The 134982-nt window shown below is 34.6% G+C and overlaps 7 protein-coding genes and 3 long non-coding RNA genes across 18 annotated transcripts in view; 7 read left to right on the forward strand and 3 right to left on the reverse strand.

Annotated features, from left to right (window-relative positions):
- Nucleotides 1-16318: 16318 nt before the first annotated feature.
- Nucleotides 16319-45025, forward strand: LOC132707285 (prostaglandin reductase 1-like). Of its 2 annotated transcripts, none has more exons than XM_060679076.1 (6): nucleotides 16319-16919; nucleotides 18550-18652; nucleotides 19451-19633; nucleotides 22286-22559; nucleotides 41083-41185; nucleotides 44767-45025. In XM_060679076.1, exons 1-6 carry the CDS (start codon nucleotides 16814-16816, stop codon nucleotides 44994-44996), a joined length of 999 nt encoding a protein of 332 aa, XP_060535059.1. In that variant the 5' UTR covers nucleotides 16319-16813; the 3' UTR covers nucleotides 44997-45025. The 2 variants fall into 2 exon arrangements, with proteins under 2 accessions (XP_060535059.1, XP_060535060.1); XM_060679077.1 differs by lacking the exon at nucleotides 44767-45025 and adding an exon at nucleotides 41447-41578 and having other exon boundaries at nucleotides 41083-41260.
- Nucleotides 24811-28847, reverse strand: LOC132707593 (uncharacterized). 2 transcript variants are annotated; one of them, XR_009619754.1, is made up of 7 exons: nucleotides 28405-28847; nucleotides 28163-28355; nucleotides 27944-28112; nucleotides 27689-27890; nucleotides 27221-27358; nucleotides 26987-27162; nucleotides 24811-25106 (listed from the first exon to the last, which is right to left on the reverse strand). It is a non-coding gene; the product is annotated as an uncharacterized LOC132707593 (long non-coding RNA). The 2 variants fall into 2 exon arrangements; XR_009619753.1 differs by having other exon boundaries at nucleotides 27944-28355.
- On the forward strand, nucleotides 36533-40565 carry LOC132707590 (uncharacterized). 2 transcript variants are annotated; one of them, XR_009619752.1, is made up of 7 exons: nucleotides 36533-36972; nucleotides 37022-37214; nucleotides 37265-37433; nucleotides 37487-37688; nucleotides 38019-38156; nucleotides 38215-38390; nucleotides 40271-40565. It is a non-coding gene; the product is annotated as an uncharacterized LOC132707590 (long non-coding RNA). The 2 variants fall into 2 exon arrangements; XR_009619751.1 differs by having other exon boundaries at nucleotides 37022-37433.
- Nucleotides 45026-47951: 2926 nt separating the features above from the next.
- On the reverse strand, nucleotides 47952-71870 carry LOC132707940 (tyramine beta-hydroxylase). Its single transcript, XM_060679987.1, has 10 exons — nucleotides 71790-71870; nucleotides 70445-70653; nucleotides 69313-69459; nucleotides 68658-68927; nucleotides 65331-65528; nucleotides 62010-62094; nucleotides 54470-54636; nucleotides 52076-52261; nucleotides 48960-49147; nucleotides 47952-48264 (listed from the first exon to the last, which is right to left on the reverse strand). The coding sequence occupies exons 1-10, from the start codon at nucleotides 71863-71865 to the stop codon at nucleotides 48027-48029; spliced, it is 1764 nt and encodes a 587-aa protein (XP_060535970.1). The 5' UTR covers nucleotides 71866-71870; the 3' UTR covers nucleotides 47952-48026.
- On the forward strand, nucleotides 60549-91849 carry LOC132707941 (casein kinase II subunit alpha-like). 5 transcript variants are annotated; one of them, XM_060679994.1, is made up of 4 exons: nucleotides 60549-60689; nucleotides 88413-88886; nucleotides 90465-90748; nucleotides 91380-91849. In XM_060679994.1, the coding sequence occupies exons 1-4, from the start codon at nucleotides 60667-60669 to the stop codon at nucleotides 91688-91690; spliced, it is 1092 nt and encodes a 363-aa protein (XP_060535977.1). In that variant the 5' UTR covers nucleotides 60549-60666; the 3' UTR covers nucleotides 91691-91849. The 5 variants fall into 5 exon arrangements, with proteins under 5 accessions (XP_060535977.1, XP_060535976.1, XP_060535975.1 ...); XM_060679993.1 differs by lacking the exon at nucleotides 60549-60689 and adding an exon at nucleotides 81768-81917; XM_060679992.1 differs by lacking the exon at nucleotides 60549-60689 and adding an exon at nucleotides 83359-83493.
- Nucleotides 91850-92635: 786 nt separating this feature from the next.
- LOC132707942 (ribonuclease H1) lies at nucleotides 92636-95794 on the reverse strand. Of its 2 annotated transcripts, none has more exons than XM_060679995.1 (6): nucleotides 95606-95793; nucleotides 95403-95546; nucleotides 95128-95352; nucleotides 93458-93549; nucleotides 92892-93067; nucleotides 92636-92834 (listed from the first exon to the last, which is right to left on the reverse strand). In XM_060679995.1, the coding sequence occupies exons 1-6, from the start codon at nucleotides 95701-95703 to the stop codon at nucleotides 92745-92747; spliced, it is 825 nt and encodes a 274-aa protein (XP_060535978.1). In that variant the 5' UTR covers nucleotides 95704-95793; the 3' UTR covers nucleotides 92636-92744. The 2 variants fall into 2 exon arrangements, with proteins under 2 accessions (XP_060535978.1, XP_060535979.1); XM_060679996.1 differs by having other exon boundaries at nucleotides 92739-92849; nucleotides 95606-95794.
- Nucleotides 95795-97849: 2055 nt separating this feature from the next.
- LOC132707621 (uncharacterized) lies at nucleotides 97850-108504 on the forward strand. The gene is made up of 7 exons (XM_060679527.1): nucleotides 97850-97997; nucleotides 98625-98789; nucleotides 100640-100770; nucleotides 102058-102313; nucleotides 104902-105020; nucleotides 106708-106936; nucleotides 108324-108504. Exons 1-7 carry the CDS (start codon nucleotides 97850-97852, stop codon nucleotides 108455-108457), a joined length of 1182 nt encoding a protein of 393 aa, XP_060535510.1. The 3' UTR covers nucleotides 108458-108504.
- Nucleotides 108505-111085: 2581 nt separating this feature from the next.
- Nucleotides 111086-113912, forward strand: LOC132707574 (pupal cuticle protein G1A-like). The gene is made up of 2 exons (XM_060679479.1): nucleotides 111086-111143; nucleotides 113256-113912. Exons 1-2 carry the CDS (start codon nucleotides 111129-111131, stop codon nucleotides 113841-113843), a joined length of 603 nt encoding a protein of 200 aa, XP_060535462.1. The 5' UTR covers nucleotides 111086-111128; the 3' UTR covers nucleotides 113844-113912.
- Nucleotides 113913-118417: 4505 nt separating this feature from the next.
- On the forward strand, nucleotides 118418-119788 carry LOC132707551 (uncharacterized). The gene is made up of 2 exons (XM_060679451.1): nucleotides 118418-118490; nucleotides 119444-119788. The coding sequence occupies exons 1-2, from the start codon at nucleotides 118473-118475 to the stop codon at nucleotides 119672-119674; spliced, it is 249 nt and encodes an 82-aa protein (XP_060535434.1). The 5' UTR covers nucleotides 118418-118472; the 3' UTR covers nucleotides 119675-119788.
- A 10573-nt stretch (nucleotides 119789-130361) lies between these two features.
- LOC132707784 (uncharacterized) overlaps nucleotides 130362-134982 on the forward strand; it is a 4759-nt gene continuing 138 nt past the window's right edge. Inside the window, exons 1-2 of the long non-coding RNA XR_009619777.1 lie at nucleotides 130362-130492; nucleotides 134817-134982. The exon at nucleotides 134817-134982 is cut by the window's right edge and continues 138 nt beyond it. This is a non-coding gene — a long non-coding RNA (uncharacterized LOC132707784). The remainder of the gene's footprint in view (nucleotides 130493-134816) is intronic.

The following is a 134982-nucleotide window of genomic DNA, read 5'->3' on the forward strand; positions in this document are numbered from 1 at the left end:
CTTCAATACGAACTATAGTTGAGTTCGTATTAGCTTTAGAACCACGCAGCTACAATCTTCAGCCTAGTTAGCCGCCCGTTTTGTGTGTTACTTGCCAATGTTGTTTCAGGTCGCCACGACTACTACTCCGCCATCCCTCTGCAATAACACTTTTGCTAAGTGAGTGTTATCCACTTATTGAATTTGAAATGCTGCCCCAAGGCAATCATTCACAAGTGCAGTGAACCAATGCATTGGACCACTTGGTACATTTTATCACCACGGGGATGTAGCGCTCCAGGTTAGGCCAAGGCACAGCCAAAATGAAAGCGACAGGAATTGCAAATTCGGAAATTTGTTGCTCGAACTCCCGCAAAGAAAACTTTACTGATGAAGACATCCCGGAACATAAAGAAAAAAAATAAAAGTCCTTTTCGGGACCTTTGTATATTTCTTTATTAAAAGAATTCGTTTTACATTTACTCACTACGCAGTACACATTGGTAGAAAATATAGATCTTTTTGGGCGGTTGTCCTTGCGCTTCAGACAGTTTCGTTTATTTTCTCTACCAGAAATCTCGGGTAAGATTACAAATGACCCGTAGAAGGAAAAGTGGTAAAAGGTTTGGGAAAAGGCGGTGCCAAACGACATTACAAAGTGTTGAGGGATAACATTCAGGGAATAACCAAGGGGGGCCGTTAGAAAATTAACCCGTCGCGGAGGCGTGAAATGAATTTCTGGATTAATTTACGAAAAACAGTAACTGTAAGTGAAATAATAAAACGGTTCTTTTCAGAATCACAAAAACACGTTACAAAGATAATTCGTTTATCGAGGATTATTCGCAACCAACAATTATTTTCGTCACATTAAGGCAAAGTTAGAATGTGCTTTTGGTTTTTATTTTCTTTAGTGTTATAGTGATTATTAAAATGAAAATGAAAGAATCAAGTCAATTTTGCCTAACAAAACCACATGAAAATGGTAAAAGTGCTTTAATAAAAACGAACTGTTGTCGGTTCCACGTAAAACAAATTTTGTAAAAAATATATCCGTTTAAATAAAACGGTATCTCAACTATAAAAGTTTTCATCGCGGCCATTTTTAATTAGCTTTGTTGTCAGTTTTCTTGGGCGGATCGCCAGTTTTAAATGGCGAGTAATGATTTTGGTTTTCTTATCATCTGTCGCCGCACGGTCGATTAATTCCAAAACTTTGGCACCCAAATATATCGAAGATCCGGCGCCGACCTCGGCAGAGTTTCCTTTCCGAAATAATCGATGAATTGTACCGACTGGGAACTGTCCTGCTTGAACGAAACTTTGCCTTCTCCTTAATTTTTCATCCTTTTCCGCTTCCCGACATCGTTATCACTGTTCATTAACAAAATTGACAATAGGGGTTTTTGAGTAAAAACATCAATAACATACTGCCTCGCTGTTTCACATTCGGTTGTCTAAACAAAACGGACATTATTACGAGTCAAGTCAGCCGTGGCTACTACTTTGACAAGCTACCTTGGAAGAAAAAGCGTTGATAAATTTGCGGAATCCGGCTTTAGACGAAGCATTAAGAACTAATTTTAGTTTACAAAATCCATCCTCAAGTGTGATGGAGGATATTACTATGTCAACAATGTAAACATCCGCGGTGTCATATTCTAGGTTACCTAAAACCGTATTAATTGCTCTCTGAAAGACCGCAGGACCATTGGCCAGCTCAAAAGGCATTTTTATAAACTCATACGGACCATGCGGTGTCACGAAAGCGGTTTCTTTAATTGACTCGGGATTCGGTGAAAACCCGAAGCCATATCTAGTGACGCGAAAAATTTATTTTTTAATTTATTTTTATTTAATTTATTAAATTATTATTTATTTAAGTCGCGCATTTCAATACTTTGTAAATGTTGTCGATAAATCATAAATTTTAGCGAAGCTTGTCTATTTAATTATTTCATTGAATTTTCTTATCGCCGCCACCGCGAAATAAACGAGTAGTCGTCGGCTAGACTCGCCTAGGCTCGACTGACGGGGAAAACCACAAATGCTATAATGCGAATTTGTCCAAATCACCCGAGGCATCGGCGACGAACATTTATCTTAATAAAGCGGGAGGTTAAAATGCAAGTGTAAACACGGCTCAGATATCAAATTAATATATAAAATGCGAATAAATTATTTTACTTTGGTTAATTATCTATATAGATGATTCCCACTATACAGTGTACTTACAAAACAAAACAAAATTGACAGTTTACAAAATAAAGTAGAGGTTGTTGGACATGATATTACGCTATTGTTTAAGCTAAACTTAAGGGAATTTTATTTTACAATTTGACCTTTTAAAATAGGTATCTTTAAGTAATGGGCGCTGTTCTTGTCTAAAATTTTAATGCAATTTCAATTTTTTCCTACTTTTTATGCTGATAACTACTTAGGTAACTTTTACTTTTTGATTCTTGAGTATGCTAAGTAGCTGGTTAATTTTTTGCATAATCCAAAGTATTTTGACAACCATATCCTCAAAATAGTCGCATCTGAAGTATTGGTTATTGAATAAACTTAAAAATCATCGATAATTTTAGCTGTGAGAACAATTGGGCACAAGTTTTTATTAACCTTTTATGATTCGTGATAATCGCCGTATGCAATTTTCGCAGTAAGAGGTACGTAAATACAATTTTACCATGACCACAATGATTTATTTAAAATAATTGACAACTTTATTACACATTTGTGATAGGTTTGGCAACTGAATCTTTTAAGCTGAGTCACTGTAAATATTATCAGATGTATTTGAAAAATATTTTAATTTAAACAAACCGTAATTATTCTCTATCGAGGAAAATTCTTTCTCCACGGACACGCTTTGCCGGCCTCCCTCCCGCTCTGCCCCGAAAGAGCCACGAACGCATACGATTTGTGCCTTTTTTTCAATTCCACTCCAGCTAGAGGGTTACTTTTTATCGTTAGTGCCTTTTTGGCAAATTCACCCCTGGTAAAAAAAAGGAGTTCGTAGAAAAAAGAAATTTCATAGTGCCTTTTCGGCACTTAGGGGAAGGGGGTGCGGGGCGAGAAATAAATGTGACGCATTTTTAAGAGCCGAAAAATTGATCAGCGTCGCGGCCGAGTTTCGAACCTCGAAGTCTTCGAAGCGCCGCCGACGCGCTGTTCCTATAGCCTAACTCGGCCGACATGGTATCGGGTTGTTTATGCGCCGTGATCCGTTTCGCGCGCGCGCGCTACGTTAATCGAGTTAGCCTAGCCTAGCCGACGACTACTCGTTTATTTTGCGGAGGCGATCATAAAAGAATTCAACTAGGTCGCGTAAAATATAATTAAATTAAGTAAACGCGCATCTAAAAAATTTATGATTTATTGACAACATTTACAGACCATTAAGGTTTAAAAAAAAATCTTATCCATATGCAACAAAAACTGGTTTTAATTCGAAGTTCTGCAGATCGAAATGCCGTGGTATCTTCGAAAGAAAATGAAAAACCCAAAATAGAATTATTACCACACATTCAAGTAGCCGATATAGAAAAACTGCGACTCTTGAAGTACGTCGAGAAAAGGAGCGAACTGGAAATGACGTTTAGAAGTTAAATGTACGAGCAATTTCAACAATCTTTCTATAATAAAAATACCGGCGAATCGTGTTCAACATTTCAAATTTTTTTAAAATTGGCACCATTTATCGTAATAGATTGTAGTGGACAAAACGAAAGTTTAAAATCAAGTTCCGTGGATATTCAATTGGAATTTGAAACTTCACAGAACATTCCAGAAAATACGACGGCTTATTGCCTTATCATACACGATCGTTTAATATCATACCACCCATTTTCTAGTAGAATTAGAGTTATTTAATAACGTGTAGATAATTTTTTTTTAAACTATTTTTATACTCTTTTAAAAAATATTTTTTAATGTCCCATTATGCGCCATTTTAATTCATATTGAAAATACAATATCGAATATACAGCATTTGAAATTTTATTCTTGGTGAGATTGAACGAATTCAAAACAAAAATATGTTTCAAGCAAAATTAATCACTGATTGGGCTTTCGCTATAAATTGTATAAATTTAATGGTTCACATTGTAACCGAAGCGATCCCAACAACCAGCAACAAAGTCCCTAAATGGGATACAGTCTTTTATATACAGAATCACAGAACATGCTACCTTGTAGCGAAACACATGATGAGCGGTAGCGGTTTCTATATTTCTATTTGCTGCTGCGACTTGTATTATAATTTGATAGAGGGAGAACCCACGATTAAACGATTATTGTATCGCGCTACAGCCGGCAACGCCGGACACGGAAATAGTTGTACGCCGGCATCTCACCCAATAGTTCTTATTTTTCTAGATCTTGCGTAATGTGAGATATTTTTCATATTGAGAGAACCTGTGGCCTTTTATATCGCCGTATTGTGTCAATACACTTTACCGGACGTTTGCTTGATTTTTTTTTAAGGTAGGTCGGATATTTTTTGTGCGGCAAATGCCATTTACCGTTTTTTTTAACTTATTGTTTTTGTTAAGGAATTATCTTCACCCGTTTCCTTCTAAATCAAATAAAGTTTCCCAACGCTGATTGCGAGTTTTTGTGCCGGCCAACCCACATACTCCCTCAAAAGCGGATCGACCCTTAAAGAATGTCACGTTGAGACAATTCCCTGCATTCTATTCCGACCACCAAACTACTCAAACCACAGCTACAGTCATCGATCAACACTTAAATTACGATCCGGTGTTACCGAAAAAGAACCACAGTAGTACTACGATGTTTTGCGGAAGATACGGCCTGGAAAATCTAATAGGAAAAGAACCTATATTCCTATATATATTCGTTGAAAATTATCGGTTTACACTTGATGAACTTAAACAAAATTTCATCACATTAGCAAATATAGAATATCAATGCTTCATTTACGTACTTTTTTATCAATATTAGATACATTGTAAGTTAATAAAAATGTGTTTATTTAATTCGAGCATTTCAATACTTTGTAAATGTTGTCAATAAATCATAAATTTTAGCGAAGCTTGTCTATTTAATTATTTCATTGATTTTTCTTATCGTCGCCGCCGCGAAATAAACGAGATGGTAGCAAAAGATCGAATGTTAAAATCATTGAAAATCCCGAACGGCGTTCGGGTTCGGGAGGGGGGTGTTTTGTAACAGCTGAGTCGTGGCATATACGTGGTCGAGTGACAGAAGGTTTAGGTGAGAACCAGCGATTTTATATTTAAAATGATTTATCTTACTAAGTTAACATTTTATTACTTTTCTTAACAGGAATTCAGTTAATTGTGGGTAGTAAATTCATAGGGTAATGCAGAACAGGACATATCTCCTTAACAAATAGTTTTTCACGACGACTTTATATATTATTCATGCAGAAGGTGTAACGGAACGAGGTAAAATATTTTTTAGTAGCTCACAAAAAAGGCAATTTGCATGTTTAGTCAAGAAACGTGGTATTTTATAACATTATTCAATTTAAAGGATTAAAGGTTAATAAATATATGTATATTCGAGTTATTGCAAAAAGATATCTCAGATGCCCAGAAACAAAATATCAAGTATCAGGAAAAGTTGAAGAGAAGTGTGAGTACATCTTAAGGAAGGGACAACATAATCATGAACACTTGAAGGACCAAATACGAGACAGGAGTTGCAAACATGTGTAACAAAGGAGACCAAAAGAATATAGGCAATAGACTTGCGACAAGGTAAAGAAGTTCTTAGTAATAAAAATATTTGTAGAACTGTGTAGTACATTACACTGTACAACTGAATCTAATAAGTATTAATAAATTTCAATTATGTTAAAGTAATTTTAGGAATGCCGAAGGTGCCTTACATCCTTCAACTCAGTATGTACCTCTAGGCAGAGGAGGAGGCAATCGAATGTACCTGTAGAACTGAAAGACGACTAGAGATCTGGGAGCAAGCAAGCGACCTAGATATTAGTTTGGTTATACAGTTTGAAAGGATATTAACCAATTTGTTGGACCCTTCATCAAATATAAATTTTGATTTTTTTCTGGTATTAGCAAGTATTTTATATTTTTTCGTAAGCTAACCTCTACCTTTGTGTAAGTTAATAGGAACCACCAATAAATATTAAATAACAATATGTATATATCAAAGTGGCAATTTTTGAAGTCTTAAATAAATATATTTGATGTTTATTAAAAAAATTACTGGCAACTCCTAATAAAGTTTATAATGGTTTATAAAGGTTAGTTTAGTTTGTTAGTTAGTTTCTGTTAATAAAAACAACCCGTCGAATAATTTAGAAACGTTTTATTAAGCATCGAAAATAATCTAGGTTTCAATACGCGATCGAAGAAGAACTAACTTAAAAAGCGAAACAAAGTTCCTTAAAACCCGCACACTACGTTCCGAAGGCGAGAGTAAAAATCGATAAAAAATGTCTATTTTTAGATTGTGGTTTTGCTGGCAGTTCAAATCTTAAATATTTGTTCCAAATATGATTATTTTATTCGTACATGTTAACACTCCCACTTATTTAAGATTTTACCCATGCTTTTACAACACAAAAAAATTTACATTACCAAATTTAACTTACTGAACAAATTGTCAAAAACTGTCTTTGAAAGAGCTTTGGTAAACAAATCAGCTGATTACTGATTACTTGAATTTACGTAGTTTACAGAAATATTTTTGTTTTCACATTCATCTCTAACAAAATGAACCTTAATATCAATGTGCCTGGTTCTACTATGAAATTGCTGTGCTTGAGTTAGCTTAATGGCTGATTCATTATCAACAAAGATTTTAACAGTTGAGACATTAACTTTAAGTTCCTTCAGGAAATGTTTCAGCCACAAAGCTTCTCGAACACCAAGAGCCAAAGACAAATATTCGGCCTCTGTGGTTGATTAAGCAACTATGTTTTGTTTTTGGCTCTTCCAAGTAATTGGACCATCAGCCAGTATAAATACATAACCCTTGGTGGATTTTCTAGTATCCACACAACCTGCATAATCAGCATCGGTATAACCTATAACCTATAACCTCAATCTCAAGTTTTTCGATACATAATTTTAAAATGTACAGTATATTTTAAATATCCAAAAATTCTTTTGACTGCATGCCAATGTTCATTATTATAATTATTAAAGAATCTGACCTGATTAACTGCATATGTAATGTCTGGACGACTTGTTGTAACTAAGAAAATTAAAGAACCTACTGCCTCACGATAAGCTATAGATTTATTAAAATTCAAATTATTTCCTGCAGACAAGGGTGTATTAAGTTCTGCAGGTATCTTCAACGGATTGGCATTAGTCATATTAAACCTATTAAGCAATTGTTCAATATACATTTGTTGATGAATAGCAATTGTACCTGCTTTAAGATCTTGTTCGATCTGAAGCCCAACAAATTGTAACCTATTACTATTTAAATTTACAGTTATTTTAAACATTTGCTGCAAAGTTTTTATAAGTTCATTAATGGCACTTTCTGATTGAGACATGACTAGTCATCATCAACGTATATTGCCAAATAAATTTCAGCATTAGCAAAATTACCAATGAAAACACACTGATCACTTTTCAATTGTCTAAAGTCAAATTTACTGAGAAAGGAGACAAACTTACGATTCCAGCATCTTGGTGATTGCTTAAGTCCATATAGGCTCTTATTCAGCTTGCAAACTAAGTTCCCTGTCTTCTTGCTTTCAAAACCAGTTGGCTGCTTCATGTACACACACTCACTCAAGTCACCATATAAAAATGCAGTCTGTACATCAAAATTAGCAATTTTCAGGTCTTTTTCTACTGCCAATGATAATAGAATTCGCACTACGGACTCCGATACATGACACTTTTCCACTGGGCTCTAGAAATTCACATGAATTTTTGTAAGAGCGATATGTAAAATTTCTATCTGTCATAGCTCCCACTGAAAATAAGTTGTGACTGAGTTCCGGGATGTAAAGAGCATTATTGATAGTACGGTCATACCACTGACCTTGGACAAGGGCTTGCACTTTAATGACACCTTTACCTTCCGCAGGGATCAACTTATTATTCGCGATTCTTACATTGGTTCACTGAGTGGTTCTAATCTGGAAAACCATCCTTTTTCTCCAATCATGTGGAGGCTTGCCCCTGAGTCACATATCCACTCATTTTTATTTGCATTGGTATTTGATAGGTACATGGCAGTGTCGCAAATATAAGCTGATGAACTAGATGAATTGTTTTGGTGGCTTCCAATTTACTCTGTAAAGCTTCTACCTGCAAAGCTAGATGAGATATTTCTGATTTATCATTATTCATTCTAGTCTCCTCTTTAAGCAGCCTCGCTGCCAAATTTTGAAATGTTTGCTGGTTATTTGCCACTGAGTCCCAGGCAGTGCGAAAGGCATTAAATCCTGGTGGCAAACTATTAATTACTTTGGAACAAATTGCACTATTGCTAATCGTTTCTTTTACGTCCTTTAGTTGTCTAACTAACAGCTCTATTGTAGATATATGCTCAGCAATTTTCCCTTTTTCAGGCATTTTATACTCATAAAACTTTTGCCAAAGTAATTCTCTGGAAATTTCTGTTTTTTGCTCATGTATTGTGATCAATCTTGACCACATCTCAGCTGCATTATCACAATTTATCAAATGTTGTAATTGATCTTGACATATTGTTGATAGCAAAATAACTTGCGCCTTTGAGTTGTTCGCGTCCCATTCTCTCCAATCATTGCTGGTTTGATCTGTAGGCTCTGCGACTGTTCCATTCACGATTGGAAGCAAATTCTCTGCCTTAAATAAAATAGTCACACTGAATTTCCAAAGTTGAAAATTAGATCCATCAAACTTGGCAATATTGCCGGAATCGTATTTAACAGCACTTGACGCCATCGCTATTGTTTATTTTAATAATACGACTCGAACGTATATAGCGGAAAATAAACAAAAACTTATTGTCCACGACTTTAACGCGAACACAAAAAAAAACCGACAGGCTGCTCAATAATAAACTTTTCCCGTGACTGGGCCCATAACCTGTTAATAAAAACAACCCGTCGAATAATTTACAAACGTTTTATTAAGCATCGAAAATAATATACGTTTCAATACGCGATCGAAGAAGAACTAACTTAAAAAGCAAAACAAAGTTGCTTAAAACCCGCACACTACGTACCGAAGGCGAGAGTAAAAATCGATAAAAAATGTCTATTTTTAGATTGTGGTTTTGCTGGCAGGTCAAATCTTAAATATTTGTTCCAAATATGATTATTTTATTCGTACATGTTAACAGTTTCCTTTGTCCTAAAAATAAAAAATATTGGTATAGGATTTTACTTGCACAAGGCGCTGTGGATTGTATGTCAAATACAAGGAAATGTGGATGGAAAAAAATTATGGCGGAAATACTATGTTTTGGGAATAATTATTAAAATGCTTGTGCTTAAAATTTTTGTTTCATTTCAACCATTTGATCAGATTTACATCATAAAACAGAACAATCAGTACAAATATTTTTTGCTACACCAGTTCAACAACAAAAGATTTGATGGGACCACTAGGAACATTTCTGGGCCTAAAATTGACAGTTTACAAAATAAAGTAGAGGTTATTGGACATGATATTACGCTATTGTTTATGCTAAACTTAAGGGATTTTTATTTTACAATTTGACCTTTTAAAATAGGTATCTTTAAGTAATGGGCGCTGTTCTTGTCTAAAATTTTAATGCAATTTCAATTTTTTCATACTTTTTATGCTGATAACTACTTAGGTAACTTTTACTTTTTGATTCTTGAGTATGCTAGGTAGCTGGTTAATTTTTTGCATAATCCAAAGTGTTTTGCTGAAGTATTGGTTAGTTATTGCTTATTGAATAAATTTAAAAATCATCGATAATTTTAGCTGCGAGAACGATTGGGCACACGTTTTTATTAACCGTTCCTGATTTGTGATAATCGCCGTATGCAATTTTCCTAGTAAAAGGTACCTAAATACAATTTTACCATGACCGCAATGATTTATTTAAAATAATTGACAACTTTTAAACAAACACATTTATGATAGGTTTGGCAACTGAATCTTTTAAGCTGAGTCAATGTAAATATCAGATATATTTTAAAAACAGTTTAATTTAAACAAATCATAATTATTCTCTATCGAGGAAAATTCTTTCTCCACGGAAACGCTTTGCCGGCCTCCCTCCCGCTCTGCCCCGAAAGAGCCACGAACGCATACGATTTGTGCCTTTTTTTCAATTCCACTGCAGCTAGAGGGTTACTTTTTATCGTTAGTGCCTTTTTGGCAAATTCACCCCTGGTAAAAAAAGGGGTTCGTAGAAAAAAGAAATTTCATAGTGCCTTTTCGGCACTAAGGGCAAGGGGGTGCGGGGCGAGAAATAAATGTGACGCATTTTTAAGAGCCGAAAAATTGATCAGCGTCGCGGCCGAGTTTCGAACCTCGAAGTCTTCGAAGCGCCGCCGACGCGCTGTTCCTATAGCCTAACTCGGCCGACATGCTATCGCGATGTTTATGCGCCGTGATTCGTTTCGCGCGCGCGCTACGTTAATCGAGTTAGCCTAGCCTAGCTGACGACTGCTCGTTTATTTCGCGTCGGCGACCATAAAAGAATTCAACTAGGTCGCGTAAAATATAATTAAATTAAATAAATGCGCATCTATAAAATTTATGATTTATTGACAACATTTACAGGCTATTGACGTTTTAAAAAAAATCTTATCCATATGCAACAAGAATTTGTTTTAATTCGAAGTTCTGCGGATCAAAATGCCGTGGTATCTTCGAAAGAAAATGAAAAACCCAAAATAGAATTATTACCACACATTCAAGTAGCCGATATAGAAAAACTGCGACTCTTGAAGTACGTCGAGGAAAGGAACGAACTGGAAATGGCGTTTAGAAGTACGAGCAATTTCAACAATCTTTCTATAATAAAAATACGGGTGAACCGTGTTTAACATTTCGAAATTTTTTAAAATTGGCACCATTTATCGTAATAGATTGTAGTAGACAAAACTAAAGTTTTTAATAACTTGTAGATCATTTTTTTAAAACTATTTTTATAATCTTTTAAATAAAATATTTTAATGTCCCATTATGCGCCATTTTAATTCATATTAAAAATACATCGTCAAATCGAATATACAGCATTTGAAATTTTATTCTTGGTGAGACTGAACGAATTCAAAATAAAAATATATTTCAAGCAAAATTAATCACTGATTGGGCTTTCACTATAAATTGTATAAATTTAATGGTTCACATTGTAACCGAAGCGTTCCCAACAACCAGCAACAAATTCCCTAAATGGGATACAGTCTTTTATATACAGAATCACGCTTTTCCAATCGCACGAGGAACATGCTACCTTGTAGCGAAACAAATGATGAGCGGTAGCGGTTTCTATATTTCTATTTGCTGCTGCGACTTGTATTATAATTTGATAGAGAGCGCCCCCACCATTAAACGATTATCGTATCGAGCTACAGCCGGTAACGCCGGACACGGAAATAGTTGTGGGCCGGAATCTCACCCAATAGTTCTTATTTTTCTAGATCTTGTGTAATGTGAGATATTTTTCATATTAAGAGAACGTGGCCTGTTATATCGCCGTATATACACTTTACCGGACGTTTGCCTGGTCTTTTGTTAAGTGCCGTCGCGTCATTCACACAGAACGATATCGCGATATCGTCGGCGTCTCAACTCCGTGTTTCCATATTGTAAACACTATTAGTTTTATATTACTTTTAGAGGCCTACCAAAGGATAAAGTTAGGCTTGGGTCATTCCGTTATTAAAAAGCTTTGAATGTAACAGTACAACTCTTCGCCGTGTATGTAATGTTTAGATCGAAGTATTAAATGTATTAAAAACAAGTAGTATTTATTTCATAAAGACTACATAAGGTAGGTCTGATATTTTTTGTGCGGCAAATGCCACTTATCGTTTTTTTAACTTATTGTTTTTTGTTAAGGGATTATCTTCACCCGTTTCCTTCTAAATCAAATAAAGTTTTTCTACTCCCGTCTGTAAAATACCAATTACACACCAATCTAGCATGCGGGAAGCGTCGCTTTACCACGTCAGTTTCGTTTCCCACGAATCCGAGCCAATTCGGACATTTGCGAGATTTTACCGCACGGGTTTGGGAGCAATCGGATGTTTTCGGACATATTTCCCACGCTTTGAATTTTGACGTTTGTCAATTCTGACAGTCATGTCCGTGAATGTATTCGTGTTTTGCGAAAATGTACCCAAAAACTAACGGTCGTAGAAAAAGTATAGTATGCAACACCTTCGGTAAACTTTTTAACTCACTCGTTTATTAAAGACTCGCTCCGGTCGTGTCAAATAAACTCGTGAGTCAAATGCCATTTACGGCACTGTTCCCAACGCTGAAACGCTGAAAAAGAAAATAGTACTAGTATGTTTTGCGGAAGATACGGCCTGGAAAATCTAATAGGAAGAGAACCACCCATATTCGTCGAAAATTATCGGTTTACACTTGATGAATTTAAACAAAATTTCATCACATTAGCAAATATGGAATATCAATGCTTCATTTACGTACGTTTTTTATCAGTATTAGATACATAGTAAGTTAATAAAAATGTGTTTATTTAATTCGCGCATTTCAATATTTTGTAAATTTTAGCGAAGCGTGTTTATTTAATTATTTAATTGAATTTTCTTATCGTCGCCGCCTCGAAATAAACGAGTAGTCGTCGGCTAGGCTCGGCTAGCCTCGACTAATGGGGAAAACGGGATGGTAGCAAAAGATCGAATGTTCAAATGATTGAAAATCCCGAACGGCGTTCGGTTTAGGGCGGGGGTGGTTTGTAACAGCTGAGTCGTGACATACGTAGTCGAGTGACAGAATGTTTAGGTTAGAACCAGCGATTTTTATAGGGATGTCAAGCTTGAAACTTATTTAAAATGATTTATCTTACTAAGTTAACATTTTATTACTTTTCTTAAACAGGAATTCAGTTAATTGTGGGTAGTAAATTCATAGGGTAATGCAGAACAGGAACATAACCCCTTAACAAATAGTTTTTCACGACGACTTTATATCTTATTCATGCAGAAGGTGTAACGGAACGAGGTAAAATATTTTATAGTAGCTCACAAAATAGGCATTTTGCATGTTTAGTCCAGAAACGTGGTATTTTATAACATTTTTCAATTTAAAGGATTAAAGGTTAATAAATATATGTATATTCGAGTTATTGCATAAAGATATCTCAGATGCCCAGAAACAAAACATCAAGTATCAGGAAAATAAAATATTTGTAGAAATGTGAAGTACATTACACTCCATGACTGAATCTAATAAGTATTAATAAATTTCAATTATGTTAGCGTAATTTCAGGAATGCCACAGGTGCCTTACTTCCTTCAAGTCAGTATGCACCTCTAAGCAGAGGTGAAGGCAATCGAATATACCTGTAGAACTGAAAGACGACTAGAGTTCTGGAAGCAAGCGAGCGACCTAGATATTAGTTTGGTTATACAGTTTGGCAACAAAGCTTGGCATGAGCCATTTTTGTCTCAAGATCCTGTATGAAAGGATATTAACCAATTTGTTAAACCCTTCATCAAATATAAATATTGATTTTTTTGTGATATTGGCAAGTATTTTATATTTTTTCGTAAGGTAACCTCTACCTTTGTATAAGTTAATAGGAACCACCAATAAATATTAAATAACAATATGTATATATCAAAGTGGTAATTTTTGAAGTCTTAAGTAAATATATTTGACGTTTATTAAAAAAATTACTGGCAACTCCTAATAAGGTGTATAAAGGCAGAGGTTGCCATTGTCCTAAAAATAAAAAATTTATTATACTATTTTACTTGGACAAGGCACTGTGGATTGTATGTCAAATACAAGGAAATGTGGATGGAAAATAATTATGGCGAAAATAGTATGTTTTGGGAATAATTATTAAAATGCTTATGCTTAAAATTTTTGTTTCATTTCAACCATTTGAACAGATTTACATCATAAAAGAGAACAATCAGTACAAATATTTTTTGCTACGCCAGTTCTGATGGGACCACTAGGGACATTTCTGGGCCTCTCTGGTTTCGTAAGTCCAGAAACCAAGTCCATGATGCTGTAGATTTAAAGAATTTTTGTATCACCATAAGTACAATTTTATATGATTCTCATGTGGCTATAGGAAATGCCCCATCTTTTTTGTAAAGTAGGCTAGGAGTGGGGGCCCATAAATGTGTGTTATCCCAAGGCTCACTCGCAACTGGCCAGAACAAATTGCACAGTGAATTCAGTCGGCTTATAATCAGTTTTATTCCCATCATCAGCTGTAAACCCTACCTATCTTGCTAAAAAATGAATTTTGTTGTGGACATTGTCATTCACAAAATTTTCATAAATTGGATTTGATAGACGTCAACTTTTACCTTAGCCGGTGGCTGTAATAAATAGGGGGCGATAATGACAACAAAACATTCAAAAGATACTCACGGGTTAATAAAAATTATTCTTTTGAATGCGGGTTGCAGAGGACCCTTCGATAAAATTTTAACCTATATTTTTTTGGAAACAATAATTGACCGGATTCATAGGAATTCATGTGTCCTGTGTGGATTTAGCAACCGCAATTCGCATTCGGATAATAGTTATCTAGTATTTACTGTCAAATTGCAAAGTCTGCCATTTGAACATTCTATCATTTGTGGTGTTCACCGGAGGCACCGGCGACGAACACCCGAAAGCGGCCAAAACATTTATCCAAATAAAGCGGGAGGTTAAAATGCAAGTGTAAACACGGCTCAGATAGCAAATTAGTTTATAAAATGCGATTAAATTATTTTACTCAATTTTATTACCTATATAGGTGGTTTCCACCATACAGTGTACTTACAAACTAAAATTGACAGTTTACGATGATCGATTTATGTCAGTATTATTAATTTCAATCTACAGGGTCTGATTCCGATGATAATTTTGTATTTATGGTGGCGATATATCCGAGCATAAATCCTTTATTTTTATTTAAATCATAATTCTTCTTCTTTTCTTCTATACTGTGCAAGGATGGGTTCAAACTAATTTTAGTAGATCCGTGAATTTTGACAGCAACTTTTCAAGTTGTCGTTGGATTTTGTTGATGTAACTTTTCAAAATTTCGGTTCCAGAAACATATGAGTGTTGGGCATGTTTAGTGACTGTTGATTTCCCCTCGGTCTGCCCGGTAAACTTTCTCATGTCGATTATCAAGTAAAGTTGCATTCCCTTCAATACGAACTATAGTTGAGTTCGTATTAACTTTAGAACCACGCAGCTACAATCTTCAGCCTAGTTAGTCACCCGTTTTGTGTGTTACTTGCCAATGTTGTTTCAGGTCGCCACGACTACTACTCCGCCATCCCTCTGCAATAACACTTTTGCTAAGTGAGTGTTATCCACTTATTGAATTTGAAATGCTGCCCCAAGGCAATCATTCACAAGTGCATTGGACCACTTGGTACATTTTATCACTACGGGGATGTAGCGCTCCAGGTTAGGCCAAGGCACAGCCAAAATGAAAGCGACAGGAATTGCAAATTCGGAAATTTGTTGCTCGAACTCCCGCAAAAATAAAATGCTTAGGAATAACAATGTATATACAATTAAAATGGAACAAACATTTACAAACTGTAGGAAACAACTTAAGACTTACAAATTCAAATATTTTAGAGTAATTTTAAATTAAAACTAAATGTTAACAATTTATTATGCATTAGTGTAGTCACGGTGACAATATGGTATTTTGGGATAGAGAGGAGTACTGGATGTACATCTTAAACAAAAATTATGTAAAAACATTTCTCAAAAATAGTTTTCCAAAAAACTAGAAATTGTTATTCTGTACCACTGTTTAGGACGTTGAAATGTTCTATGTTAAAACAAAAACCGAACTACAAAATAAATATAACTCATTCTTACAATACAAGAAATATAGAAAAGGGAAATGAGACAACAAATAAGTGTTCAAACCAAATAAGCCAAAGATCTTACACATTTTTGCATGCGTATTTTTATAATATCTCAGACGGGAATTTAAGGCAGAGAATTAAATTTGTGTTTATTGAAGTCACTTTCTGCAATATGTTACCAGGAATAGTATGTTATGCAACAAGTGCGGTAAACGTCATTTGACTCACGAGTTTATTTGACGCGAGCGGAGCGAGTTTTTAATAAACGAGTGAGTTAAAAGGTTTATCGAACGTGTCGCATACTATACTTTTTCTACGACCGTTACTTGTTGGGTACAGTTTCGCAAAACAACACGAATACATTCACTGACATGACCGTCAGAATTGACAACATCCGATTGGTTCCAAATCCGCGCGGTACAATCCCGGAAATGTCCGAAGTGGCTCGGATTCATGGGAAACGAAACTGACGTGGTAAAGCGACGCTTCCCGCACTCGAGATCGAGGGGTAATTAGGTATTTTACAGACGGGAATAGAAAAATATTTATCACCTAGTGCCCTAGGTTATGGAAACCAATGAAAGTTTAGGCATAGTTATTTTTTAATATTTTATTTATCCTACAAATTAGCGGAGCGTTTTTTGAAACACTCTGTATGTTTGTCGTCAATTTACCTACAAAATTTATTGAACTCTTAATTTTTCCGAGGTCGATCCTCTTCAGACGATAAACGCGAAATTGATTGTTTCGCGTGTATACATACCTATACCGTCAAGCGGCATCATTTGGAGTGAGCGATATATTTTTTTATATTTTTCTGAGAGCCGAACCCGAATTTCCAAAATGGTCAAGTCAAAAGTGTTCATTTTTCGGAAGCACTTCGATGGTCTGCCAAAGCCTGGCGATTTGGAACTGGTCGAAGAAGAGCTGCCACCTTTGAAAGACGGAGGTAAAGAATTGCTAATTATCTAAATATCCAAAATTTAACAAATAAAATAATCAATAATTCTTTGGGATATTAAATGACATGAAAAATAAAAATAAAATATTATTATTTATTACTTTTTTTACAATACTTCCAAATAGCAAAATATTTAGTAATATTTAGTTTAATCACTTTTTATTCTATTAGTAATTAACCGAATTCTAATAAATTGTTAAAGATTAACCATCCTTATTAATTATTTAGGAACTTAAATAAATCAGTACTAAGATGAGCTTAAATAGGACTAACTGTAATAAATATTTAATTAATTTAAACGAACGAGATAACGACGTGAAAGATGCGTAGCGTTTGTTTAAATAAAAACCAAATTTGTTTTCATGGCAATCTTGATAATTAGAAATGATTATTCTGTATGTCCTTAGTCGTTTCCTAGTTAGTGATTAAATAAATTAAAAGTGCCAGGTACTAGCTAATTTTGCACCGTTTTTTGGGACGGCAAAAAAGAAACTAACCAATAATGTTTTATTTTAAAATAAAACATCATTTGCAACCTTAATAATACATTCAGTATTATGACAGCGGCGTTACTACAATTAGTTTTGAAGAATAATATATTTTTATTGATTTATTTGTTTTCAAAAAAACTTTTACAGACAAACTTGGTGACGGTTCGGCAATTATTCCGTTGTCTTCTTCTGAGTTTAACTCATACCGGCTCCCATTCTTTTTTTCTGAGCATCCCCTGTATATGAAAACGAATTTAATATTAGCGCAAAAAAACAGAGTTCAAAACAGTAGTCATCCCACTCGGTTACAGGCAAATTTACAAAAACTGTTTGCGATTTTTGTAAAAAATGCTTATTTTTTGAGCAGGTTGATATTTAATTAGAGCACAAATAAGCGTATCGACATCCAAGCAGGGCGAAACATATTTCATAGAGTTGAAAATATTGTAAATATAGAAATAGAAAGAAAAAATCGAACCAATGAGATAGCTGAAAATCTTTTCTCATACCGTACGGTCCGTCAGTCCGTTAATTATGTCAGTCTTTAAAGATGAGAGACACTTAAGATGGACGGAAAAATTCACAAAAAATATTGGAAACGTGCACAGTCGATTGAGGGACTCTGGTCCACCGTTAAAGAAATCAGGGGTATCCTATTCCGTGAAAAATATTACGTAGGACAGACTTCTCGGGTCCTAAAAGATCGAATCGCATCACACAAAAGTGACATGCTTGAGTAAACGATCTTCCACATTGGCAGAACGTAGTCCTGGATGGTGAACAACATTTTCTGCATTTGCAAAATAGCTTAATTTTTAAACATTTTTCATATAAAGATCCCAATTTATCCCAATAATCCCAAATATTTATAAACGTTAGTAAATTGATATTGTTTTGATGCACAAGCTATAGAATTTTGCCAAAACTTATTCAGTGAGGACACTGTATATAATTTCAACTAACATATAACTAATTTGACACATTTATACAAAAATCACCAAACAGTGACAGCGGAAAGAAAAACGGTACAATATACACACATTGAAAAAATCGAGAAAATTTTCAAGTCAATATATTTCGTCTTGAAATAGAATGTACCTGGTAACTTACCATTTTTCATTGTTTAGAATGTTTGGTTGAAGCCGTCTATCTTAGCGTCGATCCCTACATGCGAGCCCATGCTCCTAATCTGCGTCTAGACACGCCGTTCATTGGATCGCAAGTGGCGATGTAAGTACATGGCGATAAACTTTTTCAAACGTATAACAATTAAATAGAAGTTAAATGTTATTCATAAATGGAAAAAAGACAACCAGTTCTTACTTAACAAGAATTTATTTGACTTCTGGCATCAATAGGATTTAAGGAAAATGCCTGAAAAATATTTTACCATAGTAAAAAGGTCACGTCATATGTTTTCTGTTGGCATGTTGTTAAATGATTCTTGATTAGCACAAGCAATAACAGTTCTCAGCTAGTATCTAAGGCCGACTGAGACTAATTTACTAAGCGGTAGCTCATTGTAGGTAGTTTTATATTTATGAACCTTCTCGTTTTTAACTCTAAAATAGTTCATTTGAATTTTATCAAAGAAATATATTTTTCTACTCCCGTCTGTAAAATACTTAATTGCACACCGATGTAGGAAGTGTCACTTTACCACGTTAGTTTCGTTTCCCACGGATCCGAGCCACTTCGGACATTTCCGAGATTTTACCGCACGGATTTCGGAGCAATCGGATGTTTTCGAATATATTTCCCACGCCTTGAATTTTGCTACGAAAATGTTAAATTCTCAAATTATATTGGAAGCCCCGAATGTTCGCAGTAGAAACCTTGTAGAAAGTCACCTTCATTTCCAAATCCTAAGAAATCATAAGAGTAGGAATGATAGATTTTTCTGGAATACTACTTGGTGACCTTGTTTCCATTTTAAGCCACTTCACTGAGGGTATAGGTTACTGATTAAATAACAAATTCATGGTATTTGTTTTTGTATTATTCGTTTGACGTTACTTTTTTGCCTAGCATAAAAGAAAGTAAAAACTCAAAGTTTCCCGTGGGCAAATACATCACCGGTATGTTTGGCTGGAGGACTCACTCAATCGTAAGCGACGCGACCATCGGATGGCCGTCCATGCCAACTTATGTTCTGCCAGATTTCGGAAAATTGCCCATATCGCTTGCACTTGGCGCACTGGGAACGCCCGGGTAAGTGTTGAATTTGCAACGAGTTGCAAACAATCGGCAAAGCCGTTTTTTTCCAAGTTTTTCAAAGAAAAACTGTCAAACTGACATGTTTCGATAACAAAAAATGATCGTCATCGGAGCTTAACTTTAGAAACAAAAACTATATATTGCGCCTTATCTGTGGCTCTATATATGCATCGAATCTGCTATTGCCCGGATACCAGCAATTGTATCATTTTTCTCATAGAATCTTCTATTTGTATGTTAAAAACCCTTGATTAACAGTAAAATTGATTAATAAAATGCACCGTTTTTTATTTGAAGAAACCGAGAAAACTTTAGACAGCAGAATCTGAACAATATGCTGAAATAAGGTTATATACAAAGTTGGTAAAAAATCAAAATATCAAATATTCCGGTAGATGTTTAACACCGCCTTCATTTCAAAGATTTTAAAGTAATAGAAATTTTTTCTCCCTACACCAAAATTCTTTGCACTACTATATTTCACTCTCAAATTTCAGAAATATATGGATCCTGATTTTACATCTCCAATATTTCCATGCTTTTCAGAAAACTACTCGCCATTATTTCTTTGGGCATTAAAAAACTTTAACCAAGTTGCAAACACTTACAAAACGTCGAAGAATAAGAAAACCCTTTTTAGCTGCGCCATTTTTGGTGTCCGATATTTTATTCACGGGTATGGATTTCTATCGGATGTTTTTGTTACATTTTAGACAGTATTTTGACACTAGTATTTGACACCAAGTTGCAAACTTGCTGCTGTTTCGTCAATGATCCTGTTGGCTTCTTCAGAGCTTAACTGCAACTGGCTCGCATTTTATTCTGTCTGCTTATCTATTGTTTGAAGGGGGAGGAGGTAAAAGAGGGGCATGAACATTGTTATGACTGTTTGCAATATTTGTCAAAGGCCTGAATCGTGGTTAATATTGGTTGGTTGCTTATATATTTCCATAGATTTTCGGATGCCCGGTATCATGATTGTGGTCGGCAATAGCTACTGAGTTTATTTGTCGTAGTCCTAAGGCCTTTTTATGTTCTTTGAGCCTTGTTGATATTTTTCGTCCAGTCTCTCCAATGTATTCTTTGACTCTATATATATATATATATATATATATATATATATATATATATATATATATATATATATATATAATCCTGTAAACTCCTGGTATCTCAAACGGAACCTTGTCTTTGACGGATCGAAGATGTTGAGAGATTTTTGGACAAGTGGTAAATCTGGTTTTAACGTTATATTATATATATATATATAACTATGCATTAAGATATCTAATGAAGAACCCGTAGCTGCTCCCGAAGCCTGTTCATAAATTTGACCAAGAAAAATATGTTCCAGAGAGACATTTTTCAATTAAGTTGAGAAGATTTGGTTTCAGATTCTCGGAATTCTGGAACTCTTTCCTACAATTTCGGTGGGCTATAGTTGTTATAAAATAAAACACGATACCCCAACCCCAAAGCGTCCTTATTGGACCCTTTCACAAATCAAATAGTCGTTTTCTGTAAAGCAGTTCTTCGTGTTATGGCGATTAAAAAGTCCCGAAATTGATTTGATTGAAATTGAAGTTGATTCGTATTTGATACCAATACCAGTGGCAAAACTGCATCCGATGCTGGGCATCATCAAGATACAAATGTTGAACACTCTTAAACTTGTATGGATGGTATTTGCATTTTTTTTTATTTTTTAGGCAGTAGATTTTGCTACCTCTACTGCTTGTTTTCTGTGTTTGTAAGATGATGACGGCGTTGCATCTATGTAACCTAATACATTTGTTTCTCTTCAAATAACTTTTAGAACATGGTTGAATAAACAAAACAAATGGATAGTTAATACAAATATAATTAAAAGGTGACGGTCTCGTAAGTTTTTGACACATTTTCTATTTTTTTAATAGATGAGTTATAGCCAATTATCGACCTAACATTATAATACCATAATATTTATATATTAATAAGACATCAATATTTTAAAAAATATATTGTCATCATCATTGTTTTTCGAAATTAAGTGAAGTCTGTTTCATATTTAACTGATTATAAGTATCTTATTTTTAGTTGATTTCGTTGATCTACTATGGCGTTCTGCTACAAATAACATAAAAAATGCTAACTGGATTGGATTCAAAATACCAATGTGCTCTCGGAATTGTCGCTAGAATTTTGACTAATAATAAGATTATCCAGCGGACCACATTTACTTTACGTTGTTTTCCTTGATATTTTCAATATAATTACTCGAATTTTGTTCTGTAACTTGTTGAAATGCTTATTAAGGAATCACCATGTTCTGTATTCAAATCGGAGTTGTTCATTGCCACGTATCGCTTTACTCGATTCCATACCATCTAGATAGGGTTAAGCTCACGTAAAACATCTGCCTCGTATTGCGCAGCAATTTCTTCACCTTTATATTCGTCATACTTTCTGTATGCGCGGGCAACTTCGAGCAGCTTCGATTTCAAGGGGGTGTAGTCACCGAAAATGTTTCTTTCGGAGACCTCAATTTATAACAATGATAGGAAGCGTTATCCTTAATACCATTTCTGTGGTAAATTGGAAATTAAGAAACTATAACTCGAAATATTGTATAATCGCCATAGCTTTCGTAATTCGTCTTCCGTTTAGGAACACCGCTTACCTCGGCTTTCTGGAGATTTGTCAACCGAAATCTGGGGAAACTGTGGTGGTGTCGGGAGCAGCGGGGGCGGTGGGAAACCAAGTCGGTCAAATCGCTAAGATTAAAGGCTGCAAGGTCATCGGGATCGCAGGGTCTGACGAAAAGGGCAAGTGGCTGGTGGACGACTTAAAATTCGATCACTTTATCAATTACAAGACGCAGAACGTGGACGAAGCTCTGAAAGAACTCGCTCCTGAAGGAATCGACTGTTATTTCGACAACGTAAGTGTGTGAATTATTCATAGCGGACATTTTTGGGTATGTATATTATTACATCTCACATTGTTTTTAATTCGGCCCATATCGAACAGGATTAAAATGACTTCGTCTACGAAATAAATTTTTTATCATACCATTTGGTTCTTAAAAGTTCAACTAGTTGTTTTGTTATACCATGTAAATTTTTACGTGCCCAAATATTGGCTCTTCTGTACCTACACCTTATGGCAAAGTTGTAATATAACTTTATGATTAACTCATGTGCCGAATTTGAATAAATTTCAATAAGTCAATCTTCAGTTACCGAATTAAATATGATAGCAAAATTAGAAAAAAATTGTGGTTTAGGTAATAAATCAAACACATTTTGACAGAGACGATACAAAAATACGTGACAGTAACGTTATTAAATATTTAATTAATGCTAAATATGCGTTGATCGATTGAAAAAAAAGTAAACGTAATTAAGTGGTATTATGCACGAAACAGTCAGAGAGTGGAAATGTTTTAAGTTTATTTTCCTGCTAAAACAATACCTTCGAATTCAACAACTAAGCGTATTATCATCCAATTCGAGTCCAAAGGCAATAGACTGCAAATATTCACCAGAAAATGTCGGTAATAGAGCATGAGAAAGGAACATTAGAGATTTGAACAAGTTACTGCATGTGGAGGAAATAAAATGATTAGTACGAGGATTCTTGGACAAGCTGTAAATAAACATAAAGCCAGAATGCGCACATTAATTAATCCCAAATATTTTTCCTATAAATGTAAAAGGCACCAAGAGCTCCCGAAAGGCCATGAAGAAAGAATAGCATTTTGTTTTGAAATTTTCTAAAAATATTTGTTTCACTGATGAATTCACGGTCAACAACGAACAAAATCCTCAAAACTGTCAGTATTGGGGCCAAAACAATGAATATCGTTATGGTGGGAATTTGCTGACATCGTATTATTATCGTATTTTTTTATGGACTATAACCTCACAACAGAAACCTATTTAGACTTATTACAAAATCAAATTGTACCCCCACCCCCCTAGAAGACCAGGGAGATCTGGTACCAAATAAATGGTTGTTCAAGAACAAGAAATTATCGTAAACAATAAAAGACATCCTCTTTGATAAATGCATATTATGCATGTTGTACGAGTATTATGGTATTTTGTTCAATTTTATTGTTTATCGTTGGTTCTCGCAAGTTTTATCATTAAAAAACGCTTAGACTAAACAGATTCAACATTTATATATTTTAAAAATAAAAAGAATATTTTCAACTTTTTAATCAAAATAATTAGGTTTTGGTAAGTGCAAAAAATTTAGCTAATTTAACAGCAGGGGCAACATTTTTAACACAAGCGGAACAAGAAGAAACACTTCATGTTTTGTGCAATCTACATCCGCATCAATCACAGCTTCAAGTCTTCGGCTGATGGTCATAAAAGGAGTTACGAAGCGAAAATTCTTCCCATACTTCCTGATTTAATTGCCACAGCTCTTCTCTGCTTTGAGGAATAAAATTTCTCCGCTACAGCAGTTTCATTCATTTACTGTGTAACGATGTTTGCAGTCTGAACAGGACATTCCCTCAATCCGCCATCTCATACGTACTGAAATGACCTGCAGCTCTGTACCTGTCGACAAATCGAGGGGTCAAACGCTGGTTGTCTGGTCTATACACACTGATTTTACACGTTTTGGAAGATTGGTAGATCGTTTAATCCCAAAACTGCTCCTTTTGCGCTTGATAGTTCTGTTGGGGAGCGAATGCGATGCTTTAATTCTTCGACAATTCTTGCATTTTTCGCGCTTTGGAAATGGTCATTTTCGACTATCGGAAGGAGCGCCTGATCTTTTTGAACTGAACTAAATGTTTCTCCGCCAGATCCCCTTTTCCTTTCACCCTGTAATAATGAGAAAAACGGTTGTTCTACTAATAAAGATGTTGAGCTCCAGCTGATGAGTCCCAATCATCTTCTAAGTTGGACACAATTATTGCTTTTAATTCTCTGCTCCTATGTTGGAACCATTAGTAGTGAATAAGTATAATATAGGCTTCCCCCACTCCTCTCCCTTTTTGTGGGGTGTCCTCCTTACCCACGACTCTCTAGCTCCTCCCCCTTTACCCATAATCCCTTGAAACTGGCTCCCATTGGATAAGCAAGCACCAATGGGGTTTAATCAATCTCCCCACCTCTAGTTTGCGATGGCGGCGAAGCCAATCAGAGCCCAGATATTTTCCCACCCCTAAGAAAAGCAATGGCGTCAATGAGACTTGATCATATTGTTCGCGTGACCATCTGCACCCTCTAGCGGTTCGAATGTAAACTAGTGTCCCCTCTTGGAATAAGATTTTCTTTAATAAGGTAACCCCACCTAGTGAATATTGACCAAAACATTTATTTTAAAAACATATAGTTCTGCGAATGTGTACCCACGCGGGTACAAACTGTACTTTTATTGCGCACAAAGGACAGGGGAAATAAAGACGAAAAGTGTTGGATTTCTTTTCTCGGAACTGGAAGCTGGCAGGCACCACCAATAATATCTGCAAAACAAAAAGCTGGTTAAAATTTTCATTAATAAAGTAGGATATTAGAAACCATATACCTTTTTAATTTACTAAGCAATCTACCGTGCGTTAACTTCATACATATTTCCGCATGCTTCTGTTTTAAGGTATCGTGAAATATTTGACTATTTATCTGGGAAAAGTTCATATGTCGAAAATATTATGTGTATGTGGCCGTGGTAGGCTTTCTTTACTATTATAATTTTATTTTTATTATTTAATATTTACAAAATTAATTTGTCTATCTTATTGATGATTTTGATTTTCTTTGCTATTTTTATTATTTGTTTTTATTATTTAATATTTTCAAAATTAATTTAATTTATCTATCTTATTGATGATTTTAAGATATCGCAGTCAACTTTACTATTTCATCAATTTCTTTTATTTATTGCTGATCTTTGAGGATAGTGTACATACTTTTTTTCGTAACTTATCTGTATCTACCCTTTAATTTCCTATCAAGCCATAAAGCAAACTCGAAAGGCATCTTAACTAAAAAGTCATATACTTTAAAGCTGCTGCGACTACTACATGAAAGTGTGTTTCTATGCAATCTCAACAATAATGAAATCTGGACGCTTATATTAAATACTGTAATACTCTTCTCTGCTAACGCTCTAGGAGACGCTATTTGAACCCTGTTCAAAGAAAAACTTCTACAGCCCAAATAACCCCTCTGAACCACACTTAAGCGCATCACTCTTTCACTGTCTTGCAGCCTTCAGATTAATATTCCGTACTAACTACGTATGCCATACACGAAACGTTCTCTTTTCTAATTTTTTTCTATGCGCTACATTAACGAACAGGATCTAAACTTTTCTGTCTGTGTATTTTGTTAGCCACCTTAAAAAAATTTAAAAAAAGGTATGCGAACCTAGAGGATATTTTCCATATTTTTCACAAATGGTGACAACAATTAATGCAAGTATTATTTTTAATAATAATCCATCTTTCGCTATGACACGAAAACATCGACTTTTTAATTCTAACTTTTCTCATAGAGCTTCCCTTTAGTCTCTATCTGTTCTTTAACTAAATCCCCACCTTTTTGAAAAACCAACCTCTAAAAATAGTTAATTTTCTCTAATTTAAATTTGTACGTTTTCCGCAATATGTGTGAATATTTTCGCTAGAGCATTTAGTTACTTAGTACATGTCCTAATCAATATTTTAAAAATATAATTCTAATGATACGTGTTTACGATTTGAAGATAACGAAACATTCCCCAGTTTCATAAATGAGAGCTCACTGCCAAACTACCAAACATCACAGTACAAACTACCGTACTACGCCCCCCTGGACAAAATCAGGTCAGTCAGCGTCATTAATTCTACCTGCGTTAACGAATAGCGTATTGTTAATTATGGTTTAATACGCAGAAAATTTAAGTAACAAATAATTGCAATGAAACTCACTAACATCATAAATTATTAAAAAAAAAATTAGAACAGTTGGAATTTACTGGAGTAACCAATTTGGCACTAAAAATGGAAATTTTCGATACTCTACTAGGTGCCTACAATAAATTTTACTATTATTTTTAATGCAGAGACACAACGATTTTGTAGTTTTGAATTTGATCAGGGGTATATGACCATAGTTTACGCCGACTCTAAAAGGCATGCAGTCTATTGTTTTTGAACGCCCAATTTTGTGTATTATGTTCAAAACAGAGACTCTCTGGGCTTACGACTACAGCTACCAGCTACTACTTTCAATAATATTAACACAAAAAAACTAGGTGGCATTTCTATAATACGTGCAAAGTTTATGTGAAACTGACTGGAAGACAGAGTAATGCACCAATATGTTACTAAACATATTTCGATAGAATTCCGTAAGAGCTTACCTCCAAGTTTCCTCATTTAGTCAGTCAAAGCATCAAATGGGAAATTCCAATCCAACATATGTAGTGGTGGAAATATATCAATCGCCTACGTTACCGATGGTACCCGACTGAAGCTTCTGCGTCTTCTTTACCCCACATGCCTACTTAAAAAGATACTGGTCTAAGTCTCAATATTCCTGTTAAAAAAAAAGAGAGGTTCTATATTGCCATAAATATGTGTTTTCAAAATTTTACCTGAATGGTTCGTGATTCCTTATATATGCAGTGTTGGCAGCAATGTGGCGACGACTACGCTGAAACTTTCCATATCTCGTGTCCCCATGACTGGTCTGTTTCATATATCAAACCTCACCTCGCACGGGTTTGAACCTCCTTTTAAAAAAAAAAACAGGCAAGACTTATACTTATATCAAAGTAATACGAGGAACTTATATTTTATGCCAAAACTTATTTCATCACCTCCAAAGGGGAGTAGGGGTTTCTAAAGTATGGTAGGTACATCTCTTTCATTTTTTAATTAAAAAAGTGACACAATTACGCGACGTAACTCGATCCGGATCGTTAACGCGTCTCAAGATGGGGGGTTTAGAGATGCTGAGGTCATTAAATTGATTCACTATTACCAGTACACACTGAAACCCCTTATTTCCAAAATAAAAAAATTGTTAACTGTTAACACAACAAAAAAAACTATTTTCTCACCAATTATATTTCTGGGTCGTTTTCAGAATTTGTCCAACGTAGAATCCCAAGAGGATAGGGCCGCAATTTCGAAAAATGTTCATGTCTCCCCACTATGCATTTGTACAAGAAGCAGGGCCGGATTAACAGCAATTATATTCTTGTCAGTCAACATACAGCCGCCGATTGAATTCTCGGATTCTGCTTTACTAGTTGCCATGGTCTGTCAAATATGTTACTTAAAAATTGTATATTTTTTTTTTACAAATAATATACCTTTCCTAAAATAATTCCGCCTTTGTCAAGTGGGACACGGGCACGTCTGTCCGCTTTGAAAAGCGCAGGCGTATGTATCTTCCAAAATGATCCAAGCAGGCCCGGATTGCCAGCAAATACACAACTCCCCGATTCAATTCTGAGATGTTGCTTCACGAGTTACCATGATCTGTCAAATATTTTAATTAAAAAAAAATCTATTATTTAGCAACAATATACCTTTTTAAAATAATTTCGTCTTTTTTCAAGTTCAACAGGACACGTGTGTTCGTTTCAGTTGGACAAGGGCACGTCTGTCCGCTTTGAAAAGCGCGGCGTATGTATCTTCCAAAATGATCCAAATTGTTAACCTTTTTTTGATTCCTCGTTCCCCGATTCAATTCTGAGATGTTGCTTCACGAGTTACCATGATCTGTCAAATATTTTAATTAAAAAAAATCCATTATTTAGCAACAATATACCTTTTTAAAAATAATTTCGTCTTTTTTCAAGTTCAACAGGACACGTGTGTTCGTTTCGAAAGGTTTCGTAGTCTGTAGCTCTGTCGAATTCTCCAAAATTCGTTAAACCTTCAGATATTTTCAAAATTTGTCCAACGCAGACTTCCACTCACGCAGTTTCGAAAACTTTCTGGTCTCCCCGCCATGCATTTGTACACGAAGCCGTTCTGGACTATCAGCAAACAGCACATCCGTCATTTTTCTTCTCGGATTCCGCTTGACGAGTTACATCGATCTGTCAAATATTTAATGTAAAACAATCTTATCTATTACTTTTACCCAATATTAAGTACCTATTCAAAATTAGTAGCGCCTTTTCGAGTTCGAAAGGTTTCGTAGCCTATAGCCCTGCCGAAATGGCATTGCATTTGTACACGAAGCAGGGTCGGATTGTAAGCAAACAGCACCCCCGGTCACTTTTCTTCTCGGATTCTGCTTGACGAGTTACATCGATCTGTGGAATATTTAGCGAAAAAAAAAATTATCTATTACTTTTACCAAAAATGAAGTACCTTTTTTCTTTAAAACAGTTCGTCCTTTTCGAGTTTGAAAGGTTTCGTAGCCTATAGCCCTGCCGAAATGTCATTGCATTTGTACACGAAGCAGGGTCGGATTGTCAGCAAACACCACAGGCGTCACTTTTCTTCTCGGTTTCTGCTTGACGAATTACATTGATCGGTCAAATATTTAATATAAAAAATATCTATTTTACCAAAAATACGTACTCTTCTAAGATAAATTAGCTCTTTTCGAGTTTAAGAGGGCACGTATGTCAACTGTAGGATGTTTTATTTTTATATTTTCCAGTGTCTATAAATTAATAAACAACAGAAGCTTCCGAATACAAAAATTTCAACATGAGTTTTTTTTTCTTGAAACTTAAAAGTTCTAACCCCTAAAACCATATTTTTAATACGCTGGCGGACGTATAACAATCCCCAAAAATTACCATATTTAAATTGTTACTATTGACATATTTCTATTCCGAACTGAACTCAATACATGCAAAAAAAAAACTAGCGAATGTTATTTATTATCTCCGATGGGTGGATGATTGAGAAACGTTTAAATAAATCTACCTTTCTGTCTCTGTTTTTCTATATAGGTCACTCATTCTCTCTATCTGTTACTTTCCACAATCCGAATTTACACTAGGCCCCCCAAAAATCTTGTAAAATTTTATCTGCTTAACTTCTTCGCGTTGTTCATATGGCTGAATTTTTTGGGAGATATATCGTGCGTTATTTGTATTAAAATTCTGTTTCCTTTTTACCTACTTCAAAAACGTAAGCGAGCATTTTTGGTTGTTTTATTAAACAAAAATTGATACTAAACAAGATCCGTCTCTCCGACCTCAGCCTCCTTTGATCACTCCCCAATTTTTTTTAATTAAGTATAGAAACCTCGTCGAACATATACATAATACTAGGTCAAAATGTTACGCGGTTACTCATTAAAGTCGCAATTCCGAAAGCTTCTTACCTATCTTTTTCCAGTCTTTTTTGTTTTATTTATCCGTATATGAAACACACATTGAACACAAAACTTAAACTCGTTGGCGATATTGCATTAAGCAACAAACGCGTATAACAGAAACGAACCCTTAACACAAACGCTTCTTTAAACTTCGACTGACACGTGAAACAACCCGCATTCCTACGAAAGGCAGGTAAACCAAGCAGGTCAAATTTTAAGCTACCCTCCAGTGTCGTCATAGGTTGGGGCATAGTAAATAGCGAATACAACAAAGCGGTAATTTATAATAATTTAATGTGCATTTTATTTAACTTAAGTTGTTTTGTAGAAAATGAGATATTTCTACAATTAATCAATATACTACGAGTACTTTTCCGCTTAATTACTATTTTTGAGAAACAAAAGGAAACGTTAGATTCCATTCAAACTTTTTCGGTTTTCATGATATCTCGCGTTTATTTAGAAGCTAATGGCCTGTGGCCTTAACCAGACGTTTCCAAAGCCTGGTTCTTAACAAACACGAAAAATAGAGTTATATTGCCACCGAAAATCTGAATTTATGTTTAAAAATGTAACTTCCCGTATTTAAACTATTGCCTGCATTGGCGCCTATATTTTATAGTTTTTTTTTTATCCTATTTTTTTTGTTTTGTTTGCAAATGTGTCCATTTTTCGGGTACTGGATTTTTTTTTCTCAAATTATTACAAATTACTCAAAACGGAGTTAAAAAGAGACGAGGAGAAAAGGGAAGAACCCTTATTTCTCCGACACTGACCTCCGATGTTTATAAAAATTGACGCCTTGACACCCTCCCCGTGAATATTTTACAAAGGATTTTTAAAATTTAACTTCCAAATAACGCATACTCTCGCCTAGTGTCACAGTTTTGGGCCCCATTTTGCTATGGTTAGACAGGTTTATTCTTGTACATTGTCGGGACAAAAGAAGCATCTCCTTCATCCAAATTGACTTTTTCATACCTAATACAACAGCTGCCGGGCATCATCTCGCCTTAATTGTTTCTATTGAATTAATTTTAGTTACAAAAAATTAGATGATCGTCAAAATTGGCATAAAAAGATAATCAAGATTTAATTAAAACAAGAATATGCACAAAAGAAAAGAGATAAACTCCGACACGGGAAACAAGGAAATATCGCTGAAACGGCAACTGATCTAGCGCGCGCCTTTTTTAAAAATAATAATTTTTCAAAAGAATTCTAGGCTAAGCTAAATACCTGGTGTAACAAAATATTGAAGGATCTTCATGATCCTACCTGTGAGCGAGTAGAAAATTATTTGCAAAGAGGATAAAGGTATATCTTAATATAAATAGTTTCACTATTGATAATATGTCCCCTTTTAAAATGGCGCATTATTTGATACGTACTTTTTTTTCTTGTCAGAGCTTGTCTAAAACAAAAGCGGGATGGATGGAGGTTCTCCGTCAGGTTTTTTTCCTGTCGAAACAAGTTTGTGCGGCGTTCGCTTTGGATCTGGGGAATGGGTGGGGTTATACATATATAAGCTATAAGAAATTTTAATTTTTTATTCAGTTTCCACTCATACAATTTCGTGATAAGTGCAGAGTGAGAAAAATGTCCGAAGTCGAAAATTATCCAACGCAAGCATTGGATTCGTGGGGAAGATTTGTGGTCAATGCGGAAATAATCCGCGAACAAAAATACATTTACGAGGTAGCAATTACGCTGCCGGAATTCGGACTAGAAATTACCTCAGGTCTTAGCCCAGCAAGAATCTTCGCTCCGGCAGTGAAAGTGAGCTTTCTCCCCTACGTTTTGTCGGAGAAAAGAAGCATTTCGTTCGACGAGATAGACTTCACAGAATTAATACAACAGCTTCCACTGTTATTGTTAGCAGGTCCGACTGGTAAAGTTATGTATTTAACCTGCTTCAAACTCAGCTGTCTACAATGTGATGGTGAAGTCTTGGTCAAGATTGAAAATAACGAGGGTATACTCTATATTTCGAAAGACTGGGTACAGGAATTAATTACCATAAGCAAATTGGTATTTAAAAGAATACGAGTACTGTCTCGTTTGAACTTTTACGAGTACTACGATAGAATATTGTATTTGACTATACATGAAAATTTGCTGGAAGACGCCAAAATCTTTCCGCATATAGAATATTTATGTTCTACAGAAGAGAGTGAGCAGAGCTACTGCATGGAGGACTACATGCGTTTTGGAAAAATGCAGATAAAACAAGATATCAACAAAAGGATAGCATGGGACATACCTGTGTTTTAATAGAAATTTACCTGTAAACTAATAATAATAAATGTTTTTTTAAAATTCAGTGTGTGTGTATGTTTTATCCTTACCCCCATAATAAATAGTAAAAAAAAACAAGTAATTGCGTAAAATAACTTTATTAAAGAAAAAAAAAATAACAACAAAATATAATCAAACAAAACATAGTACCACTGGAATGAAACCTTCAGAAATTACCCCAACAACGGAGATTCTCGCACATAATTTACCAAAAAAAAAATTTGCAGTGGAAAAGTCAAAGTTCAAAGCTGGCGATGCAGTGAGCATAATTCGCACAAAATCGGTTTTTGACAAAAGCTATGAAATTAATTGGACACCCCGAAAATTTCAAGATTGTTAAAGTAAGTGGTTCCTTCCCTCTTACGTATATTTTGGAAGATATGGAGGGGCGTTAAATCAAAGCTTCGTTTTATGAAGTCGATTTACAAAAACCGTACTACCAAATAGTCGATATCGACTATTATTAAAGAAAAAAAAATAACAACGATATCGACTATTTGGTAGTACGGTTTTTGTAAATCGACTTCATAAAACGAAGCTTTGATTTAACGCCCCTCCATATCTTCCAAAATATACGTAAGAGGGAAGGAACCACTTACTTTAACAATCTTGAAATTTTCGGGGTGTCCAATTAATTTCATAGCTTTTGTCAAAAACCGATTTTGTGCGAATTATGCTCACTGCATCGCCAGCTTTGAACTTTGACTTTTCCACTGCAAATTTTTTTTTTGGTAAATTATGTGCGAGAATCTCCGTTGTTGGGGTAATTTCTGAAGGTTTCATTCCAGTGGTACTATGTTTTGTTTGATTATATTTTGTTGTTATTTTTTTTTTCTTTAATAAAGTTATTTTACGCAATTACTTGTTTTTTTTTACTATTTATTATGGGGGTAAGGATAAAACATACACACACACACTGAATTTTAAAAAAACATTTATTATTATTAGTTTACAGGTAAATTTCTATTAAAACACAGGTATGTCCCATGCTATCCTTTTGTTGATATCTTGTTTTATCTGCATTTTTCCAAAACGCATGTAGTCCTCCATGCAGTAGCTCTGCTCACTCTCTTCTGTAGAACATAAATATTCTATATGCGGAAAGATTTTGGCGTCTTCCAGCAAATTTTCATGTATAGTCAAATACAATATTCTATCGTAGTACTCGTAAAAGTTCAAACGAGACAGTACTCGTATTCTTTTAAATACCAATTTGCTTATGGTAATTAATTCCTGTACCCAGTCTTTCGAAATATAGAGTATACCCTCGTTATTTTCAATCTTGACCAAGACTTCACCATCACATTGTAGACAGCTGAGTTTGAAGCAGGTTAAATACATAACTTTACCAGTCGGACCTGCTAACAATAACAGTGGAAGCTGTTGTATTAATTCTGTGAAGTCTATCTCGTCGAACGAAATGCTTCTTTTCTCCGACAAAACGTAGGGGAGAAAGCTCACTTTCACTGCCGGAGCGAAGATTCTTGCTGGGCTAAGACCTGAGGTAATTTCTAGTCCGAATTCCGGCAGCGTAATTGCTACCTCGTAAATGTATTTTTGTTCGCGGATTATTTCCGCATTGACCACAAATCTTCCCCACGAATCCAATGCTTGCGTTGGATAATTTTCGACTTCGGACATTTTTCTCACTCTGCACTTATCACGAAATTGTATGAGTGGAAACTGAATAAAAAATTAAAATTTCTTATAGCTTATATATGTATAACCCCACCCATTCCCCAGATCCAAAGCGAACGCCGCACAAACTTGTTTCGACAGGAAAAAAACCTGACGGAGAACCTCCATCCATCCCGCTTTTGTTTTAGACAAGCTCTGACAAGAAAAAAAAGTACGTATCAAATAATGCGCCATTTTAAAAGGGGACATATTATCAATAGTGAAACTATTTATATTAAGATATACCTTTATCCTCTTTGCAAATAATTTTCTACTCGCTCACAGGTAGGATCATGAAGATCCTTCAATATTTTGTTACACCAGGTATTTAGCTTAGCCTAGAATTCTTTTGAAAAATTATTATTTTTAAAAAAGGCGCGCGCTAGATCAGTTGCCGTTTCAGCGATATTTCCTTGTTTCCCGTGTCGGAGTTTATCTCTTTTCTTTTGTGCATATTCTTGTTTTAATTAAATCTTGATTATCTTTTTATGCCAATTTTGACGATCATCTAATTTTTTGTAACTAAAATTAATTCAATAGAAACAATTAAGGCGAGATGATGCCCGGCAGCTGTTGTATTAGGTATGAAAAAGTCAATTTGGATGAAGGAGATGCTTCTTTTGTCCCGACAATGTACAAGAATAAACCTGTCTAACCATAGCAAAATGGGGCCCAAAACTGTGACACTAGGCGAGAGTATGCGTTATTTGGAAGTTAAATTTTAAAAATCCTTTGTAAAATATTCACGGGGAGGGTGTCAAGGCGTCAATTTTTATAAACATCGGAGGTCAGTGTCGGAGAAATAAGGGTTCTTCCCTTTTCTCCTCGTCTCTTTTTAACTCCGTTTTGAGTAATTTGTAATAATTTGAGAAAAAAAAATCCAGTACCCGAAAAATGGACACATTTGCAAACAAAACAAAAAAAATAGGATAAAAAAAAAACTATAAAATATAGGCGCCAATGCAGGCAATAGTTTAAATACGGGAAGTTACATTTTTAAACATAAATTCAGATTTTCGGTGGCAATATAACTCTATTTTTCGTGTTTGTTAAGAACCAGGCTTTGGAAACGTCTGGTTAAGGCCACAGGCCATTAGCTTCTAAATAAACGCGAGATATCATGAAAACCGAAAAAGTTTGAATGGAATCTAACGTTTCCTTTTGTTTCTCAAAAATAGTAATTAAGCGGAAAAGTACTCGTAGTATATTGATTAATTGTAGAAATATCTCATTTTCTACAAAACAACTTAAGTTAAATAAAATGCACATTAAATTATTATAAATTACCGCTTTGTTGTATTCGCTATTTACTATGCCCCAACCTATGACGACACTGGAGGGTAGCTTAAAATTTGACCTGCTTGGTTTACCTGCCTTTCGTAGGAATGCGGGTTGTTTCACGTGTCAGTCGAAGTTTAAAGAAGCGTTTGTGTTAAGGGTTCGTTTCTGTTATACGCGTTTGTTGCTTAATGCAATATCGCCAACGAGTTTAAGTTTTGTGTTCAATGTGTGTTTCATATACGGATAAATAAAACAAAAAAGACTGGAAAAAGATAGGTAAGAAGCTTTCGGAATTGCGACTTTAATGAGTAACCGCGTAACATTTTGACCTAGTATTATGTATATGTTCGACGAGGTTTCTATACTTAATTAAAAAAAATTGGGGAGTGATCAAAGGAGGCTGAGGTCGGAGAGACGGATCTTGTTTAGTATCAATTTTTGTTTAATAAAACAACCAAAAATGCTCGCTTACGTTTTTGAAGTAGGTAAAAAGGAAACAGAATTTTAATACAAATAACGCACGATATATCTCCCAAAAAATTCAGCCATATGAACAACGCGAAGAAGTTAAGCAGATAAAATTTTACAAGATTTTTGGGGGGCCTAGTGTAAATTCGGATTGTGGAAAGTAACAGATAGAGAGAATGAGTGACCTATATAGAAAAACAGAGACAGAAAGGTAGATTTATTTAAACGTTTCTCAATCATCCACCCATCGGAGATAATAAATAACATTCGCTAGTTTTTTTTTTGCATGTATTGAGTTCAGTTCGGAATAGAAATATGTCAATAGTAACAATTTAAATATGGTAATTTTTGGGGATTGTTATACGTCCGCCAGCGTATTAAAAATATGGTTTTAGGGGTTAGAACTTTTAAGTTTCAAGAAAAAAAAACTCATGTTGAAATTTTTGTATTCGGAAGCTTCTGTTGTTTATTAATTTATAGACACTGGAAAATATAAAAATAAAACATCCTACAGTTGACATACGTGCCCTCTTAAACTCGAAAAGAGCTAATTTATCTTAGAAGAGTACGTATTTTTGGTAAAATAGATATTTTTTATATTAAATATTTGACCGATCAATGTAATTCGTCAAGCAGAAACCGAGAAGAAAAGTGACGCCTGTGGTGTTTGCTGACAATCCGACCCTGCTTCGTGTACAAATGCAATGACATTTCGGCAGGGCTATAGGCTACGAAACCTTTCAAACTCGAAAAGGACGAACTGTTTTAAAGAAAAAAGGTACTTCATTTTTGGTAAAAGTAATAGATAATTTTTTTTTTCGCTAAATATTCCACAGATCGATGTAACTCGTCAAGCAGAATCCGAGAAGAAAAGTGACCGGGGGTGCTGTTTGCTTACAATCCGACCCTGCTTCGTGTACAAATGCAATGCCATTTCGGCAGGGCTATAGGCTACGAAACCTTTCGAACTCGAAAAGGCGCTACTAATTTTGAATAGGTACTTAATATTGGGTAAAAGTAATAGATAAGATTGTTTTACATTAAATATTTGACAGATCGATGTAACTCGTCAAGCGGAATCCGAGAAGAAAAATGACGGATGTGCTGTTTGCTGATAGTCCAGAACGGCTTCGTGTACAAATGCATGGCGGGGAGACCAGAAAGTTTTCGAAACTGCGTGAGTGGAAGTCTGCGTTGGACAAATTTTGAAAATATCTGAAGGTTTAACGAATTTTGGAGAATTCGACAGAGCTACAGACTACGAAACCTTTCGAAACGAACACACGTGTCCTGTTGAACTTGAAAAAAGACGAAATTATTTTTAAAAAGGTATATTGTTGCTAAATAATGGATTTTTTTTAATTAAAATATTTGACAGATCATGGTAACTCGTGAAGCAACATCTCAGAATTGAATCGGGGAACGAGGAATCAAAAAAAGGTTAACAATTTGGATCATTTTGGAAGATACATACGCCGCGCTTTTCAAAGCGGACAGACGTGCCCTTGTCCAACTGAAACGAACACACGTGTCCTGTTGAACTTGAAAAAAGACGAAATTATTTTAAAAAGGTATATTGTTGCTAAATAATAGATTTTTTTTTAATTAAAATATTTGACAGATCATGGTAACTCGTGAAGCAACATCTCAGAATTGAATCGGGGAGTTGTGTATTTGCTGGCAATCCGGGCCTGCTTGGATCATTTTGGAAGATACATACGCCTGCGCTTTTCAAAGCGGACAGACGTGCCCGTGTCCCACTTGACAAAGGCGGAATTATTTTAGGAAAGGTATATTATTTGTAAAAAAAAAATATACAATTTTTAAGTAACATATTTGACAGACCATGGCAACTAGTAAAGCAGAATCCGAGAATTCAATCGGCGGCTGTATGTTGACTGACAAGAATATAATTGCTGTTAATCCGGCCCTGCTTCTTGTACAAATGCATAGTGGGGAGACATGAACATTTTTCGAAATTGCGGCCCTATCCTCTTGGGATTCTACGTTGGACAAATTCTGAAAACGACCCAGAAATATAATTGGTGAGAAAATAGTTTTTTTTGTTGTGTTAACAGTTAACAATTTTTTTATTTTGGAAATAAGGGGTTTCAGTGTGTACTGGTAATAGTGAATCAATTTAATGACCTCAGCATCTCTAAACCCCCCATCTTGAGACGCGTTAACGATCCGGATCGAGTTACGTCGCGTAATTGTGTCACTTTTTTAATTAAAAAATGAAAGAGATGTACCTACCATACTTTAGAAACCCCTACTCCCCTTTGGAGGTGATGAAATAAGTTTTGGCATAAAATATAAGTTCCTCGTATTACTTTGATATAAGTATAAGTCTTGCCTGTTTTTTTTTTTAAAAGGAGGTTCAAACCCGTGCGAGGTGAGGTTTGATATATGAAACAGACCAGTCATGGGGACACGAGATATGGAAAGTTTCAGCGTAGTCGTCGCCACATTGCTGCCAACACTGCATATATAAGGAATCACGAACCATTCAGGTAAAATTTTGAAAACACATATTTATGGCAATATAGAACCTCTCTTTTTTTTTAACAGGAATATTGAGACTTAGACCAGTATCTTTTTAAGTAGGCATGTGGGGTAAAGAAGACGCAGAAGCTTCAGTCGGGTACCATCGGTAACGTAGGCGATTGATATATTTCCACCACTACATATGTTGGATTGGAATTTCCCATTTGATGCTTTGACTGACTAAATGAGGAAACTTGGAGGTAAGCTCTTACGGAATTCTATCGAAATATGTTTAGTAACATATTGGTGCATTACTCTGTCTTCCAGTCAGTTTCACATAAACTTTGCACGTATTATAGAAATGCCACCTAGTTTTTTTGTGTTAATATTATTGAAAGTAGTAGCTGGTAGCTGTAGTCGTAAGCCCAGAGAGTCTCTGTTTTGAACATAATACACAAAATTGGGCGTTCAAAAACAATAGACTGCATGCCTTTTAGAGTCGGCGTAAACTATGGTCATATACCCCTGATCAAATTCAAAACTACAAAATCGTTGTGTCTCTGCATTAAAAATAATAGTAAAATTTATTGTAGGCACCTAGTAGAGTATCGAAAATTTCCATTTTTAGTGCCAAATTGGTTACTCCAGTAAATTCCAACTGTTCTAATTTTTTTTTTAATAATTTATGATGTTAGTGAGTTTCATTGCAATTATTTGTTACTTAAATTTTCTGCGTATTAAACCATAATTAACAATACGCTATTCGTTAACGCAGGTAGAATTAATGACGCTGACTGACCTGATTTTGTCCAGGGGGGCGTAGTACGGTAGTTTGTACTGTGATGTTTGGTAGTTTGGCAGTGAGCTCTCATTTATGAAACTGGGGAATGTTTCGTTATCTTCAAATCGTAAACACGTATCATTAGAATTATATTTTTAAAATATTGATTAGGACATGTACTAAGTAACTAAATGCTCTAGCGAAAATATTCACACATATTGCGGAAAACGTACAAATTTAAATTAGAGAAAATTAACTATTTTTAGAGGTTGGTTTTTCAAAAAGGTGGGGATTTAGTTAAAGAACAGATAGAGACTAAAGGGAAGCTCTATGAGAAAAGTTAGAATTAAAAAGTCGATGTTTTCGTGTCATAGCGAAAGATGGATTATTATTAAAAATAATACTTGCATTAATTGTTGTCACCATTTGTGAAAAATATGGAAAATATCCTCTAGGTTCGCATACCTTTTTTTAAATTTTTTTAAGGTGGCTAACAAAATACACAGACAGAAAAGTTTAGATCCTGTTCGTTAATGTAGCGCATAGAAAAAAATTAGAAAAGAGAACGTTTCGTGTATGGCATACGTAGTTAGTACGGAATATTAATCTGAAGGCTGCAAGACAGTGAAAGAGTGATGCGCTTAAGTGTGGTTCAGAGGGGTTATTTGGGCTGTAGAAGTTTTTCTTTGAACAGGGTTCAAATAGCGTCTCCTAGAGCGTTAGCAGAGAAGAGTATTACAGTATTTAATATAAGCGTCCAGATTTCATTATTGTTGAGATTGCATAGAAACACACTTTCATGTAGTAGTCGCAGCAGCTTTAAAGTATATGACTTTTTAGTTAAGATGCCTTTCGAGTTTGCTTTATGGCTTGATAGGAAATTAAAGGGTAGATACAGATAAGTTACGAAAAAAAGTATGTACACTATCCTCAAAGATCAGCAATAAATAAAAGAAATTGATGAAATAGTAAAGTTGACTGCGATATCTTAAAATCATCAATAAGATAGATAAATTAAATTAATTTTGAAAATATTAAATAATAAAAACAAATAATAAAAATAGCAAAGAAAATCAAAATCATCAATAAGATAGACAAATTAATTTTGTAAATATTAAATAATAAAAATAAAATTATAATAGTAAAGAAAGCCTACCACGGCCACATACACATAATATTTTCGACATATGAACTTTTCCCAGATAAATAGTCAAATATTTCACGATACCTTAAAACAGAAGCATGCGGAAATATGTATGAAGTTAACGCACGGTAGATTGCTTAGTAAATTAAAAAGGTATATGGTTTCTAATATCCTACTTTATTAATGAAAATTTTAACCAGCTTTTTGTTTTGCAGATATTATTGGTGGTGCCTGCCAGCTTCCAGTTCCGAGAAAAGAAATCCAACACTTTTCGTCTTTATTTCCCCTGTCCTTTGTGCGCAATAAAAGTACAGTTTGTACCCGCGTGGGTACACATTCGCAGAACTATATGTTTTTAAAATAAATGTTTTGGTCAATATTCACTAGGTGGGGTTACCTTATTAAAGAAAATCTTATTCCAAGAGGGGACACTAGTTTACATTCGAACCGCTAGAGGGTGCAGATGGTCACGCGAACAATATGATCAAGTCTCATTGACGCCATTGCTTTTCTTAGGGGTGGGAAAATATCTGGGCTCTGATTGGCTTCGCCGCCATCGCAAACTAGAGGTGGGGAGATTGATTAAACCCCATTGGTGCTTGCTTATCCAATGGGAGCCAGTTTCAAGGGATTATGGGTAAAGGGGGAGGAGCTAGAGAGTCGTGGGTAAGGAGGACACCCCACAAAAAGGGAGAGGAGTGGGGGAAGCCTATATTATACTTATTCACTACTACCATTTTAGGCTAGCCTTTATTTTTTAACGTATTTGTAACAACGACATGGTGGACTATAATATACTCCACATAACTTTGCTTTAAGAGCCGTTTCAGTTTTTTGTGAAACCGGCCTTACATTCGGTGAAGAATTATACTACCCAAAAATGTCAGATTAACACGTTAATATCATTATTGCAGTCATGACCCTTTATCATGTGTCGGAATATACCGGGTATTATAATATCTACAGCACGCGTTATATTTTGTGAAGTTTTCCGGAATTTCCATCAACATGTCACATCTTTTAACAGGTTGGCGGAGAGATTAGTACGATAGTCTTGAACAACATGAACGCGTACGGGAGAGTGTCAGTCTGTGGTTCGATTTCCGGGTATAATGACAGAAGCACCAAAGGTGAGATACAGATGTGGGCCGCGTCTGAACTTCCGGTAAACTTGGCTCCTTGTCCGGAGTTTTATGTAAACAAATGTATAGCGTGTTTCACGGTTGATGGTTGACGGTTGAGTTGCGTAAGCGGCAATGCTCCGTCGATCGAAAATAAACCCTACAACGTTGCCGCTTCTTGGAAAAAGTAGCATCGACGTGAACATTTTTTTTGATAAATGAATTATAGTTCATAAGCACCATTAACCGTAAAACACCCCCAACATTTAGATGTTGTCTGGATTAACCCCAGTAGACACGATGCAATTTCTAAATGTATTTCTGAATTTCTGCATCTTGAATCCGAAAGCATTGATGGGTACTAAGCGAGGTTGATGAAGCTTAGTATAAACTGTGGATTTGCTGGCAAAACCGGGGAAATTAAATCCCAAATAATACAGGAGAAAACGTCATCCAAACTAAAACTGACAACCCTTCCCTGCAACAAATCTTAAAGTGAAATGGAAGACAACAATGGAACGATGGAAACAACAAACAAGTAAAATTAAATTTCATTGTCGACACAGACACTTCAGTAAATATTATATCAAAGGAAATATATTACAAGTATTTTTCCAAACCACTAGCAGATGATTGCAGCAATTTTTTTAAAATAAACGTACAGCATCTGTTTAGAAAATGTAGTTGTAATTCAAGGGGAATCAAAACGTCTTCTCATCCATCAGGCATCGATAGATTTAATCACGTAATACAACGCCACCCAGAACTGCTAAAATGAGCTGGAAGATTAGCAATCTCTCTGTTACTAACAAACATTGTTGAATACCACTTCATCTAAGAACCAAAATTGAACCAGAGCTCAATCGACTGGAAAAGCAAGATATTGTAAAAAAAAGCAACTGGACCAGCACCTTCGGTTTAACCTGTAGTTATGTAGGTATGTACTTCAGAACATTCCCGGAAGCATAAACATTAGCGATGACATTTTAATGGCGCTTTAAAAAGAGTGAAGAACAATCAACAAGGGAGTACATCCGGATCCAGGCCAAGTTCTTAGCATCTTTAATTTAAAAAGTCCTGCAATTTGTTAGAGACCACTATAGTGCTGTGAGAATTAACACTCAAAAATATTACCTTCAACTTGACCTAACAACATGGGGCAAAGGATCGAACGGATCGATCTTTCTTCCGGGGAAAACCGAGCATCGACGAGGTCTTTGCGAGATTTAAGAAGTAATTTTGAGGGAACGAACAGACAATTGTCTCAATTCGGTTTTCGGATTTATTTTAAGAAAAAATCCATACGATGACCTTTAGCAGACGCAAACTTATCCATAATGCTCTGATTGAAGTTAGGTATGCTTTTTTTATGAGTTTAAAAGTTCTAATAAAAGTTTCACTTAGCTCCGTATTTTGAGAAATAAAATCAGAAAGTACAATTGCTTTAATTCTTCTACGTACGGAGTTTGAGCTCGATGGAAAATGCGTAAGTTTTGATCGTCTCTTAAAATTTTTGTTCAGGAAAACAAGCACTACATTGACTGTACCCTTCAGAAAAAAAATGATTGGCTTCGACTAAGTGGCCTGTAAAGCTGAATCGTTCCTTTGCTTGATATTCCGCAGAGTCCGGCGCTTTGCGTTAGATGAAGATTTCTAATTTCTTTCAACTTAGTTTCAAATTATAATATACATTTGTTTGCGATAACAACGTCCATTTCTCTTTCTAAAACTAACCCAATAACAAGTCAACATGTGGTATTATCTTCTAAAATAAGTTTAGCCAGAACATGAAAATATTTTGACATACCCTGATGCTTGGGAAGTAGTGCTAACGTTTCTGGGATTTTTTCAATTGTCTCCAGAATGTCGTCTTTATATTCATATAAGATACAAACAACCCTGGAATTAAAATTACATCTTCCTTGTAAATTTGCAAAAAAAATTCGGACATTCTTTTATGCGGATGCCGAGTTTAACATTACCAAATTTAATTGATATGCTTAACAATGCACGTATACAGCGTGTTCATAAATCTTTTTAATAATTGCATGCACCCCGTTAGATGATCCGCTCAAAACTGATGCACATGTTGCATGATGCATATGTTTGTGCAATGAGTGTGTTTTTGGTTAGTTAGTTTTTACCTCTTACAACATATCTAAATACAATTGCCCATTTGGAATTGATTTGCTAATTTCATCAGCAATAAAGCAATACATACAGTTGCTTTTCCCATATGTTGAGAGCGCCGTTCAACTCAATATCACGCCGATAACTGAGCACCTACGTTTACCGTTCCAAAAAGAGAATATTGTAAAACATTCCTCGTGTGTTTTGCCGACGATGTATGCTCCTTGATGCGGTCCTCTGAATGATTTAAGTCGGTAAAACCATTTTTCGTTCATGAATCTTCTCCGCCGAATAACAAACAAGAAAGTCAATAAAAGTCAGTTTTTTGTTAGACATTGATTGTTCTATTTTTAAATTTGGAATAGGCCTCCTCGCTTTATTTCTGCTTTTTCGATTAATGATCGACTACAGAAAGGCTTTGAAAGTAAACTCTCAACAGAATTTAATTTAAGAATTATAAAAAATATATAATTATTAGCATTTTACCTACAGTTTTTGGGGGTTGTGCAAACCTGCAAATCTAAGGAGGAACCGCCACTGTTGATTCGATACCGGAGTATCGTCGATGCCCCTTCATAGTAGCGATAGCTGAAAACGACATTGTAATAATCGAGTTCAAGCGGTAAAACTTCCTAGAGAAAATCAGACTGTTCATCGTTCATATGTAACAAATGTATATTATCATTCGAACCCGGAATGAACGTCAGTTCTTCAAATATTTCATCCCTCTCGTCTAAATTTGTTCCACATCTTCGTCGAAAGTCAAGATCAGTAGAATCATATCTAGACCATTTCTTAACGAAGTTTCGGAATCTCTCGAAGGATTATACAAATAAGTCGGCGCAACCAGCTCTCCTAAATGAAGCGGATACCTCAAAGTGGACATACTTTGCGTCTACGAAGGATGTCGTTTGCCACGTTGTCTAAAATTATCCGTATACTATTCAGAAACCAAAATTGCTCGCTCATTAAAATGGTTTCAAGTATGGGGACGGCAAATACTTACATTGTGTGCGGGGTTTAAGGGTAAAAGTGGTTTCCCAGCATTTTTTCCTCTAGTGAAATAATCATTCCAAAGTTTTAAAATTAGCGCTTGCTCTTTTTCAAGAAATCGTTTGATCATACGCTAAATTTAAAAATTTTTATCCTCACGCGCAGTTCAAAACTGACAAACAAAATTGCTGTGTCAATTTAAGACATCCAGTAAAGAACTAGATAACGATGCTCTAACTGGACTTTATACATTTAAAACGGAAGAGGTGTCTAACGAAAATTTCAATGTTAATATAACAAAATAAGAGCTCTTAAGTTTTTACTATAAATTGTCTAGCAATATAAATAACGCACATTCCAAGTATATTCTTTTTCTAAAACAGAGCCATGACTTCACTTCGGGAGCCAAGTTCACCGACCGGTTAGACGTTAGTCGTGTCGTTGACGCCAACATTATTTGTTTTTAGCGAGCATTGTACAGTTCGCAATGGTGGGGAAACAGTTGAAAATGGAGGGGTTTATAACGGGCAGGTGGAAGGACAAAATGCTGGACGCGTTTCGGAAAAATTTGGAGTGGATCAACGAGGGGAAGCTCAAATACAAGGAGACCGTCACCGAAGGTTTCGAGAATATGTTCACCGCGTTCGCGGAAATGCTGCAAGGCGCCAATATCGGCAAAGCCGTCGTTAAAGCTTAACCGGTCTAGTTAGTAAAATGACGATGTAACCAATCTCATGTATAAATAACTCAGTTTGTTTATTGATTAAAACGATATTTTAAATACAAAATATCTGTTGTAAAATTTGGATTGAAAAACAGAGACAGTCAAACAGCTTAAAATATTTCAAATGGTATCTTCTTCTTCAGCCTTTAAACATCCACTGCACTGCAACCGCTCTTCTTTATTTGTTCCATTCTCGTTCCGCTGCCTTTTTGATGCCTTCCACCCACCTGGGAGGTCTACCGATGCTTCTTTTATGCGTTTTTGGGCGTCCAATGCATCATGCGTTCTGTCCATCTTGTGTGTGCTTCTCTGGCAATCTGTCCTGCCCAGGCTCTTTTAACTCTTTCTTCGTCCTCAAAAGTTGTTGCCCAGCATGTTCTTTGTGTTATTCTTAGTTCAATAAGCTCTCTATAAGTCAAGTGCGTTTCCAGATCATAGGTGAGAAATGGGAGGATACAGCTTTACCCTTGGTACACAAACTCAGTGGAAGCACAAATGCGTGTCGACTAGTACACAGTTGAAAAACAATTATAATGAAAGAAGATGGTTAGGATGCACAACGTCTTTTTTTAACGAAACTTCCACAAGCTGCTGTAATACTACTTACAAATTTTCTGGATTCCTCCTCCTAATCTTCATGTTATATATCTTAAGAACTTTTGATATGTGGTCAGTGATATTTTAAATGTAAGGAAGGACAACAGAGGCAACTGTGGGGTTGATTTCGAACTCATTGTTTTTAGAAGGTGGTGATGAAGTGTATTTTGTGATGGAACGCTTAATATCTCTAATGTAGAAATTGTTTGAGAGAAAAACAAAAGACGAAATCATTTTAAATGTCGAGCCTTCATTAAACAAACAGCTAATGAAATTCATGGACAGGAACACAAGTGAATCATCGACTTAAAAAAGATCCTACGTCATCTAGGAATCTACGAAACCAAAGTTAAATCTGCTATTAAGACTTCTTCTGCATATGACTCTACAATTCCCACACCAGGATTACCCGTTAGTGCTCCGACATATTCTCTAGCAAAATATCTACCTATCTAGTTCGTACTTAATTCCTTTCATTTCATTAAACAATTAAAAACCATTACATTAGATTCGCAGGATATGTTATTGAAAGTGATAACTTAAATGCTGAAGATGGGCGAAATACTTTGGAAAAATTATAGGACAATTTAGTAAACGGCCAAAATTCTTTAGGATATGATGAAAATACGATAACAGAATGGAGAATAGTAAGTTTATGTGAAGCATTTAGATATAAAATGTATGTTTGGGTTGAAAAAAGGGTTTCAAATAGACAATGTTCTTGAAGTTAATAATGGTTTCTGCAGGCACTGACAGACTGGAAAAGCAAAACGAAATCTAAATTTGCTGATATAAAGGCCAGCCAAACAAACACTGGGGAGGACCTCCAATAAACAAAGTGATTAATGGAGTCGAGGAGCGCCTATTAAAATTGAGGCGACCAAAAGCAATTGATGGGTATCAGGAAGTTATTGAGTTATAAGTTTAACAGTGTATGTTAATAACGTTCATACCTTTCCGCTAGTTGAGGCATCAGCATTTCTCGGAGAGTATTAAATAAAGTTCGCCTAAATTCCTACAATATATTGACCATGGTTATGAAGAACTTCCTAGTTTTTGGTTGTTTTGTTTGAAACCCCGCTATGAAATGAACACGTGAAGGTCATGCGACTGTAACGGTCCAAGCGCGTGCCATACCGTATGTGCATGCAAGGGGATGCCGCCCAGGACGCCAGTGCCGAACTGACCGCCACACAGTGCAGACCAGAGCAGTCTTAACGAAGATGTATACATTTTTTCGTCCATTCGATAGGAGGTTTGGACAGTAAGAAGAATTTCTTGGTTATTCTACCGGATTCGGTTAGTCAATTGGATTTTTAAGAGGCTTTACATCCAGCAGATTTTGAAATTGCTATTCAGTTGGGTGAGAGATTGTTTTCGCAAGGATAAAAACAAATTCGCCGTCGGGCAGCAAAATCAAAAACTGTCGCCGTCGGAACAGTAAATAGTGCCAAAGTTTTCCGTTTTCTGAGACAACATTTACGATTGACTCTGTGTAATAGGTTGGATAACGTTACTTGCGTTCATTGTTCATCGGCGTTTTCAAAACAAAATTGTACTTTTTACCCCTAAGATCGATGATTTTTTTGTAAAAGGAGTTCAAATGGTAAGGAAACTTGCCGATTTACATTTGGAGAAACTGCAATTGCAATTTTGGTGTGCATTTTATCCAAAACTTTGGGAACTCGATTTATTTATAAATTCATTTTTTTTAGAAGTAGTTATCAAATTACCAACGAGTCACGCGGATTGTTTTGTTTCAAAGTTTACGAATTCGATATTGATTTTTTTGTGATTCTGATGAGAACCGTTTTGAAAATGTCGTTTCTTAAAAACCAATTAACAGTCAATCGGTTCACTTCTTCTTTTTGGGCGAAATGGAACTTTAGTTTTTTCAGACCCGGCAACGGGAGGTGATTTTGCTGTTTTGGGTTTTCTATACCCACCCGATACCTTCGCGTTTCTAGTTTCTTTTTTTAAAATTTACAGTTTTGAATTGTATCGCGGGAACTATTGAAAAAAGGAAGAAAAAAAGTATTTCTTTTGGAGAACCTCTGCCGATTGAAAAGAAATCTCACCGAGCGTTTCGAAGTCGGTGCCGATTTTAACGAACGAAGAGGAATTGGAGAATTGTTGCTTAAAAGGGGACGCGAATGCAAGTGGAAAATTTGCAAGTTGTATTTTTACCTTTTGGTTTCGCCAACTGGTTGGTATTTGTCGACTTATTTTAAATTTTTGTCGTCTGACCTGACGGCTGAAATATTAATGGTCGGGTTCAATCCAAATTGACAATTCAAATATTAGGAAAATATGGTTTAAGAATTAACACGCAACCAATATTTTAAATTGTTTTAATTGTTGGACTAGCTGCTAGAATGCTTCAAATTGGTTTATTAACGGCTACATTTAGTAAGCGTCGCGGTTGCATTTTCTAGACGACGGCGTCAGTGGAAGGAAGACCGGAGGTACCGAAGCATTTTCCCAGTATCCCGGGAATCGATCGCCGCTGGACATATTGCATTGCATACTCAGCGGAGCTTCGCGATACACTTCGTTCAATAGTTGGACCCTCATGGGGTTCCAAGTTATCGCTCTGTAATTATCGGATACTGCATTGGTAGACGATGTCGGTTGATTTTCCCATCTGGAAAGAAACAGTTAAATGACCTGTAATAGGGTTCAGATTGCCGCCTTGTGTGTCTAAATAATCATAAGTGTGCTCATATCTAACCAATCAGTAAGTTTGATTGGACGGGTAAGAAATTTTATATGGCCTTAAGTTTACAATAATGTTGTTGGACTAAATAAGACAAATGACAAGTAAATCTCATTATCAAAAAATGCGTCAAAATTTCTTACGAAGTACACAGAATCAATTTAACTTTATTATTTAAAGCAAAATCATGGCCACCGCCAAACAAAACGAGCTGAGAGTTAGAGTTGTTAAGGTATGTGCAAGGGAGATCGACTTCCTTATTTGAGAAATATTTCGGGTTTAATTTAAAGCCCGCATTTCCTCGGATCATTTAAAGTATTAATTTTTGAAATCCCAATAACTCAACCTATAGAGTTTTCTGAAGACAAATCAATTAAAACATTTAATTAATTTATTTCACAATTTTAATGGATTGTTTTTTCTTTATGAAAAAATGGTTCTCTTCTAAGGATTGTTTCTTAACTTTGTGGAACGACTAAGTAAATTATATCGTTTAAAAATTTGACACACCCCATGAAAAGGTCCAAAACGGATTGGAATTTTGGATCTATCAAATGGTTTTGGGATTTTTTTCCTTGAATTGACATTCAGAAAATTTAAAACAATTACAAATTTATACGTACTCGTTCATGTAGTCAAAGAATGTCTTAAGGGCCTGGTCGCTTATCGAACTCTTGCAAACTTCCAGATCTGTGTGCGGATAGTAGTGAATATAGTTCACGCACATTTCGTCGCTTATGCTGAAGCCGCCCAAAGTAATATTTCGCCGACCCTTGGTGTTATAATCGCATCTTGTGATCAACACGTCGCCCTAAAATGCAAAATATTTGCGATGACGTAGACGAAACGACTGTCGCAAAAAGCGAAAAAAAAAAAGATTTAAATATTAATTCAATTTTTATATTTTCCAACATAAGTTAGCATTATGTTTGGAAAATCGTTTTCCAATATTGCGATAAGCAGGTAAATATTTTTTTCTACTCCCGTCTAAATAATAAAATCGTATAGGGCTCGTTCGGGGCAGCGCGGAAGGGAGGGCGGCAAAACGTTGCCGTGGAGAAAGCATTTTCCTCGATACAGAATAATTATGATTTGTTTACATTACGATGTTTTTAAAATCCATCTGTTAATATTTACAGTGACTCATCAGCTTAAAAGATTCAGTTGCATTTTAATTAAACAAAAAGCCAAACCGATTATAAATGTGTTTGTTTAAAGGTTCTCAATTATTTTAAATAAGTCATTGCTGTCATAGCAAAATTGTATTTAGGTACGTTTTACTCGGAAAATCGGATACGGCGATTATAACGAATCATGAAAGGTTAAAAAAAACGCATGCCACTATTTTAAGGATATGGTTGTCAATTAAAACACTTTGGATTATGCAAAAAATTAACCAGCTACCTAGCATATCCAAGAATCAAAAAGTAAAAGTTATCTAAGTTTTAATAGAAGTTGTAAGTTTTTTTTAGCTTAAACAATAGCGTAAATTGTTGTTCTTTATATCATGTCCAATAACCTCTACTTTATTTTGTAAACTATTAATTTTGTTTTGTTTGTACGTACACTGAATAGTGGTAACCACCTATTTAGATAATTAATCAAAGTAATGTAATTTGGCCGCATTTTATAAATTAATTTGATATTTGAGCCTCGATTACACCTGTATTTTAACCTCTCTGTTTATTTTGATAGATGTTTCGTCCGCTTTCGGATGTTCGTCGCTGGTGCCTCGGCTGATATGGACAAATGCACATTATACTATTTGTGATTTTCTCATCAATTTCCGAGCCTCTTGGGACATTTCCGGGATTTTACCGAACGGGTTTGGGAGCAATCGTATGTTTTCGGAAATATTTCCCACGCTTTTAATTTAACGTTTGTCAATTCTGACGGTCATGTCAGTGAATGTATTCGTGACAGAAACATTTTATTAAGAAGGTAAACCGGTATATATATTTTTCTACTCCCGTCTGTAAAATACCTAATTACACACTAGCATACGGGAAGCGTCACTTTACCACGTCAGTTTCGTTTCACATGAATCCGAGCCACTTCGGACATTTCCGGTATCTTACCGCACGGAATTGGGAGCAATCGGATGTTTTTGGACATATTTCCCACGCATTGAATTTTGACGTTTGTCAATTCTGACGGTCATGTCAGTGAATGTATTCGTGTTGTTTTACAAAAATGTAACCAAAAACAAACGGTCGTAGAAAAAGTATAGTAGGCAACACGTTCGGTAAACTTTTTAACTCACTCGTTTATTAAACACTCGCTCCGCTCGTGTCAAATAAATTCGTGAATCAAATGCCATTTATCGCACTTGTTGCATAATTTACTATTATACGTCAAGTTCGACCTACTGATTTTTTTACACATAGTGTCTTTTCCCTGTATTATTATAAATTCATTTAAATTTACACTGCCTTTCAAATAACCATGAGCTCCTTCATCTACAATAAAATATTATTTAATTTTAATTTATTATGTTATTTATTATCTTTGTTTACTTACTTTACAATAAATAAATTAAAGTTAACACAAAATAATTTTAAAATTAATGAACAGGCAGAAGATATAATACACTTATTAGACCACAATTCACTATTCTTTGAAATTTCGGAGGTTCATAGTTATAAAAAAGTTTACAATTATTTTAAATAATTTAACTAATTAATTTAATAATTTTATCTATATTAACAATAAAAATCACTAAGTTAGGTGGCATAAAACTGTAACGTAATATTTAATATATTTCGGAAGCTACAACTTTTTAAAACCTTTTTCTAAATGCGAAATGTGAAAAAATTATAAAAATTGCGAATTCTCTTTGAAAAAATTACTTCACGGTTTTTTTATTTCAATTTGTAATGAAAATTTTTATAATTACTTTATATATATAAAAATAGAAAACTAAAGTAGGTTCCTTTCTAAATCAATTATAAATATTTAACAATGCAGTAATCGATACATTGAGATTAGCAAACGCGAACAAATAGTGTAAATGAAATGGAAACTGTCTCAGAAATAGTGAAAATACCTTTTCATTGACTATTTAAAGGCCATGTTTATTACTATATCTTTCATATTTTATAACCTTATAAGCAGTAAACTTACTATACAACAATTTTTACAAACACATATAGAGTTTGAGGAATTACCAACTTATTGGCAATTGGCAATCGCTGAAAGACATTCATATTATTTACCTTACTAAAAAATTCTCATACATTACGCATGATGCAAAGTATATTTGTATAAACTTGAAGTTAATTTTTGATTTTTTGATAGTGTTGATAATTGGTGAATTTTATAATAATAATGTGTGCAGGTTGAAAGTACATTTAAGTAAAGTTTGTAAAAATTGCCCAAATCAAACGAAAATTTGTCCAGCGGGAAGAAGAAAATTCCTCATCGAGCGACAATGACAATGAATGTGTTTTGGTTACTTAGTAATTTTGAGTGATAATTCCACTGTTCATTCCATTCAAAAAAGAAAAACAGAGTTACTAAGCTACTCCATCTAATGAAGAATTGCTGAAGAAAATAGAAGAGGGCGAGAGATCAATTCCTCTGCAGGAAGACGTTTTGCACAAATTTTAACTTATTTGCTTGAAGAATAACTCATGTGTGTTTCATATTATGATTTTCTTGTTTTTTTCAACATATCATGTATTTCGAATATTTCAGGAAATATTTCTACATAAGTACTTACAAACGTTGCCTTACTTACCGGCAGTACTTTGATCGGCTTTTTTAGCTTTCTGATTTCTTGAAAGTGCGTGCTGTAGTGGTTATCACGATTCAGTTCTGGCAGTTCCCGTCCATATGAGTCGAAGTGTCTGGTATACACCCTTGCACCGGTCAAATGAGTATGCAACTGAGAACCGAAGATGGTTATCCCTTCTGCGGGTAAGCCCTAAAATCAATTATACCCTTCGTCGATACATACAAATTAAAAATCTGGAGCTCGAAAGTAAACAAAATATTGTAAAGTGCACTTAAGCTTTTATCGTAAACGCACCTTAACACACTTAACAACAGAGATAAAAAGGTCAAGTCTCGAAGAGTACAGTCGTAGAAGTCGACATATTGAATGAATTAGTAAGAAAAAAACAAAGTAGGAAAAAAATGTTTTACTCTATTGGGAATATAGAACAATTCAACCCGAACATAACAGATATAAAACCATATTCAGAAAGAATGAATTTTTATTTCAGCTGTAATGGTGTTCCTGTAGATAAAAAAGTATCTTTATGTTTAATATAGATTGGCCCTGAAGCCTCGGTACGTGGATCTTATCAGAAAAACATGAACAAAGTCTTTTGTCAGAAAAAAGTTGGGCCATTGTTGTTCATTAGCTTTAAGCATCGAACTAGCAGAAGAACAAAGTCAAAATATATATTCTGAAAGTGAAGTAAGAGGAATAGTAAGATGTTGAACTTAGATGTTTCAAGTAAATCATCTAGTCCTAGTCAGTCTGTTAATTAAAATCAGCAACGGCTTGGCCATAATCAAAGTCATCATCCAAAATCACAAAATCAGAAGTGCTGTTTCACCATGCATTGGAAGAAGTCGATCAAATAGAATCAAATGAAAAAGATTAATTCTATTTACCAATAAATCTAATGTCAGAAGAAAGCGTCAATGTCTTAAGGTCAGAACCAGACAAATGTCACGTCAGTTTAATGTCATTAAAAGAAATCCCTTAGTTATATTCCTTTCGATGGTCTTATATTAATGTTCAAACTGTCACAGACCAAAGAACCAATTGTAATAAGGTATTGTTGTCACCCTTACTAGCAATATAGTTGATTGCCGAGTACTGGCTGGACAAAGCCTCAGTGCTAGTTCCAGTCTCCGCAAGTTGTCCTTAAAAATGTTGTAAACGTGACTGCCGTGGATTCCTAAAGTTTATTTTTTCAAAGGTCCACGACACACACACCAATTTAGTTACTTTAGTTTAGTTTAGAACATGCATCCATAATCTTGCATAAAACCTGTGATAATGTAGAGAAGAAATTGCAGAATACGATGGATGGATGGATGGATGATAGAATTTCAATAGCCACAAAATATGCTGAAATCTCTAGTCCTATTGTTTGTGTCTCCAGAATGACATAAGACATCAGAATATCGATTTTAAGAAAACATACACAAATCCACTGTTACAAAAGTATTATTATCCCGTGTCCGATATTAAACGATATATGATATATAAGATATGGTCAATGCCAATTTAGAAAATGTTACACATTATGGTACACGTTTCCGAAGAAAAGCGCTTAAAATGAGACCAAAAAGCAAAATTATTTCGTACATTTGTGTGTAAGAATGAAAATGATTCTGCACAATGGAGAAAAGATATGGAAGAGAAGATCAAATCATTTGAAGAAACTCTTGTTTGGGAATCGAGTGTCACAATAGAACTAAAATGCAACCAGATATTTTAACCAAAACCTTGTACGTTAAGCATCTATAGTTTGTGTCTAGCTTAGGTCAATATTTTGTTCTAGCGGGGCTGTTGAAATTAGTTCAAAATATTGTATGTATTCCTTCATTGAAGGCAGAAGTTTACTACCTTCTGTGTTCATGTTAAAGTTCAATAAGTTCTGTATCTTTGCAAGCGTTCTTCCGATTCCGTTTTCCTCAAGTTTCTATGAGGGTTTTAGTCGATGATGTGACACTGTCGTTAATTTCGTTAATCTTTCAAGCAACTACAACTACAGTTGAGAATTAAAATAATTTTCATGAGAGATCTTACAACAGAGCTTTAAAAACTGAAAAACAGAGCTGAGTGAACATGAATTCTGAAGCACAAGCGATAATAGTCCAAGGCTTAGCAGATATACATTTAGATAAATTCAAGAGAATTCAACCAAAGCTCAGAGTTGTATTCGCTAGGTGAAAATCATTCACTAAGCAATCTACTTAACGAAGACGTATGAACATGCAGAACCCGGGCAAAAACTTAAAGATCACTGTAGAAAATTTGAGGCAATAATAAGGAAACTTAAGAAGTATGATAATGTTTTGGATGAGAGTGATGGGGTGGGCTATGTAATTTCAATGCCCCAAAAATGTGAGAGCCCTAGAAACGGTACAAGAACTTGTAGCTTAAACTTACCATGCTTGTACAGGAACTTATGCAGTAGCCAATAAGTGGAAATAAGTCTTGATCGGGAGGAATGGCCATTTTATCGGTATATTCTAGGCCGAGCTCCATGACACCGGCGTCCATCTTTCTCAACTTATTCGACACATACAGCCTAATACCCGAATTGTCGGTGATTCCTAAAATAGCGATTTGATGTTGAGTTCTGTGTGATTTTTAGCGAGAAACTTAATTCACATTTTTTTTACCATTATACAGGGTGTTGCGCTATAATCTTCGTTGATTTATTATGCGAATTCTATAATTGCTAAAAATTTTAGAATAACTCGTCACCTTTCTTTGGGCCACCCTGTGTAATTTTAAATTGTGCAACGTTTGTATCTACAATTTTCTCATAACTTTCGAAACCAATAAGATAATGAATTTTTGTTCTACCTGCACAATGAAAATTCGATAAAACCAACACTTATGGAGATGTGAGAGAATCTCGCACTAATGAGTCACCCCGTATTACACTTAACCAGAATTAGCATACGGTAAGTCAAAAAATGCATTCCGGTTTTTAAGTTTGCTTCAATAGCACCGACTAAAGCAATTCAATTCCCAAAATAAATTCTCGGAAAATTTGCATGTAGGTTGGGAATTGGGTTGGATATTGTTGAATGAAGTGACTTTTGCTTGACCAAAATCCCCTTAACACAATTAAATTAGAAAAATGATTGGTGATTTTTTGTTCTAATTTAGTTGTGTTGGATGTTGTCCTGTTTATTCTGGATGTCCATTTATTCAATTACTCGATTATGGTACTAACTAAAGAAAATCTAGAAATTGTAAACCATTTTTGATGCCGTTTGAGGATTAATTTTCAGTTTTCTCACATCTAGCGTCAACGGTTTTGAATGTTTTGACTATCGATTCGAATTTCTGTCTATTCAACTTTGCAGGGAACGCAACAAACGACTGGAGCCGATAACAGATATTAAATAATTACGTAGCTCATTAAATTTAATCAAAATAAAAAAAATCATTGGAAAGAAAGAAAATTTATTAACAATATTCGAGACGAATATACAATAAGTAGAAAAAGGCACTCGTATCAATAACATTTTTTCTCGAGCAGATTTTAGCGAACATTAACAAATCGTATTGTTACGGTAAATAATCGTTTCTTGGTAATCTAATGTATACGGAATACAAACGTTTTTATGACCATGGTTAAATAACAATATTACTAAGACATTGCTAGCCATGCGAAATCGTATTCTGTTGAAGCGGCGCTCAGTGCGTTTTTTTTTTCCGCGAACATTAAGAGACGGTCAAGTTGCCCTCAAGGCCTTGCGTTTGATATTATTTTTGTGTTGTTTAACGAACCAAACTTGTTGAGATCGAGGATCTAGAAGAAATTTGTCGAAGATGATTTAGATTTAATAGAAACACGAATACCTAGAAATATAAAGAAGCGCACAAATTAGTTTGCGGGATTCCAGGAAAGACACTGTCTTAATTATTTTGCTTCAGATAGAGGATCGGTTGGAATATCCACAATAGGTAAATAACTTAATATTTACTTTATAATAGTAAAGCCTACATAAAGAATTTAATATTTATATACCTATTTTAGAAACAACAGTATTCCCCCTATGTATTGTCTCCGTTTTTTTGCTAGTTTAAAAAAAAACATTTTTCTTTAAATTAATTGTTTTTTTTTAATTTCATAATAATCTGTATTTCCCTTTAAAATTTCTGTTGCGACCTGTTTTTTTCACCGATCTATAAATTGTCCAGAGGAAAATAGATCATTATGTGAATACATTTAAATGGCCGGAAGAAAAGAAAATTGCGTATGACAGTTTTACATTGAAGCATCAGATCCAAATAAATCTGTTTGTACAATCTTCACGAAAGAAATTCAAGGGATACTTCAAAGTATCACCCTGATGTTTGTGATTATAAGCAGCCAGAAACGAATACAGGTGAGTAAATAATATTTTATTTCATTATTACTTATTTCATTTTTATTTAACTTTTCATTTAGTAGAAGGTAGAAGATGGTATTCACAAAAACAATTTCAAAAGAATTAAGGTATTTATTATTTAAAAAATTTCAAGTCCTTTTTGTCTTTTCTTGCAAAAAATTGTTTGTAATTTTTAGATGCTTATATTTATTTTTTACGATACATACATTTCTTTATGTTAGAATAGAGTATACACGATTCTCGAGGCACTAATCAAAAAAAGTTAACCCTATAAATTTAATAAAATCCAATAAACCCTTTACTATTTTATTAAAGGAAAATTTTGCGCGTATTGGCATACATATGCTATAAATTAATAAATTATGTTTTTAATGGTTTTATTTTCTTTTTAGGCACTCGAATGTCGCAGACTGTTCTGAAAATCTCCGCAAAGTCCAAACAAAGAAAAAGAAAAAAACTGAAAATTAGCAAAATTTTATTAGTTTCGTAATGCGAATATCAACAGCTGAAAAAAAAAAGAATGACAAACAAATAGCAAAGTTTTGACTACTTCAAAAAAACATAGTGCATATCAATATTCCAATCTTTTACTTTATCTAAAATAAACTAATTTAATGATTTTCCACAAGTTCTAATGCAGCTAAAAATTTTAGATTGTCAAATTTAGAAAAACAGAATACAGATTTTTACTTGGCAAGAATTTTTAAGTTAGCAATAACTATGATAACTAACTAGAAACAGTATAGGTATGAATATCATAAAGAGTACTATTTAACAAATTATACTTTTACAACAAACACGTACGCAATTATTTACCGTTCGACATTATATGAGTTACAATTGTCACAATTTTTATCGATTTTTTACATACATTACATACATATCTATTTTTCCGAATCCCAACTACTTCATTTCCCTCTATAACGAATCATTTTTCTATGGCAACGGAATATAATCTACATATTTAGAATTTAGTTAATTGAATTGGATTGGGTCTCTTAATTTGCCAGGATTTAAAGTTTGGAAAATCTAAAGCTGCTACCACATAGAAAAAGAGATATAAGGTTTTATCAACCATGACAAAACAAAAACAAACAATCAAGAAGATGTTAAAGGACTTCTTGAGCGGTTTACTCAGAAAAGGAAAAAAACGTTCCTGTAAATGATAGTAGTGGTAGAGAGATTCCAAAGAGGCACAATATCAATAGCGGAAACATTGTAGGAAAGTCTGCCAGAGTGGATACGAATTCCGTGAACGATTGGTTAAACAATGTATGGTCTACCTTTCTGCGTACTACAGTACAGTAGAGTACTAGTGGCAGTGAACATGCCTGGAACAGAAAAATGGAAATTGTTGGCGATAGAAAAATCTGCTAATCCAAGATGTTTGAAAAACAAAATTCACTAAAGCTGAGTTATGTGAGTTGAATGAGGAACAGAAACCGAAGAACTGGAAAATTGTACCTCCCAAATGCCAGTATAGAAAAGGTCTGAAGATGTTGCAAGTGACAAGTGACAAAAACTAGAGCCTAATCTATAGATACCTTGGACGCCGTAAATGACATTCACATGGCTTGCCAAAGGGTTAGCACAGATACAATTGCTTTAAGCATGGAAGACTTTTAACTTAACCAGTAGTTGGAAAAGCATCAACTAGACCCAGAATTCGGCTACAATGAAAATGCCCAATTAATGGACAGACTGTCCGGACGGTTGTTTATATTAATTGATTTTTTGGTTTCCGTCGTCGAGTCCGAGAGATTCACCGACCATCTTGTAGTTGATCGATTGTGATAACCGAGTTAGTTGGGTGACCTTTTTGAGCCAACATTTACATAACAAACCACCCATTATTTTAAACAAAACCTCTTAAGTTTTTCGCATTGCTTTGAAACCACCTGCAAATGGTTCAATTAAATAAAATTCTTTACCTGAATTCTAAACACTCAAACCTCGGTGCTTACTGCTTAGGGCCCAATAAAATAACTGCTATATATTGTTACATTTAAATATAACATTACTTATCAAAAGGCTAATTTCATTGATAACTTTAAATTCAGGGTGTCTCAATATAACTAACATAAGCAACTATAACACAAATTTGAAGTACTTGAAGTCATACCGGAAGTTAGTGCCAACATTTTTTCCCACATTAAATTATTTATCTTTATAATGAGAAGCTAATCTGCAAATAACCATAAAACTTTATTTAATAAATACATATTGAAACATGCCTTAATTTATGGAAAGTGTGGAAAAATAATATCCCTGTTACTTTTGGTAGCAATGGTACCAATACTTTTTAAAAGAACTATCCTATAAATGCTGGACTTCTTCACTCTCTTTTGAGACCCCATAAAATCAGCTGATATCCTTTTAATATTCCCATAAAATCCACCATTTCCCTTAGTAACCCATCATTTCCATTGACATATACAAAAATTATTCCCAGAGGATTATTCGTGGGGTAAATGACACTCAAAATGGGAAACACTCAATTGCCTATTCATCATCTTGGATCAAACATTGTTTAATTAATAATATGCTGCCTATTACTAGTTCAAAACTAGTTTAGCTTGATTTTTGGTTTTACAAAATCTGCACCACCTTCAGTGATGTTTAAATGGTAAAAATTAAAATTGAAAAGCATATACTTAACCCCTGAAGGAATCCCTACAGCTCTCACTTCACTCTTGTTACCTACCTAATAACCAATTATTTTCAACAGATATACCTTCATATACTTCATATCAACACAACATTTGTACAACTTCCTCAGGTCAGTGAAAAAATTATAAGATTATTAGTTTATCAGTTTTAGTTCTTGGTCCACTTTTTTGTTTCGTTAAACTCTAGAAGTAGATTTATTTGAGGCCTACTATTCTCTTCATTCATCTGCTGCACTCAGATCCACAACAAGAGTAATCAAAATTCCTGAGTTATAGATTTTTCTGAAAAGTGCAATTTTAAAATAAACTTATTGAAAATTTGATTTTCACGATAATGCTACAAGCCCTTGGGAACGGGTTATTTGTAATATTTTAAACATTACCTTAATATTTTACTAGCACAGCACTTCTCAGTATCACATGCCCACCCAAAGTGATATAACTACAATGTGGTTCTTACAAATATATTAATTATAATACATTAGGAATGAATCAAGTCAAAATTAGAGTAGTGAATATATCCATAAAGTGGACGAACAAATTATCTAATACCGCCACCACAAGAAGCCTGAACACCAAACTACAAGGGAGTTTTAAAAATCTTTACATATACAAATTTGCAAGGATTCTGGTTCAAGTCAGTATGATGCAGCTTGCTGCAAAGAATAGGTTAGTACTTACAATTCTTGTTTCCACTTGAAACGCTCATCATGAATCTCCTCGGCTCTAATCCCTGTTAGCTATTAAAATTCCAGAACAGTCTTGCCAGGTCCTAGGGTGCAATTCCTATAAATACTTATTTTTAAAACAAAACGAAAAAACATGTCTAAAATTCACTCACCAAGAAAAATATGTGGGTAATGCAACACAACTAAACAATTTATAACACCGAACCAATGTTCACCAAGCATTTTAACAAACCTAATGCTCTTAAAATCCATTTCAAACCCTTAAATGTGATACTTTAAGGTGTGATCAAAAGACGAATGTCGTGGTACACGGTACTCAGCACGAACTGATAAGTGGAGACTTAAAAAACAATAGTTTCCAGCACAAACTACGTTTTTCAATCCATCGAACTTTTCATTCCTTAAATAAGTCCCATTTTAATCAATACTGCGAAAGACGCGTGAACTCTGCCCGTTGTTAATGCATCAGAGTCACTCGCCCAGGCAAGGGAACAGCATATATTTAAATATTATAATGTAATTTGTTATGGAGCTTCTAGGCTTTTAATGTTTAGTGTTTTGGTTGACATTTTCATCAGAAACTGTCAATGATAAATTAATAAAATATGCCTAAAATAAGCAAAATAAAGAAATTACCATTGTAGCACAGACTATATAATTTATGAGTGCTCCATCTAGCGAAAGAATGTCGAACCAAACGAAGGTATCATCTGTTTTGGAACGTAAACTGGCCAAAATTGTGCAAAATCGAAACTTGGAAATCGCCATCAATGATATTGGCTGTTCGTGAAATCACTGTTTAGATATATGTTTGTTTTTGTTTTGAGTGATCACTGCTTCGACTTACAAATTATCAACGGATACATCGGCAAGACATGTCATTTCACGCAGAATCGAGGTATGTTTGAAATTTTGCCGCCATTGTGACTCCGGTTGTGATAATAGGGAAATTCGAAACTACGAAAGATGATGATTACATCATCCGTTACAATCGTGATACTACAAATTTTCGGGTAAACTTGTTAATACTTGAAAAAAATATAGTTACCTAAATTTGCGGTAAATGAAGAAATTAATATGTTTATTGGAGAGGTGTCTTTTAACACATCCGGCAATTTTTAAAAGGTGGACAATTTACCATGTTTATGGCGAAAAATTTATAAAATATATGTACATATTTGCAAAACCTAAAAAACAGTAAAAACTATTTATTAAGTATCAATATTGGTTGGAATATTTTGTTGCAAAAAGAATAAGAAAATACTAAAATGATCATCGTTCTGACCCTTGTGGTAAGTGCAGTTTGAGACTTAAAAAAAACTAGGTTATTTATGTGTTATGTATACTTCTTGAGTGAGGATCACAGGACATGCGCAGGTATGAAGAAAAGGTATTTACAAACAAAAACAAAAAGCCATAGTTTTGTTTTTTTTTAATTTGAGGAAAAAATGAAATAATAAAAAAAAATCTGCACAGTAGGCATAGGAAAAAATTAAATAATAAAAAAAAATCTGCACAGTAGGAATCTCGACCAATGTTATGACGTATTATCGTATATTTTTACACCGTATCTACAGGGTCACCCATAAGATATACAAAGGACAAATATAAAAATTTCATTATTTTTATTGATCTTTGAGAAGATTTGATGGGATGTTTTCATAATTTTTTTTAATGGAACGTCCTGTATATTATTTTATGCTCTTATAAATGTTTTTTTGCTCACTTGTGGCGTTGAATCTATTCGTTTTGGAAATAAGAGGTGAAAATGTTTTTCAAATGTTTTTTGGTCTCAAAACTAGCTAATAATGGCATTTTCTGTTTAATTAATTAATAAGTAACTGAGAAAAATCGAATATTTTTATACATTTTCACTTGGAAAAAAAAAGGTAAAATCTTTGGTTTTTGTTTTCTTTCAAAATTTAAATTGCTTTTGGTCCAGTCTATTTGGCCTGGCCCCATAAAAAGTCTAGTGGACTATTTAATAATCACAGACAAACTTTTTAGGTCACTGGTCTATTAAACACTCGCTCCGCTCGTGTCAAATAAACTCGTGAGTCGAATGGCGTTTACCGCACTTGTTGCATAATATACTATTAGCACTTCGAAATTTCAATTTGAAATTTTATTATTTTGTTGTAAAGCCATTAAATGTAATTTGACCTTAGAAAAATGTTCTGTGCGACAGACGCAAACAACTGTGATTACTATTCAATACCTGCTTTGAGTTCTGGGTTATTGTAGTGAATTTCCAGCATGACGTATGGGTTAAAATTTTTCCCTCCCAATGGTAATGCCGCTTCCTGGAAAATAAAGAATACCAGCCTATAGTCTATTTCAGTATAGTTATAGTAAAACCATAGTTATAGTGGGTACGATTTGCCATGACATAGTCAATGATAAAACCAAGAGAAAAGGTGCCTCAGTATTTTACTTGCTTCCAATCGTATACAAAAACGGCAAAACGCACCCACTTCTAGCAAGGAAGCGTTCTGTCTTTGTCTATTGCGTCCCGGTGCTGTACAGTCGACAGAGATAGCACCAATTACCGGATAATCACCGTAGCTTCCGCTATAAAACTGGTCGCATTTTCGAATATCCGCTGCAGAAACTCGAAAGGCCGTCCTTAATTGTTATGGATAATGCACGCTATCATTCTAGACTTTGTAAAAGTTTACCAAATGCATCGACAAGAAAAAAAGAAATTATCAATTGGCTGCGCAGTAAGCGGAGTTGTTAAAAATTGGGAAAAATTACAAAATATACTTGCGGTATGCTACAGACGAAATAATTTATGAAATGGGTCATCGAGTTTTAAGATTGGCTTCTTACCAGTACATATTTAATGTCAGAATTGTTGGATCTCAATGCTATCAACTTTTTGAAGAAGTTAAGATAAATCCTTCTGCAAAAATTTTAAATATCGTCCAATAACTTTAAAGTGTTTTATTCCACGCCACATATTAAGTTTTGGTTTTGCACGTCCCGTACCCCGTACTGTTGAATAATAATGCAATAATGACGATTAAGTCGACCATTATCAAACTCCTTGAATCACTATCTTCATCTCTTTCCAATGTTCTCTTCTTACTGGCTAGGCTGGATGTTGACATTTTTCATAGATTCGATGAACGATTTTTTTTTGGTCTAGAACGCGCATTTACATGTTGTCTCTTATTTTCGTTTCTAAAATTAATTGCTGCGTCGGTTTTTGTTGAGTTGAACTTGCTGACGTTTCGCTAATCATCCTGTTGGCTTCTTCAGATCTTGACTGAAACTGGCTCGCATTGACTGATTCTCATATTGGTAGGCAGGTAGTAGAGGTAAGATTGTTAGGTTGTTCATAGATTTCTATAGACTCTCGGATTTTTCGTTGGTAGAAGAATTGATTACATGCAAGAATTTTAGTTTTGGCTCTTTCATGTTCTTTAAGCCTAGTTGCTATATTGGAATAATATGGAATGCTGTAAACTCCTAGCATCTCAAATGGAATTTGACGGACCGAAGACATTGAGAGATTTTTGGACAAGTGGTAAATCTGGTTCTTTAGAACTTTTGATATGGGGTCAGTGATGTTTTGAATTCATGAAAGGATCATAGTGGCAAATGTAGGATTTATTTCGGCCTCATTACTATTGGAAAGTTGTCGTGAAGTGTAAAAGTTCTAAAGAGGTATAACGTCAAAACCAGATTTAGCACTTGTCCAAAAATCTATCAACATCTTCGGTCGTCGAGTAAGACAAATAAACTCATCAGCTGTTGCCGAACACAATCACGAAACCGGATATAAAATTTTATTTCATAAAACTAAAATTCTTACATGTAATCAATTCTTCTGCTAACGAAAAATGCGAGAGTCAATAGAAATCTATAAACAACCTTAACCGCGACTCAGGTATCTACCTGTCATTAATATGGGAATCAGTTATCCGAGACGGTGTTTAGACCCCTTATTTAGCTCCGCCCCCTTCAAGGAATATTTAAGTAGGTACACAGTAAAATGCGAACCAGTTTCAGTCAAGTTCTGAAGAAGCCAACAGGATAATTGGCGGAACGTCAACCAGTTCGACTCAGCAAAAACCGACGCAGGAGGAATCCAGAAGTTTGGTAAAAAGTATTACAGCCGTCTGTGAAAAATCTAAAATTAATTATTTTTCTCTATCAGTATAAGGCATGTTATAATAAAAAGAACGTAAGTTTTGCTAAATCTGTAACTGCTAACTGACACTGTCACCCACAAATATTTTGTTATAACGGGTGATTCAATAAGAATTTCAAAATTTCAAAACATAAACAAAATTAGTCATCGAGCAATATACGACTGAACAACGTGTAAAAATTGTGCAAGCCTATTATAAAAATGATCGATCAAGAAACAATGCATTTACTCTCTCTACGTGAATTTTTCGCAAAATCGACCTTCTGAGAGGACAATTTGGAAAGTGTAGCCGAAGATCCAAACATATCGATTCGCGATCGATCGCAGCAAGTGGGCCTTACGTATTCAACCACACAGCGAATTTTAACAAAAGACGTGCATCTACACCCATATAAAGTCCAAATAACTCAGGAGTTGAAACCTCCGGATCATCAACAAAGGGTTCATTTTTCAACGGAAATCATCTTTAGCGACGAAGCACATTTTCACGTTGGCTTTGTATGTAAACAAACACAATGCTCGTATTTGGGGATTTGAAAATTCAAGAGAGATTGTTCAAAAAGCAATGCATCCTCAAATGTGAATTTTGGTGCAGAGGAATAACTGGCCCTTTTTTTTTCGAGGATAATGCGGAGAACGCTGTAACGGTTAATGGTGTTCGCTATCGAAACATGATATCTGATTTTTTCTGGGAGGAGTTGGAAGGTATGGACATTGAAGATTTGTGGTTCCAACAGGATGGAGCTACTTGTCACACATCCAGAGAAACGATGCAAGTTTCCTGGTCGGATTATCTCACGTAACGGCGATATCAATTGGCCGCCGCGATCATGTGATCTTACTCCCCTAGATTTTTTTTTTTGGGTATCTAAAAAGCGGAGTGTATAGAAATAAACCAAACATTATTCCAGAGCTGAAACAGGAGATTAGACGTGAAATAGCCGACATAGAACCTGAATTGTTTCAAAAAGTGCCACATGCGTCGCGGAGGTCATTTGAATGACATCATCTTTCATACCTAATTGTAATACGCTAATCTAAAATGGCAAATAAAATTGTTTGTATATTTTTATATTCTTCCGAGTTTTTTTTATTATTTTACCCTTATCGAATCACCCTTTACATATAAATTATAAATTCTAGGATATTATTTCATTTTTGAATGTTGCTTTTATGTTAAAAGAGCATATATCTTAAAGACCATTGGATTTGGGTATATGACGAGAAGTGTGCATAATTTTGAGGGGATTTTATTAAGAGTATAACACACTGCTAAAATGAAAAATATATAACTTTTATTTGTTGGTGGGGGAGATGTTATAAATAATCACCCGCTACCATTCTTTGTACCAAGTTTCGAGATTGTTCATTTAAATTTACCTCTGGATATGTGAAAGGGGGAGCTCCCATCGCCCACGCCGACATTACTCTCTTGCAAACCTGAGTGGTGGGGGGTCTCTCCTCTGCGAAACAATTCCCCGAGTAAAGAGGAAAGTTTTCGCCGACTTTCGTCTCGCAGTGGAACAGCTCCATGTGGTGGACCAGTCCCTGACTAGATTCTTGGATGTTTGCTTCGAACTAAAACACGCGTTACCGTTTTGATTTGACAATTTTGTATTATTCAATTGTCGATATACACTATTTTTGTCCGATTGATTGATTGAAATTTGATACTTTAAATTCGTCACACACCAACAAAACCAAAAAATGAACTAACAGTGTCTAAAATAATTATCTGAAATGTAAAAATGTAATGTCAAAGTAAACTTAGCAGGCATTAGACCATTGCCGTCTATATCACTACAAATACAATTAAAGATGTCCATTGCTTAAACGAGTGGACTTCTTACCAAAACGTTGGTGGAAGGAAATGGTGGAACGTGGGTGATGTTCTCATTGCCCGCGAAGGAAAATGAAAACTGATTTGCGATAACAATTCAGAGCAGTTTATAAGACATCTGCATAATATCCACGAACTATTTTTAAAAGGAGTTTTGGCGATTCTTCAAGTATGAAATACCGGATTAAACTGAGCTCATGAAAGTTGTGTACACCATTATACTCCCGAATTAAACATACAGTAAAAACAGTGGACTACTAAGGGGGAACTGACTCCGAAAAAAGCAGAAACTGATTTTTGGGCTGGGAAAGTGATGGCGACTGTTGACGATTACCTTCAAAAGGGAAAAACTATTACAGGAGCACACTATGCATCATTTCTTGACAAGCTGAGGACAGAAATTGCAGAAAAACGGGCACATTACTGTTTGACCATCAGACTTACCAGATCTAGAACCAAGCGACTTCTCTTTGCTGCTTCATCTGAGATCTGCACTCGAACGACAAAGATTTCGTAAGAAGATATTTATAGGTTATGTCTAGTACAGAAGGTCTAGTACAGAAGGTAAATTTTTAAAAAGCGAAAAAAAGTGCAAACATTGCAAAAAAAAGCAGCCCAGTTACGCAGTGCAGGCGGGAGTCAAAAATAAAGAAAACAAAATTAATTATTGCACCACGCGTGCTGAAAGTGAGGTTATAGTACAGGAAAAAGTTGAAAAATGAAAGCAAATGGATGAAAAGAAGATTGAAAGCATTATTGAACGGTTGCTTAAGGTGTAGAACGAACTCTACTAGTCCCAGGGATCCCAGACCAGAAAGAAAAGTCCCAAAGTGTACTACAAAAAGTGAACAATGAAAGTGGAAATAAGTAAGGATGACATTCTGGAGGTACACCGAATAAGTACCAAGAAAGATGCTCCACTACTTGTGAAGTTTAGAGATACACAAAGTAAACAAAAAGTGGCCAAACGCGTTAAAATATTAAGTGGCATCAAGGTAAGAGAATGTGGATTACTCGGACAGAATAAAAAGATGTACTTTAATGATGATCTAACGAAGCGAAACCCATATCTCTTTAAACAAACCAGGGATTACAAAAAAGCAAATAAATTAAGTGCAGCGTATGTGGCCAATGGAAAAATATACCTTAAAGTACAGGATACTGACCGACCAATCAGAGTAAGAAGTGAAAGCGACTTAAACCTAAAATAAATCTTAAATTCATCCTAGAAAAATATATACTAACTGTGATATAATGAAACTGTTCAAAACCAAAAATGGAGCAAAAACTTAATGTACTATATTTAAACATAAGGAGTATTAGAAATAAGTTAGAGGATTTCAATGACATTATTCTAAATCAAAATAAAATCATACATATAATAGCTGTGACAGAAACCTGGATATACCCAAATGAAAAAAATTGTTATAACATATCAACTAGGTAGCGTTGCATAACTGAAGGAATACGCGAGGAGGAGGATGCAGTATACATATAAGAAAGGAACTAAGGTATCTGCAAAACGATAAGCACAAAGTTGAACTGCTTTATCTACCAAAGCAGAAGCTGACTGTTATAGGTATCTATAGACCACCGCAAAGTAATTGTGAACTTTTTGCCAAACTTTAAATTCGAAAACATACTGCCACAAAATGCAACTAGACAAACTGAAACTACAGCATCTATCCGAGATCACATAATAACAAATAAAGATTTAACATGCACAATCAAACTGGAGGACAGCGACGTATCGAATCACAAAGTAATGTCCGTAGAATTGAAGAAAGCGATAATTATAAAGACGAAGGAAAAATTAGAAAGAAGTTACCTAAATGAAGATGAGTAGCTCAACAACAACTAGCTGAAATAATAACGACCACCACGAAAACTTGTACAAAAGTATACACAGTGAAAATAAAACAAAAGAATTACTGGATAACTGAAGAATACCTAACCAAGCTTAAGGAAAAAGACAAGCTTTACGTTAGATGGAAAAAAAATAACAACGAATACTGTAAAAACGAATATAAAAAAGCAAGAAATGTATTAAATAACTTAAGAACAACGCTCCAGAAACAATAAGCTGAAAAGAAGTTTAATGAAGCAAAAGAAGATATGGAAGATTTTAAACGAAATAACGAACACCAAGAAAAACAAAACCAAAAAAATACGTCAAATAATTAATGCAAGTGGACAACCCACTAAAGACGATAAAGAAATAGGTAAAGAATTTAATATACACTTTTTAAAAATTGGAGAAACTTTAGCCAACAAAATAAAGCAACAGTCCAATACAAATTTTGAAGAGGAAGAAGTTGTGGCTAGCATATTTTTGGAACCAACAACGATCCTAGAAATAAAGGAACCGATTAACTCATTAAAAAATATTTGTGAACCAGGCATCGATGGATACAGAAGTATTCAGGTGTTTAATAAAATACCACAAACTCTATTAAGGTGTACTACCAGGAAAATGTTTCATAACTCTTAAAGACTTTATAAGAAAAAATAGAATATAAAGTTATATTAACAAACTATTATATTTAATTTTACTAGAATTTTATATATATTTTTGTTTTTGTAAGGCCTCGGGGCCAGTTTATTGTTAACTGTTTAGAGGTCTGAAATAAATTGTTATTAAAAAAAAATCGCCTTCGTGAACAAATAGTTTGCGGTTGTACTATTTGGACAGGTTAAAGAGATGGGAACATGGCTGGGAGAAGTGTATAGAGTTACAAGGGCACTATGCAGAAAAAGGAGAAAAAATGTGTTGTATCATTATTAGGTGGGAAACTTCAAGCGACCCTTGTCATTATTGACAAAAAATAATTAATAATAATGAATGTCTTGCAATGTAATGGAGTTACCTGATAAATATGATGTTTCTGTCCATATTCCCGAGGCAGCTTGAAAACTTTGCACCAATAAGTGGTTTCTACCGCTGGCACCTTTACTTTATCGACCAAAAGGTCCAGGACTTGCACATACGGCGGCAGTTTGTCGTCGGTTTCTGTATTTTTCAAAAGATGCACTCTTACCATCCCGAAATGTTCTCTGCCAGAAACGCTTACGTTGACTCCTTTGGCTTGATACAGCCTGTGCTGACCTCTAGACCACACAATATGCGTCGTTCCATCCTAAATGGTGAAAATACACTTTGTTATTGTTTTTGAGTATTCTCCAAAATATATTCGTCTGTTTTAAAGCGGAAGAGACGATTCCTTTCAGCACGTGTACCACAAGCCATGGCCGTATTTAAGATGTTGCCGTGCGGACTGTTGTATTTAGTTAGAATGGATTTTTTATTGTATGGCTAATAATAATTTATGAAACTCTACACAAATCCATCAGTTTTCAGAATTTGTATGCACGAAGTACCAAAATAAGGTTCTGGAACGCCATTGTGGAATTGCGAATGTATTTATTGAGTGTTACAAAGATAATCCTAAGCTAGGTAGGCCTACGGTTAGATTTTCATAAAAATTTACCAAAATTAAATTCCGCATTATGCCGTAAATTTACCTCGATGATATAATCTTCATCGTCACACGTGTCGAAAATTCTGGTGAACGCAAATTTCGTTGTACCTCTCCTTTCCGTGACGCGAAAGTTCTTGCAGTCTTGTTGCTTGTCCAGTTGCAAAACTCCGTTATCATTGGCCCAAGTGTCCTTCAAAGAAATGAAATACTGGCAAAAGTGACCGGGCTAACTCAGATTCAGGTGTTTCCTGATAATTCACAACAGAAAATAGAAAAAAGTTTTTATATGAAAAGTTTTTTTTAACTATTCGAAATTGACATGAAAAGAAACAAAAAAATAATAAAAAAAATTGATGTTTTCGAATCAAGTTATGTTTTTGTAAATGTGTATTTTCACAGAAAGAAAGGGCAACAATTTTGTCTCATTTTTACTCGCTGTGAATCTTGTAATGGGTCTTTCTAGATATTTTTCGTTAAACAAATTACAGATTTCTTCTTGAGTTCTTGTTTTGCCTTCATGGAAAATTAAAATTTCATTTAGAAGCCCCATATTCACTTGCTTTGCTGATATGTCATGTGATAACTGTGACAATTTCAGAACTTTAATGGTCCTAGGGACTTACCTGTTTATTTCAAAATTAATTTTCTTTTTTTTTAATTTTTTGCTGACAAAAACTAAGTTTTGGATAGATATTTGGTACGCTGTATAAATTTTGCTTGAAATTTGACACAGAACTCGGTAAGCAACGGTTGTTCTATTTAAAAAACGGAACTGCTTTTTGAATCACACGATATTTTCTGTTTAATCCAAAAAATGTGCAAAAATTGCCAGAAATTTTGATTTTTAAATGAATGTGTTCCACATTTTAGAAGTTTACTGTATAAGCAAGTTATGAAAAAAATGTAAAAATAAGAGTTTAAAAGATTTTAAGGATGCACAATCTAAAATTATTTTATAAGCGCACATTTTTTTAAAACATTTTTTTAAAAGTAAAACATCCTTTTTTAAATTGTGTTCCGAATTCCTTTTAAAATTCTTCAACTGTTCTTTTAATGTTATTAATACATGCCTAAACTGAATAGTTTTTAATTTAAAAAAGTACTATGTTCTATAACTATTTTCCTGGGGTTTGCTGTGGTACCGTTAACGGAGTCGGCAGGGTCATTTCACGCACCTGTAGACTGAGTTTCCCTTTCGTATTTTTCCAGAGCAGGCAATAATCCGCGGGGAACGATGCTCCCCTGTCGGAAAAACCGAATGCGAACCAGCCGAATTCGTCCGGCAAATGTATTTCAAAATCAACTGCGTTGTCCTGATAATTTAGTTTCCAGTGTAGCGATACAGAGCGGTCTCCATTCAAGGAGACGCGGTATACCTTGTTGCCTGAAATATGAAAAGAGAAAATTTCACTTCATTTAATTTCCATCCGCCATAAAATAATAAAACTTATTCTTTTTTTAGGCCCCCAATTTTTGATTTTTGGTTTTTGGATACCTTAAATATGATTTTTTTTTTGAAAAATTGCAAAAAAATTAATATGTGTTGTGCCCAATTTGAAAAATATTTGCGAGATATTTCAAATGGACTAGGAATCGCTTTTTTTTTTTTAATTAAAAGTGGTTTTTAAGATATATTGCGAACATTTTTAAATGTACTTACAATGTTTACTGAAACAGATACTTTGAAAGCAAATAATTATTTATTATTATTATTGGAGAAAGCTGTTTTAAATTCTATTGATGAAAATCCTTAACTTAGTACCAGAAAAATTGGAAATATTCTGAATATCTCGTACATTTTGGTTTGCATGATTTTTAATTGCACCCATGTCATGCGTGTTAATATTTCCCAATGGTTTTTGGACAAAATTGCCCATTATCCCATGTTTGACCAAGAAGTACTATCTACAGATGAAGCTAACTTTTCCAGAAATGCAATGAAATATTTGCACAATTTGTATAGTTTTCCTGCGAATTAGTAAGAAACACTGGAGGTATAATTCAAAGAGTGCGCGGTAATATGAGGAAGGGAGCAACTTATCTAGTTTCTATGGTCTACATTTTTTCAAAAAGGTTATTAATTTATTAACAAACATTTTTGTTCAAAATTATTAATAGTATATAGTGTTTTTTTTTAATAACAATAGTTTATCATTTATCTTGTTAGGATTTTATTTTATTTCATTAAAACTGTAAAACTAAAAAGAATCGTCTTTTAATTTTATTTTCTGAAGCAAAGTAGTTTTAGTATTTTGTTTTAAAGAGATATTTTAATTTTAAGTAAAAAAATCTGGATTTAACCTAAGCAGTGGCCACCTAATTAACCAAAACATTATTTGTTCATAAACAGTCCGTGGTACGCCACTGATTTCCTTAAAAAAATTAATTTGATGTTTTTTCAACGAATGAATAATAATATCGTTTAGATAAAACTCCCGGTATGAGAAATATAAAAAAAAACTTTAGATGCGTCAAACATTTTTATTTTCAATATTTCTTAAATCAGATTCGTTTACTTACTGCTACACAATCCGAAGGTCAGCAGCGCTAAAGAAAACCACAGCAAAAAGACATTTCTGAATTTATGGCACCTCATTTTCACCGTTCATGATTCTCTGTAACTGAACTACAGGCGGAAGTTTTCGTTGCTTTAAAAGTTGTGGTGTCTGCAAAACGCAAGCGTGCTCAAACCCGCTGCTATAGGCCTGACACAGTTCGCCAAAGTACAGGGGGTGTTGTTAAACAGAGTTTTTTAATTGAACCTGCCTATTGGATGTCGCATTTTGTGTATGCAGGATGTTTAAAAAACGGACGAAAGGATAAATTTTGTTGAAATGCAGAAGAAGTCCTAAAACCACTGACTTATTACTTTCCAAATGTAATTTTGCGTTAAAAGTTTTAAAATTTATTTGTATTTTGGCAAGAAATATTCGCCACATGCTTAATTTCTGTTTTGTGTCCGTTCATGGTCTGAAAATCAATTATTACAGTACATCCTCTCAATAGTAAACAATCATAGTGAATCCTAAAAAATATATTTCATTTAGAATTAAAATATGATGATGAATTTTATTAAAAAATGTATAATTTTTAGAGATATGCAGAAGATTCAAAACTTCAACTTATCTGATTTTTAATTTTTATTATGGGCAATAAATGTTTAAACATATGCCCCTTTGCTTGGATGCATATGTTTAATATTTTTCTATTCATTCATTCATTCACATTCACAGATTTGCTAAACATGATCTTTAACATATCCCCACAAAAGGAAATCTAGTGGTGTTAGGTCACAAGATTCAGGGGCTCATCGATCCATTGCTGTGGGGGTAATGATTATTTAAAAATTCTCGAACTTCTCGATAGTAATGCGGAGGAGTTCCAACTTGCTTAACCCACATTTGTTGGATGTCAATGTTATCAACTTCTTAATTGATTTGCGAAAAAAATATATCCCAATAACTTAAAATTGTTTTAATAAAATAAAAAATTGAACATAAAATAATTTTTTGCCCAAACATGTTTAAACCATACATTTATAATTGTCAATATGAGTTATTGAAGTAAACAGACAATGTATGTATATGTTACCGTAAAAGTCTGAAAACCGCTGATTGTCACGATATAGCAGGGAATATCAACATTCACCAAGTTACTTGGCGTATGTCCGATGTAGTCATCAAATACATTTCATTATTTCTAACTGTCACCTGCGAATCTCAACATTCATCATTGTGTATGTTCAAAAGAAAAATAAAACTTTATATATTATTATTTCTTTGATTAAAATTAAAAAAGAAAAAGAAGTTTTCAAATGAACATGAAGAAGTTGAACTTAAAACAAACACAACACACATATTTAATATTAATATAAAAATACAATGCATTTTATTTCTTTCAGCTGAAATAAAAAAAAAGAAGTAAATGTATGGAAACCATATTTATTGTAAAAACTTAAGCCACCATGACACTTTAAATTATACCAGAACGCTACATTTAGACCTGGAACAGTTGCAGCGTGTATAGCATTGCCCTCCACACTTTAGTAATTAGCAAAAGCCGCTTCCCTTACCGAAATTTCTTGAGCTGACATCTCTTCCATGGAAGTGAACTTCTTTGCAAATTGATTGGCGAACGGCTGTTTGAAGGTGCTAATTTATAAAAGTCTGAATTCTCTCGGAAGCTTTAATTTTTATGGTATCACGAATTTGGACCACAGAACACTGTTTTTTCGCGACATTTTTGTTGCTTCAAAATACATCTTCAGAGAGGCACTTCACAGTATTCAAGAAGGAATAACCATAAATAGTGGTAAACTAAACAACATAAGGTATGCAGATGACACTATAATGTTTGCAGATAGTCTTCAAGGACTACAAAAACTAATGTATATTGTGACTGAGGCTAGCTCACAGTACGGTTTGGAAATGAATAGAAACAAAACCAAACTCCAAATTTATACATCAACCAAAGTAGAATACAAAGAGTAACGCAGTACACATACTTGGGGACAACCATAAACGAGAACCGGGACAACTGTCCAGAAGGCCCTCTTAGTATTTATTAAAATGAGCTCCCTTTTTAAGAGTCACCACAATCTGTCCTTACCCATGAAACTCAAACTATTGCGTTGCTACGTCTTCTCGGTCCTTCTGTATGGCGTAGAAACTTGGACACTCACTAAAGAAACCACCAAGAGACTGGAAGCATTCGAACTATGGCTGGACAGGAGAATATTGAAAATATCTTGAAATCAAAAAATTACCAACATAGAAGTATTGCGGCGTATGAATAAAGAAACTGAAATGCTTGATACCGTAAAATGTCAGAAACTTATGAGGAACCCAGATAGATATGGGCTATTACAACAAATCCTCCAAGGCAAAATTGACAGTAAGGGATCGCAGGGTCGAAGGAGAATATCTTGGTTAGTAAACCTTAGAATGTGGTTTAACAAATCATCAGCAGAACTTTTCCGAATCGCCATCAACAAAGCAAAATAGCAATGCTGATCGCCAACAACACTTGGAGAAGAGAAGAAGTAGTAGATTATCTTTTGAATTAATAAGTTCGTGCTGCCTAGTCAGCACTTGATATGAAGGTGTAATTGGTTTTAGATCAGTCAATGTTTGAGTTAAAGATGTGCTGGGTTGTACACCAGTGGCGATGGTATTTTGGTCATCCATTTCACTTACATATAAAACATGGCCATCAATACTCAGCTTAAGTATTTGAAATTTGCCCGTTGACGATAGATAAGGATGCGATGCCTATTTTTAATATTTGTCAGACACACTATCTTAACACCTGTCCACATAGTGCATAGTTTTGGTTAGTTGGTTACTATACTCTGCTATTTTCCGATGGCAATATAGCGGGAGCACCAAATATTAAGAAAAATTGAATAAGGTGATATGCTGCTCCTTCCGCTCTCAGGTGATTTTCGTAAACCATTGTAAATTTGTAATCGTCATAGTTGTGTGATTTCAAGTCTATCAAATCAGCTTCACATCTAGTGTGAATTTCCCGTTGGTTTTAAACGAATATCTTTGTTACACCAATTTCAATAGGGCATTTTGTATTGCAATTGTTTGAGCATTCTGCCTCCATGGCCTGTTCGTATTCGTGAGTTTCGTACAGTATATTGAACAACTATTTGTTTGGAACATAATACTGGATACTAGCTGAAAGGTTTTAAACGTCTGTAGTCCAAACGAAGACTGCACTTACTTTTAGCAGCAATTGCTTGATTTTTTTCTTATTTGTACAAACTGAATATTTCCCAAGTAGCTTTTCATGATTTAAGTTCAGAAACTTAAGAATAATCCAACCGCACAAGTGGAGTTGTCTTACCAATATCGACAGTTCGAAATACATCGTCGGTAATGTTTAACAACGCAGTTGTACAGCTGTAACCTGGCCTAAAACCAGAATCATATTCCGGAAGTATATTAAAGACTTTTCAGTGTTCCCTAATTTGACAATTCATAATTATTTCTACAACTTTTGAAAGGACTCATAATATAAGTCAAAATGAGGATCTTTTTTTAAGAATGCGGATTACCTTTGATTTTTTCCACATAGTAAGCAATTCCCGATGGACCAAAATTCAATTAAGGATATTAGTAATATAAGGGAGAATTATATCACAGCTTAATAATATCATATCCAGATTTATTTCATCGGCCCCTGTATTGCGCGATTTGATTTCAAATAAAGTAAACAATCTCTTGATATGAATTCTCAGAAAATTTTTACGCCTTAGCGCATATTCATTTATCAGAATAAAATGTTTCGAAATTCCACCGTGCCGAGCAGTAATCCCTATCCCGTAAAAGCGAACGTAAACAGTTTGTGGACGAGTACCTACGTTAATTATCGGAAAGCGACCAGTTTCGTACTTATTTCATTACGAAACTGCGATTAAAATTTAATCTTATTAAAAGTTCGCTCGAAGTTAGTAAATTGCAGGACTACACTTTTTAATCACCGCTATGGTTGATTACCTTGTAGACTCTGCATATATTCTTTAATAAAACATTAAGAAAATTTAAACATAGTTGATAACGTGAACTAAGCAACTTAAGAAAAACGAAACCGACATCTTTCGCTAATTATCTTAATAGTACAGAAACTATTAATATTTTTTTATAAACTCCAATGACTCCAATGCCCACGCAGAACTTCCTTCCTGTTTGATAGACGATACTTGAACCTCTTTCTCGAAATAGTTTACAATACAGTTCAAACCGAATTATCCCATATTTAATAGTTTTTCATTTACGGCTAATAATAAATAATCCAAAAAATGCTTAAAGTATAAGTTACAGCTCTGTTTCCTTTTATGAGTTTATCCTATAGAGCAACTGCTTTTCGCGAAAATACTTGTTTTCTGAAACCACGTAGTAATAGTAAGTGACGTCATAGTCAAATATTATAACTCTTGATATGCGGCCTATAGTAATGTGTAAACCAATTAGTCATATTTTTGACGAATTTTGATTTACGGCTAATAATTTGATGTGGTAAAGAATAATTTTCAGGGTCTTTTAGATTTTTGTCCATAATTAAAAAACCATGTATATAATCGAAAAAATGCAGTTATAGTACCGGATCTTCCGCGTCTCTTGGTTAAAGAACTTTGCCGATCAGGACAATAATTTTCGAGAAAATAATTTTTTCTTGAATTCCGAATTACCCAATAAAAAAAATGTATTTTTTTAAATATTTGATTGTGTCCAATTTCCAGAGTTTAGATACTTCTCTGCTAAATTTGAAGTTGGTATTTGCAAACCCACCCATTACATTATAGCACGGAATAGTTCGAACACCCTGTACAATATGTGAAAACCTTAAGTAGAAAAGTTTATGCTGTCTATACGGGCTATATGGTCGTGTGAAAGCAGCTGACAACTGAAACCCAGCCTTCAAGTTGCGGTCAATTAACATTATAAGGGGATCCCGATTTTCAGTTTTTGGAAATTTACGAACTCATACAAAAAATCTTCAATTGATCCGGATTTCGCCCGTCTTTTCAAGAAACTTTTCGATCTTATACATTGTTTTAGAGAAATGATTTTTTCTTGAACTGCTACTAAATGCAGTTTATAATTTTTTTTAAATATTTCGCCACCCGATAATGCCCTCAGTTTCAATAAGTTCCGTTATTGGTCTAAGCTTCATATGTGTTCCAAATTTTAAGTCGATAGCTTCAAATTTCAGACCCTTATCGTGTTTCATCGAATTCTATTTATCCGAAACCTAATACAAAACACGAACAATTTAAAACAATTACATACATAGGAGAACCCAGTGAAAAAGTTTCAAAACATTTGTCAAAATGTGGTTTAAAAATTAGCTTTCAGAACTACACAATAGGAAAATTTTAAAAAAAAAAAACGAAGTGTCCAAAATCTCAAAAATCAGGTTGAAATGCGGATCATGTCCTAAAATTGTTATTGGACAAACAGGTAGATCCTTCAAAAAATGCATTAACGAACATAAAAGAGCGTTTACAAACAATAGTTCTAATTATGCTTCGCACTTAAACACAGAAAAACACATTTTTGACGATTTTGACACAAAAAGTAGAAAATTAAATTTATTGAAAGCCATGGAAATTAACAAAATGAGACATTCAAGTGTATTGCTAAACCAAGATATAAATACCTTTCCTTTAGTGAACTTAAATTCTCACAACAACATTAATTAAAGTTTTATGGTCATTTTTCGGTATATATAGTAGCATTTAGTTTGTAAATATTACATTTGATGAAGACACGGTGTAGTCGAAACAATTGTCATGTGAAGATGTATAATTTCGTGAAAATCTGAATTTTTAGTTCTTATTCATTTTGATAAATGTATTTTCATTAAGTAAAAGTCACCTCAGTTCAACGAACATAAGTCCTAAAATTTTGAAATACAGGATGGTTCTCAAAAATAAAATATATTTTTTTAATATTTTGGACACATATACTATGTTTCAAGAGGCATTATTTAGTATACCACATTTTTTTTTAAATGCCGGGCGTATGAAATTTCAACTGTCTGTTTTATCAGATATTGATCGTACGCCACTGATTTCTCGTTAAATAAACATTATTCTTACAATATGCAATCATTTCTTGATTTTCCGCTTAAAAAAATAAAAATATCTTCTCTCCTTACCAATATCGTTAATAAAACAGCATGCAGAAAAAAAGTTTTAATTTTCAAATGAACACCGTGCTGCGCGCCACTGACCGTCTATTAGTAAATAATATTTTAGTTAATTAGGTCGCCACTGCACTGGTTAAATCGAGAAAACGAAGGTTGACTCACACAGAATAAGAACTCCAGAAATTGATGAAGCTTTTTTAAATTCTATGGTTGAAAATCTCGAACTTAGTACTAGAAAAATTGGAAATAATCTTCATATCTCATGGTTTGGAAATTTTTGCACGGTTTTCTATTGTACCCATATCTCATTCAGCGAGTCCAAGCATTACTTCCCAGAGGTTTTCCATTGCACGTTAATTTTTGTCAAGAAATGCTATTTACAGATGAAGCTAACTTTTCCAAAAATGCAATCAGACATTTCCACAATAACCATATTTGGATCGATGAAAGCCTCCATACAGTTGTAGAATTTAAACAGAACAGTTTTCGGTAAATTTTGTTCTTGTTTCCGGTTCTGCAAAATACGTTTTTTCTTTAATATCGCCCCCGCGTTAGCCGAAATAATTGTCCACATAAAAATCTAATCGATACCCCAACATTAACCATTTTTCCGTGGACGATAAAGTATAATTCCGTCTCGAGGAGGAATTTAATGAGGATAAAATTATTCCGGCAATAAAATTCCTATACGCGGTTCTCGGGGGCAGGATAGAGAGGTCACGTGATCGGAGGTTTATTGCATTCCTTGGCGGCATTGTCCCACGACGACTCCGGATATTTCTTTTAATTCTTTCGTCGCCCTCAAATTCGAGAAGCAGATGAGAGGAATAGTAATTTAGTTGGAGCATCATCATCATATTTGCTTTATGAGGTAGAAATATTAACTTACCTATTTTTTAAATTTATTGTCGATGTTTTTTCCACGTGTGTTTTGTTGTTGAAGAAGCAGCTATTAATTACAGAATTATTTTATCAGAGGTGTAGAGCTGGTAAACTCTCATGCAGTTACGTCATATATTGTGACGTAATCAAAAATGATTCGTATGTCTTAGCTATATGGTACCATTTTTAGATGCGTTCCGATTTTAATTAATTCATTAGTTTAAAGTAGAAAAGTTCGAACATGCAATCCTAAAAAATAAATTAAAATTCTATTTTGCAAGGGTTTTTTGAATTGTTACAAATGGTATAATCTGCTAGAGACACGGTCATAAATGCCATATGCTTAGGTACATATCATTGCCTTGTTATAATAGGATTGTTACGACTTGGTTCAGTGGCGTATTTATACTGACGGACAAAATAAAACAATTATTAATTAGATAGATTTATTTTTGAAAAACTCCTAACGCTTCAACAACAAAAACAATTAAAACCCATAGCGCAAAGTGCAAAGAAGGGGTACAAAAACTGGTCATTATCGGAAAAAATATCTTCAGTCTGATTCACGCATATCGAAAACAATTAGGGGAATATTAGATCGATCAAATTTTCACTTTCCCAAGCCTCACTTCAGGCGTTCTGGGTACGTATAATAGTTCTTTCATTTTTCGGGTGAAACCTGATGCAAAGTGTTATGAATACTCGAATCAGAAGGATTATTATTATTTTTCTTGAACTCTATAAACGCAGTACAGCATCAGATGTTACGAGATTGATGGAACCATTCTTAAAAGATTATATTTTGAAATAATTTCATATTCGAAGAAAAATACTTAGGAACTATCAAGCAATATAGGATTATACTATATAGATTTTTAGAAGTAACTTACCACTATGGAGAGGCCCCAATCTAACTTGTAGGATTTTCTTAAGAAACTAAGTAAGAAAAAAATATTGAAAAAGACAGGTAACTCACCATAAAATCACACTTACGAGAAATATCCTTCAGAAAATTAGAAAACTGTTCTTTTTACTTTGACAGTTTTAATGAAATAACATAACATCCTAACAATAAGATAAATAATCAGCGATTCTTATTTCTAAATCACTTGTTGAAAGTGTCCTCCACCTTGAAGGATACTCGCTTCAGCTCTTTTCCTCATATTGCCACGCACGCTTTGAAGGATACCCCCAGTGTTTCTTATTAAATCGCAGGAAGCTCTTATGCTCTCTCTCTCTACAGGGTTAACTGGGGTGCGATAGACCAGACTTTTAAGATATCGCCATAAGAAAATGTCGAAACTATGAAATCTGGGGACCTAGGGGGCCACGGTTGGTTGAGGTCTGCCCATCAGTTACTAAATGTATGATTTCAGTATTCTCTTACTGAAACACTAAAGTTATGCGCGCAGTCATGCGTAAACCACATTCTGTTCTTATTCCTGTTCCTTTTTGCAATATTGCCAAATCCTCTTTTAAAAACCGGCGATAATTATGGCGATTTACCCTTTCTGGCAGAAAAAAGGGTCCATATAAGCAATTTCCCACAATTCCAGCCCAAACATTTACCGAAAACTGTTCTTGCTGTTTAAATTCTACAACTGCATGGGGGTTTTCATCCACCCAAATATGGTTATTGTGTAAATTTCTTATTGCATTTCTGGAAAAGTAAAAAAAAGGTACAATGCCCAATTTTATCCAAAAACAATTGACAAAAATTCACACGCAAGCGAAAATCTCTGGAAAGAAATTGCGCAATATTTTCTATGCCAAGACGTGCGAAATATTCAGATTATTTCCAATTTCCCTAGTATTTAGTTCAGGATTTTCATCAATAGGATTTAACATTGTTTATTTAATTTCTGTGGTTCTTACAGTCCCTTTTAAATGGTTATTTGCCTCCAAGTTCAGTCAAGCTTCTAGGTACATTTGAAAATGTTCGCCTATCTGATTTGACTCTATTGGAAAAGCGTTGTTGATATAATCCCTTAGCTTCCGGCGCACTATCATCAGCCAGCTTGGCTAAATATCCTGTCTTTACACTGAGAATAAGTTTCGTCGATTTATTCGTCGTCTCAAAATGTCATTTATCAGTTCAATCGACCAAGGTAAAGTTTAATTGTTTTGCTACCTGACTTTGAAAGTCTGGGCTAGAAAATAAAAATTAAGGAGGGACAAAATCGAATAAAAAAGAGTTTAAAAAGGACCCTAAGCAGTTTAAACTGGGTTTGCATATCTGCCAACTCCTCATTAGTTAATTCGACCATTCCTTTTTAAAATAACAAGGCTCGCATAATTTAAACACCAAATTGATACTAACCACCAAATCAATACTAAGAACATTAAACATTTCAAAAATACACCTCAAAGTTTACGTACGTCGTATTCGTACTTCGATTTTTTCAAGTATTTTAATAAAAGACATAGACAATTACTTAAGCAACAAATAACAATTTTAATTATTCTCCTCGTGCTAATTGCTATATTGTTATGACCAGAGACAAGAGGTGTTTAGTTTTTTAAATGAAAACCTTACATCTGATTGAAAAAAGTCAAGAAATTAAATTTCTAACGCCTCTTCATGTGTTAATTACAATTAAAATTAATTTCAATATTAAATTTAATTTAATTTAAATATTCATTTCGGAAATTTAGCCCTGGATTTTAAAAGTTAAGACGTTTAGGACGTATGTTCATTTTTATGAAGTTTTCTTTTTAAAATTTACAATGGATTAGAAAACCCCCTGTATATTACGAGGCTTGTAACCCGTTTGACTTGAATGACATAAGTTGTCGACTTCAGTTGCGATTTTTAAAAATTCACACTACAAACAAATAAGTGTAGACTCCGGTCCAAAACGCCAGACTTGCAGGTTAGCGAAATAAAGAAAAAATCTGCCGTTTTTTGATTGAATTCCGTGATTTATTTGATGAGTCGAATGAGTCGCCCGTGCCTGTGTACTGTGCCGCTCGAGACTCGCGTATCGATTGGATTTGTGCGAATTTTTGCAAGTTTCTGCGTGTCGCACTGTGTTGTCCTGTTTCGTTAGTTAATTGTTTTTTTTTTCTAATCATGAGAACGGCGAGTTTTTTGGAACTATGCAGGTAATAAATTAAGTAAATATCTGCTTTAGTTGCTGGCAACTAAACCTAGAACAACAGAACAAATATAAAATGTCGCTTGCGGCGTATAACGTGTTGAACTGATATAGTGCGTATCTCCCACTACAAGGCCAACAGATCGATATTTCGATCTATAACCTTGAACCGATCTGCCAGTATGGTTCCGGAAGTCTGCAAGTCCGCTTGGCGTTTTATTTCCTACGGATATTACAGTTATTTCATACGTACTACGTATGGAACTAACCAAGATTAGTATTACACCAGGGGTAAACGACCACGTGAAATAGTCATGAGCGTGATTAATATTTTTATCTGCTACTAGATATTTTCGGTTTTTTTTGAGCCACCCTATATAAATTTAAATAATTTCGAATACTCCTTTTTTTTTGTATATGGCACGGTGAAACCTGGCAAGTACGTATATAATTAAAATACCTAATTTCTGACATAAAAACAATATCTTTAGTTGTCAAAATGACAGCAGGGCGCCATTGTAAGTTTTTCTTTTAATGCTAAAAATGGAATACAGTGCTCCAAAACACCTGAACGTTAACAACGGCATATCGAAAATCCACTTTGAGCAAAAAAAAATGTTTATAAGTGTTACAAGCCGTTCCAAGATGGCCGAGAAGACGCCGATGACGAACCTCGTTCCTCTCCAGCACATCAATAACTGATGAATGCGTTGAAGAAGTGACACAAATGGTGTCGAAAAATCTTCAAATGACTGTTAGAGAAATGACTGAAAACGTTTTCATCTCTATTGACTCGTGCTCGTGCCATGCAAGGAGCGTCGAAGAAGCATCGCTCAAGAGCTGTTAAACGAAGTCGATGATGATCCTGATATGCTCAAAAAGCTCATAACTAGTGACAAATCATGGGTATACGGTTATGAAGTCGAATTTAAAGCCACCAGTTATCACAATGGAAGAACCCAGAATCGCCAAGACCGATCAAAGCACGTCAAGTTCGATCGAATCTCAAAGTTTTGCTTGCCGTTTTCTTTGATTGTCCTAATCAAGAGTCTTTATCACAAGGCCGTACATTCAATAAAGAGTTTTACCTTGAAATGCGCCGTTTGCGAGAAGCAATGCGAAAAAAACGTCCAGTTTTGTGGGAAAACCTGCTCACTCATCATTGCTGTGTCTTTGGCAAAACAAAAAACCATAATCATGCCTCGGCCCACCATATTTACCGGATATGACCCCCTGCGACTTTTGCTTGCGGTAGTGACGATTATTGGAAAAAATCTGTTTATTATAAAGCAGACGAAAAATTCGAAACGTACATTTTGCATTTTCTTCGTTTCTTCTAAAAATTTCGAAGGATCTTTTAGTACTCCTCGTTAAGGCAGGTTTTGGGATATCAATAACGCAACAAATCGGTGCCAGATATAAAAAAAAGTATATCGATCGAGCGGGGTGGGTACTTGTCATAGGCCCAATGTCAGAGGTTAAAAATTTTAGTTGTCACCTGTCCGCGTTTTCGATGTCCTGAGAGATACTTTCCGAATGTTCAGGCCTCGGAATTTGGAATCCTACGACTACAACGAAGACTCGTAAGTAAAATTCCCCGTTTCGGATGTTATTTAAGCAAGTTGTCAGTTTATCAGCGAATGATGTATGGCCGGAGATTATGTACCTACGTATTGTTCCAACGGACCAACACTATTTATTTAAATCTAACACGATAAAGTCGAGTCTCTCTTTCGTGTTGTCGAAAAAAAAAATGTTCTTGTCAAACTTAAAGTACACATCGTTGCCAGCTTCGACTTCTGCGGACATTCGGTAACTATTTTGCGTGAATGTGGCAGGTAGCTTTCGCTTTTATCGGATTTGCTTATCTTTCGGGTGATAACGGGGACTCGCTTACCGGTGCATGAACGTTTTTGGATTATTTTTAGTGTTTAATGCGCGGCGATAGCAGCGATTTAATATGCGATTCTTAGGGCTATGGACGAATGTTCCGGAGATTAACACGGATTGTGAAATCGCTGCTGGTACGGTAGTAGCAAGGTATCGTGATTATAAGTGATTACGGTATGTCTCAAAGTATATTGCCTTGGCTTTTGGCAGAGTTCCCAAAAAACAAGTCCATCTTGACCCTCCTGCGGAATTTTGTCAAAATATGAATTCGGACTTTTTACCAAAGGAAATTAGTAGTTGATTTTGAGCTATCGATTCGTAAAACAGTAGCGTGTACTTGGAAAAACGTTAACATTACAGACTGTAGATTCCATCTAATCCAAGTTTGGTATCGTCAAATTCAAAAACTGAGATTCATGCAACGGGAAATGGCTTTTGTTTTTACAACCCGAAAAAGTAGATTTTTTGTGTGCTATAAGAACTAAATTCGCAGAGTGATCAGTTAAAAAATTTTTTCTATTTGGTGTGAATTTCCCTTGATATATTAATTAGGTGAATTTATTTCTGTCCCGAAATGAAATTGACGTGCCCATTTGGGAATCGCCCCAGTAGCATCAGACGGACTTTAAAAATATTAATTTAGGTAAAATAAGTCCACATTAGTATACTTCGACCAGAATTATAGTGCTTTTCCAACCGACCGTGTGATTAACTTTGCCTACTGTTTATTACTCCAAAACCGGAGCCCGTTACCCGTAACCATTTCAGGAGCGTCCTAAGAATTTATCTACCTACACTAACAAACGGGATATAAGTATGTTTTCAATCTTTTTCGCCGAGCAATTCTTGAAACATGTACTTAAAGAAGTTAGTAGAATGTAAGGATTTATTAGCTTCTATTTCATTACATTTCTACATAGTATCATTATTAATACACAAAATATTAAATATAATAAAAATAAAGTATCAGTCACTTAAAAAATCGTCACTATCGCTTCTGTCGTCGCCTAGTTTAACGATCAACTCCGCCGCTAATCGATAAATATTTTCTTCTTTTATTACTCTTTTTTCATAATTAGACCAGCAGATATTTTAGTTACCACTTGCCGAATTACGTTTTGGCAGACAACAATAAGGCATCACCCACTCAACCATTCGTGTTGATGATGACCATGATAAAAACTAGGGGTGATAATATTTGTGACTGTATTAATCGTTATAGAGTTACGTAAATTTGGAATTAAAATAATATCAACAAACCTATCAAAAGATTCAACAATATGTCTTACTCTATTGTTGAATTTTAGAATTTTGCACTTGATGAATTTGACGCTTGATGCTGATTTGATCCGTTACAATAACACTGTTGTCCCTTGAATACCTGTATATATACTATTGGTAGTTGGGTTTAACCAGTGAGAATTGGTATGAAGGTCGTCATTACTTTTTGGAGGGCACAATACGTCAAAAGCCGAGATGATGTACTTTGAAACACGCCATACCCAAATTACCGCGGATTTTCTCCTTAATTTCTAAATAATTTGGGCGCTCGACTCCGAAAGGTTAAAGTGGAACAAAACTTTATCGTCATTAATCGGATTAAGCGAATCACTGAAACTTTTAAGGAAGGTTTTAAGGTTACCGTGATACTATTATGTCAGTTATTATCTAAGGCAGCTATAAATTTATGAATGGATTAGAGTATTATAAAAGTAGTGCGGTGCGCTCAGTTTATATAAAGTATTTTTAACGCCGCTACGTTGCCGCTTCTTCGGAAAAGTAGCATCAACATTGAAATTTTTTATGGGGCACCATGTATTTGATGGTGGTCTTTCAATAATACGTTCCCATGCTTATCTTTAATGGTTTTTGAGAAGTTAATTATTTTCGTTATTTTCCTACCAAAACGTAGCTTCAGTTAAATTTTAATTACTACGACGTTGGAGCCAGTAGAAAGTTGAAATTTTTGATGTAGCTTAGGACAGGCGCTGTACAATATCGAAATATATTATGACACGTTCTAAAAGCCAATTAATTGGATTATTTAAAAATTGGATTATTTTGGCAGTAGTGGTAGTGTAAGTAGCCATGCCTTTTGTTAAATAATTCATTTTCCGCTTGACAGTCCAATGAAGGTTGTGGTGCCAATTTTGTGCAAAATGGAAGGAAACCATTATTCTAATGCTGTTTTAACTGATTTGTTTATTATCTTAAGTCGTTGACCTTGCGTATAATGACTCCATGTTTGAAATCTTGGGCTGAAGAAAAACATGATCTCTGTTTAGTATTTATACAATAACACTAGAATCGCTATATACAGGGTGTTTAATAACGAATGGCCCATAGAAAACCCGCGAATTCTTTGTATCGAAATATTTAGATTTCTCAAATAAATTTATCAAAACTTTACAGAGATACAGACCAATAAAAGTAATTTTAGAAATATATGCACAAAAATTTGCATGTGATGGTTTTCGTGGACGAGAAATTAGACTGTGTAATCAGTCTTGCGTTAACTTGCAGATGGCGCTACCTACACACAATTTTTTTTGCAAAAATACCACCAGAGCCGTTCTCTTGTATTTTCTAAGTAAAAAAGTGATTAATGCATAATTAAAAATTAGTTATTTTTAAGCAGTTTTCGAGATATATATGTATGCCATGTAATAGCTGACTGCTCACTAAAAGGTGCGAAACTAAAATAAGAAAAATTTTGTTAGATATAATTGTAATCAAACCAAATTTTATTCAATTAACTAACTTAACTAAAAAATAAATACTTCAACTAGATAGATGTTCTACACTGAAACCGAGATGAACTTTGTGCCAGAATTGAAAAATGTATTCGAATAAACGCTAGGAAAATTATTATTTCCATGATTTTCTTAAATTTGATCACTAACCTACTAAATATTATTGTTTTTCTAAAATAATTATTCCTTTTTGTTAATGTTATTTATTTACAATAATTTATCAAATAAAAAATAAACTTATAATATAATTTGTACTGGCCATAAATCAACTTAACCAGGCCAAATTGTCTCGGAAATGCTTATGAACAGCGATAACAAAGGCTACTGCATCAAACACCGCGCAAAGGTTTGGGAAAATGAGAAATAGGCCAACAGACGTGAAATTTACACAAAATTATTATGGCCCTCTAGGGTTTTCAGAAATCCATCTGGGGATCACCCTCGTATTTCTGTTGTCTTTTAAGTTATTGATGAATTTAAAAAATGTTCTTATAAATTTTTTTCCGTAGAATCCAATGCGGTAGCTTGTTCTTTACTTGCTCTATTTATTACTTTTGAAGCAAACATAAAGTATAAAGTTGTGTTGTATGAAAATTAAGCTCAAAATTCAATTTTATTCATTTTTTACTTTATTTAAATAAATTTAAATAAATTAATAAACAATTATTAACATATAAACAAAATTTAACGTCAGTTATTTACTCCTTAAGAACATTAACAGATTAAAGCAATCTTTCAATCCAAAAACAATATATTTTCTTTGCAATGCCTTAGTTCTTACATTAGTTGATTGCGCAGATATGGCATATGGAGATTGTCTGTCTAGACAAAATAAAACATCGATACAAAAATTACAAAATACATTACCCTAGTCATATGTCTCCTTTTTTGAATAATTTTATTTATATATTCATAAAATTATAAAAATCGGGTAAGCCGGCTTATTTTAAAGAACTTCTTCCATATTGTTATTAATTCCGTATGTATTAATTATATTATATGGAATATTCTTACCAGTCAGATGAGGGAATTAGGACTATCACAATTACTTACAGAACAAAATCTACTTTTAGAATAATTAATTTAAATATTTAATAGCTATTATTTTTATTTATCTTCAATGTTATGTTTAGACTCGTACGTGTCCCCTCTCCTCCCTTTCAGTCATGTTTCAAGCAGTTGCAAATTTTAGTGGCAATATGCTCACCACAACATCCTTTTTTTTCTAATTTCTTTTCTTCTACAATTAATAAGTATGCGATATATTACCGCGCTTCTATGTTCTTCTATTGTAGACTCTAGGGCCTTCTCGCTAACATTTTTGTTTTAGAAAGGTGTTGATTAGTAAGTTGGTTATTATACTCGAGAGTGGATCCTTTTTCATGAAATTAAATTGTCATTTGTTGGCAAGTAAATTATGTTATTATTACTATTAAATGAAAAGAGAAACGTGCTATGTGGTAAATTCTAAAATAGACCTCTTTTAATAACTTTACAAACGTGGGCCTCGAAAATATTCTAAGAATAAGTTCCCTTCATAACTTCATTTGACCAAATTATCCTCCGTCATTTCGTTTAGAATTAAAATGTCCATAAGATCCGTTTCTACTAATTTCTGATCTACTAGGTACTCGAGGAGAAAGACATTTCCGCTTAAATCAGCACACAAACACTGAATAAGACGTACCTTCGAAAAAATCTAAATCTCAAAATCAACAACACCCAAACAAAAATAAGACACCATGACCTCTACATACAGGTTGCTACGTATCGGGAGCGCCGAATGCCACTAATCACACCACTTTTGAGATTTTTGTCATCTTAAAACTTAACCTTGAATCACTGTGCGTTTGTTGCAGGGACTCTCGAACCGACCAAGTGAAAACGGTATCGAAGATATATTCGGATGCTTTAGCTTCCAAACCCAAATCGTATTACGAATACGAGAGCTACAGTCCCAGTTTGGAGGATGCCGACAACTACAGCCTGATTAAAAAGCTCGGCCAGGGCAAATACAGCGTCGTCTTCGACGCGATGGACGAGACCAGGAAGGAACGTGTGGTGGTGAAAATTTTGAAACCGGTGCGGAAAAAGAAAATCCGGCGGGAGATCAAAATTCTCGACGCTCTGAAAAACGGGCCGAACATTATAAGGATGTTTTGCGTTGTCGGAATGCCTAGCGTCGATCTGACGGCCCTGGTTTTCGAACAGCTGCCGAACAACGAAGATTTCAAGAACGTTTACCTGACCTTGTCCGTAGAAGATACGAGGTATTATCTGTACGAGATCCTGAAGGCCCTGGATTTTTGTCACTCGAGCGGCATTATGCACAGGTATACGTGGAAGATAACAACGCACCTAATCTCAGATTTGCCGGTCATAATATTTGCCGATCGTAAATTAGCGCCTAAATAGTTGTTAACGACATTCGGAACTTGTTTGGTAGAGGAAAACAAGCCACATGCGTATTGCACTGTGCCCGAAATAAGGTGGATATGGAAATGGTACGGGGTGTCTCATTATTTATTTTTTAATTTATTTATTTCCTTGCTTTTTGGGGCACAAACGGGTTAAACCCACAACAGTGCCCTCGTAAGAATCCATAATACCGTGCAAAGCTTAGTTAATAACAATAACAATACAAAAGAAAGACGTGAACGAGAAAAACAAAATAAATAAGAAAAAGAAAAGGTTCTGACTTATTAATTATGTGGTATATTTGAAATAAGTGAAAGCATGAGAAGATTAGAGACTTGGGAATCTGTCTTTACTCTGAATTAAACTTTGAGGCCCATATTTCATTTATTTATAAATCTAAAGGCTAACCAACAGGCAGACGAGGCTGCCCAATTACAGGATAGCGCATATTAAATATAAAATTACATATTTCACAAAAGAAACTTAACTAGATATTTCCTAAAATAATGGACAATATTTGAAGAATGAGTTTTGTATACGTTTTAAACAAATGTAGGCTTAAGTTGAATAACCCTCTATCTTCGTTGTTCAGAAAAACACAGTTATTGTACAGGGTGGCCCGTTCAAGAGCGGTCTATACCTTATCTCGAAACCTACGCGGGTCACAAAAAAAATTTAGATAACAAAAGTTGACCTTTTGTATTTTCACTTTTTTATATACAGGATGGTAAAACTAAGTTACTTTTTAACTAGATCACCCTTCATTTTATTGCTTTTTTGGGTAGTCCTTTCAAAGACAAATTCAACAATGTATATGAGTATGGATATGTGATGCACCGTTTCGAACTTATTAGCGATCATCTTCAGAATTCGGGTTATGTTTAAACCATTATTGTTTAAAATTTGCCTTTTGTTAATTTTTTTAAATCTAAAACCCACGTGTTGAATACACTTCCATAAGGTGGTTCTGCCACATTTAACACCGGTTTCATGTTTTTCAAACCTAATAATTAAGATATCTAATGTAGGCACGCTTTGTTCCTCGTATAAATGGTCAATTTTAAGCCGTATTATATCTTGATCACTTTCATCGTCACTCGAGAAAATATCAGCATCGCTTCTTTTTTTCCTCCCTGAAATGGGATTATTCACAATTTTCGTCAATGTGGCCGTTTCTTCTAAAGATGCTGTTTGCTGGCACCACGTTCAATGAGAGTCAAATAAACATTGTTTATAACTTACTTAGCCTTAATAGAATAATGTTTTCTACATTTGGGCGGGAGCATCTCCTGAGATACACTAGACTCGCACATATTTTGCATAATTCGCACACGATTCAACACACGCTGTATTACACACGAAATAAGAATGTATACGAAATACGAATATAAAATTCCATCCCTTACAAACTAGCATAGTTGTAGTAGATTTTAGAATAATAATATTGTGAATCATTTCATAGCGTGGAATTTCCCAGTATTATTGTCTTATAGGGATGTCAAACCTCATAATGTGGTGATAGATGGGAAAAACAAAATGGTCCGTCTAATAGATTGGGGCCTCGCCGAATTCTACCATCCCGCTCAGGAATACAACGTCAGAGTCGCGTCAAGATACTTTAAAGGGCCGGAGCTTCTGGTCGACTACAATTTTTACGATTACTCGCTAGACATGTGGTCTTTCGGCTGCATGTTCGCCGCGATGATGTTTCGGAAGGAACCGTTCTTTCACGGCAACGATAATTACGATCAGCTAGTCAAGATAGTCAAAGTTTTAGGTGATTACAAAACGACATCTCAAAGGCGAAACGACTTAAGCCACAAAAGGGGCGCAAGAACATTTAATTTAATTATAAAAATATTTATTGCGGCAAATATTGACGGCACAATGCCCAATAAATGGTCAATATTTTAGACATTAACGAGTTGTAACCCTGAAGCTTACGTCTACGTATAGAATAAATGAATGTACCACTTTATAAAATTTTGGGCATCATAAAATTACTGCTAAATGCGAAAACACTCAGTACAAACCATAACAAATCTACATTGGGTGATAGACAAGTGAGTATCTATTAATTCAATAACATACAGCGTGTTTTATTTTTAAAAAATGGGGTTCATTTTCCACACTCTTATGAATCACCCTATATATCTTAAAATAATTTTAAATTGTTTTTTTTTTTAGTTTTAACTTTTGTGTTTGTCATTTTTCTCTGAAACAAATAATAAACGAGATTATTTGGATTATATTCAGTACATCCTTGCTTTTATTGTTTGAGTCAAAAATAAAATTATTGAATGTTAGTGATTATTGCGAGTTACATGCTTTGGTCTACGTCATTTGGCCTATGAGGTATCGAAATACATTTTTGTCACGAACTTCGTGAGCTTTTGTTTATATTACAGGAACTTTAGAACTGAACAGTTACCTAAAGAAGTACAACATTAGCATAGACAACAGTTTCCGGCAGATGATCGGAACTCATACGAAAAAGTCTTGGCAGAAATTCGTCACCACTGAAAATGAATACCTGGTCGATAAGAACGGCTTGGATCTGTTGGACAGTTTGTTGAAAATCGACCACATGGAACGGATAACGGCCAGGGACGCCATGCAACACAAATATTTCGCAAAGGTTAGACGGAGAGCGACACTCGAATCGGGCGATGCTTCTAGAAATGCGGCTTCTTGCTCCGCATCTGGAGACGCGAACTAAAACCACCGAACGCCATTGTAGACTGTGCTAGGAAAAAACTCGATGATTTTCGTTTTAAGTTCCTACTTAAACTGACCGATCTCGTATATATAACCAAGGATTAGTTTTGGAAAACAGAGTTTAAGTACTAGGTTTAAGACATATTTAGGTAAATAAAGGCTGTTCGTTTTGTTTGTTTTTTTTTAACCAACACTCGTTGTCGAAATTTTGAATCAAGAACAATTTAAATCGGGAGCTATGAAGACTGGCTTACTTATAGGCAAATTTATCTTGCAACCAAACTAATAGAAGAAATGCAGTTCTTGAAGTAAATAAAAGATAAAATAAAGATTCTCTGCAAGATTTTTCGAGTTCTTAAGAATTTCGATCAGTACGTTTGACTATAAAGAGTGTTTTCTAATTGAATGTCAAAAATTACGGCGATTTTTGGGTCCATTTTAAAAAGAAAAATTTATATGAGCGTTTGTCCTATCCGTTTTGACTTTTGAAATACATAGTGTTAAAGCATTCAAAAATAAAATGTATTTTGGTACACATGTACTCTGTATTTTGGCAGACATTGATGGTAAGCGACTGATTTCTCTTAATATTTTGTGTTAGTACAGTTCAATTAATCAGTTCCATGCTTTTCTTGCTATAATTTCCTGTATTTAATAATAAATATATTTATTCGTTTATTCATTTATTACATTAATATAAACCAATTTAGCTTAGTCATATTTTCATTTTTAAATGTTTTCTGTTATTATACTTCAATTAATCAGTTATATGCCTTTCTTGCTACAGTTTCCTATAATTCAATTTGACCAATTTGAAATAAACATATTTGTCATATTTTCTTTTTTAAATATTTTTTTTTATTACAGTTCATTAGTTTATTACATTAATGGAGAGGAAATTTTGAGTGAGGATGATCATTAATTTGGGAATATTGAATACTTTGAATGAGTTCAATTACAGATATATTCAACATGGTAAAAAAATGGTCGAACACATTACGCAATAGTAAAAAAAAATGTTCCAAAATTATTATTGGATTCCGATGACATTTAAATCAATGTGACTTATATCTGAACGATCCTTCTCTAGCCAGTTTGTCCGCCTCTTCATTCCCTTTATAGCCACGATGCCCCGCTATATATTCCTAAAAGGCGGTAATCTAACTGAAAGGTATTCAAGAAGCAAAAAAAAAGAATCTTACCCATTTTACGTGTTCAAACTGTTGAATAATATTATCCAACTTAACCAAATCCTCCTTGTTTTTTACTGGCCCGCCACTAGATAATTTCCACGAATTTCTTTTCCAATTATGTATCCATTTTGTTATACAGTTAATGGTAAACTGTGAATCTGTTAATACTTTCGCTTTTTTATAACCTGAATCGAAACCCACATATCAACAAATCGCACGGAGTTTATTATGATGTAATAAACCAAAACCTCAAACTTTGCTTGATTCACAAAGTGTATTAACTAATTACAAATTAATAAAACATGACTTCTCAGCCCTACCAAGCCAAAAAATTAATAGCCTACAGAACGAACGCAGAATATGACTTGGAAATACATCCATAGTACATGTTATTTATTATACACTTTGAGCTACTTTTCCCAATATACACATTTGCTAATGAGTTTTCGAATTTCAAAATTAAACAAATTAAATGAATTTATTATTTTTTTTATAAAGTATATATTTAAGACAATGAATAATTATTAATGATGGAAAACATAGGCACATTTAATGGAAAACTTGATTGTTCTTACCCAACTCTCGCAGGAGCTTCAGTGCTTCAGTTGGAGCCTGGATTTCTGCAGTATTATTAGTGGCCCTTCCAAAAACGGGCTTGGATATATTCCTGCAATCAATTCTACTTTTATTTGACGATGCTTATGTACCCCTCAGAATTATCGCTTGTAATTTTTGAAATATTAAGAAAAGCTTTTTTTTTAATGGATACCTCGTTAAATTTTATCCTTATTAAAAAGAAAATTTTATTACGATTCTAACGGTTATACGGTTATTATTGAAAAATAAAATTTTAAGGAGTTTCCATTTTAAAAAAGCGTTTTTTTTTGCGTCATAAATGACAAGTATGAAGAAAATTTCCCAAAACGTTCATATTTATTTTATGCATTTTAACAAATCACCGAAAATCAGTTTTTTTTTAAATATTGACAGCAGTCAAATGTTGGAAAATTAGAAATGGGTTTGAGTTGAGTTTAGGTAACTGCAACTCTTTTCCCATTTATTAGTATTTTTTGTCACAATCAATCAGGATAAGTTAAAACATATATTTTTCTAATCATAGTGGATGTTTAAATAGTTTTAATAGACTATTTTTGATATGTCTATATGTTTTTTTTTTTGTTATTTTTGGTATAGTTCCTAGGCCCGGTTTTTGTGATCTAGTGAACTAGGGTTTGCTAATGATGTCATACACCTTGAAAGTGTATTACCCCAGTTTTGTCTAATATAATAATATACACTATAAATAAACCTGTTTTTACGCTGTGTTAAATGTGACTTATTCTTAGGAAAATAAATAATATAGAAGTACAGGTACTAACCATTCTCTACAAGTTTGATAATATTTGAAATTATATTAATTTTTGTTATCTGTGATAATACAAGTGTTTAAATATAAACTTTAAAAAAAGTATTAATAAATAAATAATTACCACCCAATAAATCTAGCAACTGTTTTTGGAACAATAATTAAAAAGAAGAATGTTATCTTCTATAGTAAAACATATTAGTACTGGCGAATATCAAAAAGACTACATTAAAAAGGGGAACCCATTCAGCAGCGGAAATGAGTTACGTGAGTATTATGCGTGCTGAATGTCCTGGTATGCAAGTCCGCTACTACACTTTTGGAGACGACACTGTTTTGCTATATAATGGTAACAATTAGCACCCTAGGATTACAAGTAAAAGCCAATTTAAAAATAAATATTGAAAAAAGAAACGAAAAATTAAACAAATACAAATTTGAGAAACAAAAGAAATAATTTAGATATTGAACAAGCAAATTAATTAATGATGAAAATGTTCATTGTAATGATCATACTATTCATATATATTATATGGTGAGTGTGAATTACCAATGTAGAGATTATCTTACATATATAAGTAAAATGGATATTTATAATGCATGTAAAAAGTCTTAAATTGAATTAAAATATTTATTTTTTAAATATTATTATTAATTAATTAATATATTTATTAATAATAATTATTATATTATTATTTATTGTATATTAATTTATTACACATTTTTTTTATTTCTTTAAATGGTTTTCCTTGCTATTTTCTATTAGTAATTGAATTAAGTTTTGTAAACTATTGTTATGTATTTTGTTACAAAAATAAGTGCACCTGAAACTAATCATTTAATATGAAAGTATGTATAAGTAATACAGTAATTACTTACAGTGGATTTCCATCTCCAAACCATACTCCAATTCCAGCCTTTGCATTTGCTTTTCCATTATTCTCACAGGCACCGTCCGTATATACAATCACATAATCATCTTCAAATTCAAAATTGTGGTCATTTCTTTGTTTTTTTGAATCTCCACAACCCAAATCAGGTTCCTCTGTGCCCCTCTTTTTTTTGGTTGCTGTTTTAGAGGTACGTGAAGTAAACACTTGATTACTTAAAATAAAGATTATAACGATTCATAAGAGCTGCGCCCAGGTCCTTACTTTTTTAACAGATTATGGCTAGGTGTGGTTAATAATGATTTTAAATTGACTATTTCATTTGTGATGTCCCTGATTTCCAATTTCAGACATTCTGCTCTCTGCTCTGCCTCGCTCAGTCTCTGCAATAAAACATTCACTTGCTTGCTAAAAATGATAATTTAATAAATTAAAATGAATTTAAAGTTCAATAGTCAGGTTAATACTTTGAACTCGTCATTCTGGTCCATGTAAACGGACAGATTCTAAATACTAATGCGGATAACACTTCAATAAAGGAAATTCCAAAGTAAAATTGTATCATTTAAAGATTATTTTCTAGGTAAGTACGTAACCGCACATTTTCGAAGTCAACAAAAGCACCGCAGAAGCTCAGATGTTGCACAGATGTATTTCGTGGATCTGTGGTGGCTCATATTCCTGCCTCTGTGTAAAACGACGGTTGGCGCTTTGGCCAGACTGGTTTAATTTTATTTCAAAATTATTTATTAAGTTAATAAATACGTAATTAAACAAATGTTTTGCCTCCCGCAAACGAACACAGAACTGATGTTTACAAATTCGTTATCTATGGTCTTTTATTTACAACAGAATGCTAAGATAGGTTATGCGCAAGAATCGTAAACCTAATTAGGTTTACGATTCTGGCGTCATGCATTAGCTTAGCAGACGCCTGTAAAGACGATTTAAACTTTTCAGTGGCTTAGTTGTGCCAGTTTAGGGTATGTGGTAGAGAGTAGTCTATAGGAAAATCAAACAATTAGGCATTGATGCTGAAATTTTGGTTTTTAATGCAGTTAGGTTTGTTTAAAAGATAAATTTAGATTGCAATGTAGTTAATGCCAAATCGAACATGGATATATGGAATATACATGGAACATGGAAGAAACACCTAAAATTAAATTCGGCTGCTGATAAAATAACAGAATATAAAAATGATAAGAATGAACCAAATTAACTTATAAAAATCAAAAAACGGTTACTACGAACATAAGATTAAACAGCAGCCTGATGGGAAGGAAGTTTGCAAAATAGTATCTGACGCCACAAATGAAAAAAAAATGTATGTTGAAATCGAAGATGAGATTGAACAACCCACAGGTCCAATAAATGGTGCTGGGGTTTTAGATCTAATGACATAATAAAGCATTTTGATAGCTTGAAAAACCATTATAGTCCAAGCCAAGAACCACTAAAGCTTTAAAGAGTCTTCATGTATATTTCAAATTGTGTCAAATTATAAACTTGATTTTTATTGTTCCAAGCTACTTTAAAATTTCCGTTGTCACTATTATTTACAAAAATTACTTCTTTTGGCGCCAAGACCACTAGGACCATTCGGCCATTTACAACCTTAGTCCTGGATAAACAAGTTACACAATGTTTAATACAAATTAGGTTAACGACTTTTGGTGATCACCGACCAAACCGTTTCTTAACACTCGTCGACAAAAAAAAATTATTAACAATACTATAAAAAAGGGGGCTCCCCTCTCTTCCATCGCAGAGCTCTGGACCCATCCAGCCTGCTTACCGGCGTGTACGGGGAAAAATAAGTCTTAAACCATGAAAAATTTGGATTCGGTAGGCAGCGCGGAATGCTACGCGCTCTTGAATTATGTGGTTTAATAACACACACTGAAGCGTTTTATTTTAAGAAGGATGTATTAAATATTGGAATTTATAAGAAAACTAACAAAATCATTCTACACTTGGTCCGCCATTCCACCGCGTGTTTCTTCTCTAGTCACATAGGCCAAAAGAAAGTTTCAAAAACAATACATGTTGTGCCATCTATGTGACAATAACTGCGTTCTGCACTAATACATTCAACACGCGCAATGCTACCCACAGTATAGATTTTTAGGTTAGGATAAATATATTCAAATGCAGTTTTCACTGAGTTATGGGGCTGCTCTTGTTTGACTATGCAGTATCCTCGAATTTGTTTTTTTTTTCAGAAAATTATTTTTTTGTCTTTGTTATACCCTAGGAAAAGCCCTTTTTAACATCTCCAAGTTACTTAAAATGCACTCAGCATTTTGGAGTTGTCGACATTTATTTCTGAAAACTAACCAAGACTGGATTATTCATTTCCAAGAAAGAAGAGAGAATACAGATCCGAACTATTATTTCATATTGCAAAATTTATTTCGGTTAGTACATTTGCATGTGCTGTGGGTAGAATTGCAGTTCAAAATTCATCAGAGGCACCTTGTATAGTGAGGTGCGACTGAAAAGAACGACATGTTTTCATATGTCATTAACATATTAATTTTAATAGAGCCCAAATGAGACTGTGTCGAGTACCTCTATTTTTAACACATGCATTTCTTTTAGTTTTTTGCAATTTTATTTAATATTTACATAACTGTGCGGATATTTTCACACATATGCAGATGCCCATGCTGTTACTTATTAGTTGTATTTGTTATAATTACTTCTTCGGGATGTATTTCATTACACCGCCGGAGCGCTTAACATTGTTTTTAATGTTAGTGAACTTCGGAAGGGTCGAGTGCTTTGAAAAGCACACGAATACGAAGGAACCTTTAAAATCGAGTAGAAACTACTCGAATAATACGCGGGACCCCAAATGTAAGTAAATTCGATGATGAAATAACCAAGAGTATCTTTTAAGTTAAGAAGTTAAATAAAAGTTTTTAAAAGATTGCAATTGCAACTAGGTCGTCTATTATTTACTTTGGAACTTTTAAAGATTGGCCTAGTAAGTTGCTTGACATTTAAAATAAATAAGAACTAAAAGTTCAGATTTTCACGAAGTTTTATATTTTGACATGACAATTGTTTCGACAACACCGTGTCTTTATCAAATGCCACATTTGATAACACATGGGATGCGCGGGAAAATTTTGCCCCAAATTTTCGTAATTTGGCCCGCAGAGTTCTAAATTCTGTAGTTGTCTACTTAATTTAGGTATCCTTGTCGAACCTCGCTAGAACACACTGTTTTCGAGAAAAATGCTTTTGAGAATTTAATTTTCAAATATTTTTTTTTATTTTAGTGTTTAGTAAATAAAAATTGAATGTCAATTGTTCCAGAGCTTATAAGGATTCCATTGCAATTCCAGTGGAATTATTTTTTTATTATTATTCCGCGTAACCGCGTTTTTACTTCATGTTAATAAATAATATTCGAAATTTCGATTTGTCAATTTTTTTTCAAATTTTACCTCGTTACTGGGACGCACAATATCGTTTCAGTTTTTTGGGGCCTTGGTTTCGGGATAGGTCTCGTGCGATTTGAGAACAGCGTCTGCACTAGTGCCGGAAACCAAGACGGCACGTGTTACACCAGACGACAGTGCGCCGCAATTGATGGCATCGCGTCTGGAACATGTGCCAACGACATCGGAGTATGCTGCGTTAGTGAGTATTTGGAATCGCAAAAGTCACGTTCAAATTCAACCATTTCAACTGATTTTGACATTTGCACATAAGACAAAATAGGTACAAAACCATACTTCAGTACAAAATTAACCCATAAATATTTAGCTTTGGCTTTTAATTCATGTACAGGGTGTAACAAAGTTTTCTTACTCAGCAATACCCGCCCCAATATACTGGATCAAATTATGGGTTTCTTTTTGCTCGCACGCTCCATAAATTAGAGAATGGAATTTAAAAATTCGGGCTTAAAGGCAAAAGTAGATTTAAGAATAAACTCAAGAGTTTAAGACTTAAAAAATATATTTTTATTCATATTATCTTATCTAACTTAAAATTAATTTTTTGGTACTTTTCAATACAATAAGGAGGAAAGCAATAAAACAAAACTTACTTTTTTTTTCATATTTATTATTATTATTACCAGACCCGCTATAAACCTAAAAAAGTTAAAAGTCATCGTTTAAGTGCGACGAACGTGAACAATTATACAGAGGTCTCGAGATATGGTAGAAATTCAAATAAAAATAGGAAAATAAAAATTTTCAGAACTGATAATATAGAATTTACTGGTAAAGAATTTAATAATTCATCAGACTACCAATCTCTATACACCAAAACAGAATGGTTTAAGTGAAAAGATGAGTAGGACAGTAGTGGAGAAAGCTAGATGTCTTTTGTTTATGGAAACCTCTAAAAAGAAGTTTTGTAGAGAGACGTTTAATACAACTTAATACAACCAGATTTGATCCATTTCCAACAAGGCGTCAGAGAAAATGATATAAGTAAGTTATGGTCAGACAGTGAAAGGATACAGACTACTTAATCCACAGAACAAATTTGTCCTTACAGGCAGGGATATAGATATAGTATAGCAAAAGAAAGAGGTTTTGGTAAAATTGAATTATGTGAGGCAGATGAGAATAAAATATTCACAGAGATAGAACAGCAGGTGGGAAAATATTTTAATGATTTTGACGAATTGCATGATCTGAATGACAGTGATTTTGCACCCAAAAATGATGGAAGAACCACTGCGGAAATACAAAGATCGATAAGCTGAAGTTAAAAATTATGAAGATTACGTAACACATATGTGGTAGTGTGAATGATAATGTTGAAGAAGTTTTTGATCTAACTTGTGCTCCTATTAGCGTCAAATTGGAACTAGCTGAAAATAGGCCACAGGATTTGGTTGAAACTCCACATGAAGGTATGATTGTTGATAGAAATTGTGTTTTTAAGAAAAAAAAGATAATGAGGCATTTGTTGCGAGATGCAGTACGTTGAGATTGTTGATAGCTTTGTTTATAAAATTTCATTTAGAAACTGTAAAACTGTAACACCACTAGTCGCAAAACAGAAAAATCTCCATCACTTATGAGCCTTTTGGGCACTTGCACGATATAAGCAAAAACATAATCTTGTTTGTATTGTAATATTCGGTTCAACTATATTAATTTGTATTGGAATTTTGTCTAAATCTTTTGAAATAATTGAATATTATTATTATTATTGTTATTATTATAACTAAGTATGAATAATAATCCATAAATGTCAAATTTGTTAAATATTCAATCGAATTCAGTGATAATATATGGTTATATAACGCAAACAGAAACTTGATTTCGAAAAAATTACTATTTATTTTTGTTTATTTGAAAAAAATAAAATTTTCGTTTCAACCAGTATAATTTTGACTGTCTATGTGTATTATAAGCAAACTATATCCCAAGTTTCATTGCTAAACGAATTGCAATTGGGCTATAAGAGCGATTTAATTGGAACTGTGATTTGAGCAAAAAATGGGAAAAGTAATTTGTTATTTTTAGTTCAAAGGACATGTGGCGACATTTCATCGTACAACAACACCTACTTTACAAACACCGATTATCCGTCCCCGGACACTGCGACCACCACTTGCACCATGACGATTCAACCTTGCAGCACAGATTTTTGTCAGGTAGGTACTTCTTAACTTATACAATGTTATGGTTAATCAGCGTGCTGCATTCCATAGCTGCAAAACACATCCTGAAGCCTTATTGATACTACCTAAGAATGTCTGAAATAATCCATAAGAGTGGTTGGTTAATTAAGTTGAAGTCTTACTGACTGTCCTCACGGTTGATTAGTGCATAATTGGATCTTTTAGGCTAGAGAATAAATAAAGGAAAATAATGCTGCCCAAATCATCATTTACTCAGGCATTGCATTGGAGGTCTTCCGTCTTCAAGCGGCAGATGATGTAAACTATCATCTGCCGATGATGCCAACTTGGTTGGCGAAATACGTGTCCAGTGTTCTAAATAAAGTTGTGGTGCAGTAGTGGTTATAAACGTAGGTTTGTTGATCTTCCACCACAGGTTCCAGTCTCCCCCATCTATTATTCTCAAGGCAAGGTTGTATTTGGAAGCTTGTGGTGAAGTGTATTTTGTGCAGGAACATTTAATCTCTCCAATGTGAGAGTTAGGGAGAAGAGCAGATGTGAACAAGCTCTGTAAACAAAAGAGTCGATGACCGATGATTTTTGGGCTGGATGGTGGCGTGCGTAGGTTTTCTATAAACAGAAATACGCAATGATTTTCTATTGCTAAGAATATCTAATAATCTAATAGAATATCTAGGGTGGTTATTATTAGTTTTTAATCCTATTGTAAAACATATGTTCGGGTGTATAGAGTTAAAATAGCTAAGACAATTTTGGATGGATTCTAGGCCCTGAGGGCAAATAAAAAAGGTTAATAGGCTTCCATAAATATGTTCGCGATGACTGGTGAGAATGGAGAACCCATAGCTGTTCCCGACGTTTGTTCAAAAATTTGACCGTTATAAGAGAAAATATATTCAATTAAAATGAGAAGTTTTGGTACCAGATTCTCCGAAACTGACAGAAAGGGCACTTGTTGAAAAGAATCCTCAACTATGCCGTAGTTCTCTGGCTTCATTCTTATACACACCTAATACATTATCTTAAACGACACATCAATTTTCTTAGTAATTATCGATAAATGTTTAATATACTTTTTTTTTATTTTTAATATTTTTGTTCTCGTTAAGCGATAATCATTATAACAATATTTTGTCGTCGTACTGTGGTACACGAAATGAGCTTAAGGGTTGACATACAGGCCAACCTGCTGTAATGATGTCATGGTGTGCCGCCAATACGCCGACATACGAGCGCAAAAATAGCAGGTCCCTCAGTTGTCTATTAGGCGCTACATTATTTCGAAATTTCGTGTTGCAGGCCCGCATTGACTTTTTGGCCCTGTCGTTGGCTCAGCCAGATCCTACGGGAGTTTGTACGACGGACGCTCTCATAGTCAGCGGAGCTGCCGGTCCCGTACCAATAATTTGCGGTGAAAATACCGGACAACACATTTACGTCGACTTCAATGGAAACAACAGCGTACAATTAACGATCACCACAAACGGCGCTATCGCGTTCAACAGGCTCTGGGCATTCAGGGTTATTCAAATCGCATGCGCCTGTCCGACCAGAGGTTAGTATCGAATGGACGGTGTCTAGACTCCTACAAATGTCCCTCGTTTTGTAGATTAGTTGAGAAATTTTTCATGAGGGTGGAAGTGTCACCCTATTATTTCAGTTTTGGTTGAAACGGGAGAAAAGTCTTGATTCTTGAATACAGCTCGGAATAGACCAATCACCCAGCCCAAACATTTTTAAACTTTTGAAAATTGATTTCAAAGGTTTTTTTATCGACATTAGAAGAGTTCATGAATGAAAATCTCGGGTGATTTAAATATTGTTTTTATTAGTACGAGAACAAAAAACATTTAAATGAAATAATGCAGTCTCAAACAATAGCTAAGGCCAATTTTTTTTTTTTTATTTTTTAATGACCAGCAGTAACCTGCCATTATTGCAAAGTTCCATCGACCCTCATATCTGCCTTCCATTTTTTATATCTTGGTGGAACTCTTACCTCGCTCTTCACTCACAGCTCCAAGATTTTCGGGAAAGTAGTCTAGATATGAGTGTAAAAATTTGATCTTCCATTAATCGCCTTATTTGAGGTGCGGGAAATTTTTAAACATAGATATTTCAAACATGCTCTATCTTTAAAGCTTTAATGTACTGCCTCATGAGTTCTACTAGTTATAAGACAATTTTTCGTGGATGAACAATATGTGAAGAATATTTTTTGATTCGGGAGTTAAATTAAGCCATTTTGGCCAACTCTTTTCACTCAATATTGCTGTTTCTACTGTCCCACTCACACCAAAAGCTAATTAAACTACTGACCTAGTAGAAGTCCCACACTTTTTAAGTAGCTACAAATCATCGAACAATTGTCTTTGTAGTTCCAGATTTTCGTAGCATTCTTTCATTTGCCCACGAGCAACAATCACAGAAGCAAGAACATTTCTTGGACAAGTCAATCCTCAGAATTGTAGTCTTTACCAAGTTTCTTTATTAATCTGTGAGATTTTTCAGGCTGTTAGGCCGTGGTCCATTGGTTTCGCTACCAAAACTTTTCAGCTGCTACTGCGGCAGCCATCTTCAGTGGAATGTAGATTGTAGCGTGACGACTGTATCGGTACTGTACCGATACAAGAAAATGGCTGCCGCAGTAGCAGCTGAAAGCTTTGGTAGCAAAACCAATGGACCACGGCCTAACATCCCGGAAAATCTCACAGATTATGACGCCGGCCGTGAAAGCCTACGCAATTATATTTCTTTATTAAATTAGGAATATCGGTTCAAATTCTGTCTCGTGCTGCCTCAATTATGAGATTTGAACGTCTTGTGTCAGTAATCTTAAGTATCAACTGTGGTTCAACTGGTTTCAAGTTCAGAAAAAGTGATGGTATTTTCTTCTAAATTGGCTCGTTTCTCGGCTATTGGGATACTAGCCTAATTGCATATTTGAGGTTCAGATAAACTGTGTTTTCAAATTATTACTATTATATCCACGAAGGTAGCGGTCATAATGGTGATATATTGGTACTATCCATAGGATAGTTTATTCAGATAGTTCTTGCTTTATGCGGGAGTAAAACAGGTATCTCATTTATAGCCAAGAAGCCACTCTTTTCGAAACAATTGACTGAAGCAAAAAGTTGTCAGCAATTATGTTTACATCATTCGTCAATCACCATTCAGAACTTAACTCAAACAGGATATCATTCTACTCCTGCCTACCTGCTTATATATTGTTTGACAGGGAGCGGAGCTAAAGGAGGGGCATCTCCTGGTATCTGAATCGTAATTTTGTCGGATCGAAAATGTTGACAGATTTTTGGTGATAAATCTGATTTTAAGAATTTTTGATATGTGCCCAGTAAGGTTTTGAATAGGAAAGACTGCGGTGGCAAGTGTGGGGATGTTTTTAGCACTTTTTTGGGAGACGTGTGTTAAAATAATAAAATAATAACAGATTTAGACGGAATATCAGAAATCTGGAAAGTATGCGCAACTGATTTTTTTACTGGCAACAGACGAAACAACCCAGCGGTTCAATCATAAGAGCTGACCTTCCAAGTATATCGGCAAGTGAAATCAGACACGCTGTAAAGCTTATGAAGGCCCAGATAATGTGTTTTCTGACAGGTTCCGATTTATTAATGAGCAGAATATATAAAAATAATGACCAAACTCTTTAACAACATTTGTTTACTTCGTTCTACTTTCATAAGCCTAATAAGCCATTTTCTGAAGCTTTCTTGTAAATTTTGCATAGTAGGGACTATAAAAAATGGCGGCAACTGTCAGTACGGGTTTAAAAATGGTTTTGGAACAAGGGAAGCTATATTCAACATATAAAACTTGGTACAACATTGTCAGGACCAGAGAAAAGAAAGAACTGACCAAAAAGGGTTCCAAAATTCTCTTAAGACCCTTGTAGCACATTAAAGCTTTAAACAGAGATGGAGCATGTTTTAAACACTTATGTTAAGTAGATTCTTCATTTTGGAAGGTATAACTCGAGTTTAGTGCTTAAGTTTCTTTTCATTTATTTAGTTCCGTAATTGTTTCTTTGAAAAAATGCGGATTTTCCAACCAATATTTATTGAAATTTGAACCTCTAGTGCAACCATATTCCATATATTTGTATATTTTCCCAAGCTCCAGTCGGTTGCTTAATGTACTATACCACGGAGTCGGGGACTGTGAACAGTTTTAACTATGGTACCACTACGAATGTCATCGATCCAAACACTGGAGTTGCCGGGACACGGGAGTTGGTAAGTGTTTTGTCAGAGAAAAACGCACCCAGAGAGAAGCGATAAAATTTGGTCATTCCTTTGATATTTACAGTGCCAGTTTTGGTTATTTTGAATTGACACGTTTCCACATTATTGAACTTATAACGATTTCTACACACTAAGAAAACATTTTAAGTGCTTAATATTAAAGATAGCCTATTATGACAGGGTGGACTGTCTATGAGGCTACAATGCCTTATCTCTTCTAGATTGAACAAGTATTGAATTGAACACCATGTATATGAATACTGATTTAGAGAGATTTAAAGATATGTTCAGTTTTTAAATCTTTTCTGATTATCATTTTTAAATATGTATTATTATACTTAACAGTATAAAATTATTTTCGGTATTATAAATAATACGTTCCAGGAATAACCTGGAATCATTCTTCTGATTCGAGTTCAATATATGACCAGGGCCAGTTTCACAAAACACAACTGACCATAATTTTACTCGAAATCACCTATGTGATCTCTAGGAGGAATTTTGTACTCCCGAAGTACTTAATAAATATTTTGCATCTAGCATTCAAGTGGTTGATAGTGTTTTTATTGCTACAATAAACTGTTACAACCCCAAAGTCCATCTATCTAAATCTAAATTTTCTATAAAAGATATCAAGCTCTGTTTTTCACAATGCATAAATCCTTTAATGCATATTATTAACAGCCTATATCTTGAATAATTATTTTGCCACTGTGAGGCAAAAAGGCCGTTATAAAACCATTTGCTAAAATATCAATTCCCAGTGAATAAAAAGATCTAAGAACGATCAGTATACTTCCAGTTTTTTCAAAAATAATAGAGAAGCACTTCTACCAACAAATGTCTAATTCTGTAAATTTGATCAAAATCATTCAAGACTGTCAATCCGGGTTTAGACCACATTTTATTGCAACTACCGGTCTAGCTAAGTTATTGAATTACAATGAAGATAAGAGATGCTACCTGTTTGGCTCTTCTGGATTTTAGTAAATCATTGGACACCATTAATCACAATATATTGTTGCCAAAACTTCATTATTTTAGTTGATTAGGTGTGTTAGTTAAGTTCATGGAGCAATATCTGAGCAATAGATCGCATTTTGTTGAACTTAGAAAGCAATTTAATCTAGAAAAATCTAGCTATACTCCGATCGCTACTGGAATGCCGCAAGGTTCGATTTTGGGACCTTTATTGTTTAGTCTTTATATAACAGATATGAATGAGTGTATCAAATATGCGGACGATTCCCAAATTTATATGTCCTTTTCTATGGAGAACTTAAAACTTAAAACTTAAACTTCAATTTTCACTTGATTAGTGTATTGATGGATCATAACCACAAACTCAATACCGATGTTAAGAATTTAGGAGTAACTTTTGACAAATTTCTTGCTTTTCATTCACATATTTATAACAAACTGAACTGGACTACTTTGAAGATGACAATATAGATCTAGATGAATAAACTTGTATTTTTAATTTTCTAAATAAATTCCGGGAACTTTTTGATCAAGGTGGAAATTCTTGATTTTTTGAATCAACATCGATACCAAAACCTTTCCCCGACATTTTAACACCCAATGGGCGACATTGAAAATAATATTTGCAATTTGTTGCGTAGCCGTGGTAGTGCGAAACTACCGCTACTACTTCGCAGTTAAAAATTGTGGTTTTAAGATACTCGAAAACTACGGTATATGCATCGCCATGTTACCCGGATATTGCGGCATACAGTGGAGTTCCAATAACTTCATGGTGTCTGGCAACGCCAACAACGTGGGCATTGGTGCCTTAACAGACGGAGATTGCAATAGCGATTTCGTAGTAATTCCCAACCCTTACTACGTCAATGGCACAGCCGTCAACTCCGACCGCTTCTGTGGACTCGCGTTTGATGATGTCGTTAGTAAGTAAAATGTTTATTCTCAAGTCTCACAAATGAGCTGACAATTGTCGTATACCTTACCATATAACAACTTTTAATATATTTCTTTTATTTTTAAAATGGCTGATAACCGTTAATATGGCGCTTATAAATACGGAAAAGTTTATAAAACAATCCCATATAGCACAAGGACGTCCGTAAAACAACAAAAACGTATGTCCGTAGGATGTTTGTTAGGATATGCTAAGGATATCCAGTTATACTAGTTGAGACGTCGTTAGTATATCCGACTGTGAGGATATAGAATGTTATATTGATATACCGTTGGATCTTACTTAATTATTAAGTTATTTCCAATAGCTTATGATAAAATAAAATTAAAGGTAATGTCCAGTAATCCAATTAGTTGTACGACTACAAAGATTCTATCCCAATATTTGGTACTCGCGTACGATGGAATTAACTCATTGGGTATGGTTGGTGAAGTCATAACTGGAGTAGCAGGCGATATTTGAAATGCACAAGTTTTTCCAATTAATATTTAGTCCTTAATTTTGCTTTTGATGGTAAAAGAGAAGGACTGCCGATTGATATAATTAATAAAACACATTTTGTAGATATGAAAAAATTGTAAGTATATAATATAGCAAAAATATACAACAACCTAACCTAAAATATCTTAAAAATAGAGTAAGATACTAGATCTTGAACTAAACTCTAAAAGAATAACTAATATTTGACAGATTCTATTCTATTCTATAATTTTTTCAGTCAAGCAGCTATTGAATTTTCACAATATTTTGATGTTTGTGATGTTATCTGGGATTGTATCCAATAGATTTTATATAATGATCGCCCATGATAATTATATAACAATGTTTACAATTATATAAAAAACATTACTAACAGTTTTTTTAATAGAGTTGTAATAGATAATAGATAATATTTCACGCGAAATAAAAATCAATACTAATTTGAAACTACTTAAAGTAAAACTGAAGCATTAGTTGCTAAGCACTAATACAAAAAAATACTGATGATTGGTATAAAAACATAAGCACTATTTTGCACATATTCAATATCCTTAACTGACATTGACATTGATCAAATAACACTATCTTTCCATTTTATTTCCAATTTTGGTAACCCCGAACTTGATATTTTAAACTGCACAAGTTATACATTAATTCTATAAACTCTTCAAAACGGACCGCAATTTGCAAGTAACAGAGATGTGAGGTTAAAGTATTTTTTTTTTAATTTAGTAATATTGCAATATTGGGGAAGTTTGTTTGATTTTTTCTTCTGATTATTTCTTTCATATAATACATTGTATATTAATAATAAATAAACTATTATTACTATTATTATTCGATGTGTTGAAATGGTTAATTTGATTTCATTTTAGGTTATACCAAACCGTTTGCTCTATACGTCGTTACTAACGGCGACGAAGTTAACGACACCATGAACATCGGATTCTCGCTGTCGTTTATGCAAGTGGCTTGCACAAACTCCCTGGTCAACAACATATTCGGATGAAGGACGTTTAATGCCACGTCACATGTAAAACCTGTGGGAATAAAAAAGCCGCCCTTTTTTACCTGATTTCTTCGTTTTTTTTCTGTTTAAATTATCCTACCCACATCTGCAAGTCTCCAATGGTATGCCAATTTCGAATAAATGTTCCCTTTTTTCTAGAAAAGACCCTAGATTATAATAGTTATTTCAACCGTAAAACTTTTATGGGTCACTTCGACACACTTTTGCTGGAAGGCGACAAAACTGTTTAAGCAGCTAAGAAAGTAGAAGAAAATATTTTATCTCCTAGATAGTGTCCAAGACACTGACATATTGGATTTTTTTCCTGACTTTATTTCAAGAGATATCAAAAAAATAATTGCACTTTCTCACTTACAAAAATTAAGGACATCATGTATCTTATTCCAATGTTTATTTAAAATTCAATATTTCATCTTTTCAGTTAAGATTAAAATGTCACTTTTTCTATTTTTCAGCGGTATTTTTAAGCACGAGTTGTTCTTTATAGAGTAGTTATTGTTTATTATTTAATAGTTCCAAAAAAAAAGATTGATATTCCACTTTATAATTTCGCATCTAGGCTTAATTTTTCAAGTTTTCGAGCACAGCTTCAAGTTACTTGAATAGTATACCACAAAGATTCCCTACCAATTCTGATTTGTTTGGCAGACCTAACCAAATTTACCCAAACAGTAAATGTCTGTAGACCTAATCAGAATTAACCATTATCCCCATCTCAACCATTAAGTACTTCGAATGTCAGACCTAAACCACCGTAGAATGTACCGAATTCCTTCGGACAGGCTCAAACACTACAAACTCTAAAAGTCTAAGAGTGATATAACACGGACGTGGTATATTATTCTGAGAATGCAGATTTCATCATCATTACCATCCGGAAACTTACCACACTGACTCGCCGGTTTTCCAAAATTCAGATAGCAATTTGAGTGCATCCCATGAAGGTCCCATAAATTTTCAAATAAACATCCAGATCAAAACCAATCTTAGTAACATGACTAACTCTAGTGGACTGTATCACATAAACCTTCCAGAACAATATAAAACTACTAATAGATCTGGATCAACTAAATCATTTGTAAATCCAAATATTAGCAAAAAGTATTATCCAAATTGACTCTCCATTCGCTGTAACTACAGTGTTTCAAAAATCTGCGACGTAGCGCTTTAACTTGCGAAAAAATCAAAATTTTCAATTTCACAATGGCCAAAGGTCTCGATAATCTAAAATTACTTCAGATGAATCAAGATTTTAAAACAGGGTTTTAATCACACAATTTGCAAAAATCAAACTTCACTTTTTTAAAACTCAAAACGAATTAAATTGCGTAACAGTGGCACCTAGATCTGAGCGAGTAATTAAAATTAAAAGAAATAAAAAGTAAAAGTTCAGATTTTCACGAAATTATATATTTCGTGAATATACCGTGCCTTTATCAAATGTAATAATTGAATTAATATTATATTAATTAAAATTAAAACATCTATAAATAATGGTGAAACGACTATTCTGAACAATTGATGTTTCCCAATAACTTTGGATTATTCTCAATCGATTTCTGTCTAAAACTTTTGAAGGAAGGATAGGGAAGCACCAATTTAAATAATTTCGAACTAGCTAAAAATAAATTTGACCTATCCAAAATTCGTCTAGATCACCGAAATTCAGAAGAAAAATGCATTTTTTATGACTATGCAGAGGAGAACTCAGGATTGAAAAAAACCAAGAAATTAAATTTCTTTAGAAATGATTGGAGATTGTAAGAGTAATTTTTGTTTTAAGAGAAATCAGTAGCGTACCATACAAGTGTCAAAAATAATGCCTCTTGAAGTACATTTATGCCAAATTTCATTAAAATTTTTAAAGTGGTATTACAGATATTCTAAAATATATTCTATTTTTGAAAAATGTACTATCCTATATCTCAAAAGTTAAGGCGCTTAGGACATATGTTCATAAGATGTTTTCTTTTTAAAATGGATTCAAAAATCGCTATCTTAATTATTGATGGTTAATTACAAACCACGCTGTATATATAAAATAAGAAAATAAAAAATATTTTTTCAGTCAAGTGGAACTTTTCAACCTACTAACCATCAAAATATCGAAAGCTCAACAAAAACTTGTTCACCGTTTTATTATAGAATAATAAGAAAAAGAATACTGTACTTTTTTCACACAAACAAGGAGAGTACCTTTAAAAACTCCTCAGATGCACTACAGCTAGATCCATCGGCTGAAATATGAACTCTATCCGCCTAGAGGGTAAAACATGGACAAGATGGATGGATCTTCCTCAAAGATTTTGGTTAGTTTTGGTTAGGTGATGTAGTTATCGTAAATGTTGAAATAAGTATGGATTCCCCTAACCGGATTGTCATTGTTATACAACAACAAAATTGCCACAGAACACTTGAAAGGAAGCGTAAATTCCTAATCAATACGCCCAAAAACGTATCACGTATTTCGCATACACCGGGCTTACATAGAACAGTTTCGATTTCTCTGATCGTGTCGTACGAAATGTGTCGAAATTTGTTTCGCGCAAGGCGACAGTCGATCTGTCACTATATAAACGAATTTTTATCAACGAATGGAATCAGTCTATTCGGTTTCACCATTTGTAACATACGCGCATCCATTCTGAAAATGTCGTCTCATAAGGTAAGTTAAGTGCTAAACTCCCTTTTGATACCCTCGCGCCCTTATGATACGTTTAGTTTAGTGAAGTTCTAGCTGGTATGCATCACTACATCAAGGCATGTTACTTTTACCATATTGAACTTCCAAAACGAAGATCATAAGATTATTAAAAAAAACAGTTGTAATAATCCTCGTCATCCAAATTTCATGGGATATTATGATATATTTCGGATTATGCCTCTACACCCTGTACTTTGAAAAATGCGAGTGATTAGTCATAAAAGGAATATACAGAAAATGATGAATTAAAGATTTAGAAACTTAAGGTGACAGCCTGTCTTGATCCCGATGTTCAGTACGTACAGGGACATCACCATCATCGATTTTTTAAAAATCCAGTCAATCATTTGTTTGATAAACATATTCCATACAAGAACTCTATTATAACCAAGCCATCCAACCGAAATATAAGAAATATGTATCAACGTACAATGTATCATATTAATCTTTTTTGATTGTTTTGATTTTGGAACTCCTGATGAGTTTAATAGGTTTTTGCTAGGAGGCGTGCTCGTGGCTAATGCAGCAGCGTACAATACATGCGTCGACCGCTATGTTAAAAGTGTCTCAATTTATGCCCATAATAACTTTCAGTTTTCAGAGGTTCAGAGAAGTTGAACAAATTATAGCACCACTACGCTCTATTACCAATGAGGTCGATGGACTTGACCGTCAAAATATTGTTTCAATAACCCCTTATCTATTACATCGTTAATCATAGTATCTCCTCCCTCAAATTTTCCGGTAACTGGACGTTGGCGCGGATGAACGCACATGTAGTTGCCTGGTTCTTCTTGATTATAGCAGAGCATTTGACACTCTCGATCATAATATTTTGTGTACCAAACTTAAATTCTCTTCAAGGGTTTTGGGACCATTATTGTTCTCGCTCTACACCTTATCTTATCTCACCTCGCATCAATTTGGTGACGACTTTCAACTATATTTCGCATTTAATTCACAAAACTTCACCTTAACAACTCTAAATCTCCTCTCGTATGTTAAAGGCAGAGAAAGCATCAAAAAATAACAAAATTTAAGAAAATTGAGAGAAAAGTATCATTTTGCGTATTTTAAGAAATTATTTTAAATTTGATCAACGCCTAAAGAAATTCATTATTTTCGTAAAAATAATAGACGGAATTTTTTTTTAAATTTAATAAGCAACCCAACAATGATGCTTTAAACATAACCTGAATTCTGAAGATGATCGCTAATAAGTTCGAAACGATGCATATCGTTGAATTTGTCTTTGAAAGGACTGTCCAAAAATGAAATAAAATGTAGAAAGTTCTATTTAAAAAATGAAACTTTGTTTGACCAACCTGTATATAAAAAAGTGACTATTAGGAAAATAAAAAAATTATTGTAATAGAAGTAACTTTTGTATTTTTTTTCGAGATAAAGTATAAGCCCCTCTTAAACGGGCCACTCTGTACATTTGTTTTTAAAATTACCCGTTCACCAGTTACTTGATAGGTTAGCCAAAGGCTCTGGCGTTTATCATAGGCCCATGAAAGAATTTTCCTACTAGTGCTAGACATGTTTCAGAGACCGTTTATTTACACTGCAGTAAAATCCTACGGACATAAGGACGGTCAAGTGATTGGTGGGATTAGCTAGGTCTCGATTCAAAATATTTCAATGTATGTGACCTAAAAAGTGGTAAAGCTATCTAGATCAAGATGCGCGACAATTTTTTTTTCTAGAAATTAAGTGTGATCTGATATCGGATATATTATATTTAGAAAAATCTAATTTAAAGAAAGACAAAACTGATCTGGAGAAAAATTGTTTACTTGGAAATATATCAAAACCTCATCAAAGTGTGGGAGCCCCACACACGTTAAAATGCAAAATCTCCAGAACTTGCTTGGTCGTCTTAATTTAAGTCCTAAATTCATTTAAATCAATAACTCTTTGTAGTTGTTCAAGTTCAGTTTCCGTTTCTAATAAATGAAGAATATTAGCGATATCCTTAAATCCTATAAACAATGTAACAATGAAAATGCTTATTATAATTTAATAGGCAAAAATTTTGAGAATTTTATTTTAATAAATGTTTGTTTACAGATTGTGGTACTTCTGCTCGTGGTATTCTCTTCCGCCCTTGAATCGAGCGTCATACCTACAGCCGTACACGCACTTCCAGCTGCGCACGCTCATCTCCACGCAGCTCCATATGCTCACCTGCACACAGCGCCTCATGCTCACCTCCACGCAGCTCCATACGCCCAACTGCACGCAGCGCCTCACGCTCACCTCCACGCAGCGCCCCACGCTCATCTCCACGCAGTACCAGCGGTACCAGCAGTTCACGCAGTTCCAGCAGTACGCTACACCCAAGTCGCCCCACCCAGCGTTTTACCGTTTTCCGCACAAGTCAGCACCTTCGCGCGCAACTTGCACGTGTTCGACGCGCCATACGCAGCTGGAGTACTTCCGGGAACGCCCGCTATAGTCCAAAGGGCGGTACTGCCGGCCGGGCCGGTATTCCCAGCTCCTGCTCCCTTCGTACATCAGCACGCGCTAACTCCGGTAGTTTCGAAAGTGGCCCCCCTTGTTCCGGCGCCACTGGCCCCCCTTGTTCCGGCGCCACTGGCCCATCCCGTTCCGGTAGGTTACGCACCATCGTTGCACAGTGCCCCATTGTGGAGATAAGACATTTTAGACGTCAATTAGTATGTTTCCTAGACTGAATGTGAAATGCGTTGTATTATTTTAACGCTATAGGAGAATTACAAATAAATATATTTTTAGAATAATATTGTTTGTGTTTTAGTAACCTAAAGTGACCCCACGAACAATTTAAAATGTAGTTGAACGTGATACCACATTCGAAGGAAATTGAGAACAAAAGATATAGATTCCTTCAGGATTGAAAAGCAGTAAATCCTAATACCATATGGGAATATGTTATTCACTAGATAAATATTTGTGTGAACTGTGTTTGCGCTAACAAATTTTTCTACGCAAAAGAAAAGAAAACATAAAGAGTATTCTTCTTCTTCAGATGCTTAACCCAGCTATAACGACTTTCTTCAAGCCTGCTCTAAATAATTGGGATGTTGTTCCTCTTTTACCATAGACTTTGCCTTGGAGAATATTGAAACAGCGGGAATGTCTCTTATTGTCGGTTTTTGTAAGAATACTTTGTAAGAGTAAGTATCAAAATACTATATTAATTCGACCCTGGATTAGAGCATAATAAACAGTCTTAAATACAACATCAGTAAGACACTTTCTTAGTTTCCTTAGCACAAATATCTAAGCAGATCATCTGGAAACGAGATATTCAATAAGAATCCATGACCCCAGGAAGCTTTCCCGCTTCTGATTTTTTATCGTATTTGGCCAAATTATCTTTATTGTCGCACCGAAGCAGAGTATCTATTCTGGACAGCAGTGAGAAAGTCATTACGCAATGAACAGAACCGGTCCCAAAATGGATTCTTGGGGAACTCCGTTGTTGATTGATAAAAGCAATGAGTTTTTCCAATCAAATATGATGAACTCCCTAAAACTCAAGATTTTGTAGTAGAACATCACTCGATACACAATCGAACGCCTTGCTCAGGTCACACATAGTCCAAATTGGTTTTAACACCTTGATCGATTCCTTCTACTAAATTCTCGATTATATGAAGCTGAGCTCTTATAGTCGATTTGTTGTTACGAATGCCAAACCGACTGTGCGATCGACCTAGTTATAACGACTTTGTACAAAGCTGCTCTAAATAATTGGCTTGCTGTTTATGAGAACAATGTTCTTAAGTTTTGGAGCTATGATATTTTTCTGGTTCCAGGTTTTCTTTTACCATAGACTTTCGCTTGGAGGACAGATTTGAAAAGGCCTTATTTACTTTCTGTCTTCCTAATATGTCCAACGTATTCCAGTCTTCTTCTGGTGGTGTTCATTTTTACAATGTGTTTTTGTATTCGTGCCAGTACTCCTTGTGTTGGTCCCTCTGTGTTTCTTATCAGGACGACATATGAAATGCTCACCATCACGATCGAAGATATTAAATTTCGACTACAATGGCGAGTAGCAAACAACAGACAGGCATCTGGAGAGAGTCCGGCTTCCATCAAACGCCTAGACTCATTTTTTTATTCTCCGATATTCGTGCTTCGCAGTTTTTGCTTTTTCTTCTCAGTCGCTCCAAGCTCGTAATGCTTTCACGGCGACGAAAGTTTTGTATAATTCGTGAAACAACTTGTTTTCTCGTTCTAAATTGTTCTTTTATCGTTTGCTGTGGTATTTCAGCTTGATAGGACTTTATAACTTTTTAAGATCTATAGAATAATAAATGCCACGAAGTATCATGCACTATCAGGCTATACCGAAAAATTTTCTCTTCAATAACCGAATAAGAAAATAAACTAGTAGTCTTAATTTTGTGGCAGAAAATTAATGTTATGTCCAAAAAATGTGCTTGGAAGTTCGATAAATCCAGAATTCTATTCATTTTATAGGGTCAGTACAGAAAATAATTTACAAATTTTAGGCAGTAGCTCATATATACTGCATGTATTATTTGGACGAGACTTGGTTCGAAAAGGAGGAAGAGGAATAAGAACATCCATTGTACACCGTTGCTCGAGGGAAGGTGGTCGCCAAACGTTCTGCTACTTTCAGCAAGAAACATTAAGAAATCTCTTTTTCCGAATTTCCAAAGATAAGTTTAGCTAAAAAAATAGCAATGATCTACAGCAAAAAGCAACTAGTTAAAGTCCTAAAACTTATTTCATAGACGTGGTCATTGAAAAATCCATATAATAATTATCCATATATTAATTATAATGAACTAGGTATGAATTAATACCAGATAGCAGTTAGAATGACTGCGTTAATGATGTAATTGAAGTGTAAAATATATGTATATCTCCGGTTCTATAGCGTCCTACGCTTTCCGGTTCCCAGTTTCCATTCCTTTCGATCTTCCCAGTCTCCTGGTTGAAAGTTCCTTTCTGACATATCCACGTGATCTTAGGTCTTCCCTTTTTCCTTCTTTCTGTGGATGTCCCTTTTAGAATGTTCTTTGATAATCTTTCTTCACCTATTCTCTCTACGTGGACATACCATATAAGTTTTCGTTGGTCCATTTCTTCATGGATGGTCTTCTGCACGTCCATGATTACCCTTATTCGTTGGTTGTTTACCCGATCCATCCTTGATTTACCGGCCGCTCTGTGTCAGAAGTGAATTTCTAAGGACAGCAGTCTTTCCAATGCTTTTAAATATAGTATAGTATAGGAAATAATATGAATATCTCGTCTTGATTTGGAAAATTTAATAAAAAATTGGACCCGTATCACATTCAACGAAGCCAAGAGATTTTGGGTATTAATTTTTGTCAATGGTTTTTGAATAAAATTGCTTATTATCCTTTGTGTGACCAAGAAATGCTACGTACAAATACTGCTAAATTTTCCAGAAATGCATTCAGAAATTTCCATGACAACCATATTTGGACCTACGAAAACACCCATGCAGAATTTAAACATCAAAAAGAGTTTTATGTAAATGTTTGGGCTGGAATTGTTGAAAATTACTTAATTGGGCCCTTGTTTCTGTCAGCATGGCTAAGTGGCCATAATTATCACCGGTTCTTGGAAGAGGATTTGCCAATATTGCTATTATTACCATATTTACTATGGTTCATGCGTGACGTCGCGCCTGCTCGTAACAATGTTGGAATAAGAGAATATTTAAATCATACATTTATTAACCGACGAGTAGATGACAGCGAACTTCAACCATGCCCCTCTAGGTCACCAAATTTAAATAGTTTGATTTTTTTCTTTTGAAGCATCTTAAGAGTCTGGTTTATCACACTCAGTTAACATTGTAAAAGAGCTGACGGATTCCTGCAATTTAATAACAAACACTGAAGGTATACTTCAAAGAGTGCGCGACGATATGAGGAAAGGGCTGAAGCATGTATCCTTCAAGGTGGACACTTGCAAGAACTTAAGAATCGTTTATTATTTATCTTGTTGTTAGGATGTTATGGTATTTGATTAAAACTGTAAAAGTAAAAAGATCAGTCTTCAAATATTTTTTTCTGAAGGACGTTAATTAGTAACTAAAAACTAGATATTTTGTTTTAGACAGATATTTTCTTGCAGTGGCGACCTGATTAACCAAAATGTTAGTTGTTCATAGACAACCAGTGGCACGTGAAAAATGTCCACATCACGCAGTTCACTATTTATTAAGTTACACACTCTGTACAATATATTATTTTGTACTAGACTAGTGTAAGCTCTAGGAAGTTCAAATGTAATATTATTCCTTGTTACATATGTAGGCACAATAAATCTTAATTCACTAATTAGAAAAGAACAATCTATTCTGCCCCAAACTAGCTTATAAAAAAATATAGCTTCATCAATTTTCCTCCTTTTTTCAAGCGTGCAAACACTAAACTCCTCAGTCAAAACAACATAGGGTACATCAAAATAATAAATATCATACTTGTTATAATATGCATTATTTTGAAAACCGGAAGAATTTCGAACCACAAAGCCTAACATTTTGTAACTTTTTTTTGTTATGCTGTCTATATGTTTATTAAATTTTAATCCGGAATCAAAAAGTTCACCAAGATCCTTTATTTCTATTATGATTTCTTTCATTTTATATTGATACGCCCCGAGTGAGCTGCAAAGGGCTCCGAAGAGGCGCCCCTGTAAACCACATATTGTTTCCGGGAGCTTAAATGTGAACTTGAGAGACTCAGAAGATCCCCCGAGAGACCAAACCCCGACAGCTTCCGCAGAAGAACATCCTCGCACACACGGTCAAATGCTTTAGCAAAATCAGTGCATACTACGTCAACCTGGATATTCAGACGTTTTTTACATATTTTCACATGAAGTTTTCTTTTTAAAATGGACCCAAGAATAACCCCCTTAATTATTCATTGATCCTATTTAAAAGAAAACAATGTACCGGCAAGAAAATATTTCTTATATAATCATGTTCAAATTGAACAGCACGCAATCGAACTAAATTCGGTGGACAATTGATTTTTATCGGTGCATGTCGTGGTAGTCGCTTCAACGAATACCAATGAGCTACCTAGATGCATGAAATTCGTCGATTAATATTCTGGAAGAAAACGGCGAAGATATTTCGCTATCGATTGATCGATGTACGAAAGAATGATATAATTATTATTGGTCATTGGTCCCCTCCAAATTCAACTTCCGTTAACATTAATATAAAATAAAGACCCCAGCGCATCAGATTCAGTACCTCCACAACGCCTATTGTGATTAGCAATGGCTTTCAAAACTTTCGTAAGTAGCTTTTTGGTTACATAATGAGCTAGTACGGTAGTACAGACCTTGACAGCGTTTTTAGTATTTTGTTGATTTTGATGATGTTAATTGATGCCACAAAAAAATGAAATTTTATTTACGTAATAATGTACTGAATACGTAATAATGTAATGTAATGTAATTACGTAATAATGTACTGAAAATTTCTAGAAAATGCCGACTGGGGGTGAAATTTAAAAAGTATTTTTGTGCAAAAGAGGTGTAAGAAGTGATATCTTTATTAAAAATCTGCATACACTAAGGCGCAAAAAAATTATGAAGTATCAAACGCACGAAAAGTAACATACCAAATTTGAAAAATTTTGTGCAAAAAGTGCGATTATTTAAAAAATTCAAAAATGAATTTGCAACTTTGTTATTTTTAAACAGTAAAAAAAAAATTCTCATAAATGTTCAATGTGTCCTTCATTATTTGCAATTACACTTCCGATAATCAGAAGGCATTTATTATAAACTGAAGGTTTAGAGAATGTATCGATTGCAAAATATTTTGCGCCAAGTCAGTCAGTCGACTTATCGCTGCTTAGAATTTTCTAAGTTTAGTTTTTAAAAAATGTGTTCAAGGCTAGAATTTGGTGTAGTATAAGATTGTCCAAAATGTTTATAGTATAGTTAATAGAATCCTGGGGAAGTATTCAGTATGTGTGATCTTCTTTTCACCTTCGAGGTTACTCTTGTGAAATGATAACTGTATTTATTGCCTTTGTAAGATGTATTGAAATTTCTATGTTCGTTCTTTTATGACAATAAATGCTCTATAATAATAGTAAAAGGTATATTATACGATTTGTCAAATTTCACTAGAGAAGCAAACTCAACTCAGCTCAACTGAAGGCTAAAATTTCTGTCAAATGAGATGCTTTATTTCTTTTATGGTTTTTCCAATATTTTAACGTTGTATTTGCGTTTAGGGAATCTTCCTCTTCGTCACTATGGCGATCTCCTGCTGCACCGGAGGCGTAATAACCGCAGTCCCTGCAGCGATTCCTGCCGCCTACTCCGTACCATACGCGTCTTCGTATACCGCCAACGTTGTCAATCACGCGGTTGCGGCTCCGCTAGCGGCTCCAATCCTTGCTCCAGCTGCGGCTCCAGTTGCCGCGTATAGTGCGTACCACGTGTTGCCGCCCCTGATAGTGTAGGCGTCGCAGGAATTTCGGAGAAAATATAGGCCCCAAAAATGCCGAAAATTTGTAAGCTACGACGGCGTTGTGATATTTGTACCATATTTTATAAATAAAATTCCACCACAGTGACATGGTATTTGTTTAAAACAAGCTACAATTGGGAGAAGACGGGCTTCGAACGGTAGAGAATAAAAAGGAGTTTACCAGAGTTTTTTGAAAACTTGTTGATTGTGAATTTACATTGTGCGTTGCTCGCGTCTTATGTTTGATCACAACCTAAAATGGAATTCGTAAATAAAGAATAAAAGAACAATAAATAATAATATTCTTGGGTGTGAGTCTTACAAATACAAAAGAGCCAAGTTTGACGTATTTAGCACTAGCTTCGCTAAACTATCTAGCATACTAAGACTATTTAGCCATTCTAGTTATGTTATAGGGTGTTATACCTTATATTTTTTAATGCTATGAATATTTTTAAAAATTCTAATTATTCGATTGATTTTGAGTGTTTTTTGTCATTACATAGCCCGCGAAATTTTGAGTATTTTTCGAGAAAAATGAAGTTTTCCATTTTTTTTAGAAAAATTTTGCAACAACTCGTGTATCTTATTTTGACCTAGTCAATAATCGCAAACGCAAAGAGAAGTATTTTGAAGAAAACAACGAGAATTCGCAAAAACATGCATTCGGAGATCTACCGGATATTAGTAAGACTGGTGTTCGAACGACAATGGACCACTATTGTAAAAGTGCCTTATTTTTAACGGATAAGCCGGTATTTTACACACAAACCTGAATTAGTAAAACTCATCGTTACAAAATAAAAGTGCTTCAGAAATCTGTCACTAGAGGGCACTTTACGTAGAACATTACTTTTATTCTCCTTGTATTTTATTTATTTAGACTGACATTGCAACATAGAAAAGATTGCCTTAAACAGAATCACAAATCCTCAAAAGTAGGTACTCTTGTTTTACGTCGATACACTGTGACAAATGCTGTCGAAAAGATACGTTTAACCTATTTCTAATGATTTCGGAACGGTTTATTATGTTTTGTCGTAGATCATTGATATCTGTTATAGGTGTTTCATACACTAAACAGTGCCCCCAAAAAAAGAAGTCCGTCGGATTAAGGTCTGGTGAACGAGGTGGCCAAGCTAGAGGGCCGCCCCGACCTATGCTTGATTTAAATACCTGCATTAACCATATGTTTTGTCTTCACTGCAAGCGTACCTTTTCCAGCGAAGGTGTTAGTTCCTCTGGGAGAAATTGCAAATACATTTCCCCATTAAGCGGTCCATTAATGAAATAAGGTCTTATAAGATTATCTCCTATAATCCCTGCCCATACATTTAAAGAAAACAGGCGCTGATGTTTTCTTTCAATATGATACAGATTTCGAAAAATTACAATACAGCTTCGTCACTAAACAAAATTACATTTAAGAATATGGCAATTTTTTCCCAAAATTGAAACATAAAAGGGTCGAAGATCATTTTCATGCAAAACCTCCCAAACCGTAGAGCAAGCAATTGCAGGTGCAAGTGTGAAAACTCGTATTTTTTAGGAACATTAAAATATATATTGATAAAAAAATTGCAGGAGCGAATTCAAAACAACATTTAAAAATGGGGTGTCCCGGTTAAAAAAAAAATAATTTTTATTCATTACGCTTTTTTGAGCCACCCTATATAGTATTAAATCTGAAACCATTGAAATTAATAAAGAACTTTACCCAATCGTTGACTCACCCTGTATATACCAGCAGCCTCTTTAACATTTAGTCATGATCTTTCTTGTCCTGCGATCAAACAAATAATAATAAAAATGTAGTTTTTAATAAGCAATAAGTTCGGGTTAAAATTGGCCAAAGCGGAGATTGATCTACGACAATAAAGTTTGACAATACCTCAGAGTACGCCTATGAATCGCGGCTAATGTTTCTCCGAGGGTGAAAGCTATCTAGGAAGTTTAACCGCCAACAGCTAAAATCGTATTATAATAAAATAAAAAAAGGCCAAACGAACGCGACACCCCTGTATCTTTTTTTCGTCAAACCTCAATTAGGAAGTGCGCCGTAAACTTTCATGCATACTTAAGCAATAACGTGTAATTTGTTAAATTTAAATATTCCTAAGTGTTTACCAGAGCGTTAACTAAAGACATTTATGGTGCTTTTCCTGAATATCGAGTTGAATTCGCTATGATTTCCTTGCATTCTCCCCATTCAAACCTAATCGCCGAATTTTATATTGTGTAGATGGATACGCCACCAGTAATACACGAAAACTGTTTGACGTTTCATAGAGTTGTCTAACCACACTTTTTGTTTCAGTTCGATTTAATAAATTGAAAACAAAAAAATTAACAATAGGTTTAGTGACACAAAAACAAAATATCATTATTGAGCGTATGAATTTATTTTCTTACCAAATAAATCGGATGAATAGGATGACGGTGACCCATTTTTTTATAATCTTAGGCATCTCCTCAGGGTCAGTTCTATGCACTTGGTGAAAGTGGAACAAGAGCAGTATCAAGACTTCGTAAATCACAATCTCGCGACCGAATTCTCGACGTAATAACGACGGCGGGTGCAATCGCTCGAAACGTATTTATTTATCAAGAAACGATTGCATACGCGTACGGAGAAATACGTTCCATTCTATGTAAACCATACGAAAAGATGCAAATTTTGCTCTATGGCTCGCGAAACGCCGCAACAACTTAAAAAAAAATGTGTGTCCCGGTAAGAACGACCAAGGAAACGAACTGCCAAAAAGATGCCAAATGTTTTCGAGGTTCTAAAACGGCCACTAGGGGGCGTAACGGTCATCATGATATTTAAAACGCGGTCGCTACATACTACCGTTTTTATTAATGTTGAGTTATCCAGAATTAGCAAAATGAAATCCTAATTTATTATTTAGTATGTCAGATGATATTCAAAATCAAGATAAAATGTAATTATTCATATTTATATTACTTTGTTGACATTTGATATTTTCCTTATTAATAATTAAGCATAGTCCAGCAACCAAAACTGATCGATTTTACAAGACTAACTGATTTTACTAATTATTGATTTTGTGAAAGTTTCTTATTTTTTTTATGAATTTTAATTTTTTACTTTCACATAGTGCCGCTAGATGGCAGTTGTTCGATAGCCAATGATCAGGCGTTTTCTACAAGTCTAAAAAAGCTTAAAATGTAGTAGCGAAAGTGTAAAACATCATTTTAGCCACCAGATAAGAGATTTTGGGCTCTCGCTGATGATGATGTTAATATCACGGATCAGCGAGCTAGACACAAAAGAAGATGAACTTTTTTTTGCAATAATGTACCTAAATGATATGTTCGAAGAAATTTGCATACCCTGTGTTCCTAAGTTCCACAAAGAGCTAAAAGCTGTTTTATGTCACAACGGAATAAAATTCCCATTTCTTCTAATCGGTCACTCAGTACATCTAAAAGACAATTATGAAAGTATTCAAATTCTGCTTGAATCTGTAAAGTATCACTAGTAAGTATAACTGGCGGCTTATTGGAGATTTTTAGATGGTGGGGGTTTATTAACGGTACTTCAGAGCGTGTTGTTAGATTTAAATAAATCGAGATTGTTTTAAAGACGACTTTTCCGATCTTGGCGTCAATGTCGAGCGGTGCATGCCAGAGCAGGGCATCAAACTGATGCCCGTCGCCACCCTCTGCGGCGTCCCGGCTCACGCGCGCGAATAGACCCGAAGATTTCCCGACGCATCCGAAATCGATAGATCGCGCCAATATTTAAATATTCGAACGTAATCTAACACGGCCAAACTGACAACATTCCGCTCTCGGAATGCATGACTCATTTGAAGTGTCACAGACATGAACACACAGAAAAAAAACAAAGTTTTATTTCTTTACAGCAACGTTAAAATATATAGATGTGTACATCGGTAAAAATTCGTAAACCTTTCATTCTGCAGATTTATCATCAGCCGTCCCAGAGTTCCCTGTAATGAACAAAAAACGAGAATTCATCAATCAAATGAATTTCACAAACAATTGGGACTAGATTTACGTAATAACTCACAAGCTGACAGACACGATGGAAATTCTGTAGTAAGCACGCATTTACAAATACAGAGTTGACTTGAGTAGCACGATGGAAATACTGCAATAAGCACGTATTTGCGATGGGCTCTCAAACAACAAAATCAAAACACAGAGTTGACTTGAGCAGCACGATGGAAATACTGCAATAAGCACGTATTTGCGATGGGCTCTCAAACAACAAAATCAAAACACAGAGTTGACTTGAGCAGCGCGATGGAAATACTGCAATAAGCACGTATTTGCGATGGGCTCTCAAACAACAAAATCAAAACACAGAGTTGACTTGAGCAGCGCGATGGAAATACTGCAATAAGCACGTATTTGCGATGGGCTCTCAAACAACAAAATCAAAACACAGAGTTGACTTGAGCAGCGCGATGGAAATACTGCAATAAGCACGTATTTGCGATGGGCTCTCAAACAACAAAATCAAAACACAGAGTTGACTTGAGCAGCGCGATGGAAATACTGCAATAAGCACGTATTTGCGATGGGCTCTCAAACAACAAAATCAAAACACAGAGTTGACTTGAGCAGCGCGATGGAAATACTGCAATAAGCACGTATTTGCGATGGGCTCTCAAACAACAAAATCAAAACACAAAATACTCCAAAGACTATTTAAATTAGTTTTATATACACAACTCAAATCAATCTAACACGGCACAACAAGTCAAATTATGTACTTACAATTGTCTAGTTGTAATAATCTTTGGAAATCGTCAGGCGTCCAATCAGTAGGCCAATGCCGCAACTGATCCTTAGAACATTTAAAAGTTTTCGGAGTACCTAATTTCTTAATCAAATACCGATTATTGGTAAGTGATCTCTTGATTATGTAAGGACCAACAAATTCACAAGAAAACTTTTCAGGTCTTTGACCTCGGCTTAACAAAACAGTATCACCTACTTTATACAGCTGATTGTCTCTTCGCTTCTTATTTAGATAATTCAACTGCCTTTCTGAATTTTGCCGTAGTTTCTTTATAACTGCGGAATAATCCACTGGAGATTTAGTTTCATCAGGGATTGGCAAATCGGTTAAGACTGTACGAATTTGAGGCGTTTGACCCTCTCGACCAAATACTAACTTAAAAGGTGAGCAACCAGTCGTCTTTTGTTTCGTAGTATTGATTACTAACTGGATCTTCCATACTTTGTTCGGCCAATCTGTTACTTTATTGGATTCAACTCTTAACAAATTGGTAATAGTTCGCATATAGCGTTCTATTTGTCCGTTGGAGCGATGAACACCGGGGGTTGTCACGTGTAATTCGATGCCAAAATATTCGGTAAATGATTTAAATATTTTTGCTATGAAATTAGTTCCAGCGTCGTGAATTAGTTTGGAGGGCGTGCCAAATATGCTGAGGAATTTAGCAAAATTTTGTGTTGTTTCTTCTGTAGTAACGGTGGATTGAGGATATAGGAGACAGAATTTGGAGAAGGCGTCAATTATAACAAGGATATATTTATAGTTTTTTGGATTACCTGGTAAGGGGCCCAGACAGTCGACATGAACTGTATGGAATGGTTCATCGGGCTTTGGGATAGAAGTAAGGAAGCCTTGTTTAGGACCCGTCTGATTTTTTCGTACTGCACATATCAAACAGTGTTCAACATACTTTTTAACATACCTGGTCATATGGGGAAACCAAAAGTAAAGTCTGATTGAGGCAAGAGTTTTTTCCCAACCTATGTGACTTTGATCATCGTGAAATATTTTCAAAAGACTATAACGGTTATTAGATGGTACAAAAAGTAAAGACTGAGACGATTTGTTATTTTTATTGGTTGTAATACGAAATAAGGTCTCTTTTTCTAATTTATATTTTCGTTTGACATCATCTTTAGCATCGTTCAAAGATTGAATGATTTGTTTACATTCCTCATCTTGACTTTGTGATACGGTAAGCCAATTTTTATGAAAATTGGGTTGTGAATCGATATGAGCTACAGTTTCAATTGGGTTCCTGCTAAGGAAGTCAACATGAGATATTTCAGAGCCTTTACGATAAACAATTTCGAAGTCGAAATCCTGCATATAAGCCCACCAGCGGGCGGTCCGCGGCTTAAGTTCTTTTTTGCTTGCAGATAATTTTAAGGAATTGCAATCAGTTACTAAAGTGAATCTTAATCCAAGCAAATATACACGAAAATTTTTTAAAGCTTTCACAACGGCCAGAGTCTCTAGTTCAAACGAATGATACATAGCTTCATCTGGATTGGTTTTTTGACTGAAATATTCAACTGGACGAAAGGTATCACTGTGTTTCTGCAATAAAATAGCACCGAAACCAATACTGCTCGCATCAGTATGCAATTGAGTCTCTAAATTTGAATCGAAAATTGACAATAGCGGTTTTTGAGTAAGGACATCAATAACATACTGCCTCGCTTTTTCACATTCAGTCGTCCAAACAAAGGGAACATCATTACGAGTCAAGTGAGTTATACAAGCTACTTTGGAAGAAAAAGCGGGAATAAATTTACGGAAGTAGCTCGCCAAACCGATGAATTGGCGCACTTGTTTCACGTTAGTGGGTGACAGACTTTCCTTGACTGCTTTAACTTTATTCGGATCAGGTCGGATACCATCAGCCGATATTTGACGACCTAAATAGGTGATGTTTTGCATAAAAAATCGACATTTACGAAGGTTAATTGAAAATCCGGCTTTAGACAAAGCATCAAGAACTAATTTTAGTTTACAAAATCCATCCTCAAGTGTGATGGAGGGTATTACTATGTCATCCATGTAAACAACCGCGGTGTCATATTTTAGGTTACCTAAAGCCATATTAATTGCTCTCTGAAAGACCGCAGGACCATTGGCCAGTCCAAAAGGCATTTTTAAATACTCATACTGACCATCCGGTGTCACGAAAGCGGTTTTTGGAATCGACTCGGGATTAATCGGGATTTGGTGAAAGCCCGAAGCCATATCAAGTGACGTGAAAAATTTATTTTTGCCTAAACGATCGAGCTGATCGTCAATACGTGGCAATGGATACCGATCTCTTAAAGTTATTTTATTCAAATGACGATAATCGACACACAATCGAAATGTCCCATCTTTTTTCTTAACGAGTATAATCGGGCTCCCAAATGGAGAATTGCTCTCCCGGACGATTTCGTTTTTAATTAGATCAGCAACGATGCCACGTACTTTCTGACGCTCAAACTCCGACATACGGTAGGGATGGTGATAAACAGTTTTGTTTTCTGTCAATGTGATGGTTAATTCCCCGGTATTGACAGGTTTAATGGTAAAATCAGTAGCAGTTGACAAATTCTGATAATTCCCCAGCAGTTTGATTAGTTCAGCCATTTCTGCATGCTCCAGATCACTTGTTATTTCCGAGTTATGAATGGTTCGAGTAGAATTTGTAAGCGCAAGCATGGGCATAATTTTTTGAACGTTTTTATTTTTTATTAAAACTACATTATTTTCGTAAACATTTTCACCAACGATAACGTCATATTTGGAATGACTATGCGGCACAATAACAAGATCAAGCGTTATTTTTATTTCGGGAAACTCTACCAATGCTTTGGTAAAAGAAAAAGAATTATGTATGGTACCGTCGAACCATCGTAAAGGAGTAACACGCGGAATTTTCTTTAGATTTAATTTGTCTACCAACGTTTCTTTTATTAGCGAACACGTGGAGCCGGTATCAATTAAACAATTTGTAGTGTAACCCGAAATAACGATAGGCACAGTTTTTAACTTGTTTTCATTAAAATTATGTGAATTGAGCAAAACGTGATGAGATTTAAATTTCTTTACGGTTGGGTCCTGTCCGGACTCTGAAACTTCACTTCCTCGACTTTGTTTATTTTGCCGACGAAAACAATTTTCAATGCCGTGACCAGGTCTTTTACAATATCGGCAAACATCAAACCCTTTATTATCCGAGTTATTGGTATTCTTAGTTTTAGATTTACAATCGCGAGAAAAGTGTCCCGATTGACCGCAAGAATAACAATTTGCCTGCGTCGTTTTTTTGTGTGAAAATACATTATTTTTCTTATTCAATTCGGATGCCGATTTTTCGACTAGAGGAATTTTTATGTAATTAGAGAGAAATGCAATTAAATCACTAACAGAGGCGGCACTACAATTATAGGCCGCAGTTCTGACCGCAAGATCGTCTATTGAATGAGCAATTATTTCGATCAAATCCGAATCAGACCAACTTGCCCGCGTGCGCTTTAATTTTTCTAATTTAATTCTCGCGTATTCAACATAACTGCGCGCATCGGAACTACGATAATTTACAGCATCGCTTAACAGTTTACCCAAATTCTTTTGTTTGGGAAAAGATACAGAAAAGTCAAATTTAAAATTTTCCCACGTTTCTTCCGTGGGTTGCCATGCCGAAAACCATCTTAGTGCAGATTTTTGCAAAAATGGACCAATTCTACTCACGGTTTCCCGATCTGACCAAGCAAATTCGTTCTTATACCCTTCAATTTTTTGTAACCAAATACCACTATCCATATTGTCGGGGTCAAAACTCGGCAAGGCCAACGAAATGGGAGTGGTTTGGGTGGCTGGCGATGTGGTTGATGTCGGCGACGGCTCCTTTGTACCGACACGCTGTTGCAAATTCTCAAGGATCGACGCTATGGCGCCCAAAGATCGATTCAGTTCTTCTTCGGCCATTATAGCACACTCCAAATTACGTTAAACGATTACACGTGTACCCCACACCTGATGTTAGATTTAAATAAATCGAGATTGTTTTAAAGACGACTTTTCCGATCTTGGCGTCAATGTCGAGCGGTGCATGCCAGAGCAGGGCATCAAACTGATGCCCGTCGCCACCCTCTGCGGCGTCCCGGCTCACGCGCGCGAATAGACCCGAAGATTTCCCGACGCATCCGAAATCGATAGATCGCGCCAATATTTAAATATTCGAACGTAATCTAACAGTGTTACCTGTGCTTATGGGATAGCAGAGCATTATAATTCAGCTATAAGAACAGGACTATGTGTTTGAAAACAAAATGTAAAATTTGAATCTATTGTTAAAGCGGAAAAAGTGTTTATGCCGCCCCCGCACATTAAATTAAGGTTGATGAAACAATTTGTTAAGAAATTGGATGAAATGAAACTTCAGAAGCTTTCGAGTACTTGAAAAAGTTTTTTCGGAAGTTATCAGAAGCAGAGCTTAAAGCTGGATGGTCAAATTTGGAACAGTTTTAAGGCAGTACTTTTTGGATTTTTTGGCAAATAACGAAGGTGAAAACTACGAAAAGTAAGTTGAGAATATTTTACAAAATTTTAAGGCTATAAGCTGCAGGATGTCATTAAACGTACGTATGTTGCATGCCCATCTAGATACATTTAAAAACAGCGTCGGGGCGTCTTCAGAAGAGCAAGGAGAACGTTTTCAACAACGGCTAATAAAATGAAAACATGGTAGGAGATTCTATTTGGGGTTTATAGAGAGAAATTAATTTTGAAAATAAGTCTTAACAAAGATATCGTTCAATCGGTCTGCTAAATACAAAAGCAATTTTTTTCGACTAATTGCGCCCTAAAATATCGAAGTTTTATGCTTTAAAATCAAAGTCAAATTTTGTGTTGACTCGTTTTACTAACCAAAATTAACCAAAATAAGGAAAATTTTGTTAATAATAATAACAATTCATTTATTTGCATCTTCAAAGGTAAAGAAACACAGACAAAAACAATGTTTATAACATAAATGCAAAAAGGAGCAGGGAGGCAATTAAATTGTTCAAGTCCCGGTCCCTAAATCTTACCCAACTTACAATTTGGAAATGCGTTTCTATTTTATTCAAAATTTGTTCGATGCTGTCATTTGAAATGGCATCTATAATGTCAGAGCTCAGCGAGCTCCTCATAATAAATTCCCATACCTCTTCTCATAAACCTTCTGTCACCAAGCGCCTGTCGATCTTTTCGTCTTAGTGTGGAACCTGGTATTTGCACAGACAAATTACTTATTCTGTGACTCAGTACAGTCTCTGCCATATAAAATTCATCAAACTGTGCTGTTAATAAGATTTGTTTGATATCTACAAGATGGGCTACTAGAGAGCTGACATTTCCAAAAAGCAACTGATAATTTTTTCATTTTTGTGCAGCAGAATGAAACCTAAAATATTAAAAAAAAACACATATATAACCGACTCAACCTCAAAATGTAACTGTGATACAAGTTAGGAATAGTTTGAGTATCGACAAAAAATAAAATAAAACGCTACTCAAATAATAACAAATAATAGTAACAAGACTACAAAGGCTAGCCATGTAGGCCAACAAAGTAAAATGTAAAGAAAAAAAAAGCAAAAAATGTGTTGGGCGCATTTTAAGCAAATTGCCATTGACACCCATTCGGTGCACTTGAAATCATTATTAATATCAAACTGTCGGACATATCGCGGCAAATTTTAATTTTTAATGCAGCACGGAATCACCCTTGGCCTACCTGTTGGTGCCTTTAATGGTCCTAATTAGCGGAGGCAGTCAAAAAATCGTCATTGGCGGAGCAGTACTTTTGATCGATCGTTCTTGAGTGATTCAATTATTTTGACGCAGATATTATCTGCCTCCCGCACTGCTACATGTAAAGCTATCTGAAGAGGGGCTCTCGTTATAATAAGGAAACGAAAGCCGCGTGGTTACAGTAGTGGTTCAGTACTATTTGGGTCGGTAATCGTACTAAGAGTATTGAAAATGATCAAAGCCGTAAGTAGTTCCAATTTATTACAATGCTTTTTACAAAACTTCTGGATTCCTCCTGCGTCGTTGCTTAGTCGAAATTGCTGACGTTTCGCCAATCATCCTGTTGGCTTCTTCAGAGCTTGACTGAAACTGTTTCAGTAAAAAGTTTTGTAAAAAGCATACAGCAGCCTGTGGAAGTTTCTTGGAAAATTTTTTTTACAATGTTTGCAATTTTTGACAGTATTAGATTTGCCATTTGCTTTTAGAAAATATAGTTTAACTAGTACGGAAAAATTGATGCTATCTCTATTGCTTATTGTTTTCAAAGGCATCTGCAAAAGTTCTCTCAAATTATTACAATCAGCAGATCAATCATCAGGTATAATACGTGTGTACCACATAGCAGGTCCTTTTGCTTAATCCACCAAATACATTATACTCTAATGACTATATTAATAGTGTCTTAAATCATATATCGATAACAGAAGGAATACAAAATCGTTATACTCTAAAATAAGCACAATGGTGTAACTGAGTCAGATTCCCATATATCAAAACTTTTTTCTATCCACTTTAGTAGCGTATTTGAGGCGAATGACACTCAGTCCTATATTTCATCTAATTACTCAGATAGGAGCGTCGACAACTATAATTTCTCGGAGGAATTTGTCCGTAAGACACTGCTTCCTTTAGATACAAAAAAATTTAGCACTGCCGACCAATACAATTTTTCATAAAAGTTTAGTTTGGATGGTTGCACAAATTGTGCCAATCCTGAAGCCTGCCGAATGCACGGGAGTAGTTTGTTATAGGCCTATCTCGCTCCTATGCCATTTTGCCATTGCCAAGTCTTTGAAGCCATTATCTATTTATTTTATGAATCAATATGGATTTCACAAGAAACATTCGTTACTTGCAAAACTAATTTCTCTTATCTATAATATTGACCATTCTATGCAGAATACCTTTAAGATCCGGGGTGCATCGCTCCTCTCTGGTAAAGAAGCACTTACTCCGTTTGTTACAAAGTTGCCCAATCGATAGAACTCAGTTTGCGGTTGTGAACGGCACCCTTATTTTTCAATATTTTTCGGATATTTAAGAACTCTAGGATGATCTCGATAGGGTTACTATATACTGTAAAAATCACAGGCATTTTTAAACTCTCGATAAATAAAAAAGAACTCATTAATACTGACTTAAAATTAGACACCATAAAACTGAAGAGAGTTACTCAAGTAAAGGATTTCGGCACATGCAGAAAATATTGAGAAATCTTGGTTTTGTTTCACGTAACACCCATATCAATCATTGTAATGTATAGTAGCGTCTCCGAATTCATCATGAAATACTCATCCACTGTATGGAACCCGATCTATCGAAATTACAGTAAAGTACAGTACAGCAGACACTACTTTTCGTATGAAAATAACCTACAATTTTATAAATTAACGTCGCTTGAATCAGGTAGAAATTGCTAAGGCGTAACTTTTGTTTATCAAATTGTCAACGTCATTGATTCTTGTACAAGTGACTTATCTTGGTGATATAAATAAAATGAAGTACCTACTTCTACTTAAAATTTTGGTATGAATAATGTAATGAACAACATTTCTCGAAGTACCTACTTGCAATTTATGCCTGTTGCGAGATGTTTATTGAGATGTATTATGTAATACGAAAGGCTTTAGCAAGCACAAATCAGTCATTTTAATTTATAATAGCATCATCGGATATATCTCGAAATATTAATCCACTGTATGGAATCTATCAGTATGTTGCCTTTTTGAAACCTTAATTTTAGATATAATAGATACTACGTTTTGTATAAAAATAACGTAGAGTTTTATAAATTGAAGCTCAAACGTAATTTTTCTTTATAAAATTGTCAAAAAACTTATTGAACCTTCTTGTACAAGTCACTTATCGTCGAGTACGCACGAGGCAAACTTTTTCTATAAAAAGAATCAGATCTAATTAAATCTTAACTATCCGCTTATTAGATGTTATTACTCGTATGTACAATAACTGCGTTTTCTCAACAACGGAGATACGGACTTATTCAACTTAAGCCTAAATTTGTTATTAAGACATGTATATGAAATTGGGTAATATTCTTTTAATTACTGCCTATGGAAATATCTAGTTAAGTTGGTTGATGTTTGGATTTATAAATAAATCACCTTGTTGTTGCGCTGCTGCTTTCCAATGATATGGTCGTATCTACTCTTTTCTAAATTATTAACAAGAAATCTAGGTCTCACATTAGCTAAAAGTTTAAATTTTTAGAACATCAAATTATCAGCAACAGTGAACATAATGCTCTGTGAATCTCTGCGGCTGGCACACTTTAATTTATGTGACAACGTATCCTAGTTAAACAACTGAGTTCAGCCATAAAAAAGAACTTCACTTATCACACCTACTATACACATTTAAAAGCCATTTTAAAAAATAATGTTTTGTTTTTCTTTAAATATGAAATTTAGTACACTACTTTTTTCAAAATGGATTTCTCATTAGTGTTTGAGACATTTATTTATTGTTTTCCTAGGTTTATCTCAGGCTCATCTTAAGTGACTCATATAAAACGTCAGTATTACTCAAGAACTGTTCTTTTTTAAGATTTACTTTGAATTGCCAATCATTTTCAGGCTCTCCTAAGTGTTTCATTGAATATCTAAAACAACGTCAGATTTTTTTGGGATTGCGAAATAAATAAAACGAAGTTTTGAGTTTTTCATTATTGGGGAATGTTTAATATCTTTCCGACGATTTCAAAGTGGATGAGCAATACATCATTGTCTAGCTCTCAATGTCTTTACTGAATATCTGAAACAATATCTTTTTTTTTTTGGGACACGTCAGATCTTTTTGAGATTGCGAAATTAACATAACATAATTTTTTGATTGATTTATATCTCCCGACTGTTTCAAGGTGGTTGACCAAAATATCATTTTGAAGCTTTCCTAAGTGGCTCTTCAACGGACTTATTGAATATCATCGACAACGTCAGATTTTTTTGAGATTTTAAAATAAAAATAAAGAATTTTGGATTTAATTTTATATCTTCCTGACGATTTTAAAGTAGATGAACAATCCATAATTTTGAAGTTCTCTTAAGTGGCCATTCAATGGCTTGATTGGACATCTAAAACTTCAGATTTTTTGATATTGGGAAATAAATAAAACGAACTTTTGGATTTTTCTTTATTGGAGATAATTTTATATCTTCCCGACGATTTCAAGGATGAGCAGTACATCATTTTCAATCGCAATAAAATTTACAAAACACACAAGAACGTTTTTTATAGGTCATATCAAAGATACTGAAAATTACCACCCCTTTGAATAATCGGAATCTGTTTTTAATTTAACAAAGAACCTTTTGCTTTTACTGAGATTACTCTATGTTTTGGGTTTACCTAGAGTAATTCTATAAATCTATTTATACATAAGAAAACAGTAAATTCTCACTTGTAAAATCTAAATTTCTAAAATCTCCTTTTTTCACATAATTTTGTTATTTTAATAAATTCTATCGTTAAAAATTGTAAATGCTACTTTTAAACGTCGCTACATTTGCACTTGAAAAGTTGGCCTACAGCATGTCAAAGATTGCCCATACCGGAAGTAAAGATAATTAATTTAAAAAAAATTACAGTGAAAACTCCTTATAGCGAAACTTTGCATATACCGAAAGAAAAAGGCACAACATGTAACAAAATAATGAATGTAGGCCGACTTCCATAAAATTCCTTACCGTAATAATCTAATTAAAGTTCTCCAAACGATATACCGTTTCTACTACATAATCCGGTCTTTAACTGGTGGTAAATATTTAAGGCCTAACCGCAGGTCTACCTCGCTTGGATTTCTGTTTGTAACCATCAGATTCGCGATTCCACAATGAAGCTCCAGAACCATACTTCGATACTTCGTTTATACAAATGCTGAAAGCTGGCGGATTTGTGTTGAGTTTGATCGACGAAAGTCCTCAGTAGTTCTAAGTAGATGTTACAATTTGTAAAATTTCGACTATATATTTGATTATTATTTATTTATGAGCAAGTCTTCTCTACCGACAGTGGCAGCTGTCCAATAAAAGGATAGCACAGAATGACAGAAAAAAAATACTTAGTTAGTGGAGCAGTTTAAGTTATTCCTTACAAGCTAAAACAAATTCAGAAATGATTACAGCTTTTTATTACATTTACTTGTGAAAGCACTATACACTATATGCTGCAGCGAATGCATTTCTATATAGAAATTATACCATTTTAAGTGATAAATATTAGCGAAACTTATTCCTATTTGAATTGGCGTTTTAGTTGATGTTTTTTACAGCTCTTTTTCGTGTGTCTGATCTTCGTAACAGCCGGCGCTGGCTTGGTCGAGCTCAAACACGATGAACATCATGGCCACGCCGAGTCTTATCAAAACAGCAACCTGGAAGCCTTCCATCCAATAAAAATCGAAATTCCGGTAGTCCATCACCACCAAGTGCACGCGG

This window comes from Cylas formicarius, unplaced genomic scaffold, assembly GCF_029955315.1.
Source record: "Cylas formicarius isolate icCylForm1 unplaced genomic scaffold, icCylForm1.1 PGA_scaffold_9__14_contigs__length_23061073, whole genome shotgun sequence".
Classification (NCBI taxonomy): Eukaryota; Metazoa; Arthropoda; class Insecta; order Coleoptera; family Brentidae; genus Cylas; species Cylas formicarius.

Coding starts and splice junctions, on each gene's coding strand:
- LOC132707285 (XM_060679076.1), top strand. CDS start 16,814: ATGGTCAAGTCAAAAGTGTTCATTTTTCGGAAGCACTTCGATGGTCTG. Junction 19,634..22,285: donor GGCGCACTGGGAACGCCCGG/GTAAGTGTTGAA, acceptor TCTTCCGTTTAG/GAACACCGCTTACCTCGGCT. Junction 22,560..41,082: donor TCGACTGTTATTTCGACAAC/GTAAGTGTGTGA, acceptor ATCTTTTAACAG/GTTGGCGGAGAGATTAGTAC.
- LOC132707940 (XM_060679987.1), bottom strand. CDS start 71,865: ATGAGGTGCCATAAATTCAGAAATGTCTTTTTGCTGTGGTTTTCTTTA. Junction 68,928..69,312: donor ATGAAGATTATATCATCGAG/GTAAATTTACGG, acceptor TTCACCATTTAG/GATGGAACGACGCATATTGT. Junction 49,148..52,075: donor AGCCGATCAAAGTACTGCCG/GTAAGTAAGGCA, acceptor TTTGCATTTTAG/GGCGACGTGTTGATCACAAG.
- LOC132707941 (XM_060679990.1), top strand. CDS start 83,871: ATGCGATTCTTAGGGCTATGGACGAATGTTCCGGAGATTAACACGGAT. Junction 83,951..88,412: donor GCTGGTACGGTAGTAGCAAG/GTATCGTGATTA, acceptor CGTTTGTTGCAG/GGACTCTCGAACCGACCAAG. Junction 88,887..90,464: donor TCGAGCGGCATTATGCACAG/GTATACGTGGAA, acceptor ATTGTCTTATAG/GGATGTCAAACCTCATAATG.
- LOC132707942 (XM_060679995.1), bottom strand. CDS start 95,703: ATGATACAATTTTACTTTGGAATTTCCTTTATTGAAGTGTTATCCGCA. Junction 95,353..95,402: donor AGCCATAATCTGTTAAAAAA/GTAAGGACCTGG, acceptor CTTTATTTTAAG/TAATCAAGTGTTTACTTCAC. Junction 93,550..95,127: donor TTTGGAGATGGAAATCCACT/GTAAGTAATTAC, acceptor AATTGATTGCAG/GAATATATCCAAGCCCGTTT.
- LOC132707621 (XM_060679527.1), top strand. CDS start 97,850: ATGTATTTCATTACACCGCCGGAGCGCTTAACATTGTTTTTAATGTTA. Junction 97,998..98,624: donor TAATACGCGGGACCCCAAAT/GTAAGTAAATTC, acceptor ATATCGTTTCAG/TTTTTTGGGGCCTTGGTTTC. Junction 102,314..104,901: donor ATGCGCCTGTCCGACCAGAG/GTTAGTATCGAA, acceptor TATTTTCCCAAG/CTCCAGTCGGTTGCTTAATG.